General features: G+C 40.7%; 8 protein-coding genes across 11 annotated transcripts in view; all 8 read right to left on the reverse strand.

The window, feature by feature from the left end:
• Positions 1 to 314: 314 nt before the first annotated feature.
• LOC134880503 (zinc finger BED domain-containing protein 4-like) lies at positions 315 to 2,115 on the reverse strand (the record flags this gene model as incomplete). Its single annotated transcript, XM_063907456.1, is given in 2 exon segments — positions 315 to 948; positions 950 to 2,115. Coding segments are annotated over 2 exon segments (1,800 nt in total), but the record flags the coding sequence as incomplete, so codon positions are not given.
• A 13,106-nt stretch (positions 2,116 to 15,221) lies between these two features.
• Positions 15,222 to 16,773, reverse strand: LOC134879867 (zona pellucida sperm-binding protein 3-like). 2 transcript variants are annotated; one of them, XM_063906418.1, is made up of 2 exons: positions 16,328 to 16,773; positions 15,222 to 15,449 (listed from the first exon to the last, which is right to left on the reverse strand). In XM_063906418.1, exons 1-2 carry the CDS (start codon positions 16,658 to 16,660, stop codon positions 15,327 to 15,329), a joined length of 456 nt encoding a protein of 151 aa, XP_063762488.1. In that variant the 5' UTR covers positions 16,661 to 16,773; the 3' UTR covers positions 15,222 to 15,326. The 2 variants fall into 2 exon arrangements, with proteins under 2 accessions (XP_063762488.1, XP_063762487.1); XM_063906417.1 differs by having other exon boundaries at positions 16,184 to 16,765.
• Positions 16,774 to 24,639: 7,866 nt separating this feature from the next.
• On the reverse strand, positions 24,640 to 34,627 carry LOC134879716 (aldehyde dehydrogenase, dimeric NADP-preferring-like). Its single transcript, XM_063906203.1, has 10 exons — positions 34,414 to 34,627; positions 33,299 to 33,508; positions 32,995 to 33,226; positions 31,510 to 31,595; positions 30,057 to 30,265; positions 29,770 to 29,887; positions 29,545 to 29,686; positions 26,866 to 27,032; positions 26,681 to 26,780; positions 24,640 to 25,893 (listed from the first exon to the last, which is right to left on the reverse strand). Exons 2-10 carry the CDS (start codon positions 33,452 to 33,454, stop codon positions 25,574 to 25,576), a joined length of 1,530 nt encoding a protein of 509 aa, XP_063762273.1. The 5' UTR covers positions 33,455 to 33,508; positions 34,414 to 34,627; the 3' UTR covers positions 24,640 to 25,573.
• Positions 34,628 to 37,740: 3,113 nt separating this feature from the next.
• On the reverse strand, positions 37,741 to 51,743 carry LOC134880366 (aldehyde dehydrogenase family 3 member A2-like). 2 transcript variants are annotated; one of them, XR_010167923.1, is made up of 11 exons: positions 51,620 to 51,743; positions 50,889 to 51,050; positions 50,002 to 50,233; positions 47,433 to 47,518; positions 47,138 to 47,346; positions 46,932 to 47,049; positions 45,649 to 45,790; positions 43,973 to 44,139; positions 43,774 to 43,873; positions 40,426 to 43,695; positions 37,741 to 38,407 (listed from the first exon to the last, which is right to left on the reverse strand). XR_010167923.1 is itself a non-coding variant. In XM_063907293.1 (11 exons), the coding sequence occupies exons 1-11, from the start codon at positions 51,686 to 51,688 to the stop codon at positions 38,387 to 38,389; spliced, it is 1,545 nt and encodes a 514-aa protein (XP_063763363.1). In that variant the 5' UTR covers positions 51,689 to 51,743; the 3' UTR covers positions 37,741 to 38,386. The 2 variants fall into 2 exon arrangements, 1 of the variants encoding a protein (XP_063763363.1); XM_063907293.1 differs by having other exon boundaries at positions 43,457 to 43,695.
• A 457-nt stretch (positions 51,744 to 52,200) lies between these two features.
• ulk2 (unc-51 like autophagy activating kinase 2) lies at positions 52,201 to 95,999 on the reverse strand. The gene is made up of 27 exons (XM_063906628.1): positions 94,934 to 95,999; positions 91,129 to 91,221; positions 90,892 to 90,933; positions 80,613 to 80,645; positions 76,264 to 76,300; positions 73,316 to 73,489; positions 72,406 to 72,479; positions 72,167 to 72,268; positions 72,034 to 72,092; positions 71,405 to 71,487; positions 71,238 to 71,288; positions 71,047 to 71,135; positions 69,649 to 69,817; positions 68,753 to 68,798; positions 64,744 to 64,893; positions 63,496 to 63,641; positions 63,308 to 63,388; positions 61,639 to 61,916; positions 61,374 to 61,552; positions 60,655 to 60,764; positions 60,342 to 60,479; positions 60,009 to 60,250; positions 59,083 to 59,252; positions 58,827 to 58,945; positions 55,585 to 55,742; positions 55,345 to 55,480; positions 52,201 to 54,727 (listed from the first exon to the last, which is right to left on the reverse strand). Exons 1-27 carry the CDS (start codon positions 95,021 to 95,023, stop codon positions 54,663 to 54,665), a joined length of 3,114 nt encoding a protein of 1,037 aa, XP_063762698.1. The 5' UTR covers positions 95,024 to 95,999; the 3' UTR covers positions 52,201 to 54,662.
• Positions 96,000 to 97,333: 1,334 nt separating this feature from the next.
• tmem97 (transmembrane protein 97) lies at positions 97,334 to 99,785 on the reverse strand. Its single transcript, XM_063906617.1, has 3 exons — positions 99,331 to 99,785; positions 99,080 to 99,224; positions 97,334 to 98,203 (listed from the first exon to the last, which is right to left on the reverse strand). Exons 1-3 carry the CDS (start codon positions 99,442 to 99,444, stop codon positions 97,929 to 97,931), a joined length of 534 nt encoding a protein of 177 aa, XP_063762687.1. The 5' UTR covers positions 99,445 to 99,785; the 3' UTR covers positions 97,334 to 97,928.
• Positions 99,786 to 100,029: 244 nt separating this feature from the next.
• si:ch211-167j9.5 (fibroblast growth factor receptor homolog 1) lies at positions 100,030 to 107,927 on the reverse strand. 2 transcript variants are annotated; one of them, XM_063906616.1, is made up of 13 exons: positions 107,748 to 107,917; positions 107,619 to 107,654; positions 107,411 to 107,472; positions 107,222 to 107,315; positions 106,097 to 106,289; positions 105,566 to 105,704; positions 103,201 to 103,299; positions 102,915 to 103,075; positions 102,700 to 102,837; positions 101,666 to 101,777; positions 101,324 to 101,423; positions 100,804 to 100,903; positions 100,030 to 100,564 (listed from the first exon to the last, which is right to left on the reverse strand). In XM_063906616.1, exons 3-13 carry the CDS (start codon positions 107,430 to 107,432, stop codon positions 100,454 to 100,456), a joined length of 1,269 nt encoding a protein of 422 aa, XP_063762686.1. In that variant the 5' UTR covers positions 107,433 to 107,472; positions 107,619 to 107,654; positions 107,748 to 107,917; the 3' UTR covers positions 100,030 to 100,453. The 2 variants fall into 2 exon arrangements, with proteins under 2 accessions (XP_063762686.1, XP_063762685.1); XM_063906615.1 differs by lacking the exon at positions 107,619 to 107,654 and having other exon boundaries at positions 107,748 to 107,927.
• A 1,709-nt stretch (positions 107,928 to 109,636) lies between these two features.
• The window catches only part of usp32 (ubiquitin specific peptidase 32), a 56,741-nt gene continuing 48,131 nt past the window's right edge, over positions 109,637 to 118,246 (reverse strand). Inside the window, 8 exon segments of the mRNA XM_063906614.1 lie at positions 109,637 to 113,895; positions 114,375 to 114,467; positions 114,557 to 114,975; positions 116,021 to 116,246; positions 116,336 to 116,527; positions 116,951 to 117,071; positions 117,244 to 117,330; positions 118,118 to 118,246. The exon segment at positions 118,118 to 118,246 is cut by the window's right edge and continues 56 nt beyond it. Of these exon segments, the coding sequence (XP_063762684.1) occupies positions 113,722 to 113,895; positions 114,375 to 114,467; positions 114,557 to 114,975; positions 116,021 to 116,246; positions 116,336 to 116,527; positions 116,951 to 117,071; positions 117,244 to 117,330; positions 118,118 to 118,246 (1,441 nt within the window). The 3' untranslated portion in view covers positions 109,637 to 113,721.

The following is a 118,246-nucleotide window of genomic DNA, read 5'->3' on the forward strand; positions in this document are numbered from 1 at the left end:
TTTTAGGGCCGATATGCTATCGTATTATCCTTAATTGGCATGCTAAAAATCATACTAGTAAGAGGAGGCACGACACTTGTAAACTTCACACGATTTATTGAAAATTGAACATTAAAAAAATCAACATATGAATTAAATATAAAATAAATAAATACCAACTCTGAGTCTTAAATGTTCAATATATAATCAACATAAAAATAAATATGAAATAAAAATATATTAGTGCTGCAAACACACTAGTAACAAAGGGCATACTAGCAACATAAAAAATTATGTAAACAAGTTTCAAGTTTCACAGGCATGTTTTATGCTTCTCAATACTGCCAGTTCAAGAAACGGAGGTTGTCATGTAGGAAACACAACTGTTCGGCATGTTCGCCCTTGAGGTTGCTCCTCTTCTTGTCATAAATGTTCCCAATCTCACTAAACACCCTCTCGCTGGGAACTGAGGAAGGGGGTGGACAAAGGAATTTTCTTGCTAGTGGTGCAAGAAGGTGTAGACGGGATGCATTTTGCTTCCACCATTCTAGCGGTTTACCAGTCTGCCTATTTATCACTGGCTCCTGGAGGTAGTGCTGCAGCTGGTCAGATATAAGGTGGTCTTCATCACTCTCCTGAGTAGGAGATCCATGAGGTCCCAAGATGTTGGCATACATTTGGTCAATGACACTGGAGGGACCAGGTACTTCCTCAACTTCCACCCTTCTCTGTTTCGAGTGTAGTCCTTCTTCTGCACTTGTGGCCATCTTCAGCTGTTCAGACACAACAGCATGCTCCTCCTTTATCCACCTTTTTGCTTTATCAAGTGTGCCCTCTGAAAAGACATGGCCCTTATAGCGAGGGTCCAGGAGTGTTGCGAGCACTAGACATTGTGTGTCCTCCATCTTTTGGAATCTTCTCTGTAAGCTTTGCAGCATTGACTCTCGCAGAGTTTTGATCCCAATTGTGTTTGGCCCCTGTCTGAAGAATCATCTTCAGCACAGCAATGCTCGGAATGACGCAGGAGATGGAAGCCTCTGACTTGCTCACCTCAAGGGTGACTTCCTCCATAGGCTCCAATGTATCAATTAAATTGGAAGCTATGTCCCATTGATCAGGGGATAGAGTGGCAATTTTTCCATACTCTCGAGCGTAGTTGTTCAGAGCTCTCTTCTGCTCCACCATTCTCTGCATCATATGAAGCGTGGAGTTCCAGCGAGTGGGTTCAGACTGGAGGATGCTGTGCTCTGGTAGGCCAAGTTCTTGTTGAATTTTTTTAAGCTTCTGCTTTGCAAGAACAGAGTGGTTGAAATGTTTGGCGATGTTCTTTAATTTGGCATTAATGTCCAGCACTACTCGCTGACTGTTGATGCCATCATTCACCACAAGCTGTATGGTGTGTGCGCTGCAGCTGAGATCAGGTATTTCCGCCAGTCTGAGACCTTTGACCATGTTTGCCCCACTGTCACGGAGAACAAGTACAACCCTGTCATGGCTGATGTCCCAGTGCTCCAGCAGACTGATGAACATGTCACCAATATACTCCCCTGTGTGGGAGCCTAACATTGTTTTTGCATTTAGGAGGACTTGCTTCCTGTCCCAGTTGTGGTCAATGAAATGGCATGTTAGACTCATGAGAGCCTCAGTGTCCCCAGACCAACAGTCTGTAGTGAAGGACAAAAAAGGGCCAGCCTCCTCTGAAATTAGTGCTTTGACTTTTCTCTCCACTTTTCCAACTATGTCCTCAAGCATGTCGGTGCGGTAGTGCTTCTCCGATTTTAATTTGTACCTGGGCTCCATTGCAGCCACCAGCCTCTGGAATCCAACACATGAAACACAAGCGAATGGCAGATTGTCTGTGGCAATCATTTCTGTTATTAATGTGTCTATTTTCTTTGATCTGGTGTCTGAATTTTGCCATTTCCGATGGGCATCAAACATATCTGTTACGGTTGGCTGATGAGGTTGGGAAGTGGATGTAGACACTGCAGCTGCTGGAGCTTTTTGTTGCTGAGCATCATTGTAAGCCTGGAGATGATGTACTCTCAGGTGATTCCAGAGGTTTGTGGTGTTTTTATGTTTGCTCTTTGCAGATCCCAAGCTCACATGTACCTTACAGAGCTTGCAGATCACCTTACTTGTAGCTGGCTCTGTGTCCGTAAAATGCTGCCATACTGGGTTTTTCTTTTCAGCCATACTGGGATGGTTTTCCTTCTGACATCAGACAACAATTCCTAAACAGAACAAACATTCAAGGTTAGCATTTAAAAGTGCCTTCAATGTTACTATATCACCATATGTTAATGAAAAATAAAATAATTTTATTTAGATTTTATTATCCATAACACATTTATTTTATTCATTATAAATAACATATGTTCTATATATATACACTATATATTCATGTATATAGTAGAAATATTATGTAGGCTATTATATAAAAATGACTGTAGGGGCCTACTCATCGATTCATAACAACAAGAATTAACAAATGTATGACTTCTTGCAGTCTGTTAGTCTATTAATTATTCATTTTAATATGTTTAACAGAGTGCAAGAAGACTTCCATGATGTGACAACTTCAGATAGTTACTTCAAAATGGCAAAATACGTGTTCAGGTTATACAGTTTCACTGTGGAACTTCCATGCCTTAAACTTTCATATGTTTCCGTTTCAACAATATAAAACTCCGTCTCCCAGCATGCTGCGCAGGAAACCGGAAATAAGAACTAGAGAACATCTGTTTGATCCTTTTCAAATTCACAATCAAATCAAACATGTAATACATCGCGAAAACAAATTGACATGGGATGACAATGTTTTAAAACGTTCACTTGCTATTTGTGCGTCCTCTTTTTGTTAACATTTCACTTAGATTGTCCGTTACTTAAGTTTAGATCGTAACATAGCAGTCACCAGCGTTGAAGGGGCTTAATTGCGCTCAACGCTGGTGACTGCTATGTTACGATCTAAACTTAAGTAATGGACAATCTAAGTGAAATGTTAACAAAAAGAGGACGCACAAAGTGAACGTTTAAAACATTGTCACTTTCCTTTCTTCTTCAACTCCGATGCAGTTGAAAACGAATGGACATGGGATGACAATGTTATAAAATGTTCACGTTAGATTTGTGTCCTCTTTTTGTTACATTTTCACTTAGATTGTCCGTTACTATATTTTACTTTTTTCCTTTCTGTAAATGAAGCAACATCACAGATTACAACTAATCATGAGAGAAAATATGCGACTTTTGGACATTGGAATGTAAAAATTGATGCCTTACCTGTAGACCGTCTTGCTCACTCTTGAAACCTCGTGTCCCGGTGTGCGTTCCAAGTTGCTGCCCGCAGATGTGCCTGACTTAAAATCGGCCCGGAAAATCGGCCGATGCCGATTGATTAAAAAATAGCAAAAATCGGCTTGCCGATCGATCGGTCGGTCTCTAGTCCCGATCAGCAAGGGAAGGGTAAACCACCCAAAAAGGACGGAGGCGGCAGAACATGGAGTATGACAGCTCCTCTGTGTTCTCTGCAAGAAATTTCCTGTGCAGATTTTTTAACGTGTCAAGGAGGAACCTCTTCTGCATCTTCTGTTTGTCCTTTGTTTTAGTTTGCTTTTTGCCAGTGGTCATTCTACTGATATCATCACGTGTGAAGAAATCCCTCACCCTCTTCTTGATGTCCACAAAGTTTGAGATTTCCTTCCTTTGAAATGTAGATACACTGCCGGTGAGCTTCCAGCGTTTCTTTGAAAAACCCAACGCAGACTCTGTAAATGATTGCAGTCTGTATCTCTTAATAATGTTACCTGCCACTACTCTAGATATCATTTGCCTCTCTCTTTCAGTTTTTGCCTTTTTATAATGTTCCTTTATTTGAGCAATGAGTGCTGTGTGATGCAGTACAGATCTTCTGACATCACTTGGAACAGCTGTAGGTTTTGTCTTCTTTCCTAAACGCTGGAGCCTTTTCTTGTATTTTTCTTTGGCCCTCCTCTCTTCATTAAGAGATTTCTGTAATTCAGCTACCTGCTTTCTCAATTTGTCTTTAGATATTGTTATACTTAACAGCTATAAATAACACTTTTCCTTAAAACTTTCCAAGCTATGAGTTTACCCCTCAACAGTGTTGAACACCTGAGATTGACAAAGGCCATAAGTACATAAAAACTATAAAATATTCATAGAAAATGAGAGAGAAGCCTACCTCTTGTTCCACTGTCCTGTTCTGAAGACTTTGATGATGTCACTCACTCATAAATGATGTCAAAAGGATCAAACCATTATTTTATTGGGAGGGGGGGAATGTTGGCGTTACGGGGTTGAAACGCAAGGACCGGGTTAAAAAGCTAAAATTCTCTGAAAATTCAATTCCTTTTCTTGAGAAAATGCATGATCAATGAAAAGGTGACTTCTTGATGGAATTTAACCCAAAAAAAAACCATTATTATTTAAAATTGTATACTCAAAATGCATCATGCTATTGTTAGGGTGGGTTAATGGGACATGCGGAATTCTTAATAGTCTTAAGAACAGCAAACAAAAGTGTTGAAATAAATATCTGTTTAAATATGTATTCTCTATTTCATATAAAAAACATGTGAAACTTTGAAATGTTACAGTTTAGGTGTAGTTTGATCAATATTCTGAAAAGTAACAACAATGTTACACCTTGGGACAAAGACACTACTGAAATGGCACCGAATCTGTAGAATGACCCTTTCTTCAGCGAGGTCAATGTAATGTACATGTACATTACATTGACCTCGCTGAAGAAAGCGGATACAGAGACTGTAACTGAGTACATTATCCGGGCAGAGCAGATCTTTACAGCGCTCAGAGGTGCTGGCGAGGCACCGAGTGAGGGACTGATGATGGCAATGATTATGAGGGGACTTCCAGAAAATTACAAGCCGTTTACGCTGATGGTAACCCATGGTTCAGCGGAGATGAAACTGGCGGAGTTCAAGGCTAAGCTGCGAAACTTCGAGGCGTCGGAGGATGCAGAGCCAGTAGCCGAGATGGCGGGAGAAAGGGTGCTGAAAGCCCGCGCAGCACTGAAGAAAAGGAGTGGCGGATCTTCGACAGACATGGCGTGTTGGCGGTGCGGAGAAAAGGGACATCGAAAAGATGAATGCACGAGGAAAGTTTGGTGCGGTTCCTGCAAAAGCACAAGCCACAGCGACAAAGCCTGCAGGAAGAAAGAGCGTGCACAAAGCTGTAGGTGCGCTCGCGCTGAAGATGGCAGCAGCGGCGGTCGTGCAGCGAGTGGTGGAGGACGGATCGGCGCGCGGGGACCCGCGGTAGACGACGTCACATTACGGGCAGAGACCGAGGACACCTGCAAGCCAGCGCAGCAGCGCCAGATCGAGGGAAAAGGGTTGGTCGTCGACACAGGCGCGACATCCCACATGCTGAACGACAGAAGCCGGTTCAAGACCTTCGACAGCACATTCAAACCAGAGGGCCACAGCATGGAGCTGGCCGACGGGAGGCGGACGTTCGGGTTGGCGGAAGGCAGAGGGAACGCGCAGGTGTGTCTCATCGACAGCGAAGGACGCAGATGTACAGTGACTCTTAAGAACGCCCTGTACATCCCTTCATTCCCACAAGAACTGTTCTCCGTGAAATGTGCCACTGCACATGGTGCCAAGGTACTCTTCGAGGAAGGTAACAATGTTCTTGTGGCGTCTAACGGCGCAAGGTTTAACATTCAAGTGTGTAACAGAATGTATTACTTGCAAACAGAGTGTGATGAAGATAGGGATGTTAACGGTTAATCGACTATCGATTAATTGTCGAAAAGAATTTACTCGATTAAATTAAATTAATTGTGACTAATTGAACATTGTAATCTATGACCGTTTCCCACAGGACGTTCTTGAACGTGACCCGAGATTCTCGCGAGCCGCTAGAGCTAGACACAAACTTGAGGCGGCAAAAAAACTAAAACAAACAATGATGAGGCGGTCAAAACGGAGTGGAGTGTGGGAGCATTTTAGATTAATTAACGATGAAAAAGACGCACAATGCAAACTTTGCGGTGCTACATTTAAATACAACAGCTCTACAAGTTCGTTAAGATACCACCTGAACAACTTGCATGTAACGTTAGCCATTCCGTCGCCTTCACAACCTACAATTGCTGCTGTGCTGGGAAGGCGAGTATGCGACCAAAGAAAAGCAGACGGCATTACTCAGAGAATTTGCGGGATGATTGAAAGAGATATAATGCCAATTAGCACCACCGAGGCCGAGGGATTTCGGGAGCTGATACAATTCATGGAGCCAGGATATAACATCCCTTCGCGAGCGACTGTGACTTCCAACTTGGAGGCACGCTACGAAATTAAGAAGGCTAAGCTAAAAACATGTTTGTCCGCGGCTAATGTGGCTCTGACGACGGATTGTTGGACAGCACTGACTACAGAAAGCTACATCACGATTACTTGCCACTATATTGAAAACGACTGGCAGGTAAAGTCGGCAGTCCTTCTTACGGAGAGCTTATCCGAGAGACATACAGCTGATAATTTAGCTGCCAAACTGAACCAGGCTGTGGAGTCATGGGGACTCACCGGCCGTGTAGTAGCCTGTGTGCACGACAACGCTCGGAACATTGTTTCAGCAAACAACCCCGCACGAGTCAGTTGGAAGTCAGTGTGTTGCTTTGCTCATACTTTAAATCTGGCCGTCAATGACGGATTCGCTGCTGCTGGTGTCAACCGAGTAATTGGAGCTGCTGGCAGGCTGGTCAAGCACTTCAATCACAGCACACCAGCAACGAAAGCGCTAGAAGCAAAACAAAGACAAATGCAGCTACCAGCTCATCGGCTCATTCAGTCCTGTAAGACCAGGTGGAACTCTGTACATGCGATGTTTGGCAGACTCGTAGAACAGCGATGGGCCGTGTGTGCTGTGCTATCAGACCGCTCAGAGACCAAGCTTTCAGATGCGAGGACGCTGGAGTTGAGAGACGACTTCTGGCAGCTTATGGAGGACATAGCGCCAGCACTAGAGGCTCTCCAATGTGCTACTACTGTAATGTCAGCAGAGGCGGAGGTATCCATATCCAACACGTACCCCATCACATTTAGTCTGATTAACACGCATCTCAAGATGGCAAATGGAGACAGCAACAGAGTGGCGGAATTCAAATCTAAAGTGCGCACTTCGTTGGGGGAACGGATGAAGGTAAGCTATGGCCATTAATTAATTAAACTCTTCGATCACATTTGAGCTATATAACAGATTATGGGGTGAATCACTTATCACCAACACATTGTCACAGTGTAAACTGCGTTTTTATGCAGTTGTACCCTTGTCATGTCAAACCTTATTAAATAAAACTCTAATGCTAGCTTTCTCCTTTATTTAATTTTAACAGGTTGAGACTGAAGACCTCACATCAACAACACCAATGATAGCAACGATGCTGGACCCACGGCATAAGCACCTGGGATTTCTAAGCCCAGCAAGCAGGATCTCAGCTAATACCAAACTGCTTGAACTGGCTATGGAAGAACATGTGGACTCCACATCAACAAATGAAGCCACCACTGGAGATGATGTGCCAGTCCAGGGAGCTACACTTCAGAGACACACTTCTGCTATGACTCTTCTACTGGGTGAAAACTATACCACCAGCAACAACGATGACATTAAAGAGGAAGTGGACATGTTTCTGAAGGATGCCTCACCACTCCTTGATTCCAGTCCCACAGAATGGTGGAAAGTCAATGAAGGAAGATTTCCGAGGCTGGCAAATGTGGCACGACGATATCTGTGCATACCGGGCACGTCTGTCCCATCAGAACGTGTATTCTCAGCAGCTGGCCTGACTGTAAACAGGCTGCGCACACGACTTACTCCTGACCACGTTAATATGCTTATTTTCTTGAACAAAAATAGAGGGGTCTAGGTCAGGAGCCTATTCAAAACACATTGAGACAGGAATGTTTTTGTTTCAGGAGAGGTAGCCTATATCTTCATTTGACTGTTCTAAGGGTCGCCCTCTAATGTTACTGTCACCTTCCTCAGGGATGATTTAAGTTGTGTTCAGAATATATTTGAAGTTTCCAGGGCTAGTTATCTTACTGTTACCTTTCTCAGACCAAAGGGGATTATAAATGCTGCTAATGTTTCAAGTTTTACATATGTAGTTAACCAGATTATAATGTGTAGGCTTAATATTGTGTAGGCTAGGCCTACCCATATTGTTTAGATTTCTATTTAAAATTAATTTTATTTTGCTTAATGTTTCACATGCGACAGGTGAGCCAGTGCACAATTATTTTGTTATGTATTTTAATTTTCTGTGCTTAATGTATTTTGTTAAACTACATAAATGCCATTATCTGCACATTATCCTAACTGGTACAATAAAACATCAATTGTGCAATATAGCATGCATTTTTATTCAGTAAATAAGCAATATTTAGCTTTTAATGTTAAAGACACTATTGATACACTGAGAAATTTACATTCTCAGGAAAAAAGCCGTTTATATCAGTTAATCGTTAATCGATCGATAAGGTCAATCAACTAATGATTAATGAATTAATCGATAATTTGCATCCCTAGATGAAGATGATGTGTGCAATGTTAGCCATGATATCCAAACCTGGCACGAAATTATGGGGCATTGTAACTATGATGACATACTGAAACTGCAGGATGTAACCGTAGGCATGCACATTAAAGGTGCAAAGCGTAAGCCTGACAAAGAATGTCATGTGTGCATAGAGGGGAAGTTTACTCAGACGAGAAACAGAAATGCAACTGACAAGGTGCAAACACCACTTGAGTTGGTAAACACTGATCTAGCTGGTCCAGTGACAAATGGTTCAATTGATGGTTACAGGTATATGCAATCTTTTACAGATGTGTGCACAGGAGTAGTTTTTACTTACTTTCTGAAAGCGAAGAATGATGCCGTACAGGCTACTGAAAAGTTTCTGGCTGACGTAGCGCCTTATGGCATTGTGAAGTGTATCCGGTCAGACAACGGGACCGAGTTTACTAGCAGAGAGTTTAAGTCACTACTAAGTAAGAACAGAATAAGACATGAGACGTCCTGTCCTTACTCCCCACACCAGAACGGGATAGCTGAGAGGGAGGGGCGCACTCTCATCGAGATGGCTAGGTGTAAGCTTATTGACAGCACATTACCTAAGACCCTATGGCATTATGCTGTTCAGGAAGCAGCCTACACCAGAAACCGATGCTTTAACAAGCACATTGGTACAACACCGTACACAGCATTGACAGGGAAGAAATGTGATCTAGCTAAGATGCACAAATTTGGGTCAGAGTGTTACGCGCACCAACAAGACAAGGGTAAACTAGATCCGAGGTGTAAGAAGGGGCTCTTCGTAGGGTACGACAAAGGCAGCCCCGCTTTTCTAGTTTACCACCCCACCAAGGGAAAAGTGCAGAAGCACAGATTGGTCAAATTTATCACAAAGACCACATGTGACAGTGAGACTCAGACTCAGGACTTAGGATTTGACCCCATTGAAAATAGTGAGAAGACAGACACATCACAGCCCAGTGCTACGAGCACAGACGTACAGACAGACAGTCCACAATCCCCAGGAGATGATGGTGAGGAGCACCACAGGGTGACGCCACAGGCCCCAAGCAGTGGGAGATACCCCACTAGAGAGCGTAAGCCCCCGAGTTATCTTTGTGATTACGCTACTCAGGAAGATAGTGGTGATGATGATAGTACGCTCACCAGTATTGACTATTGCTATCGAGCAGTGTGTGGTGTGCCACTGACCTTTAAACAGGCTATGGCATCACCACAGGCAGGTAAATGGAAGTGGGCAATGGACGACGAGATGCAGTCACTCGAGGAAAACCAGACCTTTACCCTGACCAAATTGCCAGAGGGCAGAAAGACAGTGGGAGGTAGGTGGGTATACTCTATTAAGGAGGATAGTGATGGACATGAGCAGTACAAGGCCAGATTTGTGGCGAAGGGATATAGCCAGAGAGCGGGGATAGATTATGGTGAGACATTCTCCCCCACGGCCAATATGACCAGTGTGCGTGTAGTCATGCAAAAGGCAGCCCAAGAAAACTTGGTACTACAACAAATGGACGTAAGGACGGCGTATCTACATGCATCCATAGACCGAGACATTTACATGGATCAACCTGAAGGTTACGAAAAAGTGGGAGGAAACCTAGTGTGTAAATTAGAGAAGTCTATTTATGGTCTGAAGCAATCGGGGCGTAACTGGAATGAGATGCTACACAAATGCTTGATAAATGACAACTTCACACAGAACCCAGCGGATCATTGTGTATACTCAAAAGAGTCTAAGCAGGCAGGGAAGGTGATTATAGTCATTTGGGTGGATGATCTCATCATCGCAGCGAATAACATGAGAAGTCTAGAGCAAGTGAAGGCAATGCTTTCTAGGCACCTAGGACCTAGGCAGGTTGAAGCATTTTCTAGGCATAGACTTCAGTCAGACTGATGATTGTGTAACAATGTCACAACAGAGGTATGTTGACAAGATTCTCAACCGTTTTGATATGCAGGAGTGCAGAACACGCGAGACACCATGTGAACAAAAGGTTGACTAAACTGATGAAATTTTCAGGGGCCATGTTTGGTGTAAGCGTCTGATGAGCTGTAAATATGTTAAGTACTGTATGTACTGTAAAATGTTTTGATTTATTTCTGAGTTTATTCTGATTGCTAAAAGCTGTACAGGATACAAGTCACTCATAAGTGGGAGTGTTGACATATGTGTGTATGATTGACTGAGATGTATTCTGGACTACTTACCTGCTCCACACCATAAGGGGGTGCTGTCGATTTTGTATGGGATGAATATGATTGGTGACGTCACACCCCCTATATATATGAATGTTCTGCGCGTGATTTTTCTCTTGGCCCGCTCCCAATATGATGAAGGCTGGAAGAGCAGTTCCTTTGTTTGCTGTATAATAAATATGCCCTAAAGGCTTAAGGAAGAATTCGTCTCGTCTACCTTTCTAGTGTTGCACTATTGGACTCCTGCTGTGTGTTGGCAGTACTCCTGCTAACAGTCTCCCATGGCAAATTGGTCTCAGCTAAGGGGCCAGACTAAGATTGGTTCAAAAGATCTCATGACAAACAAACTGGAAAGCGAGGATACCCGGCCCGGAGCAAGCCCGGGGTCCCCTTCTGGAGCAAGGCCCAGATGGAGGACTCGTCAGCGAGCGTGTGGTGGCCGGGCTTGCCACGGAGCCCGGCCGGGCTCAGCCCGAAAAAGCAACGTGGGCAACACCTCCGCTTCTCCGTCCCGCGGGCCCACCACCTACGGGAAACAACGATGGGGTTGGGTGCGCTGCCAGAAGGGTGGCAGTGAAAGCAGAGGGTCTCGACGGACCAGACCCAGGCGAAAGAAGCTGGCTTTGGGGAAGTGGAATGTCATCTCTCTGGGGGGGAAGGAGCCGGAGCTTGTGCGGGAGGTGGAGCGTTACCAGTTGGATCTGGTGGGGCTCACCTCTACGCACAGCGTCGGCTCTGGAACCTTACTTCTTGATAGGGGTTGGACTCTATTCTTCTCCGGAGTTGCCCAAGGTGTGAGGCTCCGAGCGGGTGTGGGGATACTCACAAGCCCCCGGTTGAGTGCCGCTTTGTTGGAGTTTACCCCAGTGGACGAGAGGGTCACCTCCCTACGCCTGCAGGTTATGGGGGGGAAACTCTGACTGTTGTGTGTGCTTATGCACCAAACAGCAGTTCAGAGTATTCAGCCTTCTTGGAGACCCTGAAAGAAGTCCTGTATGGGGCTCCTGAAGGGGACTCCTTAGTCTTGCTGGAGACTTCAACACACACGTGGGCAATGATGGAGACACTTGGAGGGGCGTGATTGGGAGGAACGCCCCCGATCTGAACCGGAGTGGTGGTTTGCTACTGGACTTCTGTGCTAGTCATGGATTGGCCATAACAAACACCATGTTTGAACATAAGGATGCTCATAAGTGTACGTGGTACCAGAGCACCCTAGGCAGAAGGTCCATGATCGATTTTGTTATCGTATCATCGGACCTGAGGCCGTATGTTTTGGACACTCGGGTGAAGAGAGGGGCGGAGTTGTCAACTGATCACCATCTGGTGGTGAGTTGGGTCGAGTGGCGGGGGAAGCTTCTGGACAGACCTGGTAAGCCCAAACGTGTAGTGCGGGTGAACTTGGAACGTCTGGAGGAGTCCCAAGTCCAGGAGGCCTTCAACTCACACCTCCGGCGGAGCTTTTCAGGCATCCCTGTGGAGGCTGGGGACATTGAACCAGAGTGGGCGGTGTTCAAAGCCTCCATTGCTGAAGCTGCGGCGGGGAGCTGTGGTGTCAAGGTCTTAGGTGCCTCAAGGGGCAGTAACCCTCGAACCTCCTGGTGGACACCGGTGGTCAGGGAAGCCGTCCGACTGAAGAAGGAGGCCTTCCAGGATATGTTATCCCTGGGTACTCCTGACGCAGTTGCAAGGTATCGACGGGCCCGAAGGGCAGCAGCCTCAGCCATGGCCGAGGCAAAGCAGCGGGTGTGGGAGAAGTTCGGAGAAGCCATGGAAAAGGACTTTCGGTCGGCACCAAAGTTGTTCTGGAAAACCGTCCGACACCTCAGGAGGGGGAAGCAGGGAACCATCCAAGCTGTGTACAGTAAGGATGGGACGCTGTTGACCTCAACTGATAGTGTGTTAGGGCGGTGGAAGGAACACTTTGAGGAACTCCTGAATCCGATAACTCCGCACTCTATGTTAGAGGCAGAGCTGGAGTATGAAGGGGGATCAACTCCAATCTCACGGGGGGAAGTCACTGAGGTAGTTAAACAGCTCCACAGTGGCAAAGCTCCGGGGGTGGATGAGATCCGCCCAGAAATGCTGAAGGCTCTGGGTGTTGAAGGACTGTCATGGTTGACACGTCTCATCAACATTGCGTGGAAGTCGGAAACAGTACCGAAGGAGTGGCAGACCGGGGTGGTGGTTCCTCTTTTTAAAAAAGGGGGATCAGAGGGTGTGTGCCAATTACAGAGGCATCACATTACTCAGCCATCCCGGGAAAGTTTACTCTAAGGTGCTGGAAAGGAGGGTCCGATCGATTGTCGAACCTCAGATTGAAGAGGAACAATGCGGTTTTCGTCCTGGTCGTGGAACGACGGACCAGTTTTTCACTCTCGCAAGGATCCTGGAGGGGGCCTGGGGGTACGCTCATCCGGTCTACATGTGCTTTGTGGATTTGGAGAAAGCATATGACCGGGTTCCCAGGGAGATACTGTGGGAGGTGCTGCGGGAGTATGGGGTGAGGGGGTCTCTACTCAGGGACCATCCAATCTCTGTACTCTCAAAGCGAGAGCTGTGTCCGGGTCCTCGGCAGCACGTCAGACCGATTTCCGGTGAGGGTTGGCCTCCGCCAGGGCTGCGCTTCGTCACCAATCCTGTTTGTGATATTCATGGAAAGGATTTCTAGGTGTAGTCGTGGGGGAGGGGGTCTGCAGTTCGGTGGGCTAAGGATTGCACCACTGCTTTTTGCAGATGATGTGGTCCTAATGGCTTCATTGGTCTGTGACCTTCAGCACTCACTGGATCGGTTTGCGGCCGAGTGTGAAGCGGCTGGGATGAGATCAGCACCTCCAAATCTGAGGCCATGGTTCTCAGCAGGAAACCGATGGACTGTCCACTCCAGGTAGGGAATGAAGCCTTACCCCAAGTGAAGGAGTTCAAGTATCTCGGGGTGTTGTTCTCGAGTGAGGGAACAATGGAGCGTGAGATGGGCCGGAGAATCGGAGCAGCGGGAGCGGTACTGCAGTCGCTTTACCGCACCGTTGTGACGAAAAGGGAGCTGAGCCAGAAGGCAAAGCTCTCTGTCTACCGGGCCATCTTCGTTCCTACCCTCACCTATGGTCATGAAGGATGGGTCATAACCAAAAGAACGAGATCGCGGATACAAGCGGCCGAAATGGGATTTCTCCGCAGGGTGGCTGGCATCTCCCTTAGGGATAAGGTCAGAAGTTCAGTCATCCGGGAGGGACTCTGAGTAGAACCGCTGCTCCTTCGCGTTGAAAGGAGCCAGTTGAGGTGGTTCGGGCACCTAGTGAGGATGCCACCTGGGCGCCTCCCTAGGGAGGTGTTCCAGGCACATCCAGCTGGGAAGAGAGCAAGGGGTAGACCTAGGACCAGGTGGAGGGATTATATCTCTTTGCTGGCCTGGGAGCGTCTTGGAATCCCCCAGTCAGAGCTGGTTGATGTGGCCAGGGCACGAGAAGTTTGGGGCTCTCTGCTGGAGCTGTTACCTTCGCGACCCTGACGGAAAAGCAGGAGAAGATGGATGGATGGATGGATGGATGGATGGATGGAACGTGTTGATTGGCAGAGAATCAACAAAGTATATTAACTGGAATTTACAGAGTTTTCAGAGTATTTCAACATGTAGGCTTTGGGTCAGCTGGAAAGCGGCTGCTTATCAACTGCAGGGTCGCAGGATCAACAACCGGTTGATAATCTTTGTTTTGTTTATAAAAGCGTAAGTTTAATGTCATAATGTAGTTAATAAATATATACTTTGATGTTTACCTTTTCTGAGGCTATAACATGGATAAGTTTACGAATATTATTTAGAAATAAAATTCCCTCTTCGCAATGTTTACCAGCCTCCTTAGGCTTTTCAATCACTACCATTCAACAGGAATATAAACTATATTGATACGAATTGATTACATGAAAATATGATTTCATGTTCAAAGGAAACAAACTGACATTTGTTTCCTTTGTTCTGCCTGCATCTTTGGAGGGAAAGAAAGGAGTGACAGGCCTCAAGGGGCGGAGTTATATAGACTTGGGTGGGGGAGTGGCCTATCTTGATTGACAGCCTGTGGATGCAGGTAGAGAGACTTGAAATTTCTACCAATAGTTGCTGAATTTTGCCCTGTCTTCAATTTTGTGCAACCATCAGCTATACTAATCCGTGTAAACCAGGGGTTAGTTTAACCATTAAAGCATATACAAATTCAGACTGACAATCTCACCTATACTAATAAACATATTTGTGACCCATGCAATATCTTTTAAGAGCCCTGTAGGACTTTTTTTTTTTTTTTTTTAAATCTGCACCTAGCTGACAAGCCATGTGGCCTGATATTGTGCAACATAGTCTAGTGCTGTACACACATGTTTGAACACATTACGAAATTCAGTCGTGTGTTTCTTTCTCCTTTAGTTTATGGCCTAAAGTCAGGCAAGAAACAGCATGTTTAGACATTAAAACGTTTATTGTGCTTTGCTATTAAATCATACAACTTTTTTTTTTCCCAAAGTAAACTCAAGAGGGTTTCTGCAGGTTGGTCGAGCTTTCAGTTTATCTCGGGTAGTGGCACTCCACTCCAATGACAGCGCTCTGGCTCCTCACGATGGGACTTCTGCCAAACACTTTGGGCTCGTAGACCAGTGCAAAAGCATAAATGAAGTCATGCTCTCTCATCTAGAGAAGAAAGGGAACAACGGTTGCATTTAATGACTGAAAGTGTAATAAAGGGTTGGAAAAGATATTCAAATAAAGTTTTTGTATATATATATTCCAAAGTATCACCATCAAATTATACCTTAAAAAAGGGGACTCATTATGCAATCCCTTTTTCAGTACTTGAGCACATACTTAGGGGTAGCCGTTGTTCGAACCTACCCAAAACTGAGCTAAACTACTAAGTAAGATGTTGTTGGTTGCCTAGGTTTAAAACAAAACAAAACATGGGATTTAACAAGCCGTTCAGATTTGGCTTCACATGCAAGCTTATTAGAATAGAACATATTTGCCCACTGCTGACTTTGCAAATGGTGAACCATCATTTTGTTGCAAGCCAATCAGAAAGACGTTAGAAAATGGTCACGTTTTGTTCCACGACATAAAATACGTCAGTAAATACTGTGACTATGTCCAATGGAAAAATCTGATGATTACTGCACCACTCCGAGCTCTCAAACCTGTTCCGGAAATAAATCCAATAAGTGTGAAGCTGAAAATAAGCACGATATGTCCCGTTGAAATAAAAGTGTATATGAAAATGTACCCCAAGTATTAACAGTAAGGTTTTTACAATGCAGACTGGTTCATTTCAGAATATAAAACACTGGATAATGAAAATATTAATAGTTTAAAACTGCAGTTGGTTAAAGTGGCTCTAATCAACAGAGTTTATAAATAAAAACACTTCATACCACTAATGTGCTGCCACAGCCGTGCAGCTCACTTTCAAAGACGAGCACATGAGACAAGTTGTCGATCTCAGTAGCTGAACAACCACCGAGGGTGATCTCCTCCGGCTTTATCAGCCTTCCCTGGCCCAGCAGGTGCTGGCTCACCTCCACCTGGATCCTGCTCTCCCCACACCTCACTGCAACACGGTTGGTGGTCACCGGCTGCCTCGAAGAGAAATTTACAGGGTTTTTTTTCACTGAATCCACTGGATCCTTAGGAAACCTCCAGGAGAGTGTTTGCTCTGCTGGCTGGATCTGCTCTGCCTGCAGGCTGTCAGCATGTTGAACAGACTCCCTGGGGTGCTCTCCCTCTGTTTCTGGCTCCATTTCCACCTCAACTGTCAAGTAGGTCGGCCCGCTCATACTCAGGAATCTAGCGTCACTAAGCCTGACACAGGCAAGAACAAAGCCAAACACCACAAGCGGCCAGGAACCCATTTTGTTGCAAACACAGACTTTCCTATGCAGCTTTCTTAAGCATGAACCCTGGAGCAGACAAAGGGAGGGACTCTGGCCTCGGCTAATTAGCTGTATCTCTTTGCACCCGTGTGGATCTCACAGCTGCACCACCCGCACTAATTGGAAACAGGAAGTGCCAATTAACAGAGGTAAGGAGACATAAAATAAAGAATGAATACACTTTGCACAGTGGCAGTATTGTAGCCTTTAAGGTTTATCTGAGGCAGGATTATTACTTGGTGAAAAATAAAATAAAAGGTAAACAAAAAAAAATAAGATAATACTAAACTTTATATTTTGATTCAAAATGTATGAATCAAGCAGTGAAAATACCCAAGCATGTTTTAAAGTAATGTTTTCCTAGTGACATTTTCTGTACTGAATTTACTTTTATCATACACTACTTTGTACTTCTACTCTACACAAAATATTGTAATTTCATTTGCCTGAAAGCTATAGTTACCACTTACAGATTTTTGTTTAATTGAACATAATTAATTCTCACGTTTATTCTCTAACTTTCTCCAATGCTGAATTAATCAAAGATAAGAGTAATGTTTGAAATGTTTTAAAATAATTCCATCATTTATCTTCAAGTTTATTGTGATATAAACGGCAGGAAGAAGCACTTATAGTTGTATTCCTTTACGCTCATAAGCAACATACAAGTCTATTTACTTCAGCAATTTGAAATAGAATGCAGGGAATGTGGAGAACGTTTAGGTTGTACACAAATATATTTTACTCCAGTAAACCCTCATGGTGTCACAATGTGTCAGTTGTATGAGTGAAGTTTTATTAACAACGTTAGCTTCATTATAAAGATGTGCATTGCTGTGTGTTGCTTTATGGGACATTGTTCATCCTGCTGCTGTGTCTGTGCTCACAGGTTGCTCTCTTGTTCTCTGTCTGTCTTTGGTGACACCACGTCGGAGGCCTGAAGGAACGCACCGTCTCAAGGTCGGGGGAATGGTTACCATAGCAACGGCACCTGAGTAATGAAAGTCATTCAAGGATTACAGGACGCTGTGATTTACTGGAGGGTGAAACAAATGATCTGAAGGGGAAAGAGTCATTTTTTTTCATAACACTTTCAAAATGTTCTTTTTCATTGTTCATTACAAACACAATATTTGTTTAAAGCATTAGAAAAAGTACATCAACTCTACTTAAATAATTTCTTCCAGTGTAAACCTGTCTACATGGAAGCCAAAGGTGGCCAATATTTTATGAATGCATTTATTATGACGTAAAATACATAACAGTTGTTTTGCCTATTCCCTACCTCACATCTTTCAGGCCATCATAAGACAAAACATAATTATATATATTATTCATAAATATGAAATGGTGAACTCAAGCGTTGAATTGGAGTTTCCATTCGTATGATAAATATACTTGCTCATTTTCTCTTTACTAAGATATCTGGCTTTTTATGCTCTACTGTGTCCTCCAGAGTTCATTAAAAATGCTATTTTTTTCATTTGCTGTGTGAAATGTCTTTTTAGTGAGTGTCTGAGTCATTGTGCAGCCCTTAAAACTAACAGAGTGAGCTTAAAATGCTAGAAATCTCTCTAAAACTGTAGGCTATTGTGGGTTCATCACTATAGCTGTACTATAAGAAATCCATTGTTAAAACAAATATTTTGCAGCTTTCACACATTTAATTTGTATCTTAAAAGTTTTAATGCTACAAAAACAATGCACGTGTTAAATAGTGTGTAAATCCTTATCGGTGTGTCTTTTCCAATTGTTGATTTATGGTGTTTTCAATTGACTCCCATAGACACCTGTTTCATTTACCCTCATGTAGCGTTTACAGCAGGGGTGCCCAACCTTTTTTGAACCAAATCTACTTTTAAAGTTGATAGTGTGTCGAGATCTACCAAGCCATATCGAAAGCCATAGCGTAGCCACAATTAATTGTGCACCTATATAATAACACAATGCTCTGACACAAAGATCAAGTTTTTAAAAACAATAATACATTTATTGAAGTAAATGTACGTCGTGCAAAGAATAAGCACAAGTAGGCCTAGGACTGGCCCGTAACAACACAATATACAACCCAATTAATACAATGCCTAATTCAAGTTGGAAAAGTAGTTCTCTACCCTAGTGGGACTTCTGGCACTGAGAGGAGGAAGCTAGTCTCTCATAGTCCGGACAGTAGGAGCTGAGTGCCAGCCGTAAGCAGGCCGCAAGGTGGTCATCAGTCATGGTGGATCTGTATTTTGACTTAATGATTTTCATATGTGAAAAGGCAGACTCACACAAATATGTTGATCCAACTTCTTTGCAGTTTGTCTGAGGTTGAGGTATTTATCTTTCTGCATTAGATTCCAGAATTCCCATATTGTCGAAAACCATTCTAATGAACACACATAGCTGAGCCACATCCACAGCATCAGTGGATTCATCGACTTGCAGAGAAAAACACTCACGTGTCAATATCATTCCTCAATTGCTGTTCAACATCCTCCGCCATTCCCTCGCATCACCGTGTAACAGAATTTCTTGATAGCTGCACATCCTGAATAGCAGACACAATCTCCTTTCGATTTTTAAAATCGGCAAAAAGCGCATCTGCGGCTTCCATCAACGCTTCTTTCACAATCTCACCATCCTTGAAAGATTTCTCTCCTTTTGCAAGAACACGACAGACACGATAAGAAGCTATGGTTGCAGCCTTACTCGTGGTATTGGGCCTGGTAAAAATGGACTGTTGTGCTGCTAACTGAGTTTTCAATTCCTTGACTTTTCGGGCGCGCAGTGGTGATTTAGCTGGGAAGTTTGTATCGTAGCTCTTGTGGACCGTCTTCAAATGCCGCTCCAAATTCCCTTTCTTTGGTAAAGCCACATTTGCATTGCAGATAAGACAGATGGACTTGGCATTGGAATATATGAAAAAATAATCCTCCTCCCACTCTGAATGAAAATGATAAGTTTTAGATGTTTTAGCTTCTGCTGCCATGGTAGTATCCACTCGCTCTAGTCAGGCTTCTCGCGCCCTTCCGAGTCCTTAGTTAGAACCTAGCAACCATACCATGCGCGCGCAGATAGAAAGAAGCGCGTGAGACTTTTTCTTTGATTATGCCTGATCTACCTTACTACAGCTGTACAAATCTACACACTGCTTCACGTGATCAGCAGTTCATTGTGCTTATTTAAGATGTTTTAAGTTGGAAGTTTTAATGTAGGCCTATTTTACACAACAGTAGGAGGAGAGCCTACACACAACATTTTCTCGCGATCGACTGGAACTCAGCCCGCGATCGACTGGTAGACCGCGATCGACTGGTTGGGCACCCCTGGTTTACAGTATACACTCTACACTTTTGTAGGTTTCTTTTTTGGGGAATTTTTACAGTTATGTCCAACTAAATGATGCAGTTTTAATTAACGGTAAAAAAAAAAGTATTATATTATTGCATAATGATCAACTATAAAAAGGTTGATAAGGCCATAATGTCCTTAAATACTTGAATGAACAATGAAAAAAAACATAAGGAGGCACATGCAAACTGATCAACCACAGATATAATCATCATAACTATATGAACATTGTTGGGTTATAAACCATAATGCATTGAGAGCCATTGCAGGTTTAGACCCCAATTCAACTCCATACATTAAGCTCCATTGTTTTGTGAATGTTAAGTCATCCATACATTTTGTCATTTCTGTATGTAGAGCTTCAGGCATTTACCCCCCGAAATGCTTTCAATATTGTGTTATTAAATATTTTGGAGGTCAACAGTCCATCAGGGAAAGTGGATGGGGGAGCGGCAGCTTCATGTAGCCTACATTTCTCACCGCTGCCCCAGGGAGGCCATGCCTGTCCCTGAATGAAAAATCAGACTTATTGATGAACAGAGGGCATTAGGGTCACCATGGAAACAGAGCAGGAGCTATTCTAGTCAGTGACTGTGTTATATCAGGCCCTCTCCGTTTTCATGGTCAAGATTCAAGGCTTTTTATTGTCATATGCACAGAAGCTGCAGTGTAGTTATGGCAATGAAAATCGTAGTTCCCGAGCTCCTCCAACAATGCAACACATATTTTATATATATATATATATATAAATCACCTCCTAATCAAAATCAGACACACTACCCAAAGACTCCACTTCCAAACCAGCTGAAAGTAGCTGGATGGAGACACGCACGCACGCACGCACGCACGCACGCACGCACGCACGCACGCACGCCATTATAAATGCATGCAAACATATGTTCACCTTCACACCTCTCAAATTGATGTCAAGATTTCAAAGGTTCATCTTCAAAGGTGTAATCTTTGCATCATTCATGAGACGTCAGCAAAAAGAGCTGAAATAGGAGCAAAGGTGTCCCTCACATGTTTTACATTAAACCTGTATGATTAGCAGAGTGAATTATGTGTGTGAAAGGATATCCTTCTTTCCAAAGGCGCAGTGTGGCTGAGGAATAGTTTTTGGAAAGCTGACTGCCAGCAGAGATCAGTCAGCCAGCTGCCGGGGCTGAAGGCTTTTTGGCACACTGGTTTATGTGTAGAGGACAAATGAGGGCAAGCCTCTGCAAAAGTAAACCTCACAGTCAAGCGGTAACAACGCGCTGAAACTACGGCACAGTGTTCAGAAGCTTCTCCTGCAGTGCATGAGTCATCTGCAGAACATATCACAACAGGTCAGGAAGCTGGAGTCCTGTCAAACCTGATGAAGTGGACAATAAAATGTTATCCTGTTTCAGTCAGCTTCATCTAGGAATACAACTAGACTACATGCACTGTGAAATTTCCATAAGAGTACTATTAACAACTATTTTTCTTATTCCTCAAAATAAAAACCCACTTATCCTACTACTTGGAAAAACAGCAGAAGAACTGGATTTGATCAAAAGATAATAACCTTGTGACCTCTAAAAACATGTGAATGCTAAACATGACCAGGATATTTAAAAACCAAGTTCATATCTTTGACAATAGATAAGGAAAAGGGGTGATGTTTACAAGACAAAGCCTTTCTAATGACATCTCGTGTAGAAATGGAAATAAAACGTTCATTCTCACCTGATGGCTCCAAGGATGTTCTTTATGTGTGGTTCTGACTCCAGTGTGTACACTAAAGGATTGATAGTGATTGTTACCTTTCCTGATGATCTCAAACCTGTAATATCTGCAGCAGCACGGACCATCTGCCTTGAGCTATAGAGGCCTGTAATTGAAAATAATAAAGTGGCATTCCGTTTATTAGAACCGATCCAGTCACACATTGTGATTATATACGTCCATGCAAATTACTGACAGGAAGATCTGATGTGTCACTTCCTTCTGTCTTTTAGGCCTCTGAACTGAAACTTCCACTGGTGTTCTGCTTGTCAAATAATTTGAAATTGAAAGGGGTATAATGTAATAAAGTACTGTTCTGATGTAACATTTGGAGCTACCAGTACTTTAACTTTAATATTTCCATTGTATGCTACTTCTACTCCATGCTGCAAGCTAATATTAAACTTCTTACTACACTGCATTTATCTGACATCTTCCGTTATTAGTTACTTTACAGATTCTGATTACTATAATATATATTATTATAGGTTAAAGGGGACCTGCGAGAACCACTGGGTACAGATCCTAGGGAGAGGATACGCAGTCATTAGATAAAAGGTACATGAAGATAAAGGTAAAATCATTCATACAGAAACAAACAGGAGGCTCACTTTGTCTAGATACTGAGGGAGAAGTTCCTCCATGACCTTGGAAGAGTGAGCGCTGACCTCGGACACCTTTAGTATTGCTGCATTACCTGAAAGAGAAACATAGACACAATGATAAGCCTTAAAGGGGCCCTATTATGCAAATGTTCTGTTATATTTTGTATTTTGTGTCTCTACTGTGACATGTTTCCATGCTTTCCTGTTTGAAAAGCTCTTATTTTTCTCATAATGCCTGTGCTGCAGCACCTCTTTTCAACCTTTGTCTGAAACCAGAGCCCAGATTGGTTCACTTTGTTGTGATTGGTCAACCGCTTAGAGATGTCCTACCCCTTAACCTATCACGTACAATGTGTTGGAACGCTAGCCAATAGAAGTGCAAGTGTTCCATAGTGATGTCACTATGTTAGTAAAGTAAACAAAGGAGTTCCAGACAGGGAGGAGTTTGTGGGAGAGAAACTCTCTCTGGAGGCAACACAGGGATTTTAGCCTTTGCAGACCATTTACATGCACAAAAACCTATATAACACACAACAGGAAACAGACAACCCCCAAAAAGCATAATAAGGCCTCAAGATATTCAGCAGCAGTATTCAAGTTATTAAAATTAGCTCCAAATTCACCAGATGTTATGAACACATAAGTGACTCAATTGTCTTAATCCAACCATCTAAAAGTCTGAGTACTTCATATACACTACAGGCTATTGATTGCCAAAGTTACACCACCCCTTCTTGGTTTATAGCATTCCTGTTGTGTTACCATGCAGCACACATACTCCCAGACAGCACATTTAGAGTGAAAGGAGAGCAGCAATTGTAAAAGTGGTGCATTCTTTTCATATGGAGGTAATGGACTGGTGGTTCTAACAGATTTATTGTGCAGGCCCAGTCAACACTGAAGCTCTTCTGCAGTTATGTAACAGTTATTTAGGCCTCCAGGAACTCGCTACGACTGCAGTGAGCCTGTTAGGGTTGAAGCAGGGTGCTGAGACGGCAGCTGCTTCCTTTTGCTGGATCACAGGCTGAATAGCTGGATATCCTGGACCTATTAAGTGATAAATCTGTCAGCGAAGAGCTTAGAAGAGCATCTCAGGCTCAGGTAGAGCGTGATGCTAACGGGCCGCTAGATTGAACGACATTAAAGGCCATTGATGCACTTTGGCCAAATAACGACGGGACTAACACTTTATAGCTATTGCCATGCTGAGTTATAACTGTCATTGGGATACCTGAATATATCACAAATGCAGATGTTTAACACAAAACACTTGTACGCTTTATCTTTGTACTTTATACCGTTACATTTTGTTATTAAGCATTGAAAGGATATCTTTTTGAATTTCTTATTTTGTGGTGGTACATTAAGTTATGAAATTCCTCTTATTCCTTATATAGCTCTCTGCCGCCATCTAGACGCCACACACAGTTACTACACAGTATGCAGTTTGTTTTTTTATACTGAAACCGTTCATTACCAACTGCTTGGACAAAAACACATACTTTGCACCACTAAATATATTGTTTGTGTAACAGATATTCCCCTTATTACTCAAACATGTAGAAACAAAGAAATGATTAAATGAGGCCACATTTAACAGCAGGACTATTTCCAAACATCAGTTTACACTCATTATTATCCAACCTACATTTAAGGTTTATTCACATAACTAAACAAATTCAAAAACGTTATCTTCTCTTTATTTTCTCAGTTGTCTTTCTCTGGTGTAAAATAGGTACAGGAAGTGACCCCTTGTGTTCACTGTGGGAATTTTAGGGTGAGATTAAGTTGGTTATTTGATTGTAATGTCAGATTGTTTTAGCAATCTCACACTCTTACTAATGGACGTTGTTGTTGTTGTTGTAATATCTTGGCTGAGATCATTATCCATTTCTAACGTTCATCAACTCTAGCTGTTCTTCAGTCTGCTTTTGAAGCCAAGCAGGAGTTTACCATGTTTATTTGAAAAGGGATAAGAAAATGTTTAACTGCTTTGATGACATTTCTAAATTTGATCCAATACATTATATCAGAAGCAGATGATGCGACCGACTAATATTTATCAGATGTTTCACTCTCATACAGCGGGCGAAACACAAACAAAATGGCTCAACAGGTTACTCAAGATCCTTAGTGTTGATCATATTAAATGAATAATATGTAACATTAATTTGTAGTATGTTAAAAGATAGTTATATTACTAAATAAATGCACAATTAATAAGTTCAAGGAAGAGTAGAAGAATAAAACTAGATGAACACTTGCTCAGTTTAACATACAGCTGGCATTTATTAAACAAACACACAACAATGAATTTCCTTTGATCCCATTAACCCCAGTGAAAGGCAATGTCATTCAACTGTTTAAGAGAAATAAACAAAACAAACAATTAAGAGCTCTGAAAATAAACAAATGAATAAATCAATGTTCATCTCGCAGTTTTTGTGTTGGCTTGATAAGCTTATCTGATGAGAGGGATGAATGGTGAAGTAGTCCTCCGCAGCTCTTCCTCTGAAGTCGATGTGAAAACACTCCCTTTATGTTTAAACTCAAAAAGAAAGAGGAAAAAAAAACTGCAGCTCCAATCTTCTCCCCGCTTCTTGATGACTATGGTGGTAGCGTCTTCAGGAACATCAGCCGTGCCCCAAACACAACCAAACTCTGCTCAAAGTCTCTCTCAGGCCTCCAGCTGACACTCACCCAGCCTAATCAACTCATCAACTCTCTGTCTCGCTCTCTCTCTCGCTCTCTCTACCCAGGAGATGCAGACTCATTCTCTTCTGCAGCCCCAGCAAATGCACGACTCGACACAAAAAGTTTCCAAAAAAAGGTTTTTTACTAGAGGTAATATTCCATAGTCACAAAAGTCTAAACATAACGCACACTAGCGTGGTGAAAACTCAAAACGATCTGGCCCTGGGCACAGAGACAAACACAGCTTAAATACACAAGGTGAACACAGGTGTAAACAATAAGGGCGGGGCAGTTAATCAGGTCAAGGGGAGGGACAACCAAGGAGGGGAAATCAAGCGAGACACAACAATGTCATTTAGCAGATGCTTTTATCCAAAGAAACTGACATACAGTTCAACGCCGTAGACATAATGTGGGTGCAGTTTGGGATATGGTGTTTTGCCAAAGGAAATCTGGACATGTTGACTGCTGTTGACCCCCCCCCCCCCCCCACACCGAGACACAGTCACCAGTAGTTGTAAAAGCCTCTCCAGTACCAGCAGGTGCAGTTGAGGCCCGCAGCTATGAGCAGGATGACCAGCAGGGCGACAGCCAAGCCGAAACAGATGACGGTGGCGGTGACGGCCCAGACGAACGTCCTCTTGGACATGTCGATCAGAGGGGACTTGAGGGCCATCCGCACCCTGCGCGCCCGCCGGCGGTCCTGGGGAGGGTACCGGGACAGGTTGACGTTCTCCATGCCCAGAGAGCGGACCAGGCACGCCCTCTGGTGGCTCAGCTGGTCAAAGCTGTGTTTACCATGGTAACGGCCCATTCCACTCTGACCTGGAGGGTTCACAAACAAATATGCAGTCATCTGTTTTTCAATTGAGAAACTTTAACACGATTTGGGTAAGAATCTGTAAAGATCCTAAATATGTGTGAATACAAACATTAGTTTCATTTACAATCTAGCAGCTCCAGCTTGCTTTGTACTTACCCTCATCAATGCTAACGCTACATACAGATGTGTCTTTATTTATTAATACACGATTTTTCCAGAGGTGATCAAAATAACTTATCTTTAACTTCAATTTCGTTGTGCATTTTGTCTTTTATTGACAATAGAGGTATAGAGTCTGTAATCATAACTGTAGAAAATGCCGATGTGTATAGGGGTAGAAAAGGCAAACACATGTACGCAACACTTAATGGGACACCACCATTTCATATGAACAAAGGATGAAATGGCTCTGACAGATAGTTACCAAGTCCTCTCAGATCAGTTGCTCTCTGTGTGCTTAATGTTTTATTAAATTACAGTTGTTTTCTTAGCCTGCTACAACAACTTCATTAGCTGGTGACATGGTAGTAGCTGTTTACCTGTCAGCATGTTTTTTTTTTGTAACTTTATTTGTATTGCCTGTCAGCACGTTTTGAGGTTTTACTGTGCACAAGTGGCCTCAAGACTTGGAGCACAACTGAGTTGCCAAATCAGAACACTAGAGGGGAAATGGGTGCCCAACAAAAAAGCTTTGCCCTGAGGCCCCCCTGTCAGGTAAATCTGGCCATGAACTGCACCCATGAGAAAACATATACAACACAACAATAATGCCCTTTGATTCAGACTTACCAACACCACCAAACGGGAGTGAGCTGAGCGTGTAGTGCATCATAACGTCATTTACCACCACTCCTCCACTCGAGGTCTCCTCAATCATCCTTTTCGCTGCCTTCAAGAGACAGAAGGAGAAGAAACATCAGGAAGATTATACATGTACTGTTTTGAATCTCCTCGCTTCTGCTGTCTCCTCTCACCTTCTTATCAGAGCAGAAGATGTAGAGCGCCAGAGGCTTCTCTCTCTCGTTGATGAAGCGGATGGCATCATCCATGTCACTCACGGCCACTATGGGCAACAAGGGGCCAAAGATCTCATCCTGCATTAGCCGGGAGTGGGGGGGCACATCCTTCAGCACTGTAGGTGCTGCATGCAGAAGTCAATGTTGGGTAAACAGAAATAGTTTTTAATGGCGGTGGAGGGTAACTACCAGGGCTTGAAAACGAAATTATTTTTCAATCGTTCCGTTCCGAACGGTTCAGGCATGTTTAACGTTTTCGTTCTTACGTTCCGCCACCAACATATCGTTCCTGAACCGGTTCGGAACGTAAAATATCGTTCGTTCTTATCGTTCCGGCAGTGTTTGGCGGGCCTATCAAGTCTATGTGTGTGGACTTTACCTTAGAATAGGCGTAGGCTACTCATTAGTATTTGCCCTTGATTTACACCGTAGCTCTGCCCAAAAATAATAGGCTAAATCACCGGCGGCATCCAAAAACATTCTGATGGGCTATCCATCCCAAATAGCTTACTGTAGCCTGTAGGCCTATTCCATGATAAATAATTTCTTATCAAAAACATTTCTGGATAAGTGGGGGAGAGACGGGACGAATAAAACACGTGCGCCAATGCGCGAGATCCACATTTCTGTTAAGCTTTTTTTCTACCATTCTGAAGACTATATTTAATCTAATTCACTTATTCTATTATTATTACTTTAGGCTACTTACTTGAGCCCTGTTGCAGAATTTATAGTGGATCCTCCTGTTTTATTTTGATCCAGCATTAAGGCGTGGGTGACGATTGAAACAAGTGTTTCATTCGTCGAGTGTCCTCCTATACTGACACTTAAATCCTTTTTGTCAGTAAAACTGACAACGTTAACATTTCAGACTTTCGGATTTATTAAAGTAACGATTCATCTGCTGTATGGTCATAACATCCTACTGCATAAAACAACTAAAACAACTTTTGATCACAAAAAAACTACGACGGGTAAGATGAATGTAGGCTACTGACAGAATAGCCTACATGTTTCATATATGTTCTCGAGGAAATCGCTGTTTCATTCGTCCCTGCTCTCCCCCTCTCCTGCTAGAAACTCCTTACCTGGTTGTAAGTTTTATCCATATGGAGATCTTCAAAGGCTTGCTCAATAATTCCTAACCCCGCTTATAAGCGAACATGTTGTAGCCTGTCTGTTGCTGACAAATATACCTCCAATTTCCTATTTAACGCCGCATTAAATGAGAAATGTTTTCTCATCGGGTTTTCCTGGTTCCGTCCCATCTAAACAACACGTAAAAGCCAAAATAAATGTAAGCATTCAATCCGTAACAACCAAACTAGCCAGCTAACATTAAGTCCTAATTGGCTATATAGCTAATGTTGGCTAGTTAGCTCACATTAACAGTGTAGCTGATTCGTTTTTTCGCTGCTAGAAATGTCTAATACATAGATTTTATATTTATATATTTATATTTGTAACCTTGTAGTGAGTTACTGCTAAGTTAACGTTATTATTGTGGACTCGGTTAATTAAACTCAGTTACCTTTGTTGATGTTTTATATAGCTCAGCTTCAAAAGCATCGCCTCTCGCTGGGGTGTGATTCGTGACAGCAGCCTGCATTGAGCCTAGCGGGCAGCGAAGTGAACGTTCAACCGGAAGTAGTCTTTTTTTCCCCTGACAAAGGCTATGCTTTTGTGAAATTTTATAAAAGTTTTGAGAACGAAAAAAAACGTTATTAACCGGTTTTGTGGATTTCAGAATAACAATTCTGTTCCGGAACAGTTGAAGACCATTTCGTTTTCGTTTCCGTTTCCGTTCCTCGTAAAATTCCGTTCGTTTTCGGTTTTCGTTTTCGTTCCTTGAACCGGTTCGGAGCCCTGGTAACTACATATGTACCGTATTTAAGTACAAGTTTAAAGTATTTGTACTTTATTACTCTACTCCTATAAAATTCAAAGTTAAATATTTTACTCCACTACATTTATCTGAAAGCTTTAGTTAGTTTTATAAAAAATTAGATTGTCTGACTTTATTTTGAAACAAGTCATTCCGCATAAGGAGTTCTTTTGCTTTTCATACTTTAAGACTATATAGATTGTAATACTTTTTTACTTTTACTTTAAGAAGACATATTCTGCTCATTGACTGGTTCATATTTTATTTTGTTCCTCTACTGTGACATTTTTCCATACTTTAATATTCAGAAAGCTCTTTATTTTCCTCATACTGCCTGTTCAGCGGCACTTCTTTTCACCCTCTGTCTGAAACCAGAGCCCAGTCTGCTCTGATTGGTTAGCTGGCCGCCGCTGTTGTGATTTGTCAAACCATGAAAGATGTGTCTGAAAAGTACCGCCCTTGAGCATATCACTCTAATGTGTAGAAAAGCTGGCCAATAAAAGCTTGAGTATTACATAATGAGTGTGGGAGAGAACCTCCCCCTGTATGGAGCACATGGATTTTAGCCTTTGCAGACCATTTACATGCACACAAACCTTTGTAACTTACACAAAAGGGAAAACCCCCAAAAGATTAAAAGGGCCTTGTACTTGTAGCAGAGTATTTCTACACTTTGGTAGTTCTAATTGTAATTATAACAGGACCTGTGTTCTTTCAACATGTACATTTACTACTTTGCAGTATGTACCTACCAATGTAGCGCTGTGAGGCATCACTTTGTCCCCCTATCACAGGGGTGTAGCCCTCCATCAGACCCATGACTCTGTTGAAATGACGCGTGTTGATGATTCGGCCGTAGTCTGGCGAGCATTTGGGATCAGCTCCGTAAAATTCCTGAGATAAATCAAAATATCTTGATAAAAAATCTAGACTAAGCAGTAAGATTGAGATGTTAGCTCGGATGGGTTGAAAGGTACCAGGAGAGTTAATCGGAGGCACTCTACCACTCGGCCCTGGATGCACGGTTCACACAGGATGAAGTCTGGAGCGATGCACGTCTGACCGCAGTTCACAAACTTCCCCCACGTGATACGACTGTCAAAGAAGACAACAAAGCATTGCAGTGATAATTCAGAGTATTTAAAGACATATTCTATTTTTTCTGGGTCTATTTGTTGCATAAAACAATTTTGATGTAATTAAATGTAGGTGACACGTCCTCCAGCTCTGTGTATGCCCACTGGTGCTGTGAGTGTTTTGTTACCGGCAGGCGACTCTGATGTCACAGTTCTTGTCGATGTAGCAGGGGCTCTTCCCTCCCAGCTCCAGGGTCACTGGAGTGAGGTGGCGAGCCGCGGCCTCCATCACTTTTTTACCCACACTGCCGCTGCCTGTGTAGAAGACGTGGTCAAACCTGAGCCTCAGCAGCTCCTGGGTCTCTGACACTCCACCCGTTATAACCGGGTACAGATCCTGGAAATAAACAGCAAAGTGTTATTAGAAATAATTCTATATTTTACAGGATTACAGAAAAATTAAAGTCCTGATTCTTTTGAGAGGAAGGGTGTAGCATGAGCCATGGACAAACATATTGAATTGCTGAACAGTTTGAATCATGGTCTAGACACAAATTAATGCTCAAGTTGGTGCTATCCACAACTCGTTTAGCCAGGAATAGCCTTTTACAAGCAAACATAGAGGTGGCTTAGCTAAAATGGTGAAAGTTAGCAGTGCTAACAGTACTCACAACAGCTTCAGTGCTAACAGACCTAGCCCCAGGAAGTGAGCCAGGTGTTCGAGCTAATTTTGTAGTGGTCACATGGGGGTACTTGAGCACAACTTCTGTGTGAGTCCGGGCCTTCATGTCGGCCCAATAGACCTATATCCATTTACTCCCATTGGGAAAGAGATGTCTCTAAATCAGAGTGTAATCTTTTTAAATCATGATAATGATCCAAGGACTTGTGGTATCTACAGTAAGGACGTTGTTGTCTTCATGCGCCACTGAGGAACTTTCATCCGCTCTATCCAATACTCTTCACACTAAAACTTACACAAACTAACATGCACAACTGCCGGCCCTGCTACCGAGACAAAGAACAGAAAAGCTTGATAGGATGAGCATCTATTTTCTCTGCTTAGGTAAACTTAGCCTTATCTACCTCTATCTAGCAAGTAGTTTCAGGCTGCTATATCAGTGCTCTTAATGTCTTGTATATAACCATCACAATTGCGAGCATTTGGACTTGGCGGTGCTCTCCTTGTTTGTGGGGTGGCCTTGGCTCAGGAGGTAGATAGAAGTTCACCAATTGGCAGGTTGGTGGTTTGATCCCTAGCCACTACAAGATTCTTGACCCCAAATTGCTCCCAAATGACCACTGGTGTTTGAAATGTGTGTGAATGTTAGTTTCACTGAGCAGATGGTACCTGTAAGTTTCTGAATGAATGCTGACTTTTTTGAGGGCTTCCAAAGACTGGAAAAGTGCTATTTAAATGCAACGTATTTATGTGTTTTCATGTTTAAAATACCTATTACACGTGGTAAGTAATGAAACTATAAAAGCATGAAAGTGACCAGCAAGTTGCTGACACATTCAAGATAATGGATGGGGGGAGTCCAACATATCTGTGGTCCACTGTCCTGTGTTGGTGCAAGGCTTTGACGTTACAGCAGCCCTGAACATTATTCCAGTAACAATAGCAGCGGGTGTTCAGACCTTGTCCAGATAGCGCGGCAGCAGAGCCCGGAGGAGGAGGGACGAGCATTCGCTGAGCTCGGACGGCTTCACCACAGCTGCGTTGCCTGTAGAGAGAAAGCACGAGTTTCTGTGAATGGAATGAGATCACTGAGTGACGCAGAGCGGAGAGTAGGAGGCTGAGAATGCTGACAACCTGACGCTCACAACACCCTCACTTTCTCTCACACATCAACTGCACAATGCAAGATTATCAGACATACGCATATTTTAAGTCATTAGCAGTAAAGTTAGCAGTGTTTTTGTTGTTTTTGTGTTTCTGTTACTGAATATTTAATAATTATTCCTTAAATAGGGGTATATGTATTACACAGTTTGTTCACACATTGAACTTTTTATGTTTATATAAAAGAATGAATCCCCAATCTCTCCTGGAATACATAAAAAATAATAACTTTTTTTAATATAAGGTTTTCTGATTCTGATTCTGATATGCTAAATTTAGGTAATTTCTTTCCTCATTTTCCTTTAAAAATAACGCTAAACAAGTATATTATTTTCACTATAGAAATGCAGTTATTTAATCAATGGAAAACATGAGACAAACCTTGACTTCTGGAATTGCACTAAAGATCTATATGACACATCTACATTTTTATTATAGGATGTTGTGTTACGAAAGAAAGTGGTAATGCCGTTCATTTGATTCCCTTTTTTTCTGATCTACCTTACTCTTGCAAGGGAACGCTGAGAAACGTAGAAAATAAAAAGACTGAAAATCACACTACCTTCCCACAGCAAAAAGGAAACAATTCATAACCCCCCCTAATAATTTGGTTACAGCTAAGCAAGTGAGAATTACACCTTTATTATTTTTATCAATGCATGGACTTTGGTGGCCTCATAAAATCCAATGGCCACATTTCAACTTGAGCAGAGGACTAAACAGCAAAGATTGTCATGGTGATGGATGTGCAGGGCCTTAAAAATCAGTGCTGTGCATTTATCTTAAAGGGGCCCTATTCTGGTTCATATTTGTATTATGCCTCTACTCTGATATGTTTCCATGTTTTAATGTTCAAAAAGGTCTTTGCACCCTCTGTCAGAAATCAGAGCCCAGTCTGCACTGATTAGTTAGCTGGAGGGCTCTGCTGTGATTGGTCAACTGCTTAAAGATGTCCCACCCTTTAGCCTATTACGATCAATGTGTTGGAGCACTAGCCAAGAGAAGTATGAGTGGAAGTAAGAAAACAGAAATAAAAAAAGAAGGCCAATAGAGGTATTACAGGCAAGGGGGAGTGTGGGAGAGAAACTCCCTCTGGAGGGAACTTTGGGATTTTAGTCTTTGAAGACCATTTACATGCACTGAACCCTATATAACACACTACAGGACAGGGAACCAGCAAAGAGCATAATAGGGCCTCTTTAAAGTACTTGAGTAAATTAGGATACTTTCCAATATTGGTAAGCTTTAGAGAGGTATACAGGAGCAGAAAGGTTCCCTACCAGCAGCGATTGCTCCCACCAGGGGCAAGAGGGTGAGGGCCCAGGGGTAGTTCCAGGCCCCGATGATGAGCACCACCCCCAGAGGCTCTGGCTGCACGTAAACCTCATCTGATATGGTGAGGAAGTTCCTTTCCACCGACCGAGGAGCCGCCCACTCTGCCACTTTCTCTATAGCCAGCTTGATCTCACACTCAATGCCAATCAGTTCCAAGAGCGGTGTGTCATACTGGCTCTGTAGGAATCACACACACATTAGCATTGTTACACTGTGTTATGTGCAGCAGTGTGCTTTGTCTCCACTCACCCTGTTGATGTCCTGTTTCAGGGCCGTAGAGATCTCCGTCTCGTTCTCAGTGATCATCCTCTTCAGGCCGTGGAGCTGCTGCAGTCTGAACTCCACAAGTCGGGCCCTCCCGCTCAGGAAGGCCTCTCTGGCCCGCTGCACCGCCTGCCTCTCCATACATACAGCTGCAGCACAGCAAAGAGCCTCTGGAACTGCACACAGCAGGACTGTCTATTGGGAAAATACAGAAACAGCAGTGACAGGCCCGTGTCCAGTCACAATCTTCTGTCAAAGTGTCCTGATTTAACTTCAGTTTACTGTAAATCCAGCAGGGTTGTACAAAGACATTTCGAGGCTCAGAGAAAACATCTGCTTATCTAATAAACAAAGAGGTACCTACCTCAAATACTACAAAGAAAAATCATGGATTTATTCCTTTAAAATTGTATTTTTCTCTCAAACAAACTTTGGCTGAGTTGACTTCCTAGCAATTGTACTGACAATGTATTTTCTGTATCATTTTGGATGGTTTAATCATTATGAAATAATCATATTTCTACAGCTCTTCCTCAGTAGTATGTGTCTAAATCTGAATTGTATAAAATAAGTTAATACATCTGTAAATGTAGTAGAGTAAAAAGTAAAACATTGGATCCAAAATGTAGTGGAGCAGACCAATGAAAATACTCAGGAAAGTACAAGTACCTCTAATGAGAACTTAAGTTGGCTATATTATACTGTGTACTTAGTTACTTTCCATCACTGTGTACCCTCATAGCCCTGTTTGCTTCAGTCTACAATGTGAGTCTCTCCCTGTGTTCACTACCGAAGTAAATAGATCTTAACCTCTTGTGAAGAAAAGTTTTTTTTGCTTTTATGACGATTTTCTTGGATCTGCATCTGATATTTTTGCTAGCAGAACGTTGAAAAACCTCCGTGTTAAAAGGCACTCTTTATAGTTCAGTCTGAGCAGAAATGACATAGTAAATATCGTTCATGAACATATAACCTGTGGATGTTAATGGTCTTACTTCAGTGCAACAAGTCAACTCTGCGATCTAAACGCGACTGTATCGCATATCATCTCATCCGTTTAGTCGTTCGATTCAGAAAAAGAGAAAGAAAAAAACACTTACCTACGCGCAGGTCCAATACACATCCAGTGTATTCTTTATGAAATATGAATTGGATAATCCGCCACTGATCTGACCTGAAAGCGGTTCAGATGTCCGACACTGCGGGCTGACTCACTGACTGAGACTCGGTACACAGTGACAGGCTGCTCTGAGATCAATGCACTGTAACTGCTCCATTCAAACCGCTTCAAGCAGGGAGACCCGAGATAACATCACACACACACACACACACACACACACACACACACACACACACACACACACACACACACACACACACACACACACACACACACACACACAGTGGAGTACTAAGTGCATTCATGAAAGTACTGTAGGTCACTTAAATTGTAAAAATAATTAAATAAATTAAAATATTATCAAACCAAAAACTATAATATTGCTATCTACATTACAAGTTGTCACAAGGGTGAATTATAAAGCCTATTTAAAGAATATGTAAAATATCTATATAGATATCGTCACCCTCTTAAAATAATTGCCTAAGTCATTTCTTTACAAAAATGATTTTTTTTGCCTAAATCATCTCCTCATGATGCTGGCCACCTCTGGTAAAATTGCCTACATCCTCAGTTAAACAGATCATGCCATTCTATCCCTTTAGTATAATTGCCTAAGTCACAAGACAATGTGACTTAGGCAATTTTACAAGCTTTTCAAGATGGTGGCTGATACAAGAAGAAGACAATTCTACACAGATGCTGAAGTTATTTCCATGATTCAGGGCTCTTCCCATATTGGTAGGTGAAGATGTTTACTATAATATACGCTAAGCTATAAATATTGCATAATATTTCATGTTTTTATTAGTCTTTTTAGTTAAAATCAGTTAAGCTAGGAACTAGCTAAAAAGCTAGGAATTAGCTAAAAGCACAAAAAGTGGAAAGGCTCCAGAATCTATGGCTTTTACAAGTGATAAGCTTTCTGTTAACTCTTTTATGTCTTATCAAACAATATTTGAACAAACAGTATTGTTTTTTGTCTAATTTTCTCCACAGTACATCATCTAATTAAGAAAGATTTCAATACTGTATTGTAATCTACAATCTAGAAAAAATCACAAAGGACCCTCTTCACTGTTGTGCTTTTAACTAATGAAAATTTCAGTTAAACATAATATGAGTAATCATAACATGATTTGACTGGTATTATAGTATGCCTGTTCTGCTGTGTCTAGAGGCAACTTGCAAACCATTTTGTGAATCCTAGATGTAGCTTAATACAATTGACCACAAGGCAATTCATGTTTCTCAGAATTATCACACATTTTTGAAGGGTTTAAATATTTTTGTTTCCTTTTTGGTAGGAGATGCACTTGACAATGATGACACTAGTCTGTCCTCATCTACTGAGGATGACAATGAGACCTTCATTAAAGAGATGATGCAGCATGTTGATAATGATGCAGCATCAGCTCCCATGGATGATCCACATCCACACCATGAAGAGGAGATATCAAATGATGATGGTGATGACGTCATTCAAGATGCGGACTATACCCCAACCTGTGATGAGTCCTCTGAAAATGAAGACAGCCTAACTATGGTGGCAACAACTTTAGAACAGCAGCATGAGGATGAGGATGTTGATTTAAACAATGCAGGCAAAAAGAAAAGAAATAAACGCCTGAGTCCAAGAACATGGAAGCAAAATGAATCCAAGCAGAAACATCTCAAAGGAATGTCATACAAGAGCAAAGGTGGCAAAGAAATAAGTGCAAAGGCTATGGGTCCTCCCTGCAACTCCAAGTTCTGTCAGCGAGTCTCAACTCGAGACTGCCATGTCCTTACAGAAGAGCAGCGGCAGTGGGTATTTGACAAGATTTGGGCAATGAACACCTGGGAAGAACGTCGGTTATACGTCACCACTTTGGTCACAAAGGTTAACATAAAGCAAAAAAAAGTTGCAGAGGCATCCCGACGCAATTCATCATTGTCCTACCAACTGAAGCTTGAAGATGGAACAAGTGTTAAAGTGTGCAAGGCACTTTTTTCCTCTACATTTGGTCTCCCTGAAAGAACCATTACAAAATGGCTGAATGACTCCATCGACCCTGAAAAACAAGCAGCAGCACCGTCTAAATCTGGACCTAAGAGTGGCAAGCAGACAAAGGTTGAACCTGATGTCAAGGATTTCATTAAGAACTGGTTGAGGGACCTGCCCAGTGTTGATTCACACTACTGCAGAAGCACAGCTACCTACAAACGCAAAATAGTTGCAGATATCTTCACCCCAAGAGGCTATGTCATTATATTCCAGACTGCAAGAATCAGGCCATCACCTTACCATGTGAAAGTGCTCAAGCACGATGAGTTCCTGAAACTGAATGGATCCTACTTCTGTAGCATCAGACCAGGCAAAAAAGCTGGAGACCCGACTGTGCATGACTTGCGGGCTCTTCAGTTTAGCAGTAAGGCAAGGTCCATTTCAAACTGTCCTTCTCAGAAGCCTCTGTGTGAGAAGAACTGCCACAAAGGGTACAGGTGCCAAATGGGCCAATGGCATGGATACGATTGTTTCCATGTGCTCTGCCAATCAAGGAGAGAGAATTCCAGGACCTCCAGTCAATGAAACCCATCATGCCTGTCGAGTGTCATCACTTCTTTCACAATTTGCCACACTAATAGGCATCAGTCAAGAACCCAGCAAAGAAGAGCTGAAAGGAGAAGTGAAGAAATGCACATGCCTCCTCAGCATTATGTTTAGTTAGTTTGTTAGTTATGCTTTATTCCTGACAGAGTAGAAGGTTTAAAATTGCCTAAGTCACAAAGGCATGTTCAAAAATTTGCCTAAGTCATTTAATTCTGTCATGTTCCATGTTTGACTGACCTTGTTGATGGTATGTCAATAGACATCTGTTGTTATAACTGTTTTGATTAAAATGGTTGGTAAATATCATATATTCAACAAATGGTTCAGTTTTTTGTGTTTCCTGAACAATCTGAAAAAATGACTTGGGCGATTATTTTAAGAAGGTGACGATATGCGAATATATATGTTAACACCATGGCATTGGTAATTAGTAAAATATCTTCTTCCACCACATTCATTCAAAGAACTGATAAAAAATAATATTCATACTTATACTGGCCGAGTTACTTTAACTCCTTTAGTTGAGCTCGGTTTTTACCCGGCGAGTCCAATGTATCTTAATAACAGCGTATCATTTATAGCAGCTATGTCATAAATTGTAATGACCTTGAGATGGTGTTAATAATATGCCACTGTAAACATAAATCAAACTCATAAATCAGTTCTGTGCCAAATGGAAAATGGTTAACAAAAACTGAACAGCGAAACAATGACTTATAATAAACTTTTGTTGTTATGTTTAATTGCACTGTGGCACACAATACAACTGTCTTCATTAAAAGCAGACATGATATTCACACTGTGATGGATTACCATGTCAAAGGTAGTTAGTTTGTGTGTAGATCTTCATTTAGTAGTGAAATGTATGGTGGCCGGCAGGTGCAAACAAGTTACAAACAGCCCAAAACATTTACATTAGGAAAAACATGCAGTGGAAAAACAATGCAGATATAAAAACACAAATGTGCCAAAACACAAGCAAATGAAGAACAAATGTTTGGCTGCTGAAACGTGTTTGCACTTATCCACCGCCGTAGACATGAACCATTGCTACCGAATATATTAGCAGAGAGAGAATGTTTTATAATTTCATAATCTAAAGAAAAACTCTCCAGGTTAAATATAAATATGACACATAAAATTACTACAAACGTGATGTAAAACAGTAAAAACATTAAAAGCACCCGAAGAGAAGTGAAATGCAATAAAAACATCTCTAAAGGACAAATATCAGTCTATGTGCATTTGAAATATTATGGACCAGTAAATCACAGAGTGCTGTATCAGTCAGGAACTTCATGTGGCTGTCCCAGGATCACCTGCAGCAGCGGGGTCAAACTCGGGCCCCCGGGTCTGCTCCTCAGCCCCACTGCAGGAACCTCTGCAAGAAACATGGAAGCCATAGTGAATACAAACAAAGATCAGAACACTTTGAAACACACGGATAACAGATAGTTGAACTGTTCGCAGGAGCACAACAAGTGTGGATGTCAACAAAAGGTGGTGGTAGGGTGGAGCGGAACAATAGGGTCCATTTATCAGGGGAGAGTGAAGCATGCTGGGTAATTAAAGGGAGGCTAGATGAGGGGGCATTATGTGGTTAGATTTCCTGAACAACACCACACATTGTCTGCAGGAGACAAAGCCATTGTTGTGTGAGGGAACAGGCCTGTAGGATGTGTGTGTGTGTGTGTATGGGGGGGGGACTCATATCTGAGAAACTCCATCTGACATTATTTTAAAAGGTTGTAAACACACACATATTCTCATGCTTTGAATACAATATCTCTTTAACATAATTGTTTCCATTGTTACGTAGCTGTTTTAGTAAATCATTATTACAATTTCCATCTATAAAGTTCGTTATGTTCTCTAATCATGCCAGCTCTTAAAAATATGAAATACAGTCCCCAGTTTTAACCTTGGCTGAGACAATAGGGCCAACAAAGTGTCAATTATTAACAAATAATTAGCACCCACAAGATAACTACATATTGTTCTGTAAGCAGGGCATTAGAGATATCTAATGGTTGCTGATTAAGTGGGATTAAGGTCTAAGGATTTCTGATTGCAACATTAATCAGAAGACTTTTATAATGTGGCCACAAAACACTAATTCAGATACTGTATTTTGATATGCACTATAAAAAATTGAAATTGGTTCCTAATACATTACATATCATTTAGCTGATGCGTTTATCAACAGGGTAAGAAACTCATAACCACAACAAATTTGCAGGGTCTTATTTGCTCCAAATAAGCCAAACGATTGAACGTGCTGGTGCAAGAGCTTTAAATGAACTAAATCCTTAAAGTTTTTTGGTTTCTTCGGGCTTCATTGCCAAGGAACAAGCAATAATGTCCAGCACCTTATGGTGCAATAAAGGCCTTAATCTAAACTGATGAAAGCACATTTATTCTTAGTTTCAGGTGATAAACGGTTATTTACACCACTTAGATATATACTCAATTCTGATAGGTCAATTTTGACATTCCAGAGGTTAATACTCGCTAACAGACTGCTGCTAAGGAGAACAGACCGTTGCTAAGGAGAACAGACCGTTGCTAAGGAGAACAGACCGTTGCTAAGGAGGGTCAAGGGGCATTGTGCAGTCATATCAATCTGCAAAAAGAAGCCTGGTTAATTTAACGTCAGTTATAGACAACAAACATTAGTGTGCTCCTTCAGAAACACCTTACTTATAATGCCTGCAAATGCCATCTGACCTCTACAGCTAATCCATAATGCAGCAGCCTGATTGGTCTTCAACCTCCCAAAGTTCTCCCACACCACGCCTCTCCATCGCTCCCTTCATTGGCTGCCAGTGGCTGCCAGAATACGCTTTAAGTGACTGGTACTGGCCTATCCTGGTTCCTAAATGGTGGAATGGACTCCCCATTGACATCAGGACAGAAACTCTGCATTTATTCGGGTAATTCATGTTAAAAATGTAAAAAATGACGGTAAAGAGTTAATCTTGTTACAAATTCACCAGCACTGAATCTCATTTGAATCTCTATTGTTTTTACGTCAGCTAAATGAAATGTAATACTCATTTTTATATTTCGAAATGCCTTGTTTTGGTGATGAAAAAAAACTAACTTTGCGTGGTTCTTAAGTAAGTAGCCTGGACATGGAAAAATAAATCCATTTTTGAACAAAAACAACAAGCCTCTCTCTCTCTCTCTCTCTCTCTCTTCTCTCTCTCTCTCTCTACTATGAGGTTTTAGCCTTTTCAAGGTTAACCAATCAGATGCTTCCACTGACTTCCCAATAGCCAATCACATCATTGCTGTCAAACTTGAAGGTGGTCCTTTCTTTCTGGTTTCCCCACTGAGGTCATCAAAAATCCCGCTCTACATTCCCTTTTCCAGAACTGTCTTCATCACCTTTATTACCTTTATCACCTTCATCACCACCACCACCACCACCAGGGTTTGGACTCCATCTTGTTAAAGCATTTATTTGATCACTTTGAAAAGCCTCAGATGAGCTTGACAAATTGCAGTGACATCAGGCTTCTTTTTTGTTGATGCATCTATAAGAGAAGAAGTGTATCTGGACCTGAAGTAGAGCCAGGGAAACAGGTCTCTGACTCTGACAACCAGCACGGTTCCCTTGAGGAGTTTTCTTTCCTTTGGCTCTTCTCCCCGTACAACACAGCTGCCCCCACAGTCAGCGGTCCCTCAAGCTCCTGAAGTTCACGTACACCACCACATTCACTGTTCCATTCTCTGGTGGAGAGGTCAGGCCAATTAGAGCTCAACACTCTGAAGACAGTGGTTGTAGATTTCGGGTGGAAGCAGAAGTCCGCACCAGCAGAAGATGTTCTTCTTTAAACTTTCCAAAGACAATTCTTTCTACACAGCCATCATTGAGTCCATCCTCCATCAGCATCTGCTACACTGCAGCCGCAGTCAAGAAAATGGGCAGTGCGAAGTAGCATTTGCTCTGCTGGGAAGCTGATTGGCTGCAATCTGCTCACTCTGTAGGGCCTGAACACTCTGAGGAGAGCAGGAGAGACTGTGGAAGACCCCTCCCCCTGAACACAAACCCCTCCCCTGACATCATTCTCTATGCATTACATTAACGCACATCTTGGACTATTATTTTTAAAAATCGCATAATATTCTCTTAACTGTGAACTCTTACACACCCCTCTATCAATGTCTGCACATCCTAACACACACCCGGAAATTTCTTCATAGTATTTTTTTTTTTTATGTAATGTTTTTCTATTTTATTTTCATTTTCTAAATTTTTGGTATTTTGCCTTTTTTCTATTTCCTGTATTTATTTGTTATTTATTTTTGTTGTGTTCCATTTTTTAAACCAAGGGAATTAAACTGCAACAAACCTGATTGTCATCCCTCTTGAATTAAAACAATATTTCATTTTTTCAGTGTCAACATATCTCATAAAAACACCAGAACCTACAATGACTTGATGTGACAGCGTTATGTGTGTGTATGAAGGCATTATACATCTCATTCCTCTGTGCTATCGGGCTCCATTGGGGAATTAAACCTATTAAAATCTGCCACTACAAGAAAAATAACAATGCATCAAAATCAATGATGCTGCCAATCATTGACCCATCTCAGGGCCCAATAATAATTATAATCAAACACTCCTTGAAATGTATTTTACATTCATCAAAAAAACAGTAGAGTTTTGTAAACATACTGGCCTTTAAAGGGTTAAAATCCCCCAAATATAATTAATGTTTGATGTGTATATTCCAGGCTAAAGCAGTTTTAAAAGATTGGCTAAAATAAATATTAACATATACCATTTTTACAGCAGTTTTTGTCATTAGGGAGATATTCTTAGGATAATAAATGAGCTCATAAAAAAATATAATCATAATATGTGCCTGGAAAGCTATATTGCCTGTCTCATTGTTACCGAGATTTAAAGAATATTACTATAACATTTACTTCAGTAGGAAAGCAATGTGAGGCAAAGAGAGTATGGAAGCCAGAGAGCTTTAAGAGACTGACAAACACATTTCTGGTTTTACCTGATCCTTTAATACAGGTATTTGCATAGTGCAGTTTTACTAGCAGCAAAATTAGCAGCCATCGGTCACACAGAGGTTGACAAAACCTTACCGTCTCCATTTGTCTCATGTTTATTGCTAACCCATAATGTTAGAGATGTTTCAGGTTTTTAATGGTATGACGGGCTTTTTGTCCAAAAATAAAGGACATATTGGTAAAGGATTTTAAGGTAAGGTATTATGACACTCCTGATGGAAAGAAGCTTATTGTGAATTTCATATTTTTCATGTTTTTGTTCTTAATGTAAAGCATGGTGATGTTTTATTTTAACACACCATAGTTTCCTAGAAAGGAACCGATTTGAATCTGTAAATTCATATTTTAATTATTATAAGGAAAAAGATCAAGACTGTTTAATTGGTACATTCAAATTTAATTAGTGTAAATTTGGGTCTTTTCCTCACTTACAGCAAGAGAGGGAAATTAGTCTACAGGAACGTATTGCATTTTAACAAGTAGAGGATAAAGGTGCCAAAAAAGCATGAATAATAAGTACATATTAACTTGCATTTAAGTGCTTCTTTTAGGTAAATCCTTTTGGAAAACTTTGTATAAACTGAACGCAACGACCTAAATATCACAGAGACGTCAGAATAATGTAATCTACAGTATATCTGGTACCACTGTACAATAAGACTAGCCTTATAAAGGGGTTACAAATAGTTTGTAATTCATTTATTAATTAGGTTGTGAACACTTTATAAATCATTAATAAGCTTTTATAAGAGAAAAGATAAACAAAACATCAAGATGGATGGGGGGAGGATCAACTCAGTGAACAGCAGATACCGAGGATGCTGGCTGATGAAGAAGAGGAAGTAAGCTATCAGCCAATGTAAGGCTTAGTCATCTTGCCAAATAGTGAGCCTGTGTTGATGTATGAAAACTATGTTAAAACTGGTTCATAAATGGTTCTTAATGCTTAATGAAGTGTTTACAACCTAATTAACAACCTAATTATAACCCCTTTATGAATCCTTTATAAGGTAGTCTAATTTTTAAAGTGGTACCGTATTCTTGATTACTGTACATTAGTTATCCTGTCATTCTACCCTACATAGTTTACTTATTCCTGCAGGTGACTTCAGAATTGTATTAATCCCAATAACTTTTCTTGCACTATTTTACTTCCTTATTTCTCTCAAGTATTTATAGTACGGTTGGCAGAGCTGGGACTTAAGATTTAATCGAAAACAAGTACCCTGTATCTTTTGTTCATATGGCGATAAACCCTTTACATCCTGCTAATAATTACCAAATAATTATTTCCAGGAAACTACACAAGCGTAGAACAATACATAATGGATATCAAAGCGAAGCCTTTGATTCCTCTGTGGACGGGGTCGGGGTATTTCAGATGTTTTACCTGCACCACAAACGCTGCCAAGCCGGCCAGCGCGGCCAGCAGGGCCATGCGCCGCAGCAGGCCCACGTTCACCTGCTTGAGCAGAAAGAAGCGCGCCCAGCCCAGCTTTTTGGCTGTGTGGGGGGGGTAGCGCATGTTGTTGAATGCCTCCATGTTCAGCTGCTTGATCAGACAGCTGCGCAGGTGGCTGAGCTGGTTGAAGCCGTGCCGGCCGTGGTAGCATCCCATACCGCTTTTACCTGAGAGAGAGAGGGAGTCAGCTTCAAATGTTCCTCAGCTGCACTCCTCTGAATAAAAAGGATGTTTGAAACACTCACCAACTCCTCCGAAAGGCAGGGCGCTAACAGTGAAGTGCACCAGACAATCGTTAGCTAGCAGAGCTCCACTGGATGTCTCTGCTATCACTCTTTTGATCAGCTGTTTATAGGATAGAAACAGTTAATCGTGCAGCACTTTGGGTTCAATCTTATCAACATCAATTTGAATAATGGGGAAGGAAATGTGTATTCCATTTACCTTGTTGTCGTTGGAGAAGATGTATAAGACCAGAGGTTTTTCTCTCTCGTTGATAAATTGGATGGCCTCGTCCACACCGCTCACAGTGATGATGGGCAGCAGCGGCCCGAAGATCTCCTCCTTCATCACGTTGGACTCCGCCGTCACATCCTTCAACACAGTGGGGGCTGCAGGGACACAGGAAGAAGAGGCTCACGCTAACTGCCTTATATCACCAACCAGGCCCCCTCCTACCTCGCTGACCTGCTCCACCACAACACCCCTTCCCGCAGCTCATCAGAAGCCAACCTCCTGTCTATCCCCACACCAACCAAGCATCAAACCTGGGGGGACAGAGCCTTCTCCATTCCTGCCCCCCACCATCTGGAACTCACTCCACAACAAATCAGAGATGGTACTGACCTCCCCACCTTCAAAACACTGACCAAAACTCACCTTTTTAGACCAGCTTTTAATCTGTGATTGATTACATGTCCTTGTGATAATTATGGTTCTATTGCTCAAATTTAATTACCACTTTTTTTACCTCTGTAAAGCAACTTAAAGCACTTGATAAATAAAATGTATTATTATCATTATTATTATTATTAGTATTATTATTATCATTATTATTATTATTAGTATTAGTATTAGTATTAGTATTAGTATTAGTATTATTATATACTGGTAGTGTTATGTGGTTGCAAGTTGTGTGTATCTTGGCAAGGAATAAAACATTGGTGTATGGAGTTTCCTGTCCTGCAAATCTATCCCGGCTTTTTTTCCCCTGTGACTACACCCATCAATTTGGATAAATAAGATTCAACTAAATGTATCTGCTTTCTTTAGCAAACAGCTGTCTTTAAAAACAGATACAGTCCCTACCACTTTGCTTCAGCTTCCATCACAAAGAAGAAGCCAAACTAAAACTGGAATACATTTCTCCAGCTAATATGCAATCAGCTATCAGCGAACCAAAGATGACATGTTGATACTGGATATTTGAATGCATTAGTGGTTAAATGCCTGAAATAAGGTCTGTGTTGAGCACAAGCTGAAGAGAATTTCACACTTTGTTTTAAGATATAGACTCAGTAAATGCTTCTATGTATACTAACGAGTGACTTAATGAGACTACTGATCATCATCGCGCCTGTAGCTTAGCGGTGTTGACGGGAAGTCTCTGAGCATGTTTTTCTCAGTGATTGTGATGTTGTTTTCCCTGTATTGTGTTTTAATATTTTGTCCTTGTTGAGGTTGCAAATGGAGCTACTGTGATACAAGACAAATTTCACACTTGATCTGACAATGCTGTAGTTTGTTAAAAAGCCATTTACTCTCTTGAAATTGCATTTACGATTAAAAAAAAGAGTCTTTATGTGGAAATGATCCTGCTGAACTACATGTGATTATCTTAGAAGTTGGATAAAGTCCTTTTATTCTGCAATATGGAAAAATCCCATTGTTTTGTTGTCGAACTAGCCCTTGCAATGCTTACTTCCAATAAAAAATCATCACTGCACCTCACTATACTCTAATGAAAACATGTTTGGATATAAAAGCACACTAAAAAATACCATAAACAAAATATAACGCTAACTCTACCGCAATCTATTTGGTTCACACAACTTGACATGTGTGTCTAACGAACAGAACAATTTCATCTTAAATGCCTAGTGCTGTAACACACCATGTACCTATATAGCATTGGGATTCATCGCTGCCCCCACCGACAGCCACTGTGTTCCCCTCCATCAGACCCATGAGCCTCTTAAAGTGATGCTGGTTGATGATGCGTCCGTAGTCCTCAAAGGTTTCGGGATTCTCTGTGTAGAACTCCTGCAATGTGTGAAATAAGGAAAAAGTACAGTTTGGATCATTATCAGTAGGCATAGAAATGTATCTCCTCCTAACGCCTGCTTCACTGCTGCGCAAATTAATGTAACAAGTTATGATTCCTATTGTTTGAACATGGAAAACACACCCCAAAAAAATCTGTGTTGTCTTATTCTTTGTATGTAATCAGTTATATTGTGCAAATGGTCCACTGCAGAAAAGTACTAACGTTGCATTCCTCCCTTTTTTTTATTTTGCTTTTAACTGATTGGTTCTTTATTCTTCTGTATACAGTATGTATGCATACATATATATAAATGTATATTATTATTTTTTATCGCAAAAGTATTGTATGTGTTACATTGATTATCAACCAGGAAGGGGGAGATAGTATTGTTTCTGTTTGTAAATTGTCTTTGTGTTTTTGTGAAGCACTTTGTGTTACCACTGTGTATGAAAGGTGACATCAATTCCACTGGTATCAATTCATTTTCATTTTTTGAATTCTATTGCTTATACTTTTTGTTGTTTTTTGCTTATTTATTGTGCTAAGGTTGTTATTGTTTTCCTTTTTTTTGTCTTTTTATTTCGTTTGTTGTTGTTCCCTCTCTTTACCCTCCCTCCCTAAATCCAAAAGACATGCGATAGCTTTTAACACCTTACTGGCTAGATGGCTAATATTGATTCAATGACAAGCCACTGTGTCTCCATCTCATATCCACTGGCTTGTAGAAATGTTTTCCTTTAAGATGGAGAATGGAGAAGATCAGAATTTATTTTAAATGCATTTGGGGTGAACATAGGACCCACGTTTTCCAATTTTTTACGAGGGAACATTTCCCCATCATGCCTGATTAAAGACCATATTATTAACACAATTTAGCACTAGCTAACAGCCTTTTGTATTCTATATTTATTTCATTACTTATTTGAGTGTGTGTGTGTTTTCTCCTTTGTGTATGGCTATAGTTACTTAGGTGTTTAGCAGTAATTAAATTGTTTTTTATTGTCTTTTACATTGCATATTTGTCTTCTTACTTATAAAACTTACTCTGAAGTAACAAAAACAACGTTTATTTAGTTTAGGACCAAAGAAATCCTATCTAATAATAACTGATTCATTACAAACTTAATTTAGACCAACCTTGATACATTTCTTGATCTCTTCTACCACTCTGCTCTGGATGGAGGGTTCACACAGGACAAAGTCAGGAGCGATGCACGTCTGGCCACAGTTGACGAACTTTCCCCATGTGATGCGACTGTATTCGGGAAGAATCATTCAAAAGTTGCTTTGGTAGCTTCCAAACTGCTATGTGTTTGATAATTATGTAAAGCTTTCAGACTGACCGGCATGCCATACTGATGTCACAGTTCTTGTCGATGTAGCAGGGGCTCTTCCCTCCCAGCTCCAGGGTCACCGGGGTGAGGTGGCGAGCCGCGGCCTCCATCACTATTTTACCCACGGTGCCGCTACCTGTGTAGAAGACGTGGTCAAACCTCTGCTTCAGCAGCTCCTGGGTCTCTGAAACTCCACCCGTCACCACTGGGTACAGATCCTAGGGAGAGGATACGCAGTCATTAGATAAAAGGTACATGAAGATAAAGGTAAACACATTCATACAGAAACAAACAGGAGGCTCACTTTGTCTAGATACTGAGGGAGAAGTTCCTCCATGACCTTGGAAGAGTGAGAGCTGACCTCGGAGGGCTTTATTATTGCTGCATTACCTGGACGAGAAACATAGACACAATGATAAGCCTTAAAGGGGCCCTATTATGCTCAGTTTCAGTGACAAAAACAAGAAATGTAAAGACCTCACCTTGGACTTTGATTATTTGTTGGAATAATCAATTGAACCAGTAAATAATCTGCAGATATATATATACAGTGGGGCAAAAAAGTATTTAGTCAGCCACCAATTGTGCAAGTTCTCCCATTTAAAAAGATGAGAGAGGCCTGTCATTTTTATCATAGGTATACCTCAACTATGAGAGACAAAATTAGAAAAAATATAACAGAAAATCAAATTGTAGGATTTTTAATGAATTAATTTTCAAATTATTGTGGAAAATAAGTATTTGGTCAATAACAAAAGTTCATCTCAATACTTTGTTATATACCCTTTGTTGGCAATGACAGAGGTCAAACGTTTTCTGTAAGTCTTCACAAGGTTTTCACACACTGTTGCTGGTATTTTGGCCCATTCCTCCATGCAGATCTCCTCTAAAGCAGTGATGTTTTGGGGCTGTCGCTGGGCAACACGGACTTTCAACTCCCTCCAAAGATTTTCTATGGGGTTGAGATCTGGAGACTGGCTAGGCCACTCCAGGACCTTGAAATGCTTCTTACGGAGCCACTCCTTCGTTGCCCTGGCGGTGTGTTTGGGATCATTGTCATGCTGAAAGACCCAGCTACGCTTCATCTTCAGTGCCCTTGCTGATGGAAGGAGGTTTTCACTCAAAATCTCACGATACATGGCCCCATTCATTCTTTCCTTTACACGGATCAGTCGTCCTGGTCCCTTTGCAGAAAAACAGCCCCAAAGCATGATGTTTCCACCCCCATGCTTCACAGTAGGTATGGTGTTCTTTGGATGCAACTCTGCATTCTTTCTCCTCCAAACACGACGAGTTGAGTTTTTACCAAAAAGTTCTATTTTGGTTTCATCTGACCATATGACATTCTCCCAATCCTCTTCTGGATCATCCAAATGCCCTCTAGCAAACTTCAGACGGGCCTGGACATGTACTGGCTTACCAGGGGGACACGTCTGGAACTGCAGGATTTAAGTCCCTGGCGGCGTAGTGTGTTACTGATGGTAGCCTCTGTTACTTTGGTCCCAGCTCTCTACAGGTCATTCACTAGGTCCCCCCGTGTGGTTCTGGGATTTTTGCTCACCGTTCTTGTGATCATTTTGACCCCACGGGGTGAGATCTTGCGTGGAGCCCCAGATCGAGGGAGATTAGCAGTGGTCTTGTATGTCTTCCATTTTCTAATAATTGCTCCCACAGTTGATTTCTTCACACCAAGCTGCTTACCTATTGCAGATTCAGTTTTCCCAGCCTGGTGCAGGTCTACAATTTTGTCTCTGGTCTCCTTTGACAGCTCTTTGGTCTTGGCCATAGTGGAGTTTGGAGTATGACTGTTTGAGGTTGTGGACAGGTGTCTTTTATACTGATAACGAGTTCAAAAAGGTGCCGTTAATACAGGTAACGAGTGGAGGACAGAGGAGCCTCTTAAAGAAGAAGTTACAGGTCAGTGAGAGCCAGAAATCTTGCTTGTTTGTAGGTGACCAAATACTTATTTTACTGAGGAATTTACCAATTAATTCATTAAAAATCCTACAATGTGATTTTCTTGATTTTTTTTCCTCATTCTGTCTCTCATAGTTGAAGTGTACCTATGATAAAAATTACAGGCATCTCTGATCTTTTTAAATGGGAGAACTTGCACAATTGGTGGCTGACTAAATACTTTTTTGCCCCACTGTATATATATATATACACATATATAAAATTGTGACAGTACAATTTATATTTCTTTGAAACCGTCTCCCCCCCACACTGAATCCGGGTTTAAAGATGGATCTTACGTGAGAAGAAACTCCTAAAGGATTTAAGATCTGGTTATTCACATTATTTACCCTTGTGAAGCTGCAGCCATTTTTTTCCAATTCATACCTGTGCCATGCCAGAAAAATGGAACAGGTCTAACACCATAAAATTGCCCCTGGGATTTGTATGTATAAGTGTCTTAGGGACTGGATTGCTTACATAATGTTTTCACATGTTTCTCCAACTACACAGCAAGCTAACAGAATTTTGGAAACTGGGATAGGGCTGTTGTTGCAGCCACACTACTCATATGCTGTGGCTGCATTGCATTCTGCTCTATAGAATCCTTTTTAATAAGTGATTTGTAAACAGTATCAGCTACTTCTATATTTATATATGCATTTTATTACTTTTTTTATCATGGTGTACTTATCTCTTATTTGTTTTTCTTTTACTTAATATGTTTATTTTTTATATGTTTTGTAAAAACGTGTGCCTACTTTTTAATGTTTTTAATATATATATAAATATATAGTATCTACTCCTTTTAATTAATCTGCACTATACTCTTGCTGTTGTAATACGGTAAATTTCCGTGTTACCGGACTAATAAAGGATTTCTGATTGTTATGAGTGTGTATAGGAAAATGTAGTACCAGCCGCGATGGCAGCAACCAGTGGCTGCAGGGTGACAGCCCAGGGGTAGTTCCAGGCCCCGATGATGAGCACCACCCCCAGAGGCTCCGGCTGCACGTAAACCTCATCAGTTATGGTGAGCAGGTTCTTCTCCACCGGCCGAGGAGCCGCCCACTCTGCCAGTTTCTCTACAGCCAGCTTGATCTCTCCCTCCAGTCCCAGGGTCTCAAACAGCTCCGTCCCATTTTCACTCTGAAAGCAGAAGGACCAAATCCAGAACTCATTTGCTATGCCTGTGCTTGTTTTAAAGTGTAACTTACATTGGTGAACATTACTCTTGAGAGTCAAAAGCTACATGGCAGTAATGAAAAGTGTTAATTACAATATAAATCTTCTAATCTAAATGGTTAGGAACTTTACGGTAGTTACTCTCCTCCCAAATGCATTAAATTCCTTCTGTTGTTTTCCCTTGTCATGTTTCTGTGTTACCTGTAAGCTATTATAGACCAATGTTAAACTGAAGAATGTAATGTTTGGATTAAATTGATTTAATTTGGTTAATGTTATGTGCTTTTTAGCTTGTAATGTTTCGGTATAGTAGCCTACATAAAATCGCACCAATTGATATGTTGCTGTAAATATTTTCTGTTAAGTGTCTGGACCCCTAATTTAAAGATTTAGGTAGTTTAACAGGGTGTCCCATTTCACAAATCCTCACCATGTCGTATGATTATAGTTTAAATTTTAACTATTAATCTGCTGTTCAATAGAGACTGAAATGTACCTTTGCATTGAATGTTTGAACGATGTTGAATACTGTATCCTGCTGTCAGTGAGCTGCCAGTACCTGGACTCACTGAAAGCTTATAACTGATCTCTATGGATACAGTCTATGTGACCAACCCACCTTGCCGAGGTCCCTTTTGACAGCATCTGCAATGTCCCTGCGTCTCTCGGTGATGAAGCGGAGCAGGCTCTTCAGCTGGTGGAGCCTGTACTCCAGAGGCTTGCTTTTCCCTGTCTGGAAGGACTTCCTGGCCCGCTGTACAGCCAGCTGTTCCCGGGACATCTTTAATAAAGAATATAAAAATGATGAGGCCCTAACCCTTTTAAATAAACTATATTGATGCCAATGTTAACTTCCGGGTTGATAAAGAAATGTTGACAGTTAAGCAAGCCGAAAGCAAATTCTACTAAAAGTTGAACAATTGATGCTACAATAGCTAATGTTATGTCAGAAAAAGTAATAGTATGACACTTATTTGTCACTTTAAGTAAATGTGGTACATTTACTTGCTGATAAGCAGTAAAACCATGACAATTAATATATGTTTATAGCTCATACAAGCTAGCTGTGATAGGTTACATAGCATCAACACAACTTTAATACCTTTTAAACTAGTGTGCGAATTACTATGTGCAGCCGTAGCTTTGCTGGAGCTTTCATTGCACTGTAAAGCAAACACTGATAATATTCGCTATACTAGACAAACCAGTCACTATGCTGTAAAAGCCAGACTGGCTTAGCTTTTTAGCTAACAGCATAGCATTGCAAACTGTTGTTGAATAGCTAACGCACGCCATAGAAAATAAAATAACACAAATAAGCTTTTAATAGCTTTGTAAGCAACACCTTACCTTTTCAGTATTAATGGTTGACGATAGTAGCTTTCTAGTTTCAAAGTTATAATGTCCTGTGTTTGTCATTAGCTTCAGCCAGACGGCGTCAGCTATTGGTTGAAGGTGTGTCCATCAGGGGAATAACCAATCAGCTTCAAGATACAACCAGCTGACTTCCCTATCACAATAACAACAACAATGTAGCAGCAAGGTAACAGGCCTGTCTAAGTAGCTATGCTATTTCAGCAATTGAAAGGATTTTTGATAATCCTGTAGGTCATTAATATGATTTACTCTCTCATTATGTTGAAAAAATACTAAACGTAGATTATAACAAGACACATGGGTAATGAGATCCTAATTATTACTTGGTTATTCAATAATGTTAGCTAATGTTCCTCTAATGTATGGTAATTATTTGAAAGGTCACAAAAATTAATGTTTGTGGAAATATTGAAAGCTAATGAAATTCTGGAAAAGAGGTTGTTGAATGAAAAAACTGAACTTGTTTTTTTATATTAATCGTTATTATTTGTTATTATTAGATCTTTAGCCCAAGATCATAATATAACCAAGCAAAAATAAAATACAGCAACACGTTTTAATTTCTTCTGTTTTTAATAACAAAGACTGTATTTGGGTTCTATAAAGAACAAAGACTGACACCCCTCTGCGAGGGACACAAGTGTAACATTAACATTTCTCTGAAAAAAATGGGTGCTTGGAAAGAGTCGCATTTGCAGGGTCATGACTGACGGCAGGTTTCTTTCGAAATGCATTCGGATCAAGCTGGAGAGGCGCGAAACAACGGGGTACATACAGTACATTCAAGATGCTAGAGGTTCTAACCGGGTAAAAATGCAGCCTCGGAACCCATGCTTCATCTTCAAACAGTCCATTTTCAGTTACAGTCCATGGACACAAATGGTACAGAGCGAAGATTCAGCCTTTGTTGTCCCTCTTCACTCTGTGTGCAGTAAAAGGCTTTGTGTGGTTCATGAAGAGAACAAAGTAAACCCAGATATGTCTTTAAAAAGAAACAGTACATGAGAGAAACAGGCCTAGGGGGCCTGTGAATGCATCTATACACATTTGTACACAGAAAAAGAATGTATTCACACCTGTACAGAGGGGTAGGCCTTGGTCTGCTTTCACATAAGGAAGGCACCTCCTTTTTCATCATTTACTGTTTACTACTGGCCTTAATGCACACCTGGCAAGTGTGTCTATATACACCGACTCATACATACTTACAGTACATACACTATTAGGAGCACAGCAGATGACTTGAGGGGAGGCGAAGGGACAGAGCGGATGCTAGGCAGTGCAGATTGTGACAAATCAAGTACAATTTTGGGAAATTAGTATCTAATTCAGAAAGTTTCCCACTAAGCAAATATGTGTGTTGATCTGAACAACGAACAGTCCTGATAGAAAGAGTTCTCCAGAAAGAGCTGCCACGAGTTAGTTTATTCTTTGGCACACCCCTGTTGTGCCAAAAAAAGGTTATCCTTATTAAAAAAAAAACCCTTGGCAGACATGAATAAAATGTATCAAATTCAGCTATGTACATATAAAGATTTGTGCTCTTTGACTGACAGGCAGGCCGTCTGGCGGCGTCATCGACACCCCATAAACAAACACACCCCCTCCTGAAAAGAGGGGAAAGGAACCATCACATGCACCACATAAAAATATTTACAAGATTGCAAACATCAAGTTTTGTTAAAAAAAACAAATGTAGCTACAGATACTGACGGAACATAAAAAGCTGTATTCCTTTAGTAAAATTAAACTCAGTAAGTCGTCAGGTTATATATATCTTACTCTTTTACATTCCAACAAAACAGGGAAACAAATGGGAATACGTGACGTGGATTTTTAGATATTTTCTTGTTGAGAGTGGAAAATGCGGTTGATACAAGCCAATCAAAATCCCTGTTATGTAATTTTGTGTGAACAATAGTACCAACAACTGCATGTCAAAGGTAAAGAACAGGGAAGACTTTGATTGTCTTACCATGGCTAAAAATAATTTCAATCGGCCATCAAGAGAAAATTGATTTGATCTTAAAAGAAGGCAGTTTGTCTCAGCTAAGATAACCCCTTACCCTGGTTGCTCTGCCTGATGGGAAATGTATGCATTCTGTCAATCTGTAAGGATTGAGGGTGGGGGCGGGAGTGATCATCCCCCTGCCTTCACATTTCTACCTTCAGATTTTATACTGACACACCTCTCAATCCACAATAAAGTGCTTGAGCTAACAACAGAAGAAAAAATTACAAAAACATATCAAATCTACAGGTTCCTTTGCTCAAAAGGCTGTCTTTTTTCCCGTTACAACAGTTTGTGTTTCACGTAAAAATGGTTGGATTTGTTACAGTGATCAGCCATCTGCTTAACGTCTTCCTTTTCCTTATGATCCAATACTTGAGGTTATTTCAAAATAGGCAGGAGACTCCATGTTCTTCTGAACCAATAAATAAGAACAATAACAACTTAAACACCGAGTAAATAACAACTGATATCACATAGTAAGCAGGTTTTAAAAAGCTGCTCCATGGGGAGTCTATTGAGGCCGTCTCATAGTCCTGTCCATCCTCCTCTTCTTCTGGTAAAAAACGAATGATATCCTGAAAGATGTTTTTTTATATATATTTATGTTGATCAGATGGTTTTTTTCACCATCATGGCGTAGGAAGAAAATTGCACATGGAGGTGCATGCATTATGTCCACATCCAGTTTCAGTTTTTAGTTCCTGGATCATCTTTGGTTGGTTTGTGCATCAGTCGCTTGTCACAGTTCAGTCCGTGATGCAGCCAGTGGGATGATAAATACAGATGAAACCGTCAAATGAAAAGTGCTTGAACTTGCTACAGGAGGGATAGGGGTCTTTGTGAGGATGGTAGTCTTAGGACGTGGTCCGTGTGTGTGTATGTGTATGTGTATGTGTATGTGTATGTGTGTGTGTGTGTGTGTGTGTGTGTGTGTGTGTGTGTGTGTGTGTGTGTGTGTGTGTGTGTGTGTGTGTGTGTGTGTGTGTGTGTGAGAGAGTGCTGCTACTCGTATAGTGTAACAGTGCAGTAGCAGAGGGCTGAGATCCTGCGGTCCACGCTGGCCTTGTCTGCAAGGATAGACACACAAAATAAAATAAATTACAGTTGTTAATGCAAACATTTCAAGAAGTGAACATAAAGAAAAACAACTGCACCTTCATACATTTTTGTGAAAACAGCTTATTTTTAAGTGAAAATAAGCTGTTTCCCATTTTGAAAAGAGTCAGATCTGTACATGATTTGTACATTTTTGTGGAATTTTGTTTGTTACCAACACAAAAGGTGTTTGATAAATTCTTTAAATTAATTCCCAATCTGCCTGAGTTTGCCTTGAGGTAGGACGCAGAATTTTGACATAAAAAAAGCGCTAGCTAAGTTTCATTTTTCTATGGCTAGCTCCCCTGCTAGCTTGGGCCTCTTTATACAGCTGCTATCTCATTGGCTGCATGTAATACGGTCAGCAACAATTAATGTAAAAGTAAGAATAATATGAAATTTGAGCTTGGCGACAGTTTTCACCGCTCTTTACATAAGAACACAATGAGAGAACGTTAGATCACAGCCGTTCTAAAGCTAATCAGGTGAAGCCAGCAACAGATGCCACTTAAACCCCTGTCTGTTCATACGAGTGATTACTGCTGCAGGTTTTATGTGTAGGAATGTGTGTATCAGAGATTTTACTCACACTTGACCACGTTCTCAATGTCAGTGGGGTCCTGCAGGATCTTGGACAGGCCGTCCAGCAGCATGGCGGCTTTGCTGTAGCGGTAGGCAATATCTTCTGTCTGCTTGAACATCTCATCCAGAGCCGCTGACTGAACCTGAACCAGACACAGCATCTCGTTAGGCCTTCAAATAAACTGACAAGAATCCAAATGTATTTTTTAAGATATTGATGCTTTTGCATTGTAAATCTGGCACTTACCATCTCCACGGCATGATTGTAGATGAGCTTCTCCGCCGTCACGCTGTTGATCTCGTCCATAAAGCGCTGCTTGTCGGAGAAGAAGTGGTTGAGTTTGTCGGTCAGCCGCCGGCAGAGGGAGATGCAGCTTTTGTAACGCTCGTTCAGACTCTTCACCACTGAGAGAAAAAAAGGGACATATTTAGTCTTTGATTGTAAATAAACATTACAAATGTTATAGAAATGTTGGTATTGAAGTAGTAACCTTTAAACAAGTATTGTAATCCTTGATAAACAGATGTTTAAAGGTTTGGGCTGTAGTGTTTTATCCCACTCAAAATAGTCAAAGTCAAAGTCCACTTTATTGTCAAAGTGTCCACATGTGTTATACAAACAGAAAATTGAAATACCGTTTCTGGCAGTCCCACAGTGCAAATATAAACAAGAACATATAACATAAAAAGATAAGAGCGTGGGGAAAGTGTGTGTATGTCGTATTGTTGCTCTCTTATAAAGCTAAATGTTACCCTGTAGATCAGGGGTGTCCAAACTTTATCACTGAGGGCAACATACAGAAAAACATACAAAGGGCTCGGCCTCTCACTAAAGGTGAGGTATTTTGCCTCACAGGTTAAGTTATAAGCGAGCAAAATCAGTCAATTATTCTTGATACTTGAATATGCTTTAAGAAAACAAACAGTGTACTTGTTAACTGGAACATAACAATCACTTTTGACACTTTATATTGTACATTTATATTTAATATTCCATTCATTGCACTATTATGTATAAAATATCCTGCTTTAGATTTTGTTCATTTCAATAGTTTACAGATTATTTATCTTCATTGTCAACTGTATATAAATCTTTTCTCTAATGCCAGTTTATTTTTATTTCTATTTCTTCTTTGAGATGTCTACACTTTAGCATTGTTTATTTCTTCTTTTTGTTTCTAATTATTTTCTATGCCTTGTATTGTGTTATGCTGCTGCAACACAAACATTTCCCAGTTTGGGAATAATAAAGTCATTCTTATCTTACATCACAGCTCTCTATAGGGTTTCATTTACAGTGGGGCAAAAAAGTATTTAGTCAGCCACCAATTGTGCAAGTTCTCCCATTTAAAAAGATGAGAGAGGCCTGTAATTTTTATCATAGGTATACCTCAACTATGAGAGACAAAATGAGGGAAACAAATCCAGGAAATCACATTGTAGGATTTTTAAAGAATTTATTGGTAAACTCCTCGGTAAAATAAGTATTTGGTCACCTACAAACAAGCAAGATTTCTGGCTCTCACAGACCTGTAACTTCTTCTTTAAGAGGCTCCTCTGTCCTCCACTCGTTACCTGTATTAATGGCACCTTTTTGAACTCGTTATCAGTATAAAAGACACCTGTCCACAACCTCAAACAGTCATACTCCAAACTCCACTATGGCCAAGACCAAAGAGCTGTCAAAGGAGACCAGAGACAAAATTGTAGACCTGCACCAGGCTGGGAAAACTGAATCTGCAATAGGTAAGCAGCTTGGTGTGAAGAAATCAACTGTGGGAGCAATTATTAGAAAATGGAAGACATACAAGACCACTGCTAATCTCCCTCGATCTGGGGCTCCACGCAAGATCTCACCCCGTGGGGTCAAAATGATCACAAGAACGGTGAGCAAAAATCCCAGAACCACACGGGGGGACCTAGTGAATGACCTGCAGAGAGCTGGGACCAAAGTAACAGAGGCTACCATCAGTAACACACTACGCCGCCAGGGACTTAAATCCTGCAGTTCCAGACGTGTCCCCCTGCTTAAGCCAGTACATGTCCAGGCCCGTCTGAAGTTTGCTAGAGGGCATTTGGATGATCCAGAAGAGGATTGGGAGAATGTCATATGGTCAGATGAAACCAAAATAGAACTTTTTGGTAAAAACTCAACTCGTCGTGTTTGGAGGAGAAAGAATGCAGAGTTGCATCCAAAGAACACCATACCTACTGTGAAGCATGGGGGTGGAAACATCATGCTTTGGGGCTGTTTTTCTGCAAAGGGACCAGGACGACTCATCCGTGTAAAGGAAAGAATGAATGGGGCCATGTATCGTGAGATTTTGAGTGAAAACCTCCTTCCATCAGCAAGGGCACTGAAGATGAAGCATGGCTGGGTCTTTCAGCATGACAATGATCCCAAACACACCGCCAGGGCAACGAAGGAGTGGCTTCCTAAGAAGCATCTCAAGGTCCTGGAGTGGCCTAGCCAGTCTCCAGATCTCAACCCCATAGAAAATCTTTGGAGGGAGTTGAAAGTCTGTGTTGCCCAGCGACAGCCCCAAAACATCACTGCTTTAGAGGAGATCTGCATGGAGGAATGGGCCAAAATACCAGCAACAGTGTGTGAAAACCTTGTGAAGACTTACAGAAAATGTTTGACCTCTGTCATTGCCAACAAAGGGTATATAACAAAGTATTGAGATGAACTTTTGTTATTGACCAAATACTTATTTTCCACAATCATTTGAAAATAAATTCTTTAAAAATCCTACAATGTGATTTCCTGGATTTTTTTTCTCATTCTGTCTCTCATAGTTGAGGTATACCTATGATAAAAATTACAGGCCTCTCTCATCTTTTTAAATGGGAGAACTTGCACAATTGGTGGCTGACTAAATACTTTTTTGCCCCACTGTATATTTTAAATAAAGTGTTGCAGCTCATCCATTAAAAAACAGAAGCCTCGGACTGCTTATAATACGGGGAAATGGGAAGGGTATATCTCAAGCTTGTTATGAAAATAAGTTATTTGGCTTTTTCATCAACTAAGATTTGTTAGAAGATTTTCTCAACTTTAATCGACCGAATTTATTTGAAAAGTGGGTTTTAAAAACATGAATACTGTGTAATATCTGTCAACATGTATATTAAGTACAATACAAGAAAAGCACAAGTTTCAGGTGTGGGCCATATTCCATTATACTTTTTTAATTGGCTGAGGGACATTTCAAAATGGACAAAGTGCCGCAGTCGGCCCCTGGGTCGTAGTTTGGGCACCCCTACTGTAGGGTGATCCCTTGTACGAAAGAGCCATGCTTGAATGAATTAAATATCTCTAAAAGGATGTATTGCTCTCTAGACAGCAACAGGTGTTTAGTTGGAACAACAGTAAACAGGAAATAGACAAAGGGAACATTTAAACTCCTACTGCTGGAAAGGGTGAACAGCAGATACAGGTTCTAGTGGGATATGGTGGTTACAGGTCATTGGAGGACATTTCCTTACCCTGTTTGACGGCAGTGGAAGGATTGAGCTTGGCTGATTTTATCTGCGCCTTGGCCAGATGCAGAGAGGAAGCCAGGAGCTGGGCCGCCTTCATGTAGAGCACCAACTGCTCCACCTGCCTGTAGGGGGCAGCACAATCACAGCAAATCAGACACTGCAGTACCACAAGCCCCCTCCTCCTCCTCCTGCTCCTCAGACTGCATGATATTAGTCATTATTTTAGATCCCGTCAGAGCAGACTTTGGGCATTCCTTACCCCCACTCTTTACTGAGCTGGCTGATCTGGTCCACCACCACGCTGTCCTGAGGGGGATAGAGCGAGGCGCCAAGCTCCATCCCGCCGGCTCGCACCGCTGCCATCTCCAGGACGCAGTCAGTGAAGGAGAGCATCATGCGGAGGTACATCAGTGTGTCTGTGTGCTCTCGCTGGACCAGACAGAGTATAAATGAATAACAGGAAAGACTAAAATAAAACAGAGTGAGTCATGAAGCTGGGAAATGTCACTAATGGCCATTCGTAAACAAACAGTAAGAATCATATTATTTTGACCGTGATACTATTTTAAAGAAAAATGGAATCATGCATAAAAACACTGTGCGTTCATTAGGCCACATAATTGGCAAAGTGTACATAGTCTCTGATTGGTTGCTGATGTAATGATTCAGCCAATGCAGGGAATCAGAAAATGTTATTTATACTGGGGGAAAAGAGCGATTCCTATCTGGACGAATTCAAGAAAAGGACCTCCGACCAACAGTGGGTTAAATCGAGCAGGGCATTACTGTGCATCGGAAACGTCATAATTGATTTTTTAAATTATTATTATTTCATTTATTTATTAAGGAGTGGAGAATCGACAAACAATACAAACATTTTCACAAGAAAAGAAAGAGGTCACAGCATTGTATCGCTTACACATCCTGATCCTTGCACATGACAGGGTGTTATTTGTTTAGAAGGAGACAAAAACTGAAAATATATGAATACAAAAATATATATATATTTTTTTTTAAATGGGGGGGAACATATAGACTTAGTCAGGGGGTAGGACGTTCAATTAGTTAAAATATAATATAAAGGGCTGTCATTTCCCAAAAAAAACGCCTCTGTGTTTCCTTTTGGCATACTTGATTTTCCTGTTAAGAAATGATTAACAGACTCTTAACACTTGACTTCCTCACCTCCATAAGGGTCTCCTCAGGCAGCTCAGGGGCTTCGAAAGTGATGAACCCCTCCAAGCTGGGAGGGGAGGTCCCATAGGGAACGTAGCGCAGGCTGCTGGGTGCCCCATCATTCCCGGGAGCAACCTGACCAACCCCGAAACCTCCTGGAGGAGAGGAGCCCATGGCCATGCCGGGAGGAGATCCCACATACACCCGACCGCTGGTGGAGCACAGGGAGCCGCCAGAACTGTTGGAGCCCACTGGAGGGGAGAGGGGGGGGTCATGAGATCAATACTAACTAAAAAACATGTTGTTTGGAACAGCTTATTTGCTCAGGGTCAGGGTGCTCACCTGAGGTGGTGCGGGGCCGTGTGGCCAGATGGCTGCAGGTGGGCGGAGTGCTGCTGTTGGGCGGGGAACCCACGGTGAAGAGGACGGTGCGGGGACTCGCTGACATACCCTGAACCAGCCCAGTGGGACCTGCAGGGGCTTTAGGGAGAGGACACTGGTTTAATACTATACCATAGACTGTAAAAATGTGAGTTTAAATGAAGGCTCTGGATAAGGAAGCATCAGGGGAGTTATCATTCTGGCATTTTTCATAAGGAAAAATACAGACTAACGATACATTAGTAATCCCCCTATATGTGCAAACAACTCATACCTGTGTCCATGGGTCGCTCCGTGTTCAGGCTGTCAGTGCTGCCCTGATAGGCCTGTCCTCCCAGAGTGATTCTGATTTGCTGCTCAGACAGACGACCTGTACTAACGGACCTGCAGAGAAAAAGACAAACAACGTCAGCACAATGTCAAACACACGGGAAAAGTGATGTCACGTCATAAAGGACAGACAGAGAGTTGCACCAGGCACTTGCCCTTTCCTCTAAAAACATGTAGGTGACTTATACAAGTAGAAGACAAAATTAAAATAGCACATTTGTCTTCTACGTATATTATTCTGTTTGCAGTCCACATATTTAGATATTATTACATACATTATTCAACTGTGCAGTATATATTTTATTTACTTTCATCATATGCTGTTTAACATGTACATAGTTTACTTATTCCTAAATTTAGAAATTTTAATGTTTGGTTATTTTGGAATTTGCACTTTCGGAGGAGCTTGGGATTTCTATAGCCAACAACTACACTGTAGCTATTTCAAAATAAAACCTTTGAATCTTAAGTATTAAGACTTAATTTTTTATAAAAATACACAAATCTAGAGGGATTCGGAGTATACAAACAGAAGTATACAAAGAATAGAAAAGGCACATCCATATTAGAGGTAAACGACAATGACCATCAATGGACGTTTGAAAGATGGGATGGGGTAGCAAAGGAAACGGGGTAGTGAAGGAAACGGTCAAGGAGTCCTACCTGCCAAAGGTCCTGCTGGCCTCGGGGGCAGCGGGCCGTCCGGAGAGGTACGGGCTGCAGTGGTGGGCACAGATTTCCCGAGCATCTGCCAACGTCTTGGTGGGTATGGGGCTGTCCGCCAGCGCCATTAGATTACAGGACGCCTGCGTTTTGGGAATCTTGAACGGGGCCGAAATGGTCTGAAAGGTTAAAAAAATAAAAAAGGAGATTAAAAACCTGAATGTGTTTGGTGCTGATCTTTGAAACACTTAATATCTGCACTCACTTTAGTGGGAGAGCCGATGATGGTGGGCAGCGGGGACTTCTGCAGCCAGTCTGACGTGCGGGGGGAGGTGCCCAGAAGCTTTGTGGGGGAGGAGCCCAGGTTGGCCGGTCGGCCGAACTGAGGGGAATGACTGCAGGAGGAAGAGGAGGCGGAGGAGGAAGGCTGAACCGGGTCTGATAACTGCTTGTGGAGCTTCTGCCTGGTCTGGTAGACCTCGGTCAGGGTGGGGGCACTCTGGAGCCGGGCCCCCAGTAGTTGAGAGGACGGGACGGGGGAACCTGGAGAAGGAAGGGAGTGGATTAGAGGTCAGTTTAGGTAAATGGACCATAAAGCGTAGTGTATTAAAAATCAGTTTAGACTTGATTTAGACTGATCAGAGAAAATGTGACACTCCAGCTAAATCATTTGTCCCTCAGCTCTGAGTAAAAGAGAAACAGCGGGGAGTGATGCTACTGTGACACTGTTAATGAGCTCTGTGCGTCACACCAGTCAGTGTACAACAGCCCTGAGACTGTCTGAAGACACTCTCTGTTTGGATTGAAGTCTACTTGTTTTTATGGCTTTTAAAAATAGGGGGACAAAGTTCTGTTGTCTGTCTGGTTTTATTTCACAGTACACTTCCCTCATAACACAGTGGTCACCATGACAGCAAAGGTCCTTACACAAACAGTGAAGACGTTCCAAGATGTGACCTCTGAAGTGACTTTTCAAAAGACCTTGACTTGTTTTAATCCATGGAATAATAAAGTTATGACACACATGAGATAATAAAGCAACAACTGCAGTTAACTTGCCAATGCATATCATATATATCGCCATATTTTCCTGTCCTAGGTGTCTTTCTTTTGTTTTGTTTTTTTTAGCTTTGTATATTTAAATTTAAACTTGCAGTATATATTTGTCTTTAGCATTTTCTTAGTAAATGCTGAATAGTTTCCTAAAAATAGTTATTTTATTATCTTTAGATTTGTTACCTACTTTTGCTACTTATTTTCTTAGAATGTTTATGTTTGCACCAAATCAAATTCCTTGTGTGTGTAACCGTACCTGGCAATAAACTTGATTCTGATTCTGATTTTATACAGTGTGGCCTTTTATAATAAAACTGTTACCTATCATTGCATCTGTATGGTTCATTTTATATTACATAATTACAACACATTTCATTTGGCTGACAATTTTTCCAAAGCAACTTACAATAAATGCATTCAACTTTACAAATTCTAAAAAAGCCATTATCCTGTAAGAACATTAGCTTTCAACCAGCCTTTTCATTGTTAGTGCTACACAGAGAAGTACGATTTTTTTAATTGGCCAAGCTTCAGTATTAACAGGCAGGTATTTTTAGCCTGCAACTGAAGATGTGTATACCTTCTAGTGTCCTAATATTTATACGGGGATCTTACTAGCTAGCTGATTAGCCAATGAAGAGCTAAGTGCACATGATGGAGTATATGGTTTAACCTTGTCCTGGAGGTCCTTACCTGAGAAATTGTTGTTCTGCTTTACCTTGCATTTGATAAGATCTACATTACGATACTATTTTTATTTGGTCTGATTACCATTTGCTGTTTCAACAACCCATATCTCATGTTAATTCTTAGACACACAGTTGTGTTTGTTTTTGGTTAAGCGGGTGACCAGGCCGTGGTGTCGCATGTGAACTGACCTCCTGAGGAGCTGCGGCTGCGGGGTTCGTGGCTCTGCATGTGACAGCAGCAGTGCCCCAGCTGCTCGGGGATGGTGCCCACTGCGAACACAAACACAGTAATTTTCACTGGGAGCTTCTGGACACGTCAAACACATGTCTGGAAGGTCTTATTAAAAAAGCTGGGACATGTCCAGACGAGTCCTTACCAAGAGGTGATGGAGAGTAGGGCCGGGAGCTGCCGGTGGAGAGACGCCTGCTGGCGGTCTGAGGTACATCCGCTGAGCTGGGGGACCCCGAGGCCAACTTCGGAAACCCCATTGGACTGGTGTTGGAGCGCCTCACTGTACCAGACCTTAATCAAACAAAAACAAACATTAAGTATGTATGTAGACTTTTAAAGGTGCACACGCTAAAGGAACAGAAAGAGTGAAGTAATAAATACTTAAAACCAATTATTGGCTTCTGTCTTCCTGTTTTGCCAGCTTGTAAATACTTGTGTAGCTGTTGAGACAAGCCACTACTACTGCATAGCAATAGTAATCAAATTCAGAGAGTACAGCTGGGTAAGGCTCACATTTCTGGTTAACAGACAAAAGTTGTATTGAAATGTTCCCCAAGGTGTGAAAAAAGCATCGTTAAAAACATATTTTCGCATCCAAAACATTTCAGACAAGTTTACAACCATGTCTGAAAGCTTGTGGTCTTCCCTTTGTTGGGACATTGCTACTTCTTGGCTGCAACCACATCTAAAATCAGCAGCAGAACTGTGGAAAACTTGTGCAAGACAAAGAAAGAAATGGGGACCCACCAGTTAATGATAAGTGATTAGAAAAACACAACGAATCATTGCTCCTTAGCATTCCAAGGGGTCAACAATCCTACAGGGCACCTTAATGCAGTCCCATAAAGTGACAAATATATTAAGTTAACATTCAAATAACCCTCAACTACCTGGTAAACTGTGTTTGTCCTATTCAGGAATGATAGAAACTGCAAGTTCAGAGGCCAAAAGGTATCACCTCGCTCTAAATGTTAAGAGCTAATTTTAGGAGCTCAATAACAAATAACCCTACATCGTACTTTCCTAATACCGTGTCAGCAAATGGCAAAGCAAACAAGCCCTTAGAAACCACAAGCCCACACAGAAGCCTTTCAAATGCTACACATTAGCAACACAAAACAGCTGATTAATGCCTTAAGTAGCCCCAGTGTTCTCCCTTTCAGGAACAACAAGACTAAGGTACCACCCTGCTTTCTCACTCTGCTTTGTTTTCACATAAATCCGCCAACAAATCCTCCCAGCAACAGGTCGGGAGGCCACAGAGTTATGAGGTCATGTTAGTGAAACTTGACGGCTGATGAAACAACAGTCTGGGTTTGCATCGACCGGCAAAATGCTGTGTGACATTTCAGGTGGCAGACACTTCCTCATACCCAGCAGAGGAGGCTCTTACCTGGGGGAGCTGTACAACGTGGTGGTCGGGCTGCTGGAGAGGTTCTGCTTGATGCGCTGGTAGTTGCGGATCTGCGTGGGAACAGGGATGGGGGTGGTCTCAGCCCGCGGGGACACCATGGGGGTCTGTCCAGGGGTTGGTTGCGGCTGCCTGTTAGGGAGGAACGGGGAGAAGAGGGCAGTTAGCCAGTCTGCTCGAGGCTGCTGCTGCTTCCATAACTCCAGGACATCTTCAGGGGGGTCAACACCCATAATTGCTTAAATATTTAAAACATGATAATAGCAGGACAACTCGAAAATGTTCTTTCTACTGCTTCATGTTTACTTCAGAGTGGAGTCAGGTTGAGGAACTTAAGTTTAGCCTGGTGGATCATCTGGTAAAAAAAAAAATAAAGGGGGCCAGGCTTGCATGTAAACACAAAGGGCAGCACCAATCAGCTTCGAGCTGGGGGCGTGGCTAGAGGCAGGGCCGGCCAATGGCACGTGTAAGGCAGGTTTTCTGATATAAGCACAGAGCAGCAGGGGGAGTGCAAAAAGCCACAGCTCATTTGCATTCTTTTGTTATTCCACAGGAGACAAAATGTTCTTGAGCATACAGAGGGTCTTTGCTTACATGAAGAATGCAAAAAAAAAGAAAGACAAACAAGAGGAGGAGTAGGGGGAAATGGGCCGTTAAGAGTGCAACACCAGTTGGAAACCAGTGTTATGTAAGAATGTGGAGACTGGGAGGGTCTACGAGAGGGTGAGCAGGAGGACACGTGAGGCAGGGACTAGTCCAGACAAAGAACCAGAGACAAATTGCTGGATTTAATTTATTCTGAGACATTTGATACAGTAACCCATAATAGAGGTTTTTCTATTTTTTATTCAGGTTGCTAAAAGCATTACTACCCAGACCAGGCTTAATATGGAGAGGACTGTAGTGCGCTGTCTTTGTGAAAAGGGAGGGATAAAGAGAATTTGTAGGTCGCTGAAATGCTGCTTTTAAGAGTGGCAAGAGGAGAGAGCATGCATCTGATGTCAGTTGCCTCTCTGACCTGGTTTCCCCCCCCCCCCCGAGCAGCCTAAGGGGGGAAGGGATCAAACAAATCCAGCCTTTCTTTTTCATAATTTGTCCCCATTTGCTTACACCGTCTCTCTCCTTATTCCCTCTTATTTCCTTGCAATAGTTATCTTTTCATTCCAATCTTCGCAAGCACACACTGCTGTCCTCTGTCTCTTCTTCCTTGAGTACCAATTTCGGACCAACAAGGCACAGAGGATAAACAAGGCTTTGATTTAGCAGGTCTTTATGAGTGTGTTACTAAACTGCAAGGGGCAACTACTGTCATGAAGAAGCGGGTTTTTCCTGTGTCAATGTTTAACTAATTAATAAATTTACTAATTTATGTAAGCAGTACAGAGTTATTGCTAGGGAGAAAGCTGTTAAAGGACAGCACAGGGAGGGAGTAGAGCTGCTGCATGGACGGTTGGAGGATGACACAGAACAGCAACCAAAACTGAGCAGAGAAAAAAAGGGAACAGAGAGAGTGGAGAACGGTTGTGCTCGAGGCTGTTGACACATGAAAACAGGAAAGCAGGGAGATAGAAGAAGTGACTGCAGGTTGTTATACAAGGGAGGGGGAGAAAGAACAAAGACAGACAGAAAGTAGCAGGAGTTAAGGGGCAGAATATATGTATAAAACACTTTAAAGAGGACCTGTCGTGCTTTTTGTGGCTTGCCTCTCTTCAATATGCAAAGGCTTTATTGTGATATGCACAGTAGCTACAGTGTAGATATGGCAATGAGAAACTTAAGTCCCAGGCTCCTCCGAGTGTGTTATATAGGTTTTAGTGCATGTAAATGATCTGCCAAGGCAAAAATCCCTGTGTTCCCTCCACACACACCGCTGCCTGAAACGCTTCCATTGGAATCCTTTGTTTATTTCTTTAACATAATGACATCACTACCTAACACTCGTGATTCTATTGGCTAGCGCTCATACACATTGAACATGATAGGATAAGTGGCGGGACATCTCTAAACGGTTGACCAATCACTAAAGAGGTGGTTGGCCAACCAATCAGAGCAGACTGGGCTCTGGTTTGCACTTGACTTGTATTCCACTACTGAAAATAATCCCCAATTAACTAATTTATTCTTATATATTTATTACTTACATGTTGTTACTGACTGCCTTTTCAACAATTGTAATGTTTGATAATGCTTTTTACTTATAACATGGATGTATAGTCATATTGATTTTAGTTTTATTAACATATGTAAAAAACATTTTAAAACATGTAAATCTACTTAAAGGATTTCTAATTTTATAGGATATTGGGAATACGTTTTTAAAAATGAGCAACGGACAGCTTTAGTACTCAAGGTTTTTCAGAGACGGAAATATATGCGTTTTTTGTGTGATCTGAAACTAGAGAGAAACAATTTCCTAGTGGAATATTAGCTAGTGGAAGTTCAAGGTAGAAAAGGGAATAAGTGCTGCACAGGAGGATGATGAATATAAGTGGTTAATTCAATAACATGGATTTAAACCTGAAGAAACGAGACAGAAACATTGAGAGCAGAGTGTGTCAGCACGACATGTAAGCATGTTATGATCTTTTAAGTACACAGGTCCAGTAATAACACCGTTTGTCAAAGCAGCAAATTTGGGCAGTGTGCAGGTCTATTCTTATCACACAGCCCTCGTGGGTCGGGTGCTTTATTTAGCGCAGCACCACCTTGTTGTTTGGCTCAATGATTCACATCTCACTCACCATGCACATTAGGAGGTGTGCAGGACAATTCACTCATGACAAATGGATGTTGTGTGTGTGTGATATGTGGTGTTAAGCTGAGTGTTTTGCGGTTGGCCAGAGCAGACAAAAATAGGGAAGTGAATGAACAAAGGAGGCCCGGCTGAAACAAAAACACGCAAACAATAGATGTTATGACCTTCCACACATCCATATGAAATCAAGGCTGTGTGAATCTCACAGCATGATGTCGCACTTCCATTGGATGGCCCATCTATTTTTTACTCTGTAAATATGTTGTTCATTCACCATGACGTGTGTCGAATGGGCTTAGAAAATAATGTAGTATCTGCAGCATTCATGTAGGCTTTGCAGGCCCTTTTAATGCTATTTAGAATGTATTTGAGTCATTTTTTACCAAAATAAACATTTTTCTATTAATGCAAGCCTTGTATAAAATCCCCATTTTTTAATACATTTTTGTATGGATTACTTCAGCGGGTGTTAAAAGGCAGATTTTGTTTCCTTCGTACACGGTCAAATTGCCCGTTTCCCGTTAAGCTAACTATTAGAAACAAAGCTCCTTATAGAACTTAATTTCTTTGTTTAGTTCTTTGGGGCTTAGTCTGCAAGGGCTTGGACTGGGGTCCAAAGGGTCGTCCGTTTCACGTCCCGATTGGACCAGAAAATGGAGTGAGCTGATAGCTGGAGAGGAGCCAGTTCTCCTCCTGAGCCACTGCCGAGGTGCCCTTGAGCAAGGCACCAAACCCTGAAATTCCTCGCTGGTGCCGGGTACCTGGCAGTCTCCCGGCTCTGCCACCTCTCCTGCATGTGTGTGGTTGTTTGTGCATGTATATCATCCTTGCTTGTGCATGTATATCCTCCCTGTGTGTAATGTGTGTAAACACTACAGAGTGGGGAAAGAAATTTCCCTGTAAGAAAAAAAGTATATCTTCTTCTTCTTTTGCATTGGTTCGTAGGGAAGAAGATTAGGGCCAAATGTGAAATTCTTTTTCAGATCTATTAAAGGCAGAATTCTTAGAAAAAAGTCAGAATTATGAGTAAAAGATAATTCTTATATTTTTGAAATTCAGAGATTATACAAAAAAAAGTCAAAATTCTGAGTTTAAACCCTAACTCAAAACCCAAAAAATGAACGTGTCGCTAATCATCTTCCGTAAGTTCATTATGCGAAATAACTTGTGGGTGTTTTAAATAACATTATTTCTGTACAATATCCAAACCAGTTTGGAGGAAGACGTCTTACTCACCCCCACTCACTGGACAGTCGACGGCCCGCTCCCATTGGTTGGTCGTCTGAGGAGGGAGAAAGAAAGAAAGAAACAAATAAACAAACAAAGACACAATGCAGGTTTTACTGATGTATAAATCAACAGTAATTAGGTGATGAAATGCCATTCAAAATGCCAGCTGATCCTCCAAACGGACTACACTGTGTTCATTGTTTCAGTGGAGGACTAGCAGGTGGGTGGATGTGTGTGTGTGTGTGTATGTGTGTGTGTGTGTGTGTGTGTGTGTGTGTGTGTGTGTGTGTGTGTGTGTGCAGCAGTTGCAGAGGGTGAGGGTTTATTTTACCAGTCAAAAGGGTAAGTGTGCGTACCTTCTGTTTGAGGCCTGATGTCTACGATTACAGCATGAAACGGTTAGCAGCTGTCTGACTTAATGGCAGTGGATTTGGTGACATGTGTTGCGTGAGGGTGATTGAGTGTGTGTGCTGTAGGTATTATTGGCAGGTAGTGAATCTGACTTCACATTACATCAACTTCCCAGACATCTGTGTGCTTGTGCAGAACAGATGTCGTTTACTTCTGAGTCCATCAGTCAACAGTACTTTGTCCTGTATGTACAGTGCAGCGTGTGAACGTAACACTGATTGTGACAGAATGTTTCCCTGAGTAGATTATTTCAAACTTTATAACCAACGACATAATAACAACAAATAGAATTACAAAAACAAAACTCATTTATAGCCAGTCAAATGGAAGTTTTTTCTAATAAAAATGTTTGCAATAACACCCGGCTCGACAGGTAACACTTGTGCATTCTCCATAAGCGAAGTGAGGTTAACCAAAGAGTTGATCTCTTTTGCATATAATCAGGTGAGTTACAGAACACACAGTAGGGTACAGTATGTGTGTACACTCACAACTGTCAGTAGAGATGTGAGGCACCAGCACAAAGTCGTCAGTATCGGAGGACGAGTTCTTGCTGCTGGTGCTTCCTGCAGACTCTTTGGACAGCTGCAGGAAGTTGGGCGGACCGAGCGGAGGGGACGACAGACCGTCCTCTGCTAGAGTCTGCATGTCCGGGAGAGACTGTGCTCACAGAGAGAGGAAGAGAGCAAGGGAGGGAGGGCGAGAGAAAGAGGATTAAGTTGTGCCTTGTGAATGACGCAATTAAGGCTGTCAAACTGAAGTAATCACATTAGTCCAGAGAACACTGACATCCTGGGAAATGACTTGCCCTGTATTCCCACTGCTGCTGTGAGGTAAACCTCGGCACCATGCATAGTAGTTGTTATAACATGCAGTGGGATTAATCATAGGAGAAGCTGCAACACTTAAACTTTAAGTATAGTGTGTTGCACTGATTAAATATTTTTGTAGGCCGATGCGGAAGTTAGCATCACAAGGCTTGCTCGACAAAAAAGCGATGGTATTTGACCATTGGATTTTCGATTATTGCAGAAAATACGATGTGTGGTAAACACATATTTGTGATACTTACACATTTTGGCAAGATAATTTCCATATATTTACACCATTTTATAAGACTTTATTAAAGTGTACCTGGAATCAAGAATTAACGTAATGCTGTAGACACACATATAGATACATGACCATCGTATGACTACACGTCACCACTGTTAAGCTAAAAGCAGCTAATGTTTAATGCAATTAGTAGTCTAGTAGTCTACTTTAGCAATTGCTGTTTTTAAGACACATTGAAAAGCTCCAGAAAATGTAAGTGGAGTAATAAGTGACGTACTTTGTGTCCTAGTATAAACACTTGTCTAACAACAGGCTTCATTTTTGGAATCTATCCAAAAACATTGACTTCGAGATGAGGGAACCTAAAGGTGCTAAAAGGCTAACTACTTTCTGGGTTAAGGACTTATTATTGCACCACTCTAATGACAATACTGGAACAGCAGGGACATTTTTATGGAAATTAGGTTAAATAGGTTTTAGTTTTAGTTTTGTTTTGTTTTTTGACATTTTTCAGGCATTGTTTAAACATTTGAAGAACACACTCTCATTGCCACACGTGAACATGCATGCAAGGCGGAGTAAATGTATATCCATCTTTTGCATTTAAACCATCAAGGTATGTATAGGCAAAATAAAGCAGCTGCAATATAGTACTCGGTGAGTGGTTTGGTGGTATGGTGCATTGCTCAAGAGCACCTTAGCAGAGCCCAGTAGGTGAACTACCACATGAAGTAAGCCAGCATTATCGGAGCACAAAAGGCTTAGTTACTATTTTATTACAGTGTAATTAAATCACCTTGACATGAGGATTTATAAAGTAATATCAGACTCACAGGAGGAGAGTTGTAGCGGATGCATGGGGAGCTGCCACAGGAACTGTCCGTTGCTGCGTTGGAGGTGCTAGGCACCGGCACCGGACACGCTGAGGGGGAATAAATAAAACCAATTAATCATGTCTTAAAGTTAGTTGATGTAAACGGGAGGTACAGTTGTGTTGTTTAGTGAATGTGCCCTTTGTGCTTACATTTCTTTATGGTGACCGTTGGCTCCAGGAAAGGATGGCTGAAGAATGCGTCTACAGAGTGAGGGGGGGTTAGAGGGACAGAACAGTTTAGAGAGCACACATCGATACAGAGATTATATACATTTAACAGAGATGCATATAACACTTCATGGTTAATTACTACTGACCAAAGTCCATCCTGTCCTTCTGGTTCCTCTGCAGCAGCCCAAGCAAAAGGTGGCCAAGTTGTTGGGAGGTCTCCCTTGGGATGCTGGGTAATGATAGCATAAACACATGAATATGGAACTATGAGCTAAATGTTAATTCCAGGCTAACATGCTAATAATGACAATGCTAACATGCTAATGCTAGAATTTGACATACTCTCCATCTTAGTATGCTAGCAGTAGCTAATGGCTCTTTGAGGCTTTACCGAGACACGGGAGCTATGCTAAATGTTAATATCAGGTTAACATACCAATAATGACTAATACTAACATGCTTATGCTAAAATATGACACTACAAAGTACTCACTACATGCTAACAGCTGCTATTAAGCAATAAACACAGGTATAGGTAATGGGAATGTCATAAAAATGATAGGTATTTGGTCATATTGGATAAAACAGTCTGACCTGTTGAAATGTCACAGTAACTAAAGGGATAACAATTCATCCTAAGCATGGATATGTTGTCTGGTACAAAGAGCCATACTACGACTGTAGCTACGAACAACAGATGCTAGCAGAGAAAAAGGCCCAAATCCCATACTAAGAAGGAGCCTTTAAACAAAAGACAATACGTCATGAGGCTTACATAGGTTGTGGATTTTTGTTCTTCTCATAAAACATCCTCAGGTCTTGGGGACTATTAGCCTGAAAATATGATATATATGTTAGATTCACAGAAAAACATACACAACAACACATTTGTTGTGCACAGTATTAACCTGGAATGGTGGCTTGCCGACCAGACATTGGTAGATGACTGTCCCTATGCTCCACAGGTCAGCCTTGGCATCGTAGTTCTGGGACATGATGACCTCTGGGGCCTAAGGGAGCAAAGGTGACAAGTAAAGCACATAGGGAGTTATGCAACGTGCAGAGAACGCTGACAGGGCTATTTTAAAAAAGGGGACTGATCCAAGAAGCAGACAAACACAAAACATATAAAGTAAAACACACTGACCATGTACATGGGTGATCCACACAGTGTGGCTGCCATCATGTTGTTCTGGAGGTACCGTGCAAACCCAAAGTCAGCTGCAAGACAGCAAACAAACCAGTCAGTGCACACACAAGCGTTATTATTACTCATAACAAAAAACACTATGGTTGAATGCCTGTGACAAAACACAGGGAACACTAATACAGTCATAACATTTTTACTTTAAAGAGTCCGTATTTTGGGTTTTGGGGGTTTTCCCTTTCCGGTAGTGTTTATAAAGGTTTTAATGCATGTAAATGGTCTGCAAAGACTAAAATCCCTGAGTTCCCTCCAGAAGAGATTTTTCCTGCCTGAAACGCCTCCATTGGACTCCTTTGTTTACTTCCTATCATGATGACATCACTATGTAACACTTGAAATTCTACTCGTTAGGGCTCCAACACACTGTAAGTGATAGAATAAGGGGCAGGAAATCTCTAAGTTGTTAACCAATCCGAACACAGCTGATCAAACTAACCAATCACAGCAGACTGGGCTCTGGTTTCATCTCAATTATTTATCAAATGAAAAATAATTGTGTGTAAGCATAGTTGCTTTCTGTAAAGGTAGAACATTTTGGGAAATAAATGTATAGTTTCTGTACACAGTGGACACAGTTGTATTGTTTGGCTTCTAGATTTTAAAGTTGAAACAAATAAAGGGTGCATGACTTTTAACGGCCTATTTAAAAGTAATATTTATACAACTACATTGTTACCTGGAATCAATAAACGCTTTACATAGTCCAGCCATCTCACACAGTTACAGCTTGATCAAAGTTAGGAAATGACTAGATATGGGTCACTAAAAGACACTAGATACATAAGCATATTGATATTAAATCTACTATGCTAAACATCAATAAAGGACTTTTTCTGTCCGATTCTTTCACCTATTTTGATGCGGATGCCACTGATGTTGGACCTCTTGCGCCCCGCGTACGACAGCAGGATGTTCTGTGGTTTCAGGTCACGGTGGATGATTCCTTTGCTGTTGAGGATGCGCATAGCGGCAGCAATCTGCTGGAGGAAAACCCTCAGGGTGTCTTCTCTCAGAGTCCCCTTTGCTGAGGAAGGAGAGAGAAAAAGAAATGACAATTACTGAATGAAACCAACTTTTGTTCTGGTAACACGGAAACTCAAAAGGACACCTTTAAACAAATCTGCTCATAAATATTCATCTCGCTTAATATTATCCCAGATAGTCATTCAAAGGCTGACCTATTGATCTTTTTCAGGTGCTTCCTGCTGCCTAACAAAAATCACTAATGATTGGTTTCCTTGGCTAGATGAGGAATCAATATATTATATAATTCAAAGAGATTCATTAACCAGCACTCGCCAAAACGGCTTATGAGCCGTGCTTGATTAAAGCTAAAATTAGCATCTTATAGTAATACTCGTGAAGTCAACAGTGTAAACTGAGGCAGTGACTATTCCCGGGTGGTAGTGAAATTAATCTAATCCGATGTTAGGCTAAGAGGATTCCTTACCCTCCCCTTCTCTGTATAAAACCATTTGACTACAGTTTAGGCATGTAGGCTCAAACCAGTGATTTTGTCAACATTAATCTAGGATTTGGGCTTTTGCCAGTCTCTGCCCAACACTCTGGACCAATGTCTTTAATGGTAAAGTTGTGTAAGAAGTAGAATCATTCACTAGTGAGATCATGACTGCACAATATTGGATAAAATTATTAATTGTGATTATTTTTGACTGATATTTCAGAAGGAGTCATGGTACTGATACAGAAATTAAAAAGAATTGTCATGTTTTTTATCATTATTTTCATTTTCATTTTAAAAAAGGGTAAAAAAAGAGCAATATTTGTACCAAACAAGGATTTGTATGATTTAATATTATTTTATAAAGTCTGTAGAATACTGTTTGTAGTTCAGGATTATCTCTGCAGCGCCACATTAATACATTAAGAAGGTATTTCCAAAATATTTCACAAGTCAATATTGCGATTTTGATTAATTAATTGTGCAGCATTAGGTAAGATCCACTGATGTAATTGGAAGTTGCTTAATTGGAAGCGAATATCGATACTATAGTGAACATAGAAGCCCTCCACTGATGACACCACAGGCAAAATACCGTATCAGTTCGAGATGGGTACAGTCTGAACAGTTATTCTCTGAACAACCACTAACATGACCCCACAGGTTTCACAACTACCTGTGTTACTCAAGGCGGGACCTGACCCTGACTTGTTTTGGAACCTGTGCCAGTACGGGACAGGTGCACTTTGTAAAGTACAGTGATAAGGGAGCTGTTCCTGCAACACAATCAGTGTTTTTATGGAACAGAGGTGTAAGCACCTGTGGTTATGTAACGGATGGATTGGAAAACTACTGTTGATTTGTAGGGATTTGAGATTTCTCAAGCTAACCTGTTTTTAAAATAATTATTTGTATAAATGCAGTCAGCTTCTGACTTTTGTTAGGATCTATGAGTTCCCCATTCTGAAGCTCAAATGTTATGAAAGCAGAATTGGTAACGGAGCAGAATCAGGTTTTATGGCCAAGTAGGTTTTACACATAAAAGGAATTTTCTTTGGTGTATTATGGTGCATGCATAAATACAGTAAGAGCAAGTTGTAAAAAAAAAAAAAAGAGGTAGCATTGAACAGAAATGTGCTAAATATACACAGGATGTTTAGGAGAACTGTTAGCATCTATGTGTGGAGAAGCCATTTTACATCAATTATGATGATTTGGCAGAAAACAGTCAAACTCAAAGTCTTCCAACTAGATCAGGACAAGTGATGAGGCTGAAATGGATGCATCAAAAAGCTCTAGAAGAAATCTAGTAAATGCAACTTGACTTATTTTTTTTTTCAAATTTAATGAAGTGTAGCGGGCAGTGATGTGTGGTCCAGATGGTGTTTTTTTTCTCTCAGATACAAATACAAACAATCCACAAAGAGCAAGTATTTACTTTAGGTTCTTACTTTTTTTCTAGCAACTTCACTTTTATTCGGCTTAAACTCTGTCAAATGAACTGCATGTGTTTGACAAGGAAGCAGTCACTCACTCACTCATTTATAATGTTGTTGCCTCCATCAGGATGGCTTAACCCCAAAAGTAATGCAAAACAAGTCTTTAAAAGATCACTGTGGGTGTGAGTGGGTTTATCTTTTATTCGTTTTACTGGTGTTGACATGCTTAGTCCCATACATTGGCCAAGAGACAGACGGAATTGTTGGTGAGGGACATTTTATTCTGATTACATCTGGATTCCTATTTTTCCTTTTTGTGAAACACTGTTTTCCAAATGTCCATGTCAATCATATATCATTACAGTTTAAGCCAACTTGTTTACCAGAAAGGCTGACCTTCATTAGTAACCATCACGTCGGGTATAAGCACTGTGCTGACTCTAGAATAAAGAAGGAGCCCTTTGTACAAAAACTGTAGTGGTTCCCACACGCACATCCCCCATATAGAAAAATGAAGACATACAAATCCTCCCTCATAGACACACACACACACACACACACACACACACACACACACACACACACACACACACACACACACACACACACACACACACACACACACAAACACTCTTTAACAGCCCAACATGATCCAGAGTTGTTCCATAGACAGATAATAACTACACAATCGGGTGCACTCATTCCCACACCTACACTCATGATAGATGCGGTCACATGGCCTATCCTCCTCTGCAGTATTTTGTTTTGATGAATAACAATAATCTGTGTTTGTGTTTTTGTGTGTGTGTGTGTGTGTGTGTGTGTGTGTGTGTGTGTGTGTGTGTGTGTGTGTGTGTGTGTGTGTGTGTGTGTGTGTCAGATTAGTGCGATGCTTACCTTGCAGATAGTCGGCGAGATCACCGCCATTACAGTACTGTGTGGGGAGAGGAAACAATCAACATCAGCAAATTCAGGCTCAGCATGTCAAGTTGAGAAGCACAAATAGGTATTAGGCATGCATATGTGTTTTGGCGTGTATATGTGTAAGAATGTTTTATTCAAATCCTAGATAATGGCAGAATTATTCATGAATCTGCTGACAGACTGGAGCTTTATCTGGGCTGACAACCTGTGCTTAGTTCTCAAGAGGAACAGACGGTTAAGGTTGGTGTGGAAATTGTAAATAAAGTCAACTGATGACTGAGGGATGACCAATAGAGTGGAGCAGCACATGGTTGACGTATATTTGTAGGCCGACCCAGAATTCATCATCACAATGGCTCCTTCAACAAAAAGCTGACAACTAACCAAAGTTCTCCCACACTACAGTACACCACTCCACCGCTCCCTTCACTGGCTGCCAGAATAGGCTTCAAGAAACTGGTACTAGCCTACCATGCGTTGAAGGGATCTGGTCCTTCTAAAATCCAAGACATGGTAAAACCATAGACTCCAGCACGCACACTTCAATTTGCTTCTCCCTCACTGTGAAGTGGACCCAGGGACACCTCAACAAAAATCCTCCTTTTACTGTCCTGGCTCCAAAATAGTGAAACGAGCTTGTTGAAGTGAATATGTCAGCACTTTTCTTGTTGTTCTGAGTTTGAATCTTCATGGTTTATTGCTCTTGTTGTGAGTTACTTTGGATAAAAGCGTCAGCTAATTTTAATATAATGCACTTTGTGATTTTTTAAGCAGTTATGTTATTGCTAGAAGTAAAAAGCTAATGCTAGCTGATTTCACGGTCTGATTGCTGGGCATCACCGCTAAGCTAAAGACGGACTTGTGTTGGCGTGATGACGTTAACTTGTTTATTCAGTCACTTTTGGGCAACTGGCATTTTTTTTTGATACATAGAAGCTTTGGAAATTCACAAGTTAGGTGTTTACTGATGTCCTGGAATACAATCTCCTAAGCTTGTTTGAACCGCAGATCTTATTTCAGGCATCTAAAAAAAACACTGACTTTAAGACAATGAAATCAGAAGTCATTTAAGGGTTTAAGGACTCATTCCTGCACTACTCTATACAAGAAAGACTGGATTAAGATATTTTCTACTTCCACTGCATAGGAATCCTCTGTCTCACCCTGATTGGTTCACCCTCTTTCCTGCTTCTAACGTGAACTTCATGTACAGACTGCTCACATATTAAAGGAACATAAAGCCCGCCATGAGCTTCAGTGATTGTGCACATATGTTTTCTGAACTCTACAGGAAGGGAAAACCAGAATCCTTTGAAAATATAAGACCTTGTTAAGTTTTGATGGTGGTGGTGGAGAGCACTGTCTGAAATTGCACTCCACTATGAGCCTTAGGTGTTCAATTATGCTTTACAATCACCCAGTCCCTGTTATACCACCACTTAATAAAGGCTGTAACCACACTGTTTGAAAATAACACCACGTAATATATACTTTTTGCTAGTGTTATTACTGGCTTCTACTTTCTCTTACCTTCATATGTTCACTTACTTTTATAATGCCGTTTCTTTTTTAGTTTGGCTGTGTATTTATTTTAATTCAATATATAACACGTGCTTGCCTCTTTATTTAATATGTTAGTCTACTCTTTAGTGTTTATCTGCACTGCCCCCTTTATTGTAACAATGTACATTTCTCCGCTTTGGGACAGATAAAACATTTCGGATTCCTGATGTTGAAATCTGGTGACTGCCAACTTATAAAACCATTCATTACGCCCTTGTTTCTTATACAGAACCCACCGAATTATTCATGTTTCTATTAACCTGGGTTTTCATTTTATTTTCCACCAAATTTACCCCAATTAAACCAGCTGTGAAAGTGTGGCCTGAGACCACACAGTACTTTAAAAGACTAGGAGATTAATAAGTGAACACTGAGTGAATCACTAAAAGCAACATAATAAAACCTTACTCCCTTTGTCCAGCTTGCAAAACAACGTTTAACACCCTGATTGTAGCCTCTGACAAAGTGTAATCTAATTTTGCTGATCTAACTGCGGTGTTGTAAGTTAAGGTTGACGTCACCTTCATATTTAGGATTCAGTTGAGGCTTAGCAAAGCTTTACCCTTTAATGGTGAGAATTTATAGAGCGTCAGACCAGTGGGAGCTATGCAGTTAGCCATCTATCAAGCTGTCATGCTGTTTGGATCGCTTACCGTTTACATAGAAGTTAACCGAGCCCAACGAGAAATATACTTGTTGCTGTAGGTTGCTCTAAATATTTCCAGACAAACATTTTCCATGAAATATGTTGTGTTTTTAGCCTCTAGACTGACACAATATTCTCTTATGTCTTCCTACCAATTTAATCTGACACTTTAACCTACACTATATAGACAAAGTATTGAGACACTCATCTTAATCATTGAATTTTGGTGTTTCATTCAGTCCCATTACCACAGGTGTATAAATCAAGCCCCTAGCCATGCAGTCTGCCTTTACAAACACGTGTGAAAGAATGGGTCGTTCTAAAGAGCTCACTGAATTCGAACGTGGTCCTGTATTGTAATGTAAACGTTGCAATCACACTTCTCTATCTGGCAGTCTGATGGACGAGTCTGAGTTTGGCGAATGACAGGAGAACGTTACCTGCCTGACTGCATTGTGCCAACTGTAGAGTTTGGTGGAGGAGGGATAATGCTATGGGATGTTTTTCTGGGGTTGGCCTCGACCCCTTAGTTCCAGTGAAGGGGATTCTTAATGCTTCATCTTACCAAGTCATTCTGGACTATTCTATGCTTCCAACTTTGTGGGAACAGTTTGTGGAAGGCCCTTTCTGTTCCAGCATGACTGTGCCCCAGTGCACAAAGCAAGGTCCGTAAAGGCCTGGTTGGATGAGTCTGGTGTGGAAGAACTTGACCGGCACGCACGGAGCCCAGACTTCAACCCCACTGAACCCCTTTGGGATGAACTAGAACAGAGATTGCGAGCCAGGCCCTCTCGTCCAACATCAGGGTCTGACCTCACAAATGCTCTTCTGGATGTATAGGCAAAAGTTCCCACAGATACACATTCCCAGAAGAGTGGAAGTTGTTACAGCTGCAAAGAGGGGACCAACTTCATATTAATGCCTAAGAATTTGAAATGGGATGTCATAGAAGCTCCTGTAGGTGTAATGTGTAGGTGTCTCAAAACTGTTGTCTATATAGTGTATGTTTGAGTAAGAAAAGCTTTTTCCTGCTAAGCATAAAACGAGGCATCAGTATTGATTTAACCAGGCTGAAGTCCATGCCTAAAGTTTAGCCAAGGCCTGACTACCTGAAGCTTCTGGAAACCATTTTTTATTGAAATAACAACCGACTTGACTTTCTTGTGTCAGCTTTAAAAACAACATAATAAAAACTGTTTTCTGTAAATGAATGTAACCTAGTGGTATGACGCGCTATCATTCCTAAGGATTATTGGTGTTTTATGCTGTAGAGCTGTCTAAACATAGATAAATCAAGATTTGGTGCAAAGGCTTTCAGGGAAAAGGATTCCTAGAAAGCAGAGGGGTGTGTTTTCAGTGAATAACTTGAGGATTGTTTTCTCCCCTGCAGCCAGCAGAGTTGCGTAACATGCAGGGAAAGTTGGGGAGCATGCAGAGGTTGTCAGCCAGCTCGGAGAGACATTATAGAAACAATATGAAGGAAAACAAGAGAGAAAGGAAATGACAGGGAGGGGGGCGACAGCATGCCAAAAAAAACAAAACACATGCTGACAGCCAGAGCGTGGGGTAAACAGTTACATAATTGATCATTTCATTTTTAGTAAAGAAATATGTATGAAAATCAATTTTAAATATACACCTTTGACAATTTTGTTCTGAGTGCTAGATGAAAATTGTTGACAGATACTGAATACAAATGTTCTGTTGGGTAAAATACTCATTTTTGAGCTAAATCCTGAAGATATGTGAATTAAAGGGTTCTCAGAAATACACTGTGAAGCTAATCACAATGAAAAAAATCCCACAAACCATTACAAGGTGGCAAAACTCCACATTAAATGAGACACATCTTCTGGTTAGTGGGTGCATTCAGACTTTCAACCTCAAAATTAGAAAATGTAATGGGATATTATTAATGTTTTGTCTTAAATTAAAAAAGATATATTAAAAAGAACCAATCTGCTATTGTCATCTCATCACACTGTAGCATTGTAGATTACCAACTACTTTTAAAAGTGGAAATAATTATTTTTTCCCAACACGAGTCACAGCACATGAGAGGATATGAGCTCTGAATCATCCGATAAGCAGACAGTCAAGTTTTTAAACTTACCTCCATGACCAGGAAAACAGCGTTGGGTGTTTCCTGGAAAAGAAACGACACAGAATCAGTTACAGAAACTGATGAACACTACAAGATCAACATCCTGTCAACAGCTCAACTACACACACCCCACTTTTTAACTCCTGAAAAAGCTGTTTAACACTTATGAAACGGACAAAAATTCTTGTTGTAAAGAAATCGCACAAACTGGCAAGAGAAACCTGATGGAATTTGTTTTAGTTTTGGAAGGGAGTCAACGGACTAGGGTGAAAATCAAATTAAAAGTAATCCACATGTGAACATACCTGTAGCATTTAGGGAAATATGCTTTTGGTAGAAAATGCGACTCTCTGGACCAAAATGTGGTAATGACTGAGTGATTATTGCTAATTGATCACCCTAAAGGAGGACTTTTAATGAGCACGAAAATGTTTGGTTGTGTCACATACACATTTTAACAGTGACATACGTTTGATTCTGTGAAAAAGTATGTAAATATAATCCTTTTTATTCAATTATTTTCAGGTAGTAAACAGTCTCAGTGACTAAAGGTCATGATATATTTCACACATCTAAAGAAACATAAGGACTAGGCAATTTAGACGGATAAAGAGTTTTGTTTCAGATGAGTCACAAAGTATAATATCATAAGATTTTGTTTTAAAAATCACAAACTTTCAATCAGTAATTAATTCAAGCCTAAACTTAACCCTAGGTACCCGAATTCCAAAAATATCAACTATCTATTAAATTTAGATTTTTTTGAATAGGAGTCGCGTTGGATAAAGGTTTCTGCTAAATAATTGGAAGACCTAAAACTTTTTGTCGATTATCAGAAAATGTATCCGTTGCCATTAAGAAGAACACTTGAAAAACTGCAAATATGCCGTGGAGCTTCTTCAAGTAAGAGGACTTGCTGCTCCTAACTGCAATATAATAACATTTAACTGGATATTGTTGAGATTTGGACCAGACAATAAGGACATTTGAAGATATCACTTAACACTGAAATCATATGGGTTCTTTTTTCCCAATTTTACAGTAATTATGTTTGTGTCATACATTTTTTTTTTAAAAGAGCATTGCACTCCTAATAAATGTGTTTATACAAAGGACAGCTAGACACTTGTTTATTACCCAGTCAAGCAACATATACAGTAAAAAAATGTTTTTAACCAAGCCAATGAAGACACAGCGAAATAAAACTACCATCTTACCTTGTAATTATCCAAAGTATTATTGGTATTCATACAACACTCTGTTACTTGCTCATAACACATGCATGCTAATATTGAGCAGTACAAATTAATATGCTCAGTGATTAAATTGCATCAAAATTAACATATAAAGCGGGCCTACAACATACATATAAATCCTTATATCTCCCAAGTGAAGAAATTCTGCAATAGTAAAGATAAATTGACAATGGATTACAAATAATAATAAAATGTACACATTAGAATTAGATGGTATACAAAGGGCAGAGTTATGCAGAGTCATCTGCTTACACATAAGAGAGAAGAGATTGTCATCAACTAGCAAGACACAACAACAAAACAAATCCAGTGTTTTTGGCAGCCTTTAAACCATTCTGTATAAAAACAAATGTGACCGTGGTCTGACCACTAGCTACAGCACACTAGGTCAACCCACGTCTGACCCCCAGGGACTGTTTGTTTGGTTGGTAAGTAGCTCAGTCTTCCAATCCTATACAGTGTTTTCTCCATATAGAGCAGGTGTTAGTGGGGGATGGGCCGCCAGTATCCAATAAGACTGTATGTGTGTGTGAATATCTGTGGGTTGGGGAAGGGGCAAGGGGGGGATTACATAATGAGCATGTATTCAGCAGCACAATCTGGGGAAGAGACCGGCGGGGGGTAGATGCTAGTGATGACTCGTTGCTGTCAATGAAGAACTTTGTTTCACAATCTCACACACTTAACTAACGTCAGAGAGAACTGAAAACAACACACTGTGGACACTGAGTACATTTAAGAAAAGCTGCCGCCTGGAGACACTTCATTCAGTGTGTGTATTGTCACGTTCCCGCTGTTGTTGCCTCCGTTTGGCTTGTTATGAAGTGATATGCATTTCAAGAGGCAGGTGGTGACAGTAGCACATAAGGCTGCCTTTGTTTGCGAGGCCTAAGAGGAAGTAGCGGCTCGCAGTTATGAAAGTGATGACCGTTTGAACTGTTTACACCAGCTAATGTTTTCTAGAAATCTCTGTTGATATGAAATGTGTTGAACTTTGGACATTGCTTGCGTTACCGGATGAGGGCTGGGCTCCAAAACCTTCCCCTTCCAGTGCAAAATATTCCAAAACAACTCTGATAAAAATAGTTCCTCTTTCATCACACGCCTGCCACACGCGTGTTAGATGCTGTTTCACAACATACACAATCTACCAGCACTGGCCAGAAAGTTTTTTCTTATCCTGAGATATGAAAACTGAAAAACCAAAACACACAAAAACACTCCGGACTGCCAGGAGTCAATGCAAGCCAAATCAGCAGCGTTCAGTTCTAGAGTCACACTCCAGCTCCAGTGGTTATGTAACAAAAGTGGGGGATGGGATATGGCCAAACTGGAGCGGATGGAGGTGGATTGTGGCATGTTTTTTTACTGGGGATGGGGAGGTTAAGTATTTGTGGTGAGCCAGTGTACTTTTGTCACGCAAGTTGACGAGTGTAATCTGGGGTATTCTGGGTAAACTGGTGTCAATTGCGAGTTAAGTATGTGCTTTGACAGAACAACACGGAGTGACGGATGACTTGTCAGTGAGCAGGAAAACTGTCATTATGGGAGGAGGACAAAAGGTCAGCATTGCTTGTTGGTGTGGCTCAATCTTCAGTCCAGAGGGGAGGACGTTTATTATTTCATAGGCTTATGATGTGGTGATGTGTCCACATATGGTACACACACAAAACACTTTGCATAGTAAAAGAACAAAACATCCTGTAAGAGTCCACTTTGCCAAGACAGTAAAATGCTGAGTTTTTCTAAGTACTGTTTAGAGTGGTGCATACCGAAGTCAATGTTTTTTTCAATTAAAACCAACGCTTTGGTTAGATGTAGGGCATACGCTATGCGTAAAATAAATACAATAAAAGCCTCGTTTTCGTGATTTTACAACATAAAAAACAAGTGATGCAGTGTTGACTTATTTTTTTAAGGCCCGACCCGGAAGCTAGCAAGCAAGGGATCCCAATTGGATTCCCCCATTGGATTTAAGTATTTGGAAGAAAATAAGCTTTGTGGCCAACACACATTCATGATACGTAACAGGTTTAATTCAGCACGATAATATCAACATATTAACACCAATTTTAGATTTTTTTAAGCATAATAAACAATGTAATTACTAGAAATATAAATAGATAACCTAATACTATAAATCAACAACATCATGGTCGCCTGGCTGCGCAACACCACCGCTAAGCTAACGGCGGAATCGTGTTTGAGTGAGGTAGGTTAGTAGTTTCAGTAGTCACTTGTTAGTAACCGCTGTTTTTATGACTCGTAGAACATTAGGACATTCACAAGTGGAGTATTTAATGCCATATATTATTCGCTGTGCAAATGTTGTTAGATTATTCCAGGCTTCTAACCTCAAACACGTTCAAAAACCGTTCACTTCGAGTGAATCAAAAGGGGTAACAGGTTTTAACATTCATTACTTGACCCCACATGTGAATATCTATAGCTTTTACTTGTCATAAAAATAGCGGTTGCCAATAACTGGCTAAAAAAGACCACTAAATATGTGAAGATTATCCTGCTGAACAAAACAACCTACACAAATATTTGCCGTCAAACTTCATGTACCACAAAGTTTTTAAGGCCAAGAGAGGATTTATGGTACTGAAGAAAAAAATGTTATGCAACCGAGACATGTCCTAGAGATCATGTGTGTTTGCTCATGCACATGTGCTGATCAAATGTGCGGCAACCTGAGTTTAACCCAGATGACTGAGAGTGTGTTCGTGTGTGTGCCTCAGTGAGCAGTAACAGTGGGGTTTTTTCTCTGAGCTCCTGCCCTGGCCAGTTACATGACTGGAAAGCAAAGCTGTGTTAAGGAATGTGGAGCAAGAAGGGAAAGGGAGGGTTATACGTAATGCAGATTTTCTAGGAAACCTCTGTGAACTCTAAAGAAAATTCCCATCAGAAAGAAATAGAGATTAAAATGTTCTTTGAAACTTTTCAGTCTGTCAGTCCTTGCCTCAGCACCTTATGTAATTAGGACACATACACACATATACACACACATATGCACACAGGCTGAGGGGCCCCTCTCCAGGCCAGAACACAATGTTCCTTGGATTGAACATCAGCTTTTGTGAAGATTGGCTCACAAACCTAACACTTCATTAACAAACCTTACCCCCCCCCCCCTTCTTCCTGTAGTTACCTTAACACCAACCTTGATTCCCAGCAATTTATGCTTGTTTTTTGTTTCTGTCAACGAAAGACCATACAAATCAAAGAAATTGATTGGCTTCTTAGAATATACACTTCCTTTTGATACAAAAAAAAGGTATTTTGATCTTATAGACTCAAACCCAAGTAATACATATTACCACTTACTGTGTCTATGTACAGTTACATTTTAACCCTTAAATGTTTTTGGTATCCTTGGGGTTACAAGTATTTGACAATGTGTAAAATGGATGTAATAACAGTGTAATATGGGTGTAATATTGGAGTATCATTGGTGTAATATGGGTCAAGTAACAGTGTAATATGGGTGTAGTAACGGTGTTACATGGGTGTAACAGTAGTGTAACAATGATGCAATGTTGGAGTCATAGGGGTTTTAATAAGGGTGAATAAATATGTGTAATGGGTGTAATGTAGAACATATCAATTCATTTTTCAAATACTTTTTTTGATTGCCCATTTAAGGATTAAATCAATAAAGGTTATGTTCAATAGGCCGTTTGTTATGCTGTAACGGTCAAAAATAATTGTGGGGGGTGGGCAAATTAGTCCTGTACATTGGCTGCCAGCTCTAACCCCTGAACTATACAGCGGCCCTGGTAAGGCAAATTGTTGCACTGTTCTGCAGTTAGGAGGGGGAACTACAAATCTGGCCTACTCAGGTGAATGCTAAGTAAATTATTTCCCTTTTTTCTTGTAAAAACTAAACAACCAGTAGAGCTTCGCACAGTGTGTAGCATGAGGAGAGGGAAAGAGCCTGACACGGGACACCTTATAATTATCCCGTCTACCTCACACTGCTGCAGCTTGCTTAACGTTAACTTCACCATGAAGCAGCCCAGCTGTGTGCTTCAGACTGTCATTAAAGGAAGCAAACAAGCAGAACTCCTCAGCGGGAATAAGCACCTACAGTCTGACATACTCCCACTGTCCTGCCCTGCAGTCTTTTGTTAAGCAAGGCTATTCTGAGAGGCAGGTACTTCTTTACCCACTGAGGGAGCTGCTGATTCACTGTTTCAGGTCAACTGCATTCATAAAAGCTGCTGGAGGCTAGTTCATTTTAAGTGAAATTTCAAACATTTTCAGGTTTTAATGCTTTATCCTACTAGTTGTATCTTCAAATGCCCGAATAATACTAATTTTAAACTCATTGACCCTAGATACACTGAATATATTCAGCACTAAGAAATCCTGAGAATGAACGTTGTTTGTTTTTGATTGTGCATTCAGCAAACTCACTTATTCTATGAATCTATCTTGTGTATTCTATAGATATTCCCATCTCTCTACTGCTGATATGCATATATTTACTGGTTATTTTTTAACTCAAAATGTGTGCAATGCCTTGTCAACCCAATGTCACTGTGACAATATATTTTCCCAATTTTGAATCTAATCTAATCTAATCTAATCTCATCTCAGGTAGTATGGTAGGGTGTTAGCGCATTTTGTCACAATGTAATGTCGATTAAATAAAAACCTCCATTGTGAAACCAAATCAAACATGGGGATAAGGAGTAAATGAGTTTGAATTCAGTTTACAGAACAACACAATGCAGTCTAGTCTGTACATGCTGGGACACACAGGTGGCAGCAGTGTGATATTAAGTGGGTTTAGGGTCAAGATTTAAATGTAGGATTGTGTTTAAGGTTGAACAATACAATAATACTACAGCCGAATAATTGGTCAGTGACTAAATATAACTGTTGACCCCAGTACGGATGCTAATAAATCCGAGTCTAAAGCATCCACAGTAAACCTGCTTAATATGACTACCTTTTGTATCGTAATAATCCAATCCAATCCAATAATCAAATGTTTGCTGCCATCCTGTTAGCTACACCTGATGCTACAGCCAAGCTAGCTGCTGTGTGAGTTTGTGTGAGGACAGAGGTGCTTTGTGGCAAAGGCTAACATCAGCATGCTAACAATGACAATGCTAACTGACAGCTGCTTAGAGGCTTGCAGCATGATGCTTTTCAAAGCAAGAATATTGCCAGCTGGTTTGCAGGAGTTTCCTTCATACACTTCTCACATACTATCTTGAACACAGATGGACACGGTGTTCCAATGTTTAACTGGAGTTGTTCCATGTGTGTCCAAACGTCCAAAATGTTTCAATGGATGGCAATTTAGATAGGGCTACGAAAAAAAGTCAAACATTTTAAAAAGGATTGTAAACTAAACTCTATCCCTCCAAAAATACAGGCTGTGTGTGACACGACATTTGCAGAAAACCAGCTCGGGTTACGTTTTCTCGTCTGTTGGGTAAACCCAGTCATAGCATATGGTATAAACAACAACAGCAGCTGAGGAGGCTGGGAAGAAGCCAACTGGAAATCCAAATGTAGAGACAAGAAACTAGAAAAAGTGAGATATGAAAAGAAAAAAAACTCCCTCTTGGTTGTGGTAACCAAATGACAGACTATTGATAGTCTCAAAGAGAGGAAATGGACACCATAACACTGGCTACAAGAAGACAGACCGATGCTGCAGGGGATGGAAAAAGAAGCAGCAGATGGTAAGAAGAAGACACAGCGAGACACCACGCCTAAAGAGTTAGACCAGACCAGTGAATGTTAGAGGCATCAGAGGCAGAGGTGAAAGAAAGAAGGCATCAACAAACAAAGAGAGGAAGTGAATGAAGTAACTGAATTCAGAATCAAAGTGAGGGCCTCACAACATACCAAAACAAAAACAGGAGCAGTCTCACAATGTCTGTCTGGTGCCAGGAGCACAGTGTTCCCGGATTTAAGGTTGGGTGAGCGGACAAATACAGTGTCAGAGTTCACAAATGATATATAAGGCCTTTATTTGGCAGAAGTATTTTTCTTCCTCACCATTCACAGATCACTGCCTGAGGCAAATTTTTCGACCTCTAGCCGAATAAATTCAGTAAAGCCAACATGCAATACAAACTTTAATACAGTCCTCTTTAAATCAGTCATAGTTATACATTAAATGAACACGTTGCTGAGTCAGATGTCCAATTACTAACTACTGTAGTGATAAAACGAATAAGATATACAATGGTAAGTGAATATTTGAGGTGGTTGCAATTAATGGATTTGTCAATTTTTGGTGCTTTTGAAGAGAGCCAGTTTACTCGTCTTGACCTGTTTTTAGTATTCATGCTAAAATAAGCTAGCAGGGCTGCTAAGCTAACAGAATGGTATCCTGCTCTCTGCAAAAACAACATTTTTATTAACTCCATTCAAAGTATTAAAATTAGATTGTCCTTCCAAAATACGATTTAATTTTGACACTCAAGAAGTAACGCTGCAGTAGCATGACTCACTGTAAACAAAGTGTCCTTGTGTCTTGCACTGTTCATATCCTAAAGGCTATCCTGCATGCTTACTTAATAAACACTTAAATGAACATTTTCTTTAAGGTTGGGTTTTTATTTTTTTCGAACAGCACTCAATCAAGGAACAAAGATAGTTGGATTCTTGGAATATGAAAATCATAAACCAGTTGTTAAAATCACAGTTTGTATGTATCATCACTAGTGGAACTTTATTCTGCCTGCTGAGTAATGATTGGGCTGCTTAGCCGTCTGCCTGAGAGAGTTTATTACATCAGGAGAGCCGATGGAGGAATGAGGAGACGGAAAAAGGAGTAAGAGGGTGAATACACTGATCAGTAGAGTCCTCGTGGGAGGCTTACCTAAACACAGGAAGTAGCATTACTATGTGGGAAGTGCTTCATCATCACTTCTCTTCCCTTTCCTCCCTCTGTATCTCCTCGCTGGAAGGACACTCTAATGTAAGGGGGTTTTAAAGCCAATTATGGACACTATAACAAACATTTCTACTATCGGCTAGTAAGACTTTTGTGATATAAAGAGGGGGACATTACCAAAGCTAATAGCCATGTTTTATGTGTTCACACAGCTAGAAACATTGAAGTTGGAGAAAAAAAGAATTACAAATACAACCACCTGCTTAAGCTGTGTGGCTGCAAACTCCTGCAAGTGGGAGTCTAACACACCACCCACAATAAGTCAAGACAGAGCAACTATACGGGATGAATAACAAGTACCGGTGGTAAATGCAGTCTAATACTGTGCCTCTAGCGACACGTTTTTATTTTCAGAACCGTTTATTTCATTAAAAGGGACTTTAAAGGGCAATATCAGGAATATGTCATATAGAAGTCTGCTGGATGCTATAACAACAGGGTCTCTCAGCCAGTTACCGGAGGGGATCTGAGGCATTTGTGCTCATTTAAGATGCGTTCAAGAGCCCTTTCGAAGGCCATCAATCATTGTACTGTACATGTGACCGTGTACTGACAGTATGGCCTTTCAGATTCAGCACAACGCACTTTATTTTCCATCGAGTCATACTTCCAATGTTCTACCAGCCTCACAGTTTGGTGGATAGCATTCAAAGTACATATTAGTGTGGTTTCATCCAATAGAGACATTTTGATGATGCTCCTTTAAATCTACTGTTAACCATTTCATCTTGTGGTTTGTCTTTCCCACATAAAAACTGTGTATAAAAATATCTAAAAATACCTGCTAAACCCTGTATCAGGACACGTTTTATCAGCAGATTCTTGCCAACACACAGTCCTACTTCCAGCACAGACCCCGCATTTTCATATCTGTAGTTCTTTGTAAAATCTATACAGCACAACACTGCCAAATGGACTGATGGACCTGCAGGAGTCTGACCCTGAAGCAGCCAGCTGAGTGGACAAAGACAGATGATATGCACGACGGCTGCCGCGTGGTGACACATGTGACATTGACACTGTAGTAATGTACTCAAAAAATCATTTCCATTTTTCATTTTTGCTGTGAACCACCCATGGCACACAGAAAATAAATAGATGAGTCCTCAGATCTGTAGAAGACGACACAGAGCCGGAGACTTAGTAGACTGTCAGGTTGTAGCCTGTGAGCAGAGCTGGGAGAGGTACTCAGATCTTGTACTTGAGTAAAAGTAGAAGTACCAGAGTATAGGAATACAGTAAAAGTAAAAGTCCTGCATTCAAAATTTGACTCAAGTAAAAGTAGAAAAGTATGAGCATCAAAATATACTCAAAGTACCAAAAGTAAAAGTAGTCATTGTTTGATTGGTCCATTTCAGAATAATATCTCTGATATGTTTTATAATGATTGATCATTAAAGTGTTCTCAGAGCTGGTAAAGGTGCAGCTAGTTTTTATGGCTTTGTATTCTGCAGGGTAGCTGCTGAATTTGTAGATTAACTACCTCCAAAATAATCATTAATCGTATAACTGTAAGCTATTAAGTTACAACAGAATTTACTCCAGGTGAACTAAAGTCTGATTTAAGGATTTATTATATTTCACATCATTAATCCAAGTACAAGTACAGTATTTACCTCTGTATTGTAGTGGAGTAGAAGTACAAAGTAGCGTAAAATGGAAATACTCAAGTAAAGTACAAGTATCTCAAAATTGTACTTAAGTACAGTACTTGAGTAAATGTACTTAGTTACTTCCCAACCGTAACTGGAACTATTTGTGTCACGATGGAGAAAGTGGACGGATTATTTTTATCTTTGAGTGAAAAAAGAAAAAGGCATTTCGGACAGGCGATCACTGCTGTTAGCTAGCTAGCTCGTTTGAAACGTTCACTTTAGCAAATCATGACAGACTACTTATTTAACCGCTATAAAGTTTACAGCAACATCCAGGAACTTATGGAGCATTTTGCTACACTTGGACGCATTTATGCACTCAAAACAGAACAGAAAGACACAAATCGCGACACAGCAAAGGTCTCATACTGAGCAAACCCATAAAAATATTAATATACAATGAAATACTTCCCATACACTTTTAATCAACTTGATATAAAAAAGCTTACCTGGACATCGTAAAGTGCCACAATGTTTTCATGCTGCAGCTCCTGAGTAAAAAACAGAAGAGAAAAACAAGAAGCATGAGCAGAACGAATAGCCAGCAGCTAATGGAGTCACTTTGCCTGACACTTCCATCAGGGAGGTCAAGGCTGCTTCTGTTGAAGGTGCAGACAAGGCCAACGTTGGATCATGCTTTAAATACATCAAGGAGATAATTGAGAGGCAGTTAGAGTCATGCTCACCTTCAGGATTTTGATTTCCTTGCCAAGAAGGATCTGGGACTTGGACAGGTTCTTCTTATTAATGCTCTTGATGGCCACCTCCCAATCAGTCTTCTGCAGGAAACAAAGGGCAGGATGGAGAGGACAGAGATTAACCAAAGCCCCTGTGGAATGTCTTCTCCACTGGTATCACAGGTTAATGGTTGTCACACTTTCTGAGGATATAAGATATTCACTTTGGATATTTTACTCCAACCATTAATTTAAAAGACATTTAGTTTGGCAATTTCTGTGTTATGATCTAGGGCACAAATTTGGAAAGAGTTGCAAGAATATATTGGCTGATGTTGCAACTGCGATATGATTTAGGATATTAAGAGAGAATTATTTTATTATCTCTTATGAAAGATTATTTACATTATTCTTTTGAATATAATAAAAGGTCATGGTTTGATTTCTTAAGAGGATCTTCTGTAGACCGGGATTTTTTTCTGCAGGGCGAGAATAATAAATAGAGAATGATATTTTCACATATTGAGCTCTTACCAAATGTTGGATATTCCACTAGTCTGTGTTGCAATTTGGATAACATTTTAATTGAATTGGGCAGCACTATTTATTTTTGAACCTTTGTCTTATTAAAGTCTTCAGTTCAGACACCCATGTAAAGCTCCTTTATCTGTACTTTTCAAACAATTTTCTTCAAATTGAGCTGAATTTTAATCTGAATCACATAGAAAATGATATAATCCATAGAACACTAGATAATACACATATCAATACCATGCTCATAACCATATAACCTAGCCCTTATGCAGGAGGAGTAGATTCTTTGACAATGTGACGATAATAAATTGTGTGTGCGTGCCAGACTAGAAGGATGGAGGAAATTCTAGCCGTTCCAATCGCACCACTTGGGTTTCTGACTGCTCGGCCCGCCTATAGTGCTGAATGACGGACTGAATGACGTGCCACTCCGATGACATGTGGAACGCGAGCCAGATTACTCACACTAAAAGCTAAAAGAGAGACCGGGGCTGAGATAATATTTCTCAAAAGAGCTCCGTGAGCAGGTATAAAAAGACTTTAGGAACTCACGTGAGCTCAAAGGCGCTCAGATCATGTGCCGCACACACACACACACACACAGAAATAGACCCGGGCTGAGGAGTCTGTCTGATTCTTTGCCCTTGAGAAAATCACACGGATCGTATGGACAAATGGAATCAACCTTGTCAGTTAGACTGGAGGCTGTGGGAGATGAATAAAAAGACTTTCCGATTGAATCTAGGTTAAAAGGAGATGTTCTGCGGGTGCACTTCGCCTAAAGCTGACAGAGAATCTAGCACACAAGAGTGACATGAGAGAGTGAGTGTGTGTGTGTGTGTGTGTGTGTGTGTGTGTGTGTGTGTGTGTGTGTGTGTGTGTGTGTGTGTGTGTGTGTGTGTGTGTTTGAGCCAATTGCCAACTGCATCCATACCCAGCTCCCTGACAGCCTGCCAAGCCAAGAGGCACCGAGCCGCTGACAGTACACCATAGAAGAAAAAAAAAGTGACCCCCCCTGGCCCATCATGTAACGCCGGAGGGTGAGGCGATGTGGGGGAGAGACGTTATATCAACTGAACTAGTGGCTCGGTAATGCACCGCATAATGGCGAGCTAAGCAGTGCGTAGTCAGCAGGACGAGTCATGCTGCAAAGACAGAAGCAGGCTTTAATTTCCCAGTATATTTGCGTGATCTCATTTATGAATCACAGACGATTATAGGAGGTGTGAGCAGAAGAGATTAGCATCAGCAGCACTGCAGATAGGCCATGGGCGAGGGTGTAGACAGAGGACTTCACACAAAAGGAGTATCAACTTGGGCAATTGAGAGAGAGTGAAAAGGTTTGGCAACTCCCCCGAATACATACAAACAGAGAGAGATGACACATCATGGAAACGACAGACAAGTAATGTAATAATCTGTCAATAACAGAACAGGAATTCATGTTTTCTTTAATAAATAAGTGGATATTTACATCTAATTCAACAAAGGTGAATTTATTTATAGAAGTTTTGAAAGAGTGTATTATCCGATGATAAGGTGACCCTTTATTAATCGCTAAGAGGAATTCAGTTTTCCACTCTGTTATTGTATACACACACATTACAAATATGCATTTTTATAATTGGCGAAGAGGCCAGGGAGCAGTTCGGTGTATTTTTCTCTTGCTTAAGGACACACCAGCAGTGCCCAGGAGTGGAACTGGCATCTCTCCAGCTACCAGTCCATATTGTTGGTCAGTTTCAGGACTTGAACCGGCCCTACAGAGTGAGCTACTGCTGCCCCAAATCTGGAAATCTGGAAAGAAGCCATACTTTGATTTAACTACCTCAATAGTATTTATTTACTAAGTGTCTTAGATTAATTGGCTAACGCTAACAGATTAATAAACAGATTATTTATATTCAGGATAGTTTTTAACTCTTGATTATTTATATTGTTTACACTTCAGCCAAATGCACACAATAAGACTGTGTTGGCTGCTGTGCCATGTTGCAACTCTTAAAAGTTTTGAAATTTGATTTATTTTGAAGAGTTGCAGAGGGTCGACTTGGTGCAATAATATGTGAAAAAAACTGGGCTTTTTTATTGCATTTTCATTTGATTGGTTTTCTTTTCCTTTTTGGCAACCCTTTTTCTACAGCCATTAGCAGATTGTCCCGCCTTGACGAATAATTTCTTGATATGACAGTGTAACAGTACATCCAACCCTGCCTAAACAATGAAGCAAGCAATCACACGTATTGCAGCCATGTGGCTCTAACCTTCCTGATCCTCCAAGGTGCTAATAATCCTATAAATAGACTAAATGGCATGTGGATGATTAGACTTAAACAGTTAATGCAATGCACTGATCACATGCCAGGACAGTTTTACCGGCACAGGAATGCGTGTGAGCGGTGGAAGGATGTGCTGGACGCTCAGCTTCCAGTGATGACTTAGGGGATTGTTTGCAGGCCTACACTCGGGTCAGTCTCCGGGCCGTGGACTAGGTATCGATTACCGCTCTGCTCAGCCCACAGTAGGTAGTGTGGGGAAGCTCTAATGTGGCTTTCATTGAGGAATTCAGGACAGTATGCTTTATACTTGTAGCATGCAGGGCGATATGATGTCATCTCCTGCATCTCAAAAACATACTCACCGTTCCTGTTGATTCAATGTGTTATGTCAACACATTTCACATCACTATATTAGGTTAGTTGAAAGCAATAATATAAATATTAAGAACCCAACATTTTGTATTTAAATGTAATATTATTGCTTTCAACTAACCTAATACAGTTGTGTGAAACCTGTTGACATAATGCATTTAACTAAAGTCAACATTTCAGTTTTTTCAGTGTATCCTGATGATAAAATAATGTAATGACTGCTGAGATTTATTAATATGATGTAAATGCTTCAGTATGAATGTGCAGCTCTTACATAAGCTCCTTAAAAAAAGGCCCAGGAAAAACACTGCACCCCATCCTCCCACAGTACGTTAGCAAGTCATTCACTGCCGCCTGACTCATCCATTTCATGAATGAACCAAGCGGTATAAATAGACTCCTATAACGGACATGAGGCTGATGAAATATCACTGAAATCACCTGTCGTAGCATGATTGTACACAACAGACAGGATAAATATGTTTAGTCATGAAAGCAGTGCAGTTTTAGCACCTTGCAAAAATGTCAACATATGCTGCATGCTGCACTGCCACTGACTGACCCAGATTTCCAAATGAAGCCCTGAGGAAGAAGAGGGGAAGACAACACTGCAGGAGTTATTTATTTACCTTCCTGTGTCTTCCTTTGAACACCACAGCGAAAGCTCCATGTCCAACCAGGTCTTTTCGGCTGTACTCAAAATCTCCCACAGCCTCCATTGTGGTGGGATGGTGGTCCAGCTGCTTCTTTTTTGTGTTGCTCTCCTCTTCAGAAAATTATCCTGGAGCAAACGATGCTCTCAGTCTTAGTGATGCTGCTTCTTGCACTGCGGATTTACTCCATGACAGTATGCTCTGATGTGCATAAATAAGAGATGCATTCAGGACATGATGCATTCACACGTCCTCTAAGTAGGTTGGGATGTTTGTAATATCACACAGAACAGACGGCTTTGAGCATGGCTAACAACAATCCTGAGCTATACTGTGTCAGTGCCAGCTGTCCAGTTGGATAGATGCAAACCAGCTTTACATTACTCTCTAAAGAGGCTCACTATCTCACTGTGTGTCCCCAGTAACCAGGTTCACGGGGACAGTCTACATGATGCTGCTGGACATGACCATGCAAAGACTGAGAGCAGCTGCAGACAGCGAGCTATCTGTTAGCCTGACAGTGACATAACCCTGTGGCTACACCTAGCGTCATAGCTGCTGCCCATAGCAGGTCGATGCTAACATGCTCACAACTGAAATACCTTGTCTGGTGACGGTGAATAATTCAACCTGCTTCTATATATGTAGCAACCTGTAAAATTATCCGACATCCGGGAACTCGTTAGCATACAAAATCTGAAGGATGCAACACAATGTCAATACAGAGCTGTTGTTTTTTCTGAAGTCCTTATGGTCCGCCTTCTTCCACAATAAATCCACAAGAAATATGTCTCTCCTCTTGATAAACACTGACGTTTCCTCAGTGAGAGTTCATGTCATCCGTGTCACATCCACACACACACTTCGTTGTTTCTCCGTCGTCAAGAAACGTTGGTGTTAGCAGTGAGAGCAGTTAGCTGTCGCCTTCACTTAACTGTATTTCCACGTTAAAGTACAGTACGTTAAGCTGCTAATGTAAATGTTACTGTTTTAATCACTGTACATCTCTGTCACACCGTAACAGGAGGAAGGTCCTCTCGTCCTGACGGTGATTTAAACAATACTGGAAACTAGTCCCATGTTCTCTTTTTATAGCCTAATCCTTCCGCGGAGGGCTGTTTTGGACATGTCATTCCGCTGCGAGAGTTAGTTCGTCTAATGAGGCTCCAGGACTCATTGAACAAATGACATGTAAATAAATTACTTTAACCATATTTATATTTGGATAACAAATATGTGTGCAAATATACACGGCTTGTTGAGAGGTACAGGTTCAAATCATTATTACTGAACAAGTGATTTGATAAAATGTCAATTGTAAAATGTATATTTCAGATTTGACTATATTATTCATACATGATAATATATATGGCAACATAACTTTTGGTTAATGTGGAGAATAATCGGCATTCACATAGGTATGTATCATTTATATGTTTAAGATGTGACATGGTATATTACATAAGAAAATATCAATAATTTACAGTTTAATCACATTCAAGAAGTGGCTCAATGATGACCACATAGCATATTTCAACCAGGGGAGGTCTCCCTTACTTGACAAAAATAAAAAATGTCATTACAAATTGTTGTATGGCGACTAGGATAAACGTTTGACAAATTGCAAGTCTATAGTTTACCATAGCCCACAAAACATGCTCTGTTTAGGTCTGACTCCCTCTGTTGGCTGTAAACAGTAACGCTTTGTCTTCATGCCCCTGGCTGAACTCATACATAGAAAGACTCTTATTGAGGACACGGGTTATTTAGGAACGTGGGGGGTTTGTTCAATTCTTTAACTTAAATTTATTCTTTTGCTGATTAATTCCAAAATGTGTAGATGTATTCTAACACTAAATAATGATTTGGTGTTGATACTGGTTACTATATAATATCTTACTTTGGGGAATATAAAGACGTCCCCCCCCTCTGTAATTGAACAACAGATATGAAACTGCTCAATGCATGGGTCATAATGAATCAATTATTACCTAAAGTTAGAAAATATCCTAATTTATTTTAAAAAGTAAACATGGGAATCTGGCAAAGCATTCAATAGCATACATTCTGAACCATTGTGTAATGGAGGAAGCATACATATAGTTTAGATGTTGAAAATAGGCTTAGAGCAGCCTATCACTGGGTTTCTGTTAAACATCTTTACCTCTGTGTGCTGCTATTCGGGTTGTTCCAAAGTTTATAATGAACAAAGGTGACAGAGGCTTTGCCAACAGAGCGCATAGACTCTGGGTTGACCTAACAGCCAATGCAAAGACAATTAATAAAATGTCCAAATGAGTTGATGGTTTGCTCTCTTTAATGCCAGGATGTTGTCATTTGACACTTTTATTTCCAGCTAAAAGATTAAACATAAACTCTACTTTGGTAAGGTATTTATTTCCATTAAATAACCAAATACAAACAGTTTTTATGGTCGACAATATTTAAATGTAAGACATACATACTATAGTTTTAAAGGAAACTCCAGCATTTTGGGGAATAATCTCTCTGTGCTACATAAAATAATAAAAGGTCAAACTCCAGTGCTATCTCTTCCACATGTTGTAGAGGGCAGTATGAACGCAGACATGATTCTGCCAAATGCAAACTGATTTAAAACCAAACACACAAATATATAGTTAAAATTCTGCTCTCCTCATCTCTATTTTGTAGACGATACAATGCATGTGCAGCAATAACACACAGCTTCTTCCTTAACTAACTAACTTTAAATGACATTTTTTTTAAAGAACACCAGAACACAGAAAACAGCAGGGCTTTAAACGTTTTTCATGGCATAGTTTCACTTGTGATCGCAGGTGTAATTAATAAAACGAATTAATAGGTCTGTTACATTTTTGGTACTGATAAAGACATAAAACCTGTTCAACAAACTATTGTTGTAGTGCTCATTCTGAAAAACTCTTCCTAAAATCAGAGTAATTTAGACAGCTGTAGTGTGATTTTTTTTTTAGTTCCTTTTCTTGGATTTGGCCGGTGTGTGTGCAGGCTTAGAGGTGGAGTTGTAAGTGGACGACAGCAACATGGTGAGGAGCAGCAGCACAGGAACCAGCAGGTAGGGAACATATATGGAGAACAGTAGCCAGCGCTCCTGCTGGGTCTGGGGACCAGGGTGGGGTTTCATAGGGAACTGATAGAAGAGGATGTGAGCGAGGATGGGGAACAGCGTGGTGGCTACATGTGTGGAGTAAATGATGGCAGGAGTCCTGATCCATTTACAGCCACCTGAGAGACAAGAAACACACAAAGCTATAAAAAGATTCTTCATGCTGCACAACACAACCTGCTGAAGTAATAACTACTGGTAAGTCTTCGGATCATCCAGATGGATGATTGTTGTTGTTCCTATGTAAATTTCAATGCTTTGGACGAAAATTAAATTAATCTCAAGTTATTTGGGGTGGCAGGCGGAAAATAAAACCTATTTAAAATGACCTACATGAACTTCAAATAGACACCGTGCAGGGATCTATATTTGGATGACGGAAAATTACAAAAGTATAATTCAATTAATCAAAAAATACAATTTTTGATCCAAAAAAAAACTGAAATGAATGAATAAATATGTAAGTATATAGATGAAAAAACTGAAAAGAAATACATAAATGCTGACATTACGAATGTCTTGAATCATAATTAATCATTTTAAAAAAAGAATAAAACAAATAAATACACACAACAATAAACCATAACAAATGAATAAATGCTTAAATGAATACAGAAACAGAAACCAATAAACAAAAACGTAAATAAATAAATACATAGAAGAATAAACAAAAAATAATAAATATCTTCTGAAATAAATACAGGATTAAATGAATACAACAATTATAAATATGGGGAAAAGGGTATTAATCAAACAGAACATGGTGTAGGCTGACAAGAAATTGTGAAATAATGCTACATTTAGCAATAGCAAATGTATGACCAATTCAGCAATGGGTGCTATTCAACTCCAAAAATCCGTTCCTTCATGTTAATACTCGTTTCTGTGTCATTAACGAGCAACGAAGCATTACATATACCGATTTTCAGGCAGTCAGGCACATTTAGGCAGTACAACTAAAACTATTTCTGTAACCACATTCAACATTTACTGACCTTTAATGAAAGCATAAGCTGCAACAGGGAAAAAAGGCGTTTGAAAGAAAGCCTCGCAGAAAATAAAAGATTTGAACCACTGTGGAGGGTCCAGCATCATGGGGTCTTTGAACTCATCTGCATACCACCTCAGGAAATCCTTCAGCTAGAGGAGAGGAAGACTTAAGGAGTCATTTGTCTTTTAGCCACAGTTTAAGTAACTTTAAGTAACTGTAGTTGAAATGTGGATTCGATTTCCTCCTGACACTTACCGGCTGAGGGTACACAACTCCGGGTAGCAGGGCTTGAAAGTCAATAAATAGTGTTATAGGAATATGAGACGCAAAATAAAAGAAAAAGAGGATTTCTAAGGCACGGATAGACATTTCGAAATCTTATTCAGCGCAAATGACAGATATGAAACTGGGACCAAGTTCGTAGCAGCAGAGTGTCGTAGAAACGCGTGTTACCAGGAGGAATCCAATTGGCTGCTGCAGGAGAAGGGGGCGGACATGAACACACGCGGCTGCTTCAGGTTCTCCTCGCCAGTGTCGGAAATGCTCCATGAATGCTATGGAAACGTCAAAGAATGATTTTTTCGTATATTTGGCCTTTTATTTTCTTTCTGTTCAGTATTGTCTTTTTATTTAATTGTTGGTATGCATCCATGATTATATAATCTCGAACTGTAATGTTGCCCTTATGATAATAGCTTACAATGCCTACTAAAAAAAACAGTAATAATGTGCAACTTTAAAGTTATTGATTAATTACCTGTTTCAGGAAAAATAATAATGAATGAACAACGGTTAAATTAATATCATCAATAGTAAATATAAAAGCTGGAATTGAAATACAAAAGTAAGCAATACAAATGTATTATTAATAAATAAGACGTCACAAAATGTTAATTTCTGACAGTAAACATGAATAGAGCTTCAAGGCAACAAAAAACAACCTTTAACATCACAGAAAATCAACATTTTAAATGAGTTATCAACAGGATGGATACAAAAATAAATAGAAAGAAAGTTATAATTGAAAATACAACATGAAATATATTTAAGGTTCTTAAGTACATCGTTTTTACCATGCTCTCTGTTGATTTGTTTCTGTGATCAATGCAGCCTTGACAAAGCTAACAAAACAAATGAGATTTTTTTCAAATACATCAAATTGTTCAGAAAACAACTTCCTGATGCTTACATTACATGTTAGACGCTTTTAACCAAGGCGACTGACCTACAGTCAATACCGTGGACAATCCCCACAAGAGCAACTGGGTGTGAAGTTTCTTGCCCAGAGACACAACAACATGCAGCCTGCAGTGGGGATTGAACTTCTGATCCCCCGATCTCAAGATCAACGCTCTAGCACACTGAGCCACAGACTCCCTCATACAGCAATTGCATCTTCCAAGCTGACGCTGGCTTCCTGTAGACTGCCTTCGTGATATTCAGCCCCATCTTTCACCAAAAACTGTGGACTTGAAACATCCACATAATCCTGCAATACAAAAATAACAATATTTTAAGTATGTAAAGTCATATGCATGGTTTTAATCATACAGTCTACAGTTTATCAAGGTTGAGAGTATTTTTCTAAAACCATGAAGGCCACATGATGTGTTTATTTTTACAAATAACAACAATGTAGGGATAGGAAAGATAGGTAATAAATTGCCTTTCCAAGATCAATTACTAATGTAAACCATTAAAAAAGGGGCTAAACCAACTGCTCTTTACCGCATCATTTTCCATGATGTTCTCCAGCATGCGGACGATGTCTGTGAATGAGGGTCTCAGAGTGTACGGCTCCAGCCAACAGTCTCTCATGATATGAAGTCTGTGGAGTTTACACAGACAAGTATCATCATGCAATAAACTACTGAAGTATCATACATAATATTAAAACACACAACACAATTTTATAGTGCAAACTTTGGTCAAAACTCAGAATCAGAAACCAGATTAATATATACCAATAGTTTTGGTCAATAGTTATTTTATTTTATTTACTGTTTTTGCTTATTAAAATATTGATATTAACAAGACATGAGCATGCCTCTAATAACACATAAGAGGCTTTTCCCAGACTGTGGCTGTAGTTTAGACAATTTATTTCTTCATATTATTAGTCTGGATTGATGGTACTCAAAGATGCAAACAATTCATTAAAGGATCATTTTAGCATATTAAGACTATTAACTACCAAAAACTGCTTATGAGGTGTAGCTTTTGATCAGACAAATATGTTTCTTCTTACATCTCTGGTCTGCAGCCTACAGGGTTTGTGTTCTTATGACCAATACAGATGTGATACATGACCGCTTCTGACGTCTCAAGGTTTGGGTATGGCAGTGTTCCTGAAAATGTGAGAACATATAAAATATATTCCAAAGAAAAACCAACCCACCTGAAAATGTGTAACAATTAAACAAGTTTAAGGTGTTTAGCTCACTGCTGTCTCTGAAAATGTGCTACAAAATGCTTTTTGTTTCACGTATCACTAAACTTTGAGCATCACAATGATCATGTCTAATTAACATATACAACAATATTCTGTATTATCTAGTTTGCCCAGTTCCACTGGCCAGTTCCACCTTACCAAATGTCTGCATCTCCCACAGCACAATGCCGAATGCCCACACGTCTCCTTTGAAGTTGTAATAGTTGTTCTTGAAGTACTCAGGTGGGTACCATCGCAGCGGCACACGCTGCTGTGAAGTTACAGACAATAGAAAATGTGATGAAATTTGACCTATAAAAAACATGTGACCAGCACTTTAGCTGACACCATAGACCAGCAGAAATAAAGATGACATTTTAACACTATTTGAGACATCCGTATACAGTGTCACTGCTAACTTTCATATATTGATATAATTTGAGTAGACTTATGAGCTCATGGTGGAAATGATGAGTAACACCTGTGTTGACTGAATGACACGTTATTGCTCTAAATCAAGACCACATCTCTCTCTGAAACTGTTGTTTCCTGTTGCAGAGAGTGTTGCAACCTCACACCACACACACACACCACCACAACACACACACACACACACACACACACACACACACACACACACACACACACACACACACACACACACACACACACACAACACACACACACAAAGGTAGTTTCATGAACGTTAAACTGAGACTACGGGGTCCGTTTGAAAAAATATTTGTGTTTCATGTTAGCCTCAAGTGGCTGCAAGCTAACATGTTAGCCTCACGCTGTCTGTTTGCAGCATATTGGCTGCTAAGTGTACATGTTCTCACTTTTGACAGGCATATCACCAAAAGGTGACACCTGTGTAACAAGTTTATATTGCATTGATACAAGATGTGACCACAGCGTCACAAGTTGATATAAAATGTGGCCAAAATGTCTGGTCTAGGGTTTGAAAAAAATGTGCATAGAAGATCTATTTTGCCAAAATAATGCATCGTGGGACACTTGGCACAGTTTTAATATAAACTAAGTAAATAACGCTGTAAATGGTAACTCAATTTAAGTCACGATTTGGAAAAAAGTTACATTTGTGTGTGTGTGTGTGTGTGTGTGTGTGTGTGCGTGCGTGCGTGCGTGCGTGCGTGCGTGCGTGCGTGCGTGCGTGCGTGCGTGTGTGTTACCCGTGGGTTTCTCCAGCGACTGCTGCGGCGGCTCGTCATGCGTGTTAAATCTCGTGCCAGTCCGAACTCCGCCACCTTGACCTCCCAAGGAAACTTACTGACCATGATGTTCCTCAGAGCCAGGTCACAGTGCACAATCTGCAGGAAAGAGCCCACACACACTGCTTAGCATGGATAGATGGAACCTGACCACTTCATAATAGTTATATTGTTACCATTTTGGAGCGCAGGTGCTGCAGGGCCAGGGCGATGTGGTAGGAGGCGATGGTGAGGAGGCTCTGCAGCTCAGGGTCTGCACTCAGGTTAACTCTGTTGGTCTGCAGGAAGCTCCTCAGAGTGCCGTAGCCCACATACTCCATAATCAGAATGTAAGGCTCTGCACAAATCAAAACATGAAGACAGAAAGGGGACTTACAGGGAGGAACATCATCTTAATTCATCAACCAGGAGCACACTAGAAGAAGACAGAGGGATAGCAGTGTGAGAATAAATGTCCCTCACCCTCAGCGGTGTTCCAGTCCAGTAACTGGAGAATGTTCTTGTGGTGCACCAGTTTCTTCATGATGGAAACCTCCATTTCCACATGCTTAGGACGGACACCTTGAAGAAGAAAAAGAGAGAAAATGTAATTTAACTTAACAATAGCTAAAAAGTATCTAAATCTATGAAGTGTGAGTGAGACTACTCAAGTTCTCAAGTTCATCTCCATTGAAATATAAGATGTGAATCTATCAAAAAAAGTATTTCAAGGTAACACAAAGTGCTTCACAAAAAACACGTTTTCAAGTTTTGAACCCATTTTCTCAAAGAGTTTGTTTTTGTCCTAATTGAGTTGAAGAAATATCTCAGCCATCCACATCTTAACATCTTAAATTCAGCTAATACATTCTTCGGCAATGTAACATAAGTATGGAAATAAAGCTGTGATTCCTTTCAAGGGAAAGCATTTATAAATAAAAAAGTGTAGGACCTAAAATTGAGCCTTGGGGAACACCAAGTAATCTAATAAATGAAATGTGTTTGTACACTTCTGTTTCTATATCTGTTTAATTCTAAAGCATATTGCATCAGTAATGTGTATCATTTGTGATATATAAATAAACTTGCCTTGATTCACCCAAATTATACCAAAAGTTGTTGGTATTCCACAGTCCAGCAAATTGCTGGGATTTTTACTTCAACGATAGATATCTTGGACAATGCAACTTCTTTCTACAGAATAAATAGTCCATGGCTATCTTATAACCATAGCACATCAAATTCCACCAAGGACCAGTGACAAAGTATTTTTATTTATATTTTGGGGGAACTGACCTATCATAATATATATAGATTCACTTGACGATTAGATCAAATGTCAAGATAATGGAAACATTGAGAGCACCTCTGAAGTCCTGGTGGTTTTCAAGGTGCATTGGGTCACATTGTGACACAGGTTAAGTGGGAGGACAAGCCCAAGCACACACTTTGTGTAGAAGAAGAAGATGGTGGGCTGAGTGTTTTATTTTCAGATTTTCCGTTGCGCTTTCTCACCACAGCATTTACATCTTAGACAGTGTTAGTTTCATGTCGTTTGACTCCCTTATTCATAAAAATATAAACCAATGTTAATAACATTTTGCATGTAACTGTAGCACATATTATGATACTTGTTGCGACTGTAGCTGATCTTCCAGTGTCTTCATAGTGTAGGTAGGTAGAAGAAACGTGGCATCATTACATTTATTGTTAATGAACCTTCTCCAAAACTCAACTATAAATATAACAAGAGAAGCATTTCCTGTCCTAAACACACTGATACTGATTCTTATCAATTATAGTTACAAATTATTTTGCCAATGTAAAAACCTTAAAATGATAGCTTTTCAAGGTGAAGCCCTGGGGAGGGGGACTGCTGTTCGTTGGGCTAAGAATTCCTTAATCAATGTTTGTAGATTACGGGGTCCTGATGACGTCTTCAGCACTCAGTGGTTGGGTTTGATAGCCGAGGATCCCCACCTCTAAATCAAAGTCCATGGTTTTCAGCAGGAAATCGATAGGCTGTCCAAGTCGGGAATGAGTCCTTACCCCAAGGGAAGGAGTTCAAGTATCTTGGGGTCTTGTACTCAGAGGTTGGAACCATAGAGCGTGAGATGAGAGCTGATCTTTGTTGCTACTCTCACCTATGGTCATGAAGGAGTTGTCATGACCAAAAGAACAAGATTGAGAATACTTGCAACTGAAGTGAGGCCACCATCTGCCTTGGGGATAAGGTGAGAGGTTCACTCATCCGGGAGGTTCTCGGAATAGAGCTGCTGCTCTTTTGCGTAGAGAGTAGCCAGTTGAGGAGGTTAGCGCATCTAGTAAGGATGCTACCTGGATGCACGTGCAGGTGCAGATACAGGACCAGGTGGAGGAAATATATCTCCACTCTGGCTTTGGAGCAACTTGGAATCAGAGCTGGTTGAGGCCAGGGAAGGGACGTTTGGGACCCCCTGCTGGAACTGCTTCCTCAGACTTCGGATAAGCGGTTGATTTTGGATGGATGGATAAAACCGTAGAAGGAAATGCGGATCAAAAGCTTCACTGAAAATGTTCAAATTAATGCAGTATATTTTTTTAGGCGGAGAAAAGGGTGTTAAATTATGCCCTTGTTGAGCTACCCTCAACCATTTCTGAGTTACATGTGATCATAAAAGAAAAGCAAGAATAAGAAGAATGCAACATGTGTGTAATAGCCTACACCTCTATTACCATTGACTTGGGATAAGTGATAAAGTGTTGATCTCTGCCTCTGCACCTCCACATCAAAAACAGATTGATTATCTCTGCTTCAATTTCAAAGAAATGCTTGTAGGTCTAAGCCTCCAGTCAGAAAAGTGTGTACCTTCCTTGCTGATCTTGCAGGTGAACATGCTGTGGCCTTTACATGTCCCCCTGGTCATCCTAGCTTGGTAAAACACACCCTCCTTTCCTGCTTTGATGAGCTGCAGCAGGTTCAAGTCTGACTTGGTAACACGTGGGCCCTGAAACAAATGCCAAAGTGATGTTGTAGTATCAAATCAGGGCAGAACAGCAATGGGTAAGGACAGGACACTGAGAGGACAAATAACACCATACTGGTCAAAGTCACAAACTTATTTTGTCCACAATGTACAGGAGCTTAAGCTACAGTAATCACATATATGGCAACCAAAGAGAGATGATCGGAAGATATAATGTAATCCACAGTGAGATGACATAGATGTGTCACACGTACGCTACAGAGAACTTTCAGTTTAGTTTTTCTTGCATCTGAAATTTCCTCTGCTGTGGCGTCAGATGACTGCTAACTAAAATAATGTACTACAAAAATAGGTCAAATATCTGCCTGCAAAATATATGTGCATCATGTGACGACATGAAGATAGTGGTGTACCTGCCGCAGGCTTCTCCACAGCCTCCGAGAGGAGAGCCTGAGTGTCCTGCACTGCTGTTGGGAGATCTGAGAGATAAGCAGATCTTCCTCCCTCACGGCTGCTGGCACAATGATAGTTCCTGGCCGAGGTACTGCATTCATCAACAACCTGGTCCCCCTCAGCTCTCGAATAGTGAGGACCAAAGAACGATATCTGTAAGAAAAAGAATGGCAAAACACAGAATACTGTACGGGTTGTCACAAGGTTTGCCTTAAAAAAAAATCCATCAGAAGCTGAATTAAGCTGTGCCAAGGGAGTGTTGTTGCTTAAAAAGACACAGAGAAATAAAAATTGCCTAACTGTAAGTGAAACAACATAAGGCCTAAACACATATTTCACAAAAATCTGGAATTAATAAAATATTTCTAAAACTGAATGAGAAAAACAAGCGTCAAGCAAAACTAGCAGTTCTGTAGGCTGTACTTATAGAACAACTGGTGATGTTAGCACGCTCACATTGAAAATGCTAACCAGCTTAAATTAAGCCAGTTTTCACTTGGAAGCTACTGTAACAGTAGCTGCCAGCACTAAAGTCTAACATGCTGATGTTTCCCAGGTTATCTCATCTTGTTTTACTGTGTTAGCATGCTAACTCACTTGCTAGTTAACTCTGCGGTCAAAGTACAGCTAAACGTTCAGCAAGTAAACTGGTGGACCTAAATAGCTACCATTAGGTTAACTTGTTATGGGTTTTTGCTGAAAATATGAGCCTATTAGTTGAACATTTTCACAGCACACATATTTACATGTAGGAAAACCATAGTATGCCTTGGCTTACACTTCAATGAAAAGGAGAAATCATTCATGTGGTTAACTACCTGTGCAGTTACCTACTTTGACATGGTTATACTGTAAATGTACTAGTACTTTGAAAACTAACACCCTTAGTTTTCCTTTTACCTGACCCAGGTTATAGGATCTAAAAGTACTTAATCAAAGGCAACTGCACTTGATCATTTTCAATATGTTACACTTGTTCTTAAAAATGAAATCCCTAGTCCGAATTTAAGAAAAGAAAAAAAAAATTAAACATGAGGAAAAATCATCCAGTACATTGCTTGTGAAATCATTTCAGCCTGCCTTACTTTCTGAAAAACACGACTCCCAGCACTGTGAACACCAGGACGATGAAGGAGAGGGCCCCCGTGAGGATGAAGACAAGTGGTTTCAGCTGCTGGCCTGAAGGACACAAACAGTGAGCTCTACCTTGCTCTCACAATGTGATGGTCAGAACAAATACATGTGAATGTTGTCTGTGAAACGTCAGGGCTCACCTGAAATGATGGTATCATTCATTGTTTGTTCTTCTAGGGCTATAAGAGAATTTCACCACATTCTGTAGGGTAATATTGTAGCATTTAAAATAACACAAGTAAAACATTTAAAAAAAGAATAACCAGGGACAATATTCATGGTGTATAATCACAAATCTAACAAACTATCTGTTATGTTATTAACAACAAGAGGAGGTAAGATACTAACATTTTAGGAGTTTGCTTTGAGAACATCCTGTCAAACCTGAGGCCCAAAACAATAAGAATGCACAGAAAGGGACACATTAAGCTCATACAATCACATGAAATGCTCTATAATGATACTAAAAAGCTGTACCTTTTTGATGAACACCAGTTTGGTTTCAGAACCAAGCTGAAACCAAAGCAGTCAGTCTGTCTGTATGTCTCTGTTTGGAGCTTACAATTCCAACTCGTGTCGCGTTAGACCTCCTGAACCGTCTATATTGACACCACAAAAAGTGCTCATGATGTGTCAACCACATTATGAGCAGAGGAAATGAACAGTAGCGAGCGGAGCTTTGAGCTGCATGACATGACATGACATGACACCGTAACACATTCTTAATATGCCTGAGGCTCAGCATCTGTATCCATACACTAAACTAAACTAAACCATTAACTATGGTCAAATCAACTTTTCCAAACATCAGAACTTCAAATTATTTTAAATGGGGGTGACTGGGGACACTTAAGCAATGACTGATCACTGATTAGATTATTAAGTTTGAGATAAGACTCCAATCTAAATGCCAATTGAATTGTGTTGCCTTGAAACCTCCATGTCAGTTTAACAGATTATTTCCACCAAAAATCTAAAATATTTATTCATTTTTTAAGTTCTGAGGAAATGTGAACAGAATATGTAATGTTTTCCAGACCCATATTATACCTTATATAATATAATAAGTGGCACAATTAGTGTTAAAGGTATTTATTTTATTAGTGGATTTTTATAGTGTATGATAATGTGTACGCAGCATTTTAATGTTGAAGCTGATCGAGGTGAAATTAATTTACCTGCTTTATATACTGTTGTTGGTTTATTATACTGCATAAAAAATATTAACAAGTTAACAAAATGTAATCAGTAGAGTAACAAGCTATAGCTGACACTCAAATGTTTGTAAAAGTAAGTTGGATGGAGTGTAGAGTTTAGTATAGCAGTTGAAACCAAAGACTACTGCAGGATCTTGACAATCCAAAAAGCTGATAACACATGAACACTAACGGATAAAGCAGCCATAGTCGATCTCTAATACTTGATGTGAGGCCCTAAAACATTTGAACATGTATACCAGGACTACGTATGAGACGTAGAGGAAAAGTATCTATGTTTCAGTAGCAGTTTACTTCTGGGAAGTTTCTGCAGAGACCCTGCCTGTGGTTACCATCTGCAGCCAGAGATATGCGACACTTCAAAGTCAGGAAGCAGAATGACGAGTTAAAGTATTTTTAAACGACTGAGAGTCTGCAAACATGCTACCTGCTCTGTGAAACTATGTATAGGCAGAAGACTAGCAAATGTTTTTAATAATAAATCAACAAAAATCTTTAGCACATTGAAAAAAAACGAGACTCTGCAGGAATAGCAGAAGTTAACATGAGCATTTTCACAGAGCAGAAATGAATTTCAGCCATAACACATTTTTCTAAGGGAAAAAGGAAAGTAGCCTTCCTGTAGCCTGTGTGAAACACAATTTGGGGAACACATGCTTCGGTGGAAACTATCTTGCTATAAATTCTGGAAAAAACAAATCTATTTCTTATATTGAATGACAAACAAGAGTTTAGCCAAACTAGCAGTTCTGTAGGCAGTATGGCACAGTGACCTAGTGGTAATGTTAGCATGCTAATATGCTCATATTGACAATGCTAGTGAGCTCTTGAGTCAATGCTAACATGCTGATGTGAAGCACCATGTACATCTTGTTTTCAGTGTTAGCATGCTTACATTTGCAAGTTAGCTCTGCAGTCAAAGTACAGCTAAACATACAGCGAGGAAACTGGTGGAAGGAAATGACTGCCAGTAGGTTAACTTGTTGAGGGTTTCTACTGAAATTCATGGTGTTGGCCATTATCAAAGCAGACATATGACATTGTAGGTAAACCATATGCTAATCTAAAAAGCCTGATGATGCAATCCATTCAGAGGTATTGGCCTTGGACAAACACAATTTTAAAAAAACATGACATTTCATCCAGCCGTCATTGTTTCCTCTGCAGAATTTAATTTGTTGCTTGGGTATTTTGTTACAGATCAACAGTATCACTCCATATACAACTACAAGTACAGTATTTTGTACAGTTCATATTCAAATACATAGTTTTCATTGGCTTATTTACAAAACACATTTTTTTATGTACACGTTTTCATGTCAGTGCAACGTCACTTTCTTTCAACAAACACCTTACAAAAAAGTTCTTTAAATTAACACGTGTGGTTCAGATCCAACAAAAGTGAACTTAAATAAAAAGCGGCTACAGACACTGACAGACAGCTCAGTAGTAGATTGCACTGCCTTCTGGGGGGGCGGGGCCAGATGGGCGGGGCGTTTGGGGATGGGGAGGGGCTTATGATATTATTTCCATAGTGTTTAAGAATGGTGTTTGCCCAATTTCTGTGTCAAAGTTCAGCTCCTTTGGGCAGAAACTCGTTTACTTCCCGGATGACAGAAATGTTGCTGAAATGAACTCCAACTTTAGGTTTATTTTGGCTAATACAGTTTAGGCTACAGGTTTGGTCAATTTAGCATCACACAAGTTTGAAGGGATGTTCACAGCCACAAAAGCACTTGACAGCTATTGCACCTTTAAATGAAGCAAACATTAAAAACAGGGTTCTCAAGAGACTAATCCTCAGGAAAGTTTCCCTTTGAGCCACGTGATGACGTTTAAAACACAGACACAAACTGGACATCATCTACAGCTCGGTGCAAAGGCAGGTGGGTGGAGGACAAAAAGAGCTGAGCAAGCAAACATAAATAGCACTCATCTGTACATTTCCATTTGTTCAACAAACGTACTTGGCAAAGGAAAATAAATTTTAATTCAGTGACATATATCTCTCCAAAATACATCCATACAGACGCCTTCGCCTCATAAATACAGCAGCTAAAAACACAGAGAATCATCTCCTGTGACCTCGAAGACAAACTGGGGAACCGCGTACTGACCGCTGTCTGTTCACAGTGATTAGACCGAGCCCAGCTCAAGAGGAGCTCCACTGGCGCTGCTACACACCAGACACTAAGCTCCACCGGGACTCAAAACTGCTGCAAAACTACTGCAAAACCTTTTAAACCAACATCCAGAGTCACGTTAAGAAGCCAAAGCTTCTGCTAAAAAGAAGGGACTGTATTTCTACTTAAAAACAGTATTCAAGCAGAAAAGAAAACGCAATTTCAATGTTGGGTCCATTGATGAGGGAAGTTTTTAAAGATCTGACCAGCTCTCAACAGGTTCCACAGGCCATGTTTCTTTTGAAGAATAAATGCTCAATAAACTGAAACCATCTGATAGCAGTTGGTTTATGGGGACTGAACTTTTTGTCATGCTACATTGTAAGAGCACACAATGTACCGAGTTGATTTCTAAAAGAATTTTTAAAAAAAAAGCTAAATTTAAAATGAAATCAAATGCATTTGAAATACATGTCGGCCATGCAATTTAATGGAAATGATTTGAATCATCAATTAAAAACTGTGTCTATTTCCCATGTTATTGGTATCCAATGATGTCCCTCTTTCTAGAAATCTTCCAATGACTTTGCTGTTCAATATAACTTCATTCACAGGAAATCTTTGGGTGTTATTGGTCTACCTGGGCAAATATGGGCAGTGGGCACCACCCTGTTTTCATTGTATATTACAGGTTTCATATGGTACAAAATAACTTGATTTCGTCACAAGGCCCATAACATAACAGCCTTAAAGTTGAGTATGAATTAAGGTTTTGAAGGTGCATTACGATAACATTGGATATGTATCCAATTGGCTTTGGGGCCCATGAGAGAGTTGGCCCACTTCACCTAGTTGGAATTCCAGATTTTAGACAAATAAAATCACTATGGTTTTATGGGATATTTAGTTGTAATAGTTGTAGTACTACAAGGGGCAGGGAAGCATTAACCGCACACCCATAATTGACATGTGGGGCCTTTAAAAATCACCCTTCAAAAAGGTTCTTTTGGTGACCTTTGGTGTTCTCACTTGTACTTCAGGATATTGATATGACGCTGTAAGTTTGCGCTGTTACAGGAGCAATCAATCACAAGAAAAAGCGTAAAGGATTCTACGAGAGAGGGCGCTAAACAGCATTCTGGCATTCAGGCGTTAAATGACGATCAATTTTAGCCATCAATCAAAACCATGTTTCCAGGTATTAGGGATACATTTTACTTATGTGATACCAGCATTAACACCCGAATGTTTGACCAAACTGTTGGTGGTTGAGTTGCACTGTGGGTAATGTAGGCGCCAAGTATTGACAAGAAAACGTAATATGTGGATAAAAAAAGATGTTCTGAACCATACCTTTGTATCCTTTTTTATACTGGCCTATGTTGTAGGAGTGCTATGCTAAATCAGTGGAGTAGTATTTAAGTTACTCTTTAAATAAAATGTTAAAATCATTTTGTAAGTACAATCAATGGATTCCCAATGTCCCAAATGTTCTGGTTTCTTACTGGAGGGTTTATGGACATTAGTATACGAGATGAGTGTCAACAGTTGAGAATGGCAGCAGGTGAAAAGCTCATGTTGCGAGAGTGCTGTTAAGACCAGCCTTGTGTAGCTTTGAGAAAAACACCCATTCCTAACCTGAAGTAGCTACTGAAGCCTACCTTAAGAAAAAAAACCAATAAAATAAATATTTTATAAAACAACGCATTTGCAGAAAAAATAAACATATACTGTATCTTTAAGTGTGTCTTTTTGAATGAATGGCACCTGTCCTAAACAAACCCAGAGTGATACTTCAACAGTTTCAGAGAAGTTATGGGGACAAACAGATCAACATTGCACAAATCACCACTGATATTTGGCAGCTGTGGAATGGAACACAGTTTGGCAAAAAATGCCTAATTTATTTGATGTCCGCATCAGGACCTGTGAGTGTCCTAGAAGGGGGGGAGCTGAAATGTGTGTACCATGACTGTAAAGTTGCATTTTGTGTATTACAATTAATACTGTCACGGACATTTTAGGGTACAGTTTGCCGACAGACTGGAGGAAGCATTGAGGTAGCATGTGACTTATCCTAGTGACATTTTTGCATTAAAACCTTTGGAGAACTTTTTAAAAGCTTGTCATAGTATCACATCAACATCCTGTTGAACTGTGTCATCAAATTTGACGTAGTTTTTTCTTGGCCTTGTTTTCACTTGTATGGTGGCTGAAAGGGGGAAACGCGTTACATGGCGCAAAACAAATAGAGCAAATAAAAAAAACACAAATGTGCCAACAATCAAAAGCGCAGTGTTTACTTAAAGCGGGCAGAAACGAAACGCTGCAAAGCAAAAAATGCTTCAACAGGTGCTCCGGTCTCAGCTGTGACTGTGACTTTTTGAGTGTCCCCATTTCCGTTGTGTTTTGATCCTTTTTTTTTTTTTTATTCGTAGCGTTTCGTTTCTGCCCGCTTTAAATAAACGCTGCGCATGTCTTGTCAAATTGGTGAAGATGTTTTTTCATTTGCATGTGTTTGGGAACATTTGTGTTTATATATTTGCATTGATTTTGAAAATGCCAAAGTAGCGCATTTGCACGTTTCGGCCACCGAACAGTTTGGCATTTAAATTGTATCCAATCATTAGCTTTGCACTTACACTTCACTGATTTCCTTCTGCTGGTCAGATATCTAGGCTCAGATCACATGTGGACCCCTGGTGTTTGTTTTTCTCCTTCTGACATCAGCGACAAATGCACAATGACAAAGCAACATCACTGCATGACTTGGCCATACTGGCATACATTCAGAGATGTGTTAGTATGCAAGTATGTGTTACACGTATGTTCTGGCGGGGGTTAAGGAGAAGGGACGGGGGTTTGTTTTGTAGGGCTCAGCAAAGTGCAACAGTTTTAGTGCTTTCACCAGGGCTCAACTGTTTTCTTGACAAACCTTTGCACTGAAATATGTATGCGATCAAGTGTAGAAAGTGCTGTGGCGCGTCTCTAAAGAAAGAGAGCACAGGACATCCGACTCCAGTCATTAGCAGTTTGTGAGAATTCATCAGAACGACTGCAGGCAGGAGCAGAGAGCGGGTGTAGTGCCGGATGACGGAAGACGAGGTGCGATCACTGGAGCACACAGTATTTCTTGTAGTCGGACTCAAAGTCTTCATCCATGCTACTGGTGTCGGCCATCTTTTTGCCATCAGTCTTTGGCAGGAACTGGGAGTAGTCGACCCCTTGCTGCTCGTAGAAGAGGATGTAGGCCGAGTCGGTGTCGATCTCCTCAGAGTGCACTTCCTGGAAGGAACACAAAGGGAAGGTGATCAGGTTGATTTAACTGTTGTAACAATCCCTTTGAAAATTCTGTAAAGGCATATTTTAGATGTGTGGTGTTATGCATCCACCACTAGATGCCTCTAAAGTCAGGAATCTCCACATGTTCCTTATATTCAGTTTTTAAAGATTTTATTTTCCTTTGAAAACTCTTTATTCTGTCCATCTGTTTGAAATAAAATTGCTATGACATTGACCTACAAAAGTCACAGTACCAGAAATGTAGAAGTCGATAGCGATACCACTGAAATTCCACTGTGAAAATGTCTGTATTTTCTCTAAATCTTTCACCCCAAAAAATTATGAGATTAAAAAGAGTCTTTTCATCGGCACTGATGATGGATGTTGTACTGTATATTTGGCTTGTGAATGATTGCAATAGTTAAAAAACATCAAGGAAAGGAATGCTATTAGTTGTGGGAACAGAATATACGGTGTCTCACCTTACAGCTGCTGTCATTGTAACAGTACCATTTCTCTTTGGGGTTTTTGGCATATGTCACATAGTGGCCTCCTCCCATGATTCCTGAATGGCACTGACGAGAGAAAGGGGACGTTTTTATTATTAGAAAAAGTTTGTTCATAGATCCTAAAAAACACTCTTTGATACCATCTGTATTCTTACAGATATTGCATAGAGGTTGTAGATGGCATCCAGACACATGTTGTCTCCGTGCTGGAGCAGGGAGCTGTCAGGGTCCATGCTGCTCTCCGTGCTGCAGTCTGATCCCAGCCCGTTGATGTGTCCGTTCATCAGGACGATGTCACAGTTGCTGCTGGACGCTTCAGTACCGCACGATGCGTCCGACGCAACGGCATCTCCTAAACATGGAAGACCTGCTGTGCTGCCCTCAGTCTCTGGCTGCTCTGCCTCAGGATTAGCGGCTCCATCCAGGCTCTCTTTGCTGTTCGAGAGGCGGTGCCTGGTGCCCAGCTGGGGGAGGCGTAGCCGGCCTGGCCTGCGGCCCCCGCTCTTTGGGCTGCCAGAGGGGCTGCTGGTCCGGCTGAGAGAAGGTGCTGACTTCCTGCCTGAGGCGGGTGAGGCTGTTGAGAAAACAAATAATTAAATACAATTCCACTGCTGTTAGGCCTCTGCTCTGCTCACCCAGAGGGGGGTGCAGGAATGAGTACTGAACATGAATCAGGACTTGTGGGCTTCCTCGTCGCAAAGTCAAAGGTCACTTTGAAGGAGTTTTGGTTAGATTCAATACAAGCATACAGAATTTAATTGTTTTTTAATATATATATTTAAACACCAGTAAACATCCCACTGGTGAATATCTGAAGCTTCTATGTGTCTTGAATAGGGTGGTTGTTCACGAGTGGCTGATTTTACCCACTCGACGTCTGCACTGAACATCAGCTGCCTTTAGCTTAGCGGTGGAGACGTAGAGTTCTAAAACAGTCATTTAGTTTGTTTATAGCCTAACTTTTTAGCTTGTTTTTAAATGAGTTTTGGGTTGGATACCTGAAATAAGGTCTGTGACTAATACAAGATAAGGAGATTTTGAGTTGACTTGAAGTCATGTGACGGTGGTGAAGTTAGTTCATAGCATTATGTTAGCTTTCTACTTCTGGAAATTACATTTATGCTTTAATAAAAATTATAAAAGTTATGTTAATAAGTGGAGAGTTAGGTCATATACAGCCACAGAAAAAATTAAGAGACCACTTCATCATTATCAGTTTATCTTGTTTTATTATTTATAGGTATGTCTTTGAGTTACATTATTATTATTATTTTTATTGTATTCTATGAATTACTGAGAATTTTTCTCTGTGTTGAAATTCAACAAACAATGGCTGCCATACATGCAGAGATAAACATTTATGAACAATTTGGAGTGGTCTCTTAATTTTTTCCAGAGCTTTAATTATATTATTTTCTATAATACTTTAAAATCCAACAGAAAAGTCCCATTGCTTTTAGTCGAAGGAGCCCTTACGATTGCTAACTTCCAGATTGGCCTTTCCATTTAGTTTTACAAGTCATCACGCTCTTTGTCATCAAACACACCATCAAAAAATGGTCTCTTTAAAAATATGAGCAGCCTGCCATAGCTAGACATCCATCTTTAACTTGCGGTACCTTTGAGGATGTTGCAGAAGCCAGCAGGGGCAGAGATGGAGGACAGGTTGTCCTCTCCGACCCTCAGCAGATCCTCGCTCTCGCTGCGGGAGTGAAGGCAGCGCTGCTCCGGGTCTCTGGGGGCCAGGAAGGCGCTGGGGTCAAAATTCTGCCTCGGGAACTTGACAATCTTCTGAGATTTGATCCAACGACCATTTACAAACTGGAAGCGCTTCAGGTGGACAATCTGAAGAAAAGAACATACATCTGTGAGATAATTTCAAGCAGTAACACATGTTACAACACGTGAGCCAGACATATGAGTGAGCCACTGACCAGCATGGGCGGCAGCCTCCATAGGTCCAGTTTCTTAGTGGCCAGCCGGTGCGTCTTGCACTTGGAGCAGTAGTAGAGCTCGTCCTCACCCAGCTCTTCCTCGCTGGTGAAGGCCTTCAGACAGCTGTCCAAGCTGATGGGCTCAGCCTGGGCCCGACGGGACTGCTCCACACTGCAGTGCTCCTCCACAATCTGCGGAGAGGCCAGTATGGTGAGGATACTGAATGAGTTGAGGCTACATTTTATGTATTTCCTATTTTTCCAATGAGAAAAAGAAAAACTGTGCTAGATAAAATCATGTTTCAAAAAAACTATTGCCATTTCACTTTTCATTATGAGGGAATGAACACAGCCACAACATAAGTAGCTGATAATTAACAGAATGTGACCATAAAAAAGAGCTACAGAGTTAACACACACAATGATGTTTTTAATGTTTCATGGAATTGCCTTGACTTCTTTATATTATTAATAATAATAATAATAATAACAACTTACATTTATAAAGTGCCTTTCATAAACCCAAGGACGCTTACACAGGTGTGTGTGTGTGTGTGTGTGTGTGTGTGTGTGTGTGTGTGTGTGTGTGTGTGTGTGTGCGTGTGTGTGTTTTACCCTCTCCTGGGAGGTCTGGTAGCGGAGGTGCAGGGCGGTTGGGTCCCAGTCCACAGCTATGTAAGCATTTCCTACAGAGGCTCTGTCCTCTGAACACTCTATCGTGCAGCCTCGACAGAACCTGGGGAAACACATATTACACGTTCATTATCCAGTATTTTATACATTTCATTTTTTTAAGATAAAAGTTTATGTTACATACTTGCTCTAATGAATTCAAATAGGGTAACTGCAAATCAAAACCTAGACAAAGTTGTTTCATAACCAGCAGATACTTGGATTGGGTGCCTCACCTGTACCAAGGACACCAGGCGCAGGAGGTGCCGTCCTTGCCCACGACCCGTAGAGTGAAGGGGTACTGGTAGCCCATACTGTCATCACTGCAGGTTGGAAGAAGATATAAGTACAAGTACACTGTTGGTGCAGATGTAAACTGCCTTCTGGTTTTTTTCCCACAGCTTTATTCTTTAAAAGCCCTCAATTCTTATTGTCTGGATCTGCTCAGGTAATTCCGAATCATAAAAAAAAAAGTTTAATTAAAAATCCAGAAATGTACATAAAAATGTGTTTACGTTTATTGTGGCCCACAATTAAACGCAAATCATATTATAGCTTTTTTGTTAATGTATAATTCTGGATTTTCTTTTTAATATTCTGTCTCTCACTGTTAAAATAAACCTACCATTAAAAGTATAGACTGTTTAGTTCTTTGTAAGTGGGCAAACTAACAAAATTGGCAGGGGATCAAATACTTATTTCCTTCACTGTATATAGGAGCCTTTCAAAAAAATATTATTTTCGCCTTTTTTGCCTTTATTGTAGATAAAGATAGATGGGTATAAAAGGGGAAAAAAGTTGGCAAGGATGTATTGTTTTTAATAAAGCTGTTGCGATGGTGTAGGGTTCCTAATGGGAGAGGTATATCGTATATAGCATTGTTGGAGGAGAATGGGAATTAAGAATTTTATTGCCATCAACTACGCTGTGCAGATGACAATAAAGGTTTGGAATCTTTGACTCTTAGTCATATGTGATTTAGTTATATTTCTATGTTTGTCTTATATCTGTGGAAGAAGGGAATAAAAGCCAACCTACATGTACTGTAGGTCTGTCGAAAACTGGAAAAAAACATGTTAGAAGTAAGATGGAGAAAATGTGTGTTTGTACCAGTCCTGGGCGTGGTTGCTGGCCTCCTGTGGGGGGAGGGGGCTGGCCAGACGGGACACTTGGATCCAGACGGCATCATACAGATCCTTCTTACTGGTGTGGACAGTGCAGGGAACGATGAGCGGCATG

This window comes from Eleginops maclovinus, chromosome 18 (genome assembly GCF_036324505.1).
Source record: "Eleginops maclovinus isolate JMC-PN-2008 ecotype Puerto Natales chromosome 18, JC_Emac_rtc_rv5, whole genome shotgun sequence".
NCBI classification, from domain to species: Eukaryota; Metazoa; Chordata; class Actinopteri; order Perciformes; family Eleginopidae; genus Eleginops; species Eleginops maclovinus.

Coding starts and splice junctions, on each gene's coding strand:
- LOC134879867 (XM_063906417.1), bottom strand. CDS start 16,660: ATGGGTTCCTGGCCGCTTGTGGTGTTTGGCTTTGTTCTTGCCTGTGTC. Junction 15,450..16,183: donor GCTGTGGCAGCACATTAGTG/GTATGAAGTGTT, acceptor TTTCTTCTCTAG/ATGAGAGAGCATGACTTCAT.
- LOC134879716 (XM_063906203.1), bottom strand. CDS start 33,454: ATGGAGAGGCAGGCGGTGCAGCGGGCCAGAGAGGCCTTCCTGAGCGGG. Junction 30,266..31,509: donor TGCCGCGCTATCTGGACAAG/GTCTGAACACCC, acceptor GTTTATTTCCAG/GATCTGTACCCGGTTATAAC. Junction 29,687..29,769: donor GCCTCCGATTAACTCTCCTG/GTACCTTTCAAC, acceptor GATTTATCTCAG/GAATTTTACGGAGCTGATCC.
- LOC134880366 (XM_063907293.1), bottom strand. CDS start 51,688: ATGACAAACACAGGACATTATAACTTTGAAACTAGAAAGCTACTATCG. Junction 50,234..50,888: donor TCAAAAGGGACCTCGGCAAG/GTGGGTTGGTCA, acceptor TTCTGCTTTCAG/AGTGAAAATGGGACGGAGCT. Junction 47,347..47,432: donor TCCCTCAGTATCTAGACAAA/GTGAGCCTCCTG, acceptor TCCTCTCCCTAG/GATCTGTACCCAGTGGTGAC.
- ulk2 (XM_063906628.1), bottom strand. CDS start 95,023: ATGGAGGCTGTGGGAGATTTTGAGTACAGCCGAAAAGACCTGGTTGGA. Junction 59,253..60,008: donor CTGAGGAGACCCTTATGGAG/GTGAGGAAGTCA, acceptor TGTCTGGTCCAG/CGAGAGCACACAGACACACT. Junction 55,743..58,826: donor TTCCACTGCCGTCAAACAGG/GTAAGGAAATGT, acceptor TTTTTCTCTCAG/TGGTGAAGAGTCTGAACGAG.
- tmem97 (XM_063906617.1), bottom strand. CDS start 99,444: ATGTCTATCCGTGCCTTAGAAATCCTCTTTTTCTTTTATTTTGCGTCT. Junction 99,225..99,330: donor GAGTTGTGTACCCTCAGCCG/GTAAGTGTCAGG, acceptor CCTCTCCTCTAG/CTGAAGGATTTCCTGAGGTG. Junction 98,204..99,079: donor AGCTTATGCTTTCATTAAAG/GTCAGTAAATGT, acceptor CTTGTCTCTCAG/GTGGCTGTAAATGGATCAGG.
- si:ch211-167j9.5 (XM_063906615.1), bottom strand. CDS start 107,432: ATGAATGATACCATCATTTCAG. Junction 101,778..102,699: donor GTCGCTGGAGAAACCCACGG/GTAACACACACG, acceptor GTAACTTCACAG/CAGCGTGTGCCGCTGCGATG. Junction 101,424..101,665: donor GTGGGAGATGCAGACATTTG/GTAAGGTGGAAC, acceptor TCACATTTTCAG/GAACACTGCCATACCCAAAC.